The following is a 144,179-nucleotide window of genomic DNA, read 5'->3' as shown; positions in this document are numbered from 1 at the left end:
CATCTTAGAATGTTATCCCCACAAGAGAAGTAATCATCTAACTCCCTCATTGTACAAATATATCAAATCCCAGAGAAAATAAATTCCTAATTAATTTCACCTACTGATTTAGTGGATAAACTGGACCCAGAATCCATGCCTTCTGACACAAGTTCAATGAGTTTTTTATGACACCACACTAGGAGAAGAGCCCAATGCATGTCACAGAGGGATATGCTTAATGTATTCCAGCACTGTGTCATCAAAAAGTCCTTGCAGTGATGGTGGCACAGCATGCCACCTCTTTTTTCCTAGATATGTGCTATGTCCTCAGTGAAATGCAGAAACCTGATAGGTCTGGGAAGTGGGGAGTTTAAAAAGTGACATTAGAAATTCTATGTTAGCCCTGGTCGATGTGGCTCAGTTGATTGACCGTCATCCCATGCACTGAAAGGTTCGTGGTCGGTTCAATTCCCGGTCAGGGCACATACTCAGGTTTTGGGCTCCATCCTCCGTAGGGGGTGCACAGGAGGCAGCTGGCCGATGTTTCTCTCTCTCTCTCCCCTTCCTTTCTCTCTAAAATCAATAAAAACATTTTTTAAGCTACTATTAGTAATGGCATAAGGTGCTTTAAACAAATCATTGTGAAATAATGCTAATAAAAATGAGTCAGATAATTGTATGCAGCCTAAAAACTAACACTTCAGATTTTCACAACTATAACATGAGAGAGTGAGACTGAATGACCCAGGCAGTTGGCGTAGGTATTAAGAAATCTGTATTCCAACTCCGGAGACTTTGTCTGATTTCCTACATGTCAGAGACATCGCCACAGCCACTTATCTCATCATCTCCATCCACAAATAGAGATTAAAAATACTTTTCCCCTAGAGTGTGTTTGTTTTTAAAAGAAAAACTAAATAACCTAGATGCCACACAAATGTCTAACAAACACACTGACAGAGCTCATGATAATTGCATCACCCATGAAAAGTTTATTAAGCACTTCCCCTGTGTTAGGTACCTAGAAAACAAAGGTTAAAAGAATGTTTTCACTCAAAACCTTCACATGGGAGAATCAAGTGGGAGAATCCCAGGAAAATGGGCAATTGCAGTTCAGTGGGGTAATGTTATAACAGAAGTCTATGCTACTGGGGACACCCTGAGTAGAGCTAATTCTGCCCATGGAAGTCAGGACAGAGAAGGGAGCATTCGGACTGAATCCTGAGAATGAGTCAAGTTTGCCAGGAGGTATAGATGTGTCAGTGAGAAGGTTTGCTATGACGAAGCTATGTGCAGAGGCACTGAAAGACAGAGAGAATAGAGTATTCAGAGAACTAGTTGTAATTTTCTTTTTATTTTATGTATTGTGATAAGAACACTTCACATGTTACCCTCTTAACAAATTTTTAAGTATACACTACAATATTGTTGACTATAGGTACAATGTTGACAGATTTCTAGAGCTTATTCATCTTGCTTAACTAAAACTTTATGCCTATTAATTAGTAACTCCTCATTTCCCCCTCACCAAGCCCTGAGCAATCACCATTCCACTCTTTGGTTCTATGTATTTATTTCAATTACCTTATATAAATGGAATCATGCTGTATTTGTCTTTCTGTGACTGACTTATTTCACTTAATATATAATACCCTCAAAGTTAATTTATGTTGGCATATATTACAACTTTCTAAGGCTGAATAATATTCATATATATATATATATATATATATTACATTTTCCTCATCCATTCATCTGTTAATGGACATTTAGGTTGTTTCCATGTCTTGGCTATTGTGAATAATGCTGCAAGTAGCAGCTGTGATTTACAACCACATAAAGTACAAGGAGGAAGAAATGAGGCTGAATGCAATAGTTATGGGCCAGGTGATTATTTAAAATTATTATTCATTATTATTCAATTATAACTCTTGTTAGACCCTCACCAGTATCAGGCACTGAGCTTTGCATATATTATTTCATTTGACTCTCATGAAAACCTATGAGGTAGATTGTTTTTATTATCTCCATTTTTCAAATAAGTACATTGAGAGCCATACTACTAATTCTGGTGACCTGGGATTTTAATCCATATCTGTCTAGAGACCCACTCTTCAGCATGACACTGTACTGCTTTGTATGTTAGCCAAATGTTTAGAATTTATCCTGTAAGGCAAGGGCAACCTTAAGTTATATTTAGCCCAGCCAGTATGCCTCTGTGGTTCGTGGGCCCATGAACCAGGAGTCAGGGTTCGATTTCCAGTCATTGCACTTGCCCAGGTTGCAGGCTTGATCCCCAGTAGGGGGTGTGCAGGAGACAGCCAATCAATGATTCTCTCTCATTGCTGATGTTCCTCTTTCTCCCTCTCCATTCTTCTCTCAGAAATCAATAAACATATTTTTAAATTAAAAAATAAACAGGAAAGTGACAGAACTTTCCCACACACCCAACCCCCAACCTCCACTACTCTGGTGGCAATGGAAAGGCAAGGTTAGAGGTAGGTAATATTACATCCAGAGTAACCAGTAAGAAAACTACTGCAATAGTCCAGGGGTTTGAGGGATAAAGGAAGAGGGAACAAAAGAAGGAGATTAAAAATTTAGAGTTTATAGGATGTGGTCATTAATCACTAGGGGAGGTAAAGGAGACAAACAGAAACAACTTGGGAAGCTGAGTAAATCATGGTGAATACTACTTAGAAATAGAATATTGGAGAAGGAGGTTTGGGGAAAGATGAGTCTAATCTGGGTACATTCTGTTGGAGGGACTCATGAGATCTTCAGTGAAGCTGTCTTACTGTCTTAACCTCAGGAGAGAATGGGATGGGCCAGAGTTGTGGCTTTGGGAGTCATTGGCATGTATTTGTAGTAAAAGAATTCGGCTGCAATAGCTTGCTCAAGGCAAATGTGTAAAATGAGAACAGGAGAATGAGGATAAAGATGGAAACCTTTAAAAAAAAATAGGTTTAGAATACAGGCAAGAAAAAGAAAGCTGAGAAGTAATGGTCAGCAAGTAGAAGAACCAGAAGGGAAAAGGGTCATAGAACCCAAGGAGGAATCAAATGTCAAGAAAGAAAGCTTAAGTCATTAGTGTTAAAAATAGCATGTGGCTGATAAGATTTCCCTATCACATTAAAAAATTCTGAGCACCACCTGGTGGGAAGCAGAGAGTAATTATCAATGTCTATCTTCTTCCCTACAGAATCCTTACTTTGGGTATTTCGGATATCAGGGATTTGGGGGTCGTCCTCCCTATTATTCAGAAGAAATGTTTGAACAAGATTTTGAAAAACCCAAAGAAAAAGACCCTCCTAAAACGGAAAGTCCAGCCACCGAGCCCTCGTCAAATTCAACAGTTCCTGAGACTAATTCTACCCAACCAAATGCACCCAATCCTGGAGGGCGTCCCGGTGGAAATGACACCAGCCCAACAGGAAACAGTGGCCATGGGCCCAACACTGGGGGCAACCCTACAGCTCAAAATGGGGTCAATCCACACCCTGCAGTTAATGTTTCAGGCCAGGGGCCACCAAGAAGTCAAATCCCATGGGGCTCAGGTCAGCCAAATATTCGTGAAAATTACCCAAATCCTAACTTTCCAAGTTTTCCTGTGGGAAGACAATGGCGTCCCACTGGTACCACCATGGGACACAGACAGAATGGGCCTTTGTACCGAAATCCAGTCCAAAGGGGTCCTCGGTGGAACTCCTATGCTTGGGAAGGCAAGCAAGCTGTTCGTCCAGGAAATCCAATTTATCGCAGACCGTATGCTTCCACTGCAAGAGGCAGTTCTCCCAATCTTGCAGGAAATCCAGCAAATTTCAGAAGAAAACCTCAGGGGCCAAATAAACACCCTATGGGAACCAATGTTGCCCCTTTGGGTCCCAAACATGGTACTGTTGGTCGCAATGAAAAAATTCAAAATCCAAGAGAAAAGCCATTAGGTCAAAAAGAACGAGTAGTCATTCCTACAAGAGATCCAACTGGCCCCTGGAGAAACTCTCAAGATAATGGAGCTAATAAATCAAACTATAAACTGCCTCCTCCCGAGAGTAACAAGCAACTCCCAAATTTTAATTCTATTGATCAGCGTGAAAATTCTTATTACCCAAGAGGAGATTCCAGAAGAGCCCCGAATTCTGATGGACAAGCCCAGAGCCAGAATTTGCCCAAAGGGATTATTTTAGAGCCAAGAAGGATCCCATATGAATCAGAAACTAATCAACCAGAATTGAAGCACAGTACATATCAGCCTGCATACCCTGAGGACATCCCTTCCCCTGCAGGAGAACGTTTTCCTGCTGGAAGAAATACTTGGAACCACCAAGACATCTCTCCACCTTTTAAGGAAGATCCCAATAGGCAGGAAGAACACTTACCTCATCCTTCCCATGGCTCTAGGGCAGATGTGTACTACCCTGACTATAACCCCTATGATCCCAGGGAAAACTCACCATACATTAGAAGCAATACATGGGATGAAAGAGATGATTCTCCCAATAATATGGGACTACCGGAAGATCCGCTATACCCCATGAATACTCCAGACCCAAAAGAGACAGTACCTTATAATGAAGAGGACCCAATTGATCCAACTGGAGACGAACCTTTTCCAGGACAAAGTAGATGGGGTGTGGAGGAGTCTCGCTTTAAAGAAGGCGCCCCAGGTAGGCACTACAAAGATGAACAGTATACCTCAAATCGACCAAAGGAGTACCTTCCCTATTCCTTAGATAATCCGTCGAAACCCAGGGAGGATTTTCCTTATGGTGAATTTTACCCCTGGAACGCAGATGAGAATTTCCCATCATATAATACAATTCCCACTGTACCACCACCTGTGGAGAACAGGGGCTATTATGCCAACAGACCTGTTGGACAAGAAGAAAGCTCTCTGTTTCCTTCTTGGAACTCCTGGGACCATAGGATAGAAACCCAAGGGCAGAAAGAAAGAAGACCATACTTTAACAGAAATTTCTGGGATCGGCCAACCAATTTACACAAAGCCCCTGCTAGTCCACCACACCAGAAAGAGAACCCGCACTATTCCAGTAACTCCCCAGCTGGGCTTCAGAAAAATCCAATATGGCGTGAAGGTGAGAATTTGAATTATGGAATGCAGAATACTAGGTTAAATTCACCAGACAACGAACACTTGGCTTTCCAGGACTTAATTCCTCCAAGTTATTCAGCAGGTCAAAAAGAAGCACATTTATTTCACCAAAGCCAAAGAAGCCCTTGCTGTGCTGGTAGCTCTGTTGGACACAAGGACAATCCACTTGCTCTACAAGACTACACTCCATCCTTTGGTCTTGCACCAGGGGAGAACCAAGACACCAGTCCCCTGTATACAAAAGATAGCCACGCTAAGCATGCAAGACATACCATCTCCCCAACGAGCAGCCTACCTAGCCAAAGAAACAGCTCAGAGAAAAGACAGCCTGGAGAAAGTCAAAACCCAAGTCCTTTTAGAGATGATGTGTCCACTTTGAGGAGGAACACACCGTGTTCTATAAAGAATCAACTGGGCCAAAGGGGAATTATGCCCTTTTCTGAAGCCAGTTCCCTTCAATCAAAGAATACACCTTGTCTCAAAAATGACCTTGGAGGAGATGGAAACAATGCTTTGGAACCAATATTTGAAGGCAACCAGCTTAATGAAAGGACTGCTGACCTTACTCCCGAGCAGCTTGTTATCAGCACACCTGATGAAGGCCCCAAGCCAGAAGAAATCCAAAGTGAAGTGCAAGGAAATGAGGGTGAAAGGCAGCAACAAAGACCATCTAGCATTCTACAGTTACCATGCTTTGGCTCCAAATTAGCAAAGTATCACTCCTCCAGCCCTGGAACTCCATCTAGCATTGGAAGGCAAAGCCCATTCAATGGCGATTCAATAATGCCTACTGAAATTCCTGACTCATTGGCTGGGTTAGCTACTGGGACCCAGTTTCAGAGTATCATTGTAGACCCATATAATGTAGATGAACACATTCCATTTGATTCCCTTCAAATAGGGACCAATCCACAAGACTGCTTACTACTTCAGGCCTAGGAATTACTGTATATCAACTGAGCATTCTTTGAAGAAGAAAAATACCTGATATTTTACAGTGGTTCTCAAAGTTTTCCCCTGAAGACTTGATTAAATATCTGTCCCGCTTGGTGATCCTTGTTTTCCCCCATTCCAACAATAGGAGTAGTGACCCAGGTGGTGCTGATGAGGTTGGGTCTCTTGGAGTCACTACAACCAGTGCTACCACTATTAGTGCAGACCTTAAAAAACAAGCAAACAAAAAGGCAGGAAGACTATGACCACCACCACCTTGCAACTTGGAAGCCACTTGTCTGGGTTAGTTTCCCTTTGCTTGCTGATTCTTCTTTTTTCTTTCAAAGTCCCATACTTGCAAAGTGCTCTGGTTTTGCAAAACAGAAAAGCAGATGAACTTTCCATTTTGTGTATGGAGATCTGTGTCAGTATAATCCTGATGATTGTACATTTTTTTCTTGTGTTGGTCTTTGTCCATTTTTGTTTTTGTTTTTCCCTAGGTAATGGTCTCTTTTGGCACTTTTTTCTTCCACTACCTCTTTTTTTCTCTACCTTTATTATTTACTTTCTTATTTTCCTTCTTTTAATTCTATCTCAACTCTTCCATATTTGGCTTTCTATTTCGTTCCTTTCCATCTTTCTGTCACTTCTTACATAGTAAGCTATCTTTAACCATCACTAGTCTTTACATCTACCTTTTTCATTTTTGTCTTCCTCTCTTCCCCCTTTGTTCTGTCTCCTAATGTCACTTGTCAACAAATCCCTTTCTTCTCAGACTCTTTTCTTCCCTTTAATTTATCTTTCTCCCTACTGTGCCATTTTCCTATCTTAAGACTGCATATCTCTCTCCCTTTATTATATCTACTCTCTAAACTCTATCCTACTTCTTTTTCTTGGCCTAGCCTAAACATTTTTGTAGAATATATTTCAGAAATAGCAGACACTGGTACCTACTTTCATTTTTTATATTCTTAGGGTCTTACCAGGTAAACACAACTCAGTCAAAGGAACACATTCAAGGAGAAGTATGGGAGGAAACAGGCTTGTTACCCAGAACAAGCAGCAGGGGAATAAGGCTTAGGAAAGTAGATAAGGACAGACTGCCACTCTGTGACTGAGCATTTAGACAAAAAAAGACTAGGACTTGTTATATCCCATCACCAACTCATCATCTGGGAAACACTGTCCTAAATCAAATAAAGGAAACACTCAACAGTTGGTTTTCTTTAATAGTACAGTATAAGTGGTTCTAGCAATGTGTGCTACTAGAAACATAAAGACTTTTGTTGTTGTTGTTGTTAATCCTCACCTGAGGATATTTTTTCCAATGTTTTCAGAGAGTGGAAGGGAGGGGGGGAGAGAGGGGAGGGGAGAGGGAGAGGGAGAGAGGAGGGAGAGAGAGAGAGAGAGAGAGAGAGAGAGAGAGAGAGAGAAAGAGAGAGAAACAGAGAAGAAAGATCAATGTGAGAGAGGCCCTTGCTGTGCTGGTGGCTCTGTTGGACTATTGATGATTGACACATCAATTCGTTGCTTCTCTCATGCACCCTGACTAGGGCCAGGGATCAAATCTGCAACCCAAATATGTGCCCTTGATCAGGATTCGAACCCATAACCTTTCAGTGTGTGGGCTGATGCTCTAACTGCTGAGAAGCATGGGCCAGGGCAACATAAAGATTTTCATTCTTCATGTCCTACTAGAATGATTTGCAGACACACTTTCTCCATACCTTGATTAAATCGTGTAAATTATTTTGTAAAGTAGACATTTTTACATCGCCTTGCTTAGAATACATCTAGGTATTTTGTTTTTATTAATGGCATTTGGCACACTATCTATATATTCTTTCCTAGAGAAAAAGAATTCTCAGAATTACCTAGAAAGTTACCTTCTAACTCTAAGGAATTCTTAGGAGAAATTTCCTGGGACAGATTTCTTTGTATTTTTTTTTTTTTCTTCTTAGGTCATACTCCTTTTTCCTTTTCTTTTTTATTTTAATTTTTTATTATTGAAAGTATTACATATGTTTCCTTTTTCCTCCATTGACCTCTCCCAGCCTGCTCACCACCTCCAAGGTGACCCCCTCTTGGTTATGCTTATATGCATGCATACAAGTCTTTTGGTTGATCTCATACTGCCCCTCTCTCACTCTCCCTTGCCCTCCTTCTGAGGTTTGACCGTCAGGACAGATTTCATAAAACCTCTGAAATTTGAGAAAATAGAGTGTTGAAAACTTCCTGAGGAAACGAATCTTGTCCTTTGAGTCTTTTAATGTTCCTGGCTCTGTGTCTTTTGCACATAGTAGATATCTGATAAATATTTATTGGTTGACTGTTTTTTAAAACAGCTTTTAAAGCTCCCATGAAAATACCACAGTGTGCTTTTCCTGCTCGTTAAACCATTGGGGGTGCCGAATGAGCCACCACACTCTGTAGCTTAATGTACTCAGCAACATTTGCATTATAGAATCTCAGGGTAAGAAGGGATCTTAGAGGTAGACTGTCTAGGCCATTTATTAGTTCCTTAATAAATGCACCACCGGTTTTTTTTTTTTTTTTTTTTTTTTATTTTCCTCTTAAAGTATTACAAAGGGTATTACATAAGTATCCTTTTTCCCCCCCCCCGCCCTTGACAAACCACTACCCTCCCTTACCCCCCAGTGTCTTATGTCCATTAGTTATGCTTATATGCATGCATACAAGTCCTTCGGTTGATCTCTTACTCCCCTCCCTCCTGCCCCCCAACTCTCTCTGGCCTTCCCACTGCAGTTTGACAATCAGTTTGAGGCAGCTCTGCCTCTGTATCTATTATTGTTCAAAAGTTTGTAATGGTCTTTATTATCCATGAATGAGTGAGATCATGTGGTATTTTTCCTTCATTGACTGGCTTGTTTCACTTAGCATAATGCTCTCCAGTTCCATCCATGATGTTGCAAATGGTAGGAGTTCCTTCTTTTTAACAGCAATGCACCACCGGTTTTATATTTGAATCATTCATTGCGAAATCATTAACTTATTCTAAATAAACTGTCTCTTAAGAATTATCCTCATCAAAATAAAATTACATTTTATGTTTCACTACTTTTTTCAAATGACTTTTTAATCTAGATATGAATGCCTTTCATTGTAAAAATACTCTTTCACTTCACTATTTCATCAAAATGTATGGATCAAACACTTGTCTTGGCAGATATGCGACAATCTTCATCTATGAGTCACTGGAACTTAATTTATCATCTGAGACCTCTGTAATGTAAAATATAAACAATGGGGACAAAAACATCTATTAAATTTGAGACTAAAGTGAGAAAATAAAAAGAGAAAATGTCCCTGTAGAAAATGACTCTTCATTAGCACAGGTATCCTTCTGCAAACCTGGATACCAGCCTGAGTTCCTTGCAGTAAAGGAATTATTCTGTGTGCCCTTGTTAAGTTATTGATAAAGCTTTTAAAGTCAGCTCTAAAGTTAAGGTGCATGCAGTGGGATGGCAGGCCCCGAGGTGACCCCCTCTTGTCTCTAGCACTGCCAGCCCACTGCCATTTCTCCATTTCCATGGCAAGTTCCTACATCTTGTGGCTATCACTTGCTGATTTTTAAATGGCTGGATATATCCCAGCCATATATTTAGATGATAATGTAAATAAACAAGAAAGAAAATAACACCCGAGGATGGCAAATAGGAGATAATCCAGCAAGGCTAATACAACTGACTTATAAGTGTTTCTGTCTCACAGGCTGAAATAGACTTCTTTAAAGGGTAGTTGGCCATTGATCCAGCTGGCTGGGGAAAATCTTGAACTTTTCCACTTGAAGCAGAAAGTGAAGTAGGATAATGAATGTAGGGTCCAGCCACCTCTGAACACAGTCTAGCAGCCATCATCATGAAGATTCTTCCTCTGGCTTTTTGAATGCCCTGAACATATTTCACTTTAATCATTCACATCAGAGTCTTAACTTAATACACCTTCAAAGGAAATTCACAAGGTATGATCTTTGAGTTACTTTTATTGCTTGCTTTGACATATCCCAGGCTGCTTCAGTCATGACCCGAAGGACCCTAAAGAAGATTCATCTTGCCCTCAGGAAGCCAAACTTCATTTCTAAAAGCCAAAAAGGGAACTAGAAATGTTGGATTCAAATCAACAACTGTGACCCTCCTTCACAAAACCTCAGAGGTTTCACTGTGACTCAGACCAACTGCCCCATTAAAACTCAGAAAACTGCACTTTTGGGAAATAGATAATCACCATTTCACAACAGAATCAAAGCTTTTGGTTTGGTCCACCCATTCTTCCTTGCCTCTCACCCTTAGCCCTGTAACATCAGCCACTAGACCTTTATCTCTCACTTTGAAATCATGGCCAATAAGATTTAGAAACAGGATTTAGCGGGTAACAAACAAAATTCCATTTGGCTGAGCAGAATTCTTCAAATAAAGGAGAAAGCTGAGCTGTAATTGGGCACAGATATGATTGTGAAATAGATGAAGCGGCTCTCAAAGCCCATCACTTCCCCAATCACGGTCCTCTGCACTCAGTGTCCATTTCATCTGCCTAAGGTCCCAGCACCTTCTTTTCTGTGATTCATCAGAAAATGGACAGTCTTGGATTCAATTACCACTTCTCCATACACTATCTGTGAAACCTATGAATATTACTTCATCTCTTTGCCTCTCAGTTTCATCATTTGTAAAATGAAGATAGTACTTATTTCATAGGGCAGTTGAGGATTAAATGAAACATGTTAAAAATGAATATGCATTGTACTTCATGAATCAACCACCAGGAGGAGATGGAAGCTTATAATTCTAAAGCCGTGGTTCTCATAGGATTCCAAGCAGCTGCTGGAAATTTTTTGAAAAGTGTACTTGCTTCTGCTGTATCCCAGAACTACTTAGTCATCATGGGGGTTGGGAGGGAGGAATCTGTTTCAATGAGTCCTCGGGGTGAGTCTCATGCATGCTAAAAACTGAGAATCAGTGATCCTATACGATCACATTATTTTCTGATTTGTTGCCTGGATAGAGAGAAGAGCCAGAAGTCAATTAACACACAATGACAACTGCAATTTACAGAGGGTTACTGAATGCTATAATAGCTGTAATAAGTGGTGTACATAAATTATGGCATGTATCTTTATTTTTACAAGCTATGAGAGTTGTTTTTACTCCTATTTTTAATCAGATTGAATGAACTTGCCTCGGTGATGTCATTTAGTCACTAAGTATAGAATCTAGGCCATGAGTTTACCCACAGCCACCCAAAGCCATGACCTGGAAAGATCATTAAAGATCATTCCTATCCATAGTCTTAAAGTGAATACTTGACTTGTGTCTACTGGATTTCAAGGGCCTGGCATGAAGGAACATTACTCTTATTGTTAATTAATGTAATTTTCTCTGGCTGGTGCTGAGTGTGCTCACTTACTAGTAAGTAATAGCTAAGCACTATGCAGAAGAAAAACATTCTCACCACTAATACCCACTTATACCTGTCCTTTAAAAACAGCATCCATTTAATTCAAATTTTAAAAGGACAAAAAAGTTCAGAAATAATTGACTTATAACAGATCAATAAATTGGTCACAGTAACAGTAAAAAATGTTATAGTGGGCAAAATGATTATCAGAGGGCTTCTACTGATATTTGTTGAGGCTATGGCAGTGATTGAGTTTTCATTGCCATTTAAGAGACCAGGGAACCAGTCAGACTATTAATTATGCACTGAGTTCATTTTCTCAATAACAACATAAAGGTAAGCCCAAGAGTCATTCTGAGGATAAAATTAGATGACATAGGTGAATCACATGGATGTGAATAATGTTCAGTATCAACATCATCATCATTAAATCAGATACCTCATAATTGGCTACTATGTTCATTCAGGCCCCACAGAAGCAGAATCCAAGATGAAATTAAAGGTACAAGATATTTATTAGGAAAAACACCTGTGAACGAAAGTGGGGCAGGAGCCCAAGAAGGCTGGGAGAGACTCTGACTCAGGTCTGACCTGCGTGGAGGAAAGAAGGTGCTAAGGAAGATTGCATAGGTAATATATAATGGAGGTGTGGTGCTGAGAAATTTTCAGTGAAGCTGATGGGGAGTCCTCAAGTCAGTCAACCATCAGAGGAGTCCTGTCTCCCAAGCACTGGTCTGTATTAGAATCCTTACCCTCTCAGGCAGCCCATGTACCTTATACAAACACAGTGGTGGCTACCAGAGCCATTGGTCAAATACGCTCCCTGCAATCTGAGAGGCTCCTTTCAGAGCTGCCTCCTTTGTGTTGCTTCCTTGGTGTTTCCTTGCTAAATTGTTGACTAACACAAGCAAACATATGAGTAAAACTAACAGGAACGCTTTCATCTTTCTTCAGTAACTCTCATTTAAGAGCCACCAGCTACTTTGGATTTGTATTGAATGAGTTAATACTTAAACCACTGATTGATGCCTAGCTAATGGTGAGTACTAAACTGTTATTAATATGAGGATCTTCGAGTTTAACTGAACTTCTGAAAGAAGGAATGCCCCAGGACTATAAGTCTGAGGTGCTCTTCTAGCTGGCATTTAATGAGGCAATGTGGTCACAAAACCTTTTCCTATTAGGTAGGCAAAAAAACCAAGGCAAAGATGAGGAGACAGAGAGGAGCCTCTCCAGAAACTACCTCCCTGCAAAAATTCTTATCACAAGAAACAGAATTGCTTGTAATTGTATGAGGTGAGAGATGTTAACTAAATTTAGGAACACTATGTTTGTCGTGAGGGACCTTGCCTTTTTATTTAATTTTAGTTTTAAATCACAAAGCTATCTCAGATAAGTACATGTATGAATTCAGTGATCAATGCATAACCACATCATACTTATAAACTATTCATAAGTAATCAATTATATTTAACTTACATACAACAAAGTTAACACAAACTTTTTTCCAATAAATTATTTCACACAGGTATATGCTTAAAAATCTATTTAATTGTTCAAACTGTGCTAGAGAATACATATTGTGGAATACATATTTCATTAGATTCAGTTACAATAGTGATGATTTCCAATGGGGATTTCTTACATGACCCTGATTTATTTTTTTAATTCTATCCAAAAAAAATGTATCATTTGCTACCAAATCTGTGTTATGTCAAAACAAATTTTTTAATTCTGCATTTAATTATGTAACTTTCAGCTCACTGGTTTCATAAGTATTACAGATCCAATTTTAATTATTTTTAAATATTTCTAAAACATGTTTTCTAATCACTTTTTTAATGAAGATCTATAATTGACTTGTGTTTGCATATCACTTTTCTCTACACATTTTACTTTTTGTCAAAGAGAATAGCATGGAATGTGCAAAAGCTCTGGCTCTCCAAGGCAAAGCAAAAAAAAAAAAAAAGAAACTACTAAAAACACCCACAAAATTTAATGCTTTATCCTGATTTTTAAACTTAAGTTTTGTTTTCTCTCATTGTCCATTTTTTTAAATGTTAGAAATTATATTATTAACATCGACCCCTTCAGGCAAGGGCAATAAGAGATTCAACACTTTATATGTGAACATACAATACTTAAGAATTGAGAAGTAATTACCTAATAAAAATAACAATGTTACTATTTTAATTACTTGGAGGATGGAGTTTTACATTATCAAAATATTGTGGCTTCAAATTCATTGGTAATAAATATATTAACTTTCTGGATCAAAATGGAGAGCCTTTCAAGATAAGCTGTGCAGTCAACAATGACTTAATTAGTCAGGATAGCAGGACTCCGGGGTTAAGGCAGTTTCCACCATTACGGTCTTACCACCATATGAAAATGGAACCTTATTTGTATAGCACTTATTTCTGTCATAGGTGTAGCAGGTTTCATTGTCTTCGTCACAGATATTGCTCTGGGTGGCAGTAACCACTTGGTTTTCCAGTTCCACTTGTGTAGTATCACATTTTTTACACCTGAAAAACAAATCTATGCATTAGACAATCCCCATCAAATGTTGTATCCAAAATAAATTCATTCTTTGCAGTGCTCTACAATGTAGAATGGTTTATGGGATGTTTTTCAACCTTTAATATAAAAATTAATTGAAAGAAAGTAAGTAATATAAGTAGAAGTTGCTATATGGTGTAGGCAAAACAATATTGTTAGATTAATTGCCAATTGTGTATTGGAATTAAGTAAATTATATATAGTGACAAAGAAGAAAGAATATTTTTAAAGAAATTGTTTGATACTGAATTCTGTAGTTTCCAAAAAAAAACACCTACATGTTAATATGCCTGAAATCCAATTACTGAGCTATTAAGACAAATCAGCCCTTCCTGTACTAATGGCAAGTATTTCTTTGTTAGAATAAACTTATAGCTAACTTCTATCTGTGATTACATTTTATGATTTTATGGTACCTAATAATTAACATGAGAATTAATGTATTCAAAAGTTAGAATTATATTGATAAATGTTTAGACCCCAACATATTTTCCAAAACATTCTAACAAGTTAATTTTTTAAAGTTATTAACTTGTATATATATATATATATATATATATATATATATATATATATATTAGTAGTAGTAGTTGAAAGAAAATCTCTTACATTTCAGACAAATGGTACACAAATTTGGTTCTCAATGGCGAGGTGGGATCAGAGATATTCTCCCTGTTGTTAACAGGAACACTAAAAAAGAGAAAAACAAGTAAAAATGATGAAATTAACAGATATTGCTATTTTTTGGTAATAGGTATATTGCTAGGGCAGTACTTTTTCATGAGGGCATTTAGTGAATTTAGCATTCTACTAGTAAAAGAATCTATGGTGATGCTCATACTCATATTTCACAGTAATTTGCTATAATTTACGCATTTCCCATTCAAAATAAACCTCACAATAGCTCCTCTGTCAGTGATGTTTGCTTACTTGGCAAATCCATTTTTCCCTTTAGCAATCAGCTCAAGTTTTACCCTCTCTATGGTCTCTATGATAACTTAGATCCCATCTCCACCCCTCTATAAACTCCTTCCTCTGTAGTCTTATTAAGCTCATCTATCTTTATTATAACAAACACCATATCATAGTTGCTTGAGGCATAACTTCCCTAGACTACATAGTTCCTTGAGGCAAAAACAGTTATGTATTCCCAGTGTCTCACTACTTGTGTAGTATGTGGAATATGTTCAATATTTGTGGAATGAATGGACAGTTATTAGTACCCACAATTTTGAAATGCATAAATTATAAATCAGAGAGGTTAGCAACCTATCCAAGATCACACAACTACTAAGTAGTAAAGCTTTAGCTGGAATCCAAATCTCTTGATTTGGTGATTTCCATGAAAAATTAGAAAAATTAGATAGTTCAGGTGATCTTACTAACTCGTACATTTTTTCATCTATGTCATTTTTCTCCTCATATGCACTCATCCCTACCAAAAGATACAAAGAACAACCTGTGTTTCCTAAATCAGTGGTTAGCAATAATATTCATATAAATATCCAAGCAAAAACCTGGATACCATCCCTGGGTCCTCCCTTTCTATCATGGCCTATATTTAATCCCATGTCACAGTTCAATTGATTCTAACTCTTTGCATCTGTGAAATCCATCCACTTGGTTCAGGACACTGCCTCTTCTCTCCTAGCAATGCCTTCCTTCAGTCTTGAACCCTACAATGCATTGGCTACATTATTGCCAAAATGGCCTTTCTAAAATACGAACCTAATTTCCTTCTCTGCTTAAAACCTACAGTGTCTCTCCAGAAATACCAGGGTATCTTTAATGACATGCCTGTCACTCTTCAGCCTCATCTCTCACCATGCCACTCTCTTTGCACTACATGCCAGCTCTAAACAACAGCTGACAATTCCACAAACTTACCAGGCTTTTCTCATCTCCAAGTTTTAATAAAAAAACAGTTCTAACATTTACTAAGCGCTTACAGTGTACCTGGTACTATGCTAAATATATTACATGATGATCTCATATAATCCTTATAGCAACCCTTATTCCTTTTCCTTTAGAATGATCTTCCTCACTTATCAACCCTGTCGTTCCCCACACATTTACCCAATTAATTCCCATTCGGCCAGCTAACAGCCATCACTGACTTCCACTACTTTCTCCAAACATTCTTCCTGCCTCCACTGCCACTCGGCACCAGCCCACAAGGATTGGCCTGGGTGCCCTCTAATATCCTATGCCTATTCCTGTCATCATAGCATCTACAATACTGTATTGTAATTGGCTTTTTAACTGTTTACAGTTCCCTACTCAACTGTAAATTCTCCAACAGTCCCCAACTCCAACCCTCAGTGGCATTCAGTAGCACTTAATAAATGTTTGTTGAGTGAATAAATGGACCTATTCTTTATTAGCTTGAAAGGCTCTAGTAATATCAGAAAAGGCTTTAAATATTGATAGAGATAAGGGAATAAACATGTATGAATGTCTACTTTGGGTCAAACAGTGTTCTAAACACTTTTACACATTATCACATGTAATTCTCACAACCCTATAAAGTATATGTGTATGTCTACATATATTGTATCCCTTTTTTATAGTTTAGGAAACAGGCTCAAATTAGTCAAGTAATTTACCCAAAGTCACATCACTAGGAAGTGATGGAGTTGGGAATAATGCCATAATGACATGGCAATAATAATAGAACTTTTAGAAATGAAATCAGAGAACCATTAATACACATCAGGCAAAGTGGATGAAGTAACTGAATTATCTGAATTCAGAAAAAAATATATCATAAAAAGAAGGTCATAGAAAAAAAGATGAATTAGAGAATTATAGAGTGCCATTTAAAAATCTGAAGATTTAAACATAAGATGTTTAATGTCATGAATGCCATCCATCCCTTCCAGTCGCATACTTCTCCAACTGTTCTCTCTCTAACAGGGAGCTCAGTGGTATAGAGTCTGAATGGTCTGAGAAAACCTGCCAGAGGAAGTGATGTCTAACCTAAGACACGCAGGTTGAGAAGAAGTTAACCAGGCTAAGAGGAGTGGGAGAAAGGGTTCTTCAAGCAGAGGAACAACATGCAAAAATAGAAGAGGAAGAAAGCACTGTGAGTGGGGAAAAATAAGGGCACTACAATATTTCTGGATTTTCAAACATGAGGTGAAAAAAAAGTGTCAATGGAAGAGCTTGAGGATTATGCTCAGTGTTGTAGGTTAGGCCGAGGCGTTTATAATTCATCGCAGTAACAATGTTGGGTAAACCAAGGTATTTTAAGAAGTATAGTAACAATCGGGGGAAAAGGAGACATATGTAAAATTTTATACAAAAAATAAATAAATAAAAAAGTATAGTAACATAAAGATAATTGGCATGTAGGTTAGGTGGATGAATAACAGCATATACTTTTTTTTAGTATTCTCTAAAAAGAATAGATCTCGCCGAAACCGGTTTGGCTCAGTGGATAGAGCGTCGGCCTGCGGACTGAAGGGTCCCAGGTTCGATTCTGGTCAGGGGCATGTACGTTGGTTGCGGGCACACCCCCAGTAGAGGATGTGCAGGAGGCAGCTGGTCGATGTTTCTCTCTCATCGATGTTTTTAACTCTCTATCCCTCTCTCTTCCTCTCTGTAAAAAATCAATAAAATATATTAAAAAAAAAAAAAGAATAGATCTCAATTTATCTTTATAGTAGCCCCATGAGATATATACTATTTCCCCTATTTAAAGATGAGCAAGTTGCCCTGACCAGTTAGACTCAATGGATAGAGCATTGGCCTGCAGGGTCCCAGGTTCAGTTCATGGTCAGGGCACATGCCTGGGTTGTGGGCTCGATCCCCAGTTGGGGGTGTGCAGGAGGAAGCCGATTGATGACTCTCTCATCATTGATGTTTCTATCTCTCTCCCTCTCCCTTCCTATCTGAAATCAATAAAAATATATATTTTTTAAAAAGATAAGCAAGTTGAAGTTTATAGTTAAGTAACTTGCATACAAGAGCACAACTAGTGACCCAACCAGAACTTGAAACAAAATTTTAAAAACATTATACTTCTTCCATTGATTAGATGGAATTGAATGCTATGTTGTTTCAGAAAAAGGTACCCAATTGTTAGGAAACTATTCAAGGCAGAAGTGTTCACAAGGAAGGCTTTACTGATTGGATCCAATAGGAATCTCATTTCTTAAATATTATTAGCATTTTGGCAATTAAACATCAAGACTCATAATTTATAACTCGGACTACATGTGAAATGAAATGAATATCTGGAGTCCAATGGACAAGTGAAAACTAAACCAAATTAGTCAATTAGATTAGTCTGCCTTAGCTCTTATGCTGCCACTTGAGTACTATGTAAAATACTCTGTAGTTCAGATGTGGTACAAAATAAAGCTTTTAGTGTTATCTAAAGTTTCATTTTGAACTGATCAAGAGCAACTAAAAGTTCAGCTTCAAATGGAAATAACTCCATATAAACAGGGCATGTTGATGACTAGATCTGAACCTTCAGTTATCATCTGACCTAGCTGACTGGTTTTAGACTGTGTGGAAACCTTGTTCCTGCTCCCAGCTTGTGCATAATTGACTCAGGTCCATTAACTAGATTCAATCTCCTGTCAGGTGCTACAAATCACAAAGAGGAGCAAGACATAGGTATTACCTTCAAACAACGACTGATATGACAGAGTATCTCTGCTTACAACATGAAGAAATGAAATATAAAATACCACGTACATAATCCTGATGTTCCTCTCCACAATTTCTTGAGTAGGATCATCGGGAGAAGGGATGACCCTAGAAGTAACCCGGGCACACTTGCATTTGTTGTCCGAAAGAACAGTCCTTTCATCTTCGTCTTGGGCTGGAAAAATATAATGTATTAAGAAGAAATGAACTTCGGGTGGGGTGGGGGGGTGGTAAGAGCTGGGAGGAGGAAGATAGAAGGGGGAAAATGGGAGATGTCTGTAATACTATCAACAATAAAATATATATTTTTTTAAAAGAAGAAGAAACAGGGATGAAAATCTACTTATCAACTTTGTATTGAGTTAATCTTATTTCCTGCAGAAAAAATCAGTTTTATGGTTGATCAATTTCAGCTTTCTCCATTTGTTCTCCTTCCTAATCTAAAATAGCTGAGTAGAATCTCACAGCGTAGTGAAGGACATCCAAATGTACTCCAAAAGGAATTTTCTTCTTCCCTTGGACCAGTCTAGGGGCACCTGAGCTGAAAGAATTCTGGTTTTAAGCCAATGCTTTTAATGGAGCACAGGTCTCTGAATGATGTAGCCTTGTAAACGTGAGTACCAGATGCCAAAATGGGAGAGAAAATAAAAATCTAGACTGGATTTCTCTCAGACCAAAGCATTCCATTCAAAAGTGAACAAAAACTAACATTAGCCTTTGTAAACCCAGTGTGAAATGCCACATCCTTCACTGGACTCCCCTTTATATACATAGTTTGTTACATTGCATTAGAGCTGAGCACAGATACACTTCCCCCCAAAATAACCTTCCTTCCTACGATTTTTAAATATTCTCCACTACAGTCTTCCTAAACTTAATTTATTCTTCTTTTTTGTAGTAACAATCAGGTTATTATGATATAATGATCCAATCAAAATAACAGGTGCTATATTAATATTCCTCATAAGAATTATTTTTAAAGTTTCAGTATATATAGATATAAAATGTTACAAATTTGCAAAAACAATTCAGAAAATACTGAGTAAATATATATTTAATTTAATATGCCCAAATGCAGAAAAAATTAATAAATGAATAAATTCACAGATGACCATTAAAGCCTTAATCTGAATATTAGACAAAGAGGTCTGGTAGCTGTTGCAAAGAATATATAAAGAAAATGTGTTAATATATGGACTTAGATCAGTTAACAGATGTTTGAAGAGTAAATAGCTTTATTTAATAGTGCAAATTAAGTAAAAATAATGTTAAATATATTTTGTTCCTATAATTTTAGCTAAGTCACCTTTAAAATTCCCTCACATCAAGCCTCAACTGAAAAAAAGCAACAACACAAAAATTTAGCACAGAAAGTTATAAAGGTTAATGACTGGGATAGATATCACTGTTACTGAAAGCCTAATTGTTCCAGAAATGGTCTCAGAGCTGAGAGGACCTAATTGCATATTTCAGTCTTGGTGATAATTATTACAAAAACATTTTAAGATCATTGTTATTGTAGTTATAATTGTTTGAATTATTTTATAATGTTATTATTCATAACTTCTTAATAAACCTTCAGGTAAAAGTCTGTATGGCACTGGCGAAGAAACAGTATGAAGTCAATTCAAGATCATCATATAACTTTCTTAACATTTTGAAGAGTAAGAGGAATTAAATGGTGTCCTTTCCCTGCTGCTCTATTCATGACTCTTAAATGCTTTCTCAATAAAGTACAAATGATCCAGAAATACCTGACCAAAATAAAAATTGAATCAAATATGTGAGTTGACAATTAAGTATTAAATAGAAAATGTCTATATTTTATTTATGGCATATAGTTTATTTTCTTACCTGAAACCTAGGAAAAAACTAACATTACTGTTGTTATATAAAAATATTAGGCAGCCTACATACCTGCTAGAAAATGTACAAATACTTTCAATTCACCAAGACTTATAAGATTCAACATTCTCTCTCACTGACAGGAAGCATTTTCCCTAACAAATCTATTATTAAGGATTGTGCCTTACTTTATTCAAAGAGCAATTGAGATATAGTAGGTGCTCAATAAAGTTTGTTAAATTTAATTTAATTCAGTTCAAACAAATAATAAAATAGACTTAACAACATAGTCTACATATGAGCATAATTAATTTACTAAAAGGCGATTCTCTTTTACAGGAAAAATAGGATAGTAGGAATATGGGTCAGAGGGTCAGAAGGCCTGGGTTCTGTCTACTACATGCTTGCTGTGTGAGCTTAGTTAAGATATTTGGCCTCTCTAAATCTCAATGGGCTCAACTATATGTAGAAATTATAATAGCACCTATCCTCAAATGGTTGTGTGAGAATTAAATAGAATAGTATAACCCTGACCGGTTTGGCTCAGTGGATAGAGCATCAGCCTGTGGACTGAAGGGTCCCAGGTTCAATTCTGGTCAAGGGCATGTACCTTGGTTGCAGGCACATCCCCAGTGGGGGTGTGCAGGAGGCAGCTGATCAATGTTTCTCTCTCATCGATGTTTCTAACTCTCTATCCCTCTCCCTTCCTCTCTGTAAAAAAATCAATAAAATATATTTTAAAAAAATAAATAAATAGAATAGTATATGTAAAGTAGTTAGCATAATGCCTAGAACCTAATATGTGCTCAATAAATGACAGCTCATATGTGTATATGTATGTGTGTATTTATACATATGTATAGATACATGTACTGTACATGTTTTACTGCTATCTTTATATTATAAATATAATTAGAAATTATTTTTAATGCTAAATTAGTATGAAATATATTTCAAAGGATTATTCTTAATTATATCATAGTCAGTCTTGAAATAAGAATAAACTCAGTTTTAGAAACAATCCAGCCAAGTTATATCACACTAATCATGTGCCCTTCTAGATGAAAATTATTAAAAACTGTACTTCTATATTTAGAATGTACTCCATTTTCTATAGTACTTTGAAGGGTTAATAAATAAAATAGCCAAAGTTCGGTCATCAAGTTATAGGCCCTGTAGAACATTGAACATTATTAATAAATCTGTAGGCCCAGATCCAGAAAAGTTCTTAGAACTAATACTAGTCTGTTTCGGAAAATAAAATTCCAATGGAGTCTATGTTGTATTTAAAGTAATTATTAATTTCCCTGAATACTAATTTAAGACACTCAAGAAGAGGACTACTGATTTTTAAGAATCAATATGGATATTCATATAAGTACAGCTATCAATACTTATTCAGAAACATATATTTTCTTATTCTCTAGTTTATAGTACTCAAACAAATAAGAGAAAAAGAATTATAATGAGTCTTGTCTGCATAAAGATCACTGCCCATATAAAGATTAAGGCATATTAGAGAAAAGTAGCACAAACATTAATGTTTAGATCTGAAGAACAGATTTGTGCTATATTTTTTCTTTTATCTGGGTTTATTTTCAAAATATCACATACCTGTCACAAGAACAGCCTTAACAAAAATGGCCAGGACTCCCCAGAAAAGCAAATGCTTCTTCATCTTGCCTTCACTTCTTTTGAAAACTGGAGCTAAAACCGTCAGGGTTAAGGTGTGTATGCTACAAGGAGTGTGCAAATGATGTTGCTTCTGCTTTCTTAAAATAACGCTCCAGGCAGCTAACAAACTAAAACCAATCACAACTGTGGCTAAAGTCTGAAATTTTAATGCTGCACTGCGAAGAAATGTATGGCTTAGATTTACCTGTTTTCTTCCAAAGCACCCCCCAAAAGCCACCTTGATGCAATCACTTTTTATTTTACATTTACTCTATCTAATTAATGCAGAAGATTAATAATAATTTCAAAGCAAGAGTCCATTAAGAATGTTAAGTAGGGATGTTTAATGTTATTCCCTAAACAATAAAGTTTTCAAATATAGATATTTGTTGGGCTTGGAACAATAAATAAAGGAGGATAAATGAGCATGTTGGTTACATTTACATGCAACATCAAATCTATGTTACTTTGGATTCTGAGTTCTCTCATTTTTTAAGAGTCTCCTAGAATTTTGAGAGGCACTAAAAAATACTTCAGGATCATAAGTAGGCAAGCAGATTTCATAGCTGGCAGTAGAAAACAGCAGAATGAAAGCTATAAAGTCTAGCACATAATTGTTCTCCTTCAGTCAATATGTATTGAAAGTCTAGCAAGAACAAAGTGTCATGCTCTAGAGCACACGATATTGCTATACTGTCAAACTTTACTTTCATTACAATTTCCACTATCATAGCATTTAGAAACTATTTGGGGTTAAGAAAATATACTGGATTCACATGAACAATTATATCTAGTAGAAAAAGAAACATCTGAAAGCACATTTTAGCAATGTGGTCAGGGTGTCAAAACAAATATTAACCACTTAAGAGCTCCTTGTCTCTAACTGTAGTTTCTAAATAACTAATTTATTCCATCACTCTGAAAAAGAGTAATTAGAAGTTAGCTTGATATTTTTTACAAATTATTATTTCCTTGAAAATAAACTCAAGACTAGACTAGCTCCCCAAAACAATTGGATAAATTTGTGGGGATAAATTAAAGCTTCACAAAAGCTTTTTTTTTTTAAGCAAAGATTACTTGATTCATAAATATACTATATTTGGTGTTTATATTCTTTCAGTTTTATAGTTTTACTAGTGGCCCGGTGCAGGAAATTCGTGCACGGGGGGAGGAGGGTTCCCTCAGCCCAGCCTGCACCCTCTCCAATCAGGGACCCCTTGGGGGATGTCCGACATCCCTCTTACAATCTGGGACCACTGGCTCCTAACCACTCACCTCTCTGCCTGCCTGATCACCCCTAACTGCCTCTGCCTGCCTGCCTGATTGCCCCTAATCCCTCTGCCTGCCTGTCTGATTGCCCCTGCCTCTGCCTGCCTACCTGATTGCCCCTAACTGCCCTCCCCTGCCACCCTGATTGCCCCTAACTGCCTCTGCCTGACTGATCACTCCTAACTGCCCTGCCCTGCCGGCCTGATCTTGCCCCCAACTGCCCTCCCCTGCAGGGCTGATCTCACCCCCAACTGCCCTTCCCTGCCAGCCTGATTTCCCCTAATCCCCTGCCGGCCTGATCTCGCCCCCAACTGCCCTTCCCTGCTGGCCTGATTACCCCTAACTGCCTCTGCCTCAGCCCCTACCACCATGGCTTTGTCCGGAAGGAAGTCAGACATCCAGAAGATGGCTGGTTGACCCAGTCTAATTAGCATATTACCCTTTTATTAGTGTAGATAGATTATATAGGATAGGATTGTTTAAATGGGGGGGGGGGGGGCTTTTTCAGCAGGAGGAGATGCTCTTGGCAGATAAAAATACATAATCCCTACATCTGGACTGATATACAGCCATATGTACTATACTTCCAAACCGGTTATTAAAAAATTGAACCTCTTTCTTACACCTTACACAAACAGTTGTTGCCTTTAAAACCCCTCCTCAGCCCCCACCTTAGGTTCTGCCTTTGCAGTTCACCCAGATTAGTTCTGATTGGTCAGTTTCTATGCCAGTCAACATCAAAAGCTCTGCCTCCAAGGCAGCCATTGGCTCCTCGCAGTTCACCCAGAATTGGTTCTGATTGGTCGGTTTCTATCTTTGTGAGGGTGTGAGGGTCAATTTGCATATTACCTCTTTATTACATAGGATCTTTCTATTATGTAAACTATGCATCTAAAAAGTTATTTTAATAAAAATAAGGTGTGAGATCTAAATGGCAAAAGTGCCACCAGAAGAGTTACCTAGACTTGCAATATAGTATCAGGACCAGTGTTTTGCCAAATGTGTTCCAGAGATCATTGTCTCTAGAATCACTTGTACTACTGGTCAAAATATGGATTTCCTAGCTACACCCAATCAGAATTTCTGGAAATGTAACTTTGAAATATGTATCATTAGAAAGCCTTCCAGTTGATTCTTACTTTATGTACACTAATATTTGAAAATTGGTAGACTAAAAGCCTGGGAAGGGGAGAATAACTGGCATCATTAGCTATAGAAGAGCAAGAAGCTAATAAAGGCAATTTGTTAAACAAATTTATTTTTACAATTCTGTAATATAGGCAAATTGTTTCATCTTTTTAGCACTTACCAAATATACCTATATAATGGCAATTATATAGTTACTAGAGGCCCAGTCCCTCAGCCCAGCCTCTGCCCTCTCAGTCCAGGAGCCCTCAGGGGATGTCCTACTGATGGCTTAGGCCCGCTCCCCTGGGGAGCGGGCCTAAGCCAAAGTCTGGCCTCCCTCTGTGGGAGGCGACCAGGTGGACCGATCATGAGATGGCACCGCCCCCATCACCCTGCTGCTGCTGCCACTGGCCTCACTCTGTGGGAGGCGACCAGGCTGATCAGGGGAAGGCACTGCCCCCATCACCCTGCCTCTACCTCCGCTGCCAGCCTCCCTCTGCAGGAGGTAACCAGGCATCCCATCAGGGGATGGTGACGGCTGGCTGGCATGGCCCCGCCCTCCCATCACACTGCTGCTGGTTGCTGCCACCTCCCCCCATCGCCATCCCCTCCCTCTGCCCGCTGACACATGCCTTGGCTGGCCTGGTGCCACCTGCTCCCCAGTCCACCCCCCCACCCCCGCCAACTAGTCATTCTGCCGTTTGGTCAATTTGCATATTGCAGTTTTATTATACAGGATATATATATATTATAACCAAATATATCTATATATTGGCTATATATGTATTGGAGACTGGTAGACCCCAGTCTAATTTTTAAACAATTTCATCTCCAGATTTTGTTCTTCCCATAAAAATGTAAAATCTGAATAGTAGAACCCTTTCTAAGCAAGGGAGCTAAGTAATTGGAAGCTTGGCTACATGTTCTAAATGTTTCACCAAAATGGTTTATTTTTCTTTTTTCTTAAATATTTTTATTGATTTCAGAGAGGAAGGGAGAGGGAGAGAGAGATAGAAACATCAATGATGAGAGAGAATCATTGATCGGCTGTCTCCTGCACACCCCACACTGGAGATTGAGTCCACAACCCAGGCATGTGCCCTGACCGGGATTTGAACCGTGACCTCTGATCCATGCCGCTGGGCATGGTTTATTTTTACATTCACACAAAAGATTCTTACAGTAAGAGGTTCAGTGATAGACTTATCTGGAACAGATCTTAAGGTAATTTAGTCTCGCCTTCTTTACTTCCACTCAAGTTTTATTTCAATTTTCTATGCAGCAGACAGTCTGAGTTCAGCACTTGTTTAAGAACCGCCTGAAATAGGTCAATGCTTCACTTCCTTTGACACAGCTTATTATATTTGGGATACTGAAATCATGACAGAGACTTTATTCCCTTGGGAAATAGAGAATATACTGTCCTTGTTTTCCTCCTCTCGTTGGTGACTCCTCAGCTCTTGCTGAATTTTCCTCCATCCTCAGCCTTCTCTTTTCTCTCAGCCTCTCCCTAATTAATTTTAGCTGACCCCATGGCTATGAACATAGGACATGCTGTGACTTTCAAATGGATAACTCTAGACTTTACCTTGCCCTTTGAGCTCCAAACTCCTATATCCAACTTTCTGTTTCATATCTCCACTTGGCTGCCTAATATGTAACCAGGCAAAACAGTACTCTTGATGACCAAGTCTCCCTCACACAACCTACCATTCCAATCTCTTTTTGTTTTCAATCTTCCTCAGTCAGTGGCACCTATATCCATCTGGTTGCTCACGCCAAAGCCTTCTTCTTTGATTCCCTTTTTTCCTCTTCCCCACATTCAATATGCCATCATGTCCTGTTGATTTTATTTCCAAAATCTATCCCAAACATATCTGATTCTCTCCATTTTTACTGCCACCCTAGTCCATGTCCCATCCTCTTTTTCAAACTACTACAATAGCCTCAGCAATAAAAAGTGATCTCTCCTTTGTCCCAGCATTGGCAACTAGGACTCACAGCTGACTAACAATAAGGGCTAAATACCCCAAATTCTAGCTCAGTTTCCTCCAAGGCTTAACAAAAGGCAACAGAACTCAACTTAGTGCAATCGACCACCAAACCTCCTCTCCCTTCTCCAGTCTTTAGAGCAGGAGTGGGGAACCTTTTTTCTACTAAGGGCCATTTGGATATTTATCACATCATTCATGGGCCATACAAAATTAACTTAAAAATTAGCTTGCTATATTTGGTCAAACATTTCATTAACTCACCCCTAATGCCTGGGCAGGGCCAGACCAAATGATTTCATGGGCCTTATATGGCTCTCAGACCAGATGTTCCCCACCCCTGGTTTAGACGATTTAGGAGAAAAAAGGAGAATGCCATCATAGGAGCCATTGAATTTTTGGGAATTGTAGTGCTTGTGGTAAGAGAAGTCTGCCTCTTTACTCTTGGGAGAGGGGAGGACAGGGTGCCCTTCTCTCCTCAAAGTCAAGTGAGGCAGAGATTCAAGAAAATAACTCAAAGAGATCAGGGACCCTGCAAAAATGGGAAATTGAAAAGCAATCCTATATAATAAAAGTCTAATATGCTGTGTCTGGTGGTCCATTCAACCAATCAAAGCGTAATATGCTAGTGATATGCTAAGGCCGCTCAACCACTTGCTATGATGTGCACTGACCACCCGGGAGCAGACAGTCGACCGGTCAACCAGTTGCTATGATGTGCACTGACCACCAGGGGGCAGATACTCCGACTGGTAGGTTAGCTTGCTGTTGGAGTCTGTCTGATCGGGATTGAGCAAAACAGGCCAGACACTTCCTGGAGCCTTCCCCCAGTCCCTCCCCAGCTGGCCAACCTCCTGCATCCCAATCACCATAACAACAAAATGGAAATTATGTAAGGTGAAGGATATGGTAATTAACCTTATTGTAGTAACCATTTCACAATATAAGTATATGTGTATCAAATTATCACATTGCACAACTTAAATAATATTATATGTCAATTAATTTTCAATAAAGCTGGGGAAAAGCAAAGAAAAAGAAGATATCCAGAGTTTTTCTGACTTGGAGGGGAATCAGAGGACATTCATAAGAAGTGTTAGCTTTACTTGTAACTAGAGGCCCAGTGCATGAAATGTGTGTACTGGGTAGTGGGGGGGGGGGGGGGGGGGCGGGCCTTCAGCCAAGCCTGCACCCTCTCACAGTCTGGGACCCCTTGGCAGACATCCCTCTCACAATCTGAGACCCCTCACTCCTTACTGCCTGCCTGCTTGCTGCTCCTTACCGCTCGGCTCACTGCTCCTTAGCGCTGCTGCAGAGGTGGGAGAAGCTCCCGTCACCACCACTGTGCTCACTAGTCATGAGCCCAGATTCTGGCTGAGTAGCGCTCCCCCTGCAGCTACTGCATTGAGCCTCTGCCCCCTGGTGGTCAGTGCACATCATAGTGACCGGTTGTTCTGGTTGTTTGGCCATAACGGTCACTTAGGCTTTTATTATATAGACTAGAGGCCCGGTGCACAAAAATTTGTGCACTCGGGGGAAGGGGGGGTCCCTCAGCCCAGCGTGTGCCCTCTCGCAGTCTGGGACCCCTCAGGGGATGATCACCTGCTGGCTTAGGCCCGCTCCCCAGGGGATTGGGCCTAAGATGGCAATCAGACATCCCTCTGGCAGCCCGGCAGCCCTCGGGGGATGTCCACTTGCCAGCGGGGAGCAGGCCTAAACTGCAGTCGGACATCCTTAGCGCTGCTGAGGAGGCAGGAGAGGCTCCCACCACCACTGCTGTACTGGCAGCCATCAGCCTGGCTTGTGGCTGAGCAGAGCTCCCCACTGTGAGAGCGCACTGACCACCAGAGGGCAGCTCCTGCATTGAGCATTTGCCCCCTGGTGGTCAGTGTGTGTCATAGTGACCAGTCATTCTGCTGTTAGGGTCAGTTTGCATATTACCCTTTTACTATATAGGATAGAGGCCTGGTGCATGGGTGGGGGCCGGCTGGTTTGCCCTGAAGGGTGTCCGGGATCAGGGTGGGGGTCCCGCTTGGGTGCCTGGCCAGCCTGGATGAGGGGGTGATGGCTGTTTGCAGCTGGTCACACCCCCTTCAGGGTGGGGATCCCCACTGGGGTGTCTGGCCAGTCTGGGTAAGGACCTAAGGGCCGTTTTCAGGCTGGCGGGCGACTGAAGCTCCCAACCTCTCCTTTTTTTCTTTTTCTTTTTTTATTCTGAGATTTATTTACCTTCTATGGCTGTCACTGGAGCTGAGAGCCGGCTTTAGCTCGGAGGCTGGCTCCAGCTCTGAGACCTCGGCTGCTGAAAGCAGGTATCTGGTTTGTTTGGATTCTATAATTGAAACACTGTTGCAACTCCAGCTCTGAGGCCCAGCTGGCTGAAAGCAGGTTTCTGGGGTTTGTTCAGCTTCTATAATTGCAACATAGTTTCTTAGAGTGCAGCTCAGAGACCGGCAGCGGCAGGCAGGGAACCTTGACTTCCTCCATCACTAGAGCAAGCAAGCCTCCTGTTTGCTTCAGCTGCCTGGCTGCCGGCCGCCATCTTGGTTGGCAGTTAATTTGCATCACCCTGATTAGCCAATGGGAAGCATGTCAGAGGTACGGTTAATTACCATGTTTGTCTATTATTAGATAGGATAGCCTAAAACTGGAAGCAACCTAATGTCCAAAAATAAATTGGAAAAACATATTGTGGTATATCCATTACTCAGCAATAAAAGTAAATGAACATGGATGAATCTCAAAATAATTATTCTGAGTAAAGGGAGCCAGACAAAATATTAAAAAGAGAATATATACTATTTGATTCCATATATTATATATAACTAGAGGCCCAGTGCACGAAATCCATGGACAGGTAGGATCTCTAGGCCTGGCCGGTGATCAGGGCCGATCAGGGCCTTCCAGCTGCTGGCCGGGGTCTCCCTTCCTTGGCTGCCAGTTGTCGGCCAGGGTCTTCCTTTGTTCCACGCTGCTGATGGTGGTCAGTGCACGTCATAGTGAGCAATCAAACTCCCGGTCTTCCAGTCAAACTACCAAGGGAACACTTTGCATTTTAGCCTTTTATATATAGACTAGAGGCCCGGTGCACAAAAATTTGTGCACTCGGGGCGGGGGAGGGGGGCTCTCAGCCCAGCCTGTGCCCTCTCGCAGTCTGGGACCACTCGGGAGATAATGATCTGCTGGCTTAGGCCTGCTCCCGGGTGGCAGAGGGCAGGCCCAATCCCTAGGTGCAGCCCCTGGTTGGGCTCAGAGCAGGGCCGATTGGGGAGTTGGGGTGCCGCCCCCTGTCATGCACGGAGCAGGGTGGATTGGGAGGTTGCAATGCCACCCCTAGTCACACTCAGCGTAGGGCCGATTGGGGGGTTGGGGCACCGCCCCCTGTCACACTCAAGGCAGGGCCAATCAGGGAGTTGGGGAGCTTCCCCCTGTCACGCACAGAGCAGGGCCGATCAGGGGGTTGAGGAGCTCCCCCTGTCACTCACAGAGCAGGGCCGATAGGGGAATTGGGGCACTGCCCCCTGTCACACACAGAGCAGGGCGGATCAGGGGGTTGAGGAGCTCCCCCCTGTCATGAACAGAGCAGGGCGGATAGGGAGGTTGTGGCCCCGCCCCCTGTCACACACAGAGCCGCAGGGCGATCAGGGGGTTTGGTTGCTGCCCCCTGTCACGCTGATCCCGGTGCTGGGAGGCATATTACCCTTTTACTATATAGGATAGAAGCCTGGTGCACGGGTGGGGGCTGGCTGGTTTGCCCTGAAGGGTGTCCTGGATCAGGGTGGAGGTCCCGCTTGGGTGCCTGGCCAGCCTGGGTTAGGGGGGTGATGGCTGTTTGCATCTGGTCACACCCCCTTCAGGGTGGGGGTCCCCACTGGGGTGCCTGGCCAGCCTGGGTGAGGGGCTGAGGCCCGTTTTCAGGCTGGCGGGTGACTGAAGCTCCCAACCTGTCCTTTTTTCCTTTTTTTTTTTATTCTGGGCCAGCTTTAGCTCTGAGGCTTGGCTCCAGCTATGAGACCTCCGCTGCTGAAAGCAGGTTTCTGGCCTTTGTTTACCTTCTGTATTTGAAACAATGTTGCGGTCCTGCTGGCTGAAGCCCGGGGTATTGTTTAGCTTCTATATTTGTTACAATGTTGCTTAGAGTGCAGCTGAGAGGCCGGCAAGGCAGGCGGGGAACCTGGCTTCCTCCGTCGCTGGAGCAAGCAAGCCTCCCTGTTCGCGTCAGCTGCCTGGCTGCTGGCCGCCATCTTGGCTGGCAGTTAATTTGCATGTCTCACTGATTAGCCAACGGGAAGGGTAACAGCTGTACGGCTAATTACCATGTTTCTCTTTTATTAGATAGGACTAGTGGCCTAGTGCATGAAATCTGTGCATGGGGGGGAGGGGGGGAGTGTGTCCCTCAGCCCGGCCTGCACCCACTCCAATCTGGGACTGCTGGCTCCTAACTGCTCATCTGCCTGCCTGCCCGATCGCCCCTAACCACTCTGCCTGCCAGCCTGCTCGCCCCAACTGCCCCCCCCGCCTGCCTTCTCGCCAACTTCCCCCCCTCCACTAGCCTGCTCGCCCTCAACTCCCCACCCCCACTGACCTGATCGCCCCCAACTGCCCTCCCCTGCTGGCCTCTTGGCCCCCAACTGCCTTCCCTGGCTGGCCTCACGGCCCCCAACTGTCCTCCCCTGCCAGCTTCTATAGTGACAGAAATAGATCAGTCATGGCTTGAAAGGTAGGGAGAGGGAGAGGAGGAGGGGAGGGAATGATTACAAGGGTATATGAGGAAATTTTGGGTGAGAATGGATATGTTTATTACCTGAATGGTGCTTATAAATTCACAATTGAGCATATAAGTCAAAATTTATCATATTGTTTGGCTCAAATTATCTAGTTTATTGTATATCAGTTACATATCAATTAAGCTATTAAAAATTTCACATATTTAGACTTTAGTAGTTGAGAATTATGTTGGCTTTTCCTTTAATGTCCTTTATCAACTTGAGGGACTTCTGTTCCTACTTTGCTGAGAGTATTTTTTAATCAAAAATGGATATTGCGCCCTGACCGGTTTGGCTGAGTGGATAGAGCGTCGGCCTGCGGACTGAGGAGTCCTAGGTTCGATTCCAGTCAAGGGCATGTACCTTGGTTGCAGGCACATCCCCCGTGGGGGGTGTGCAGGAGGCAGCTGATCAGTGTTTCTCTCTCATCGATGTTTCTAGCTCTCTATCCCTCTCCCTTCTTCTCTGTAAAAAATCAATAAAATATATATTTTTTTAATCGATATTGCATTTTTTTCAATTGCTTTTTCTCTATTAAATGACCATATGATCTTACATATAATAATATTACATTCAATGAACATTAATATTTTAAGAATAAAAGGATTTTAAGTATAATAATATTACCAAAACTGTACTAACATAGTATGATCACAAAAGTTGTAGGAAATGCTGGCTTGGTAGTGATTTAGTTGGCTGTATGGTGAATTACATTAATTTTAAATGTTAAACTAACCTTGCATTCCTGGAATAAACCCCACTTAGTCATGATGTAATGTCCTTTTTATAAATTGATGGATTCAATTTACTAAAATTTTTACTTAGAATATCTCCTTTTCGGTTCATAAAGGATACTGGTCTGCAATGTTCTTTCCTTGTAATATTTTTTTTTTTTTTCTTTTTTTTTTTTCTTTTTAATATTTTTTTTTAATTAAATCTTTATTGTTCAGATTATTACATTTGTTCCTCTTTTTTCCCCCCATAACTCCCCTCCTTCCAGCTCCCACCCCACCCTCCACCCTCACTCCCCACCCACTGTGTTCATCCATAGGTGCATGATTTTTGTCCAGTCACTTCCCGCATCTCCCACACCCCTTTTTCCCCCAAGAATAGTCAGTCTATTCCCTTTCTATGTCCCTGATTCTATTATAATCACCAGTTCATTCTGTACATCAGGTTATTTATTCACTTGATTCTTAGATTCATTTGTTGATAGATGCATGTTTGTTGTTCATAATTTGTATCTTTACCTTTTTCTTCTTCTTCCTCTTCTTAAAGGATACCTTTCAGCATTTCATATAATACTGGTTTGGCGGTGATGAACTCCTTTAGCTTTTCCTTATCTGTGAAGCTCTTTATCTGACCTTCAATTCTGAATGATAGCTTTGCTGGATAAAGTAATCTTGGTTGTAGGTTCTTGGTATTCATTACTTTGAATATTTCTTGCCATTCCCTTCTGGCCTGCAAAGTTTCTGTTGAGAAATCAGCTGACAGTCGTATGGGTATTCCCTTGTAGGTAATTGAGCCTCTTTCTCTTGCTGCTTTTAAGATTTTCTCTTTGTCTTTTGCTCTTGGCATTTTAATGATGATGTGTCTTGGTGTGGTCCTCTTTGGATTCCTTTTGTTTGGGGTTCTCTGCGCTTCTTGGACCTGTAAGTCCATTTCTTTCACCAGGTGGGGGAAGTTTTCTGCCATTATTTCTTGAAATAGGTTTTCAATATCTTGCTGTCTCTCATCTTCTGGCACTCCAATGACTCTGATATTAGACCGCTTAAAGCTGTCCCAGAGGCTCCTTACACTATCTTCACACTTTCGGATTCTTTTTTCATTTTGCTTTTCCAATTGGGTGTTTTTTGTTGAATCTTTGGTTTGATTCTTGTGCTCCTCTGGTCTGCTATTGGGTATAATATTCTTTATTTCAGTCCGTGTATGCTTACTTTCTAATTTCTTTATCGTAGCATCGAGGGTCTCATTAGTTTTCGTGAGGCTCTGCACAAATTTATGGCAAGCCCTCAAAATTGCGATTCTTAGCTCCATATCCTCCATTTCTGTCATGTTTTTTTGTCTCCGCATCTTTTATGCTTTCTTGGTGCACCCCCTTGTGGTCTCTGTGCGCAGTCTTGTTCTAGCCAAGCCTTAATTGTTGTAGTTAACACTAGAGGGATTTGACCCCCAGGCCGACTGGCTATAGGAATCAGCTGTATGGAAAACGTCTGCCTTCTGGGGAGGCGCTAATCCAGCCTTTGCCTGAGGCGATCGGCAAATGGCTGTGCGAAGGCTTTGGGCGGGGCGGGCTCAACAGGGCGGGCGGAGGGAGCAGTTATGGCCACGCTCAGTCCCGTTCCCAGAGGCTCTGCTTCTCAGAACCCCGGCAGCCGCTGCAAACCTCGGAGAGAAAGCTGCCCTCAGGTTCCAACTGATGCCGGATAATCCCGCTTCTCCCGTTTGAGTCTGGGTCCCTAGAGACTCGCCCGGATCTGGAGCCCAGAGTCTGAGACTCACTCCCGACAGAAAACGACAACCACGCCCTCAGCCACCAGCCCGCTTTCGCGCGCACCTCGGTACCTTTGTATTTTCCACACTGCACCGCCTCTGAGCCTCGATTTGCTGTTCTCTTTCCTTCTAGTTGTAGAGTCTCTCTTCAGCCAGCCTTCCTGTGGTTCTGGGTGATGTCCGTTCAGTCTTTTAGTTGTATTTTTGAAATGGTTGTTTGCGGCAGCGGTCTCCGGTGTTTACCTACGCCGCCATCTTGGTCGACTCCCTCCTTGTAATATTTTTGCCTGGTTTTGTTATCAGGATAATGCTGGGCCAATAGAATGAGTTTAAAAGTATTTCCTCTGCTCCAATTTTCTGGAGGAGTTTGTGTAGAATTAGTATTTTTCTGTAAATGTTTGGCACATTTCACCAGTGAAGTCATACTAGTAGCCTGGAAACTCTCTCAAGGCAGCAAGCTGGGGCAATTGTAGTGGTCTTCTCGTTTGTTTTCTGTCTCTCAGAGATCACTAGCCTTCACTGCCTAATGTCCAATGTCTTAGAAATCTTTGTTTTATACATTTTGACATTTTTCTTTTTAGATGTTTCAAGGAGAGGGGTAAATGTTGTCTGTTAATCCATCTAATTTTAATTTCAATTCACCGCTGCAAACTCTTCCTTACATTCAGTCTTACCTCCATAAGCCACTGTCCACTCAACAGAGAGCAATCTTTTTAAACAGAAAGTCAGACCATATTTGACTTAAAATCTGGCTTCTCATTGCACTTGGAATAAAATCAAATTCATTATCTTGCCTGACTTCCCACAACTCTCTCTTTCACTCTCCAGCTACCTCTGCTCCAGGCCTCTGTACTTTCTCGTCTCTCTGCATGAACACTTCCCATATCCCTGCATGGCTAGCCCCTCACCATCATTCAAGTCTCAAGTCAAATGTCACTGCCTCAGAGAGAATCATTCTCCCCAGCTGCTAATCATTCTAAGCAAACGCCAGTCACTGCAATATTGCCCTATTTTATTTTCTTCATAGTATTTATCATTGTTGGAAATTCTTATTTACTATTTGTCTCTTTGAGAATGGCATTGTCTTGTTGCTCACTTCTTTTTCCAAGAACCAAGCACAGAAATGCCTAAAATATATTGGTTGAATAAAAGATGGAGGACATTTTCACAAGGAGTTGAAAACTTCTCTAATTTTAAGTCCTCTAACAATATTAGTTTCTTTTTTTGGACAGGCTTCATATTGTCTATGTCATTGTTTTAAAATATATTATCCAGATGTATATAATAATCCAAGTGTTATTTGACCAAGTACAAAACACAGCAGAACTATAACATTTTTCAATAAATGCGGCTTAAAATGATAATATCTCTTTTGGGCTATATTACACTATTGGCTTTTATTAAGTCAACTAAAATCCCCTTTTGGAAAAATGTGTTTCTATAATGTAATAACTTCTCCGCATTTATTATTTAAATAGTTGAGATTTAGATTTGAGATTTAGCATTGTTCTCTAAGTTTTATCTTGCTAAACTCAAATCAACATTACAACCAATTAGATTCTTTTTAACTCCCGACTCTGAAACCTGGCAATTAGTTATTTCTCCCAATTTCACAGCATCTGCAAACTTGATATCATGCCATTAGAATCCTCATTTAAGTCATTAAGAAAAATGTTTAATGTGGAAGTGCTGAAGGGAGACTTCTCAGGCATACATCTAAAGCCCCACCTCTAAGCTAACACCAATCCATTCACAAGCACATTTTGGGTATAGCAGTTCATTTCAGGTTAATTCATATAATATCATACTATCACACAGACTGTAATTCTCCATTTTGTCCATAAAGATAGCATGAATAATTATAAGGAATCAATCTCTCCTTAGCCTCTATCTTTACCATCATATGATTTCCTCCATTAAAACTCTTACATAATATAAAAGGGTCCTTGATATCCTGGAATCTTGCCACTAAACACTTAAAAGAGATGATGATATTTTTAAAGAATTTCTTAGCTTTAAATCAAGCTGAACTCTTGATTTTTCTTTTAATTGATTAAATTTTGCATTTAGTGTAACAATTCACTGTTCCCACTTGTCCTTAAACTTTATATGAAAAACAGGATCATCAGGAACACAGCCTTTACATCTTCTCCATATACAACATATCTCTATCTTCTGTACCCTTGAGGCACTAAACAACTGAAAAATAACTTTTGAATTGAACCTTAAAAATAAACTGAGAGGAGGTACTATTAGCACTGGAGGAAAGATCTCTGCCAAGAAAAGCTAACAGCAAAAATGATCTCCAAGAGAAGTGAAGCAAGACTAAGCATTCAAAAGTGGAAAATACTTTATGTGTATATATACACAATGTAATGAATATGTAATTTTATCAGTTTAATTTTAAACATTCTAAAAGTCCCAAAACATCCTGTAGTCACTCAAAGTTCCACAAATTCATTGTACATAAAGTTACTCACAAAGATTAAAGAAGGGGTTTTCTGTGACAAAAGTGAGCTAAAGGTTGATCTGACTGGCAGTTTATTCCTCCTCACAGAGATCCTGGCTATGTTGCTCTGTACTTCCTCAGACTCTGAAAGAGCACTCTCTCTCCTACTCCAGAAAAGCATAACTTATCAAGAATCATTACCAACAAAAATGTAATAATGTTAAGAAGGATACAAATGCTTATAACTGTATTTGCCATGTTTTCTTTCTTAAGCCAAGGTGTAGTATATGGGTGTTTGTTATATTATCCTTTACAACTTGTATATTCATAATAAATTTTTTAAAATTGAGTTATTATCCCAAAAAGACCAATTATCACTCCAAACAATGAATGCCGATCTCTTCCCTTTCAGAATCTTAACTCTGGATCTATTTGTTTGTTAAGAATTAAATAATGACCCACATTTTGAATATTATTATAGATTAAATGCTTAGTAGTAAATGTAGAATTAAGAATACTAAACTTTAGCCCTAACCGGTTTGGCTCAGTGGATAGAGCGTCAGCCTGCAGACTCAAGAGTCCCAGGTTCGATTCCAGTCAAGTGCATGTACCTTGGTAGTGGGCACATTCCCAGTGGGGAGTATACAGGAGGCAGCTGATCGATGTTTCTCTCTCATCGATGTTTCTAACTCTATCCCTCTCCCTTTCTCTCTGTAAAAAAAATCAATAAAATATATTAAAAATATATCTTAAAAAAAAGAATACTAAGTTTTATTTCCAAAATTAACTTCTAATCTTTAAAAGCATATGTAAATACATTTTACATAATAGTACTTTTTCTGCAAACTATTTTGTGTTCCTTTCTGTCATATACATTTTACACACCAATTTCCAAAAACTGATATAGAAGCCCTGTTAACCTTTGAAGTAGTTACATAATATTCCATTACATTGATACACTATAGTCACCATAAAGTCTCTATTACTCCATTTGGGGTTACCCCATTTACTATTAAATCAAAAACTATCTTTCAACAAACGTATGTTGTACTACTATGCATCTGATATGCTGAACTCTTGGTGCTAAGATATAAATGACCATGACTAACCAGGCTCTGCTCTCCCAGAGATTATACTCTGGTAGGAAAGACAGATAAGAAAACAAATAAAATAATGAGTTTGTGATAAGTATAATGAAGGAAACAGACAAAGTACTGTGAGAGAGCATCAGGGTTAGAGTTAACATAGTCTACTTTAGAAGACATACTCAGGAAAGGCCTTTCAGAAAAGGTAATATCTAGGCAGAAACAGGAGCAAATGAAAAGGAGCCTGTACTAGCATAGGGAATATAGTCAATAGTATTAGAATAACTATGTGTGGTGCCAGGTGGGCATTGGAAATACCAGGGGAACACTTTATAAAGTATACTAGAGGCCTGGTGCACGAATTTGTGCACAGGTGGGGTCCCTCAGGGTGGCCTGCGGAGATCGGGCTCCAGCTTGCACCCCCAGACTCCCAGCCCCGCAGTCCCACCTGGCACCCCGTCATGGCCTGGTGCCACCCCCTCACCTGCTCCACCATCCCACCTGCGGGGCTATCGATCAGGGCCAGGCCCCCTGCCCGGCTCCCTCAGTGCCTCCACCCACCGCCTCCACCGCCGGTCGCCATCTGCGGGGTGATTGGGCCCCTGCTTCCACCCACGTTGGCCTGGCACCACCCGCTCACCCGCTCCACAATCCTGTCACGGTCCCACTTTCATTGGGGCCCATTGGGGCCAGCAGCGCCTGCACTGCCGCCTGCTGCCAGCACCGCAATGCCAATGCCCACCATGTTCCGCACCACCCCCTGGTGGTCAGCGCACATCATAGCAAGCAGTTGAGCTACCACCCGAGGGGACAATTTGCACATTAGGCTTTTATTATATAGGATGATTATCTAACCACTATGCTGTACACCTGAAACTAATACAAAATAATATTGAATGTAATATATATATATTACATTATATATATATATATAGAGAGAGAGAGAGAGAGAGAGAGAGAAAGAGAGAGAGAGAGAGAGATTAAATAGAGGTAAAAGGAAAGGAGCCTGCATTAGTTATTATGCTCCCCTAAGAAATTACAGACTGAGTGACTTAAAACAACACAAATGTATTATTGCACAATTCTGTAAGTCAGAAGCCTGGGTAGGCTAAGCTAATTCCTCTTCTCCAACCACAATGTAGAAACCAAGGTGCCAACCAGCTTCGCTCTTATCCTGAGGCTCTGGGAGACAATCTACTTCCAAGCTCATTCAGGTTGTTGGCAGAATTCAGTCCGTTGTGATTTTAGGGCCAAGATCCCCATTCCCTTGCCCACTACCAGATGGAAGTCATCCTGGGCTTCTAGATGCTGACAGCATTCCCTGACTCATAGCCCCCTTGATCTTCAACGCTAGAGGAGTAGACTAAGTCCTTCTCATGCTTCATACCTCTCTGACCTCTGCTTTTGCCTCATCTCTCCTGCTTCCAGCTAGAGAAAGTTCTCTGTGTGTAGGGGTTCATGTGACTACATTGGGCCCCTTCAGATAACCAAGGATAATCTTCCCATTTTAAGGCCCATACCCTTGATCACAACTCCAAAGTCTCTTTTGCTATGTAACAGGTAACATATTGACAAGTTCCAGGAATTAGGGCATGCACATATTTTGGAGGGATATTATTCTGCCTACTACAGAGTCAAACTTGTTTTCCAAGAAGAAAGGAAGCAGCAAGTAAAAGGCCCAAGACAGGAGAGAGCTTGGTCTGCACAGAACAGGTAGCAGCGAGGAAGGCCCTGAGCTGCCGCAGAGTGAAGCGGAGAGCTGTAGTATATGATGCCATGCACTTCTTTATAAAGTGTGAATTATACAAGATTAGAGTCTATTTTGAACTTTGGAATCAGTCTTAGTCATTCAAGCTAAAGGTGGAGCACAGGCCTCCTAACTTCCAGTCCATTTCACCTCCCACAAAATCAAAAGCCCATTATTATGTCTTTCACTTCTATATGGAGACATTTCTTCTCATTGGCATTTTTAACCCTAAACATTTTGGTTCCTGAATGCAGAATTTCTTCAAATATGTGTCTGTATCCAATCGGTGTATGTAAAATTTATATTAAGACATCAGGAGGCAACAGCTAAATTCACAAAAAAAACTTAAAACATGAGGAAGACACTGCATCCCCAGTTCTTTGAAAAATTAAAAAATTAAGACAAAAAACTGAATTCTCTTTTTTTCCAACGGCTTTCCACATAGACTTTTAAGGTAGTGTTTTGTGGTTAATTGTTTATCAGGAGAACGGCACCTGTGTTGTGGTCTGTTTTTAAATAAACTTGCACCTGCAGGGACTTTTCATAGAACAGCTGTTTGGGATATTACATGTCAGCCATTTGAGCATTTTGCAGAGCCCTTTCCACTTACCACACTACCTTCTTGGCAGGTCTTAATTTACAGATGGGCTATTTCCAAACATTCATTTGAAAAACAACAGTTTAGATTTCATGATAATTTCTCTAGAGACACAATAGTAAACAAGGTTCCCAGGAAACCTCTCAAACAGTATCTCTTCTGATTCATTAACCCCAGTGGTATGGTCCCTCACTGCTCTAAGGAAATTCTCGTCTATTTTCAGGGGAGGCCGCTACTCTAGTCAAATATATCGGCTTTCCTTTTCCTGTATGTGATTAGCTAATTCCTGTTTCAGAATCTTTTTTTACTTGTCATTATCCTCACCACAAATATTTTTTCCTTCCTGCCAATCCTTGTCAAAATCGTTAAAACTAATTCTATTAAGGTTTTCCTGCTTACTATCCAACTCTGTTTACCACATTACTCTCTGTTTCATCATTGCTAATAAATTAATCATATACGTTTTTATATAATTTTATACCAGTTGGCATATTACTTTATGTTTTTATTCCTTTTCCTCATATGTGAATAAAATTATCTCTTATTCTAATGTTTCCTAGAGGCAAAGAGGGGTTCATAAAAAGCATTAGCAACTGGCACCAAAAAATAAAGGACATGGGGAAACACCAAAAGAGAACTATAAAGACTCAGGAAAATGGGAGATAAAATATAATTTTTCTTATTCTAACTCTTCTATTCCGATTTTTACATCATGTGAAGTGTCATACTATCTGTTTTCCCTAATAACAAGGAAAAAGCATAAATCCATAGTGGGGAATACCCAGTCAAATATTTTCTAAATGTTTGATGCCTTCTTTCAAGAGAATCATAATAAGTATTTCGCATCTTCCTCAAATTCCAAATAACTTGCTTTAGCCCAAAATATGTGCAATTATGTCCCAACTAATTTTGCAACATTATAAACATATTGTATATTCTAATAATTAACAATACCTAAAACATAGTACTTTACATATAAACACTGTAAAGATATGTCTTAAGAGATGCATCTACTCCATCTACCATCCTGAACAAAGGGCAAAAGCCCTGAAATCGGACTATTTGGGTTCAAATAGAACATTAGTAAGCTGTTTAACCTCCCTTTCCCTAAATTTCAACTATAAAATGAGCATAGAACACACTTCATAGGATTGATGAGAATAAATGTAAAGCACCTAAAACATAGCTATAACATATAATAAAAGGCTAATATGATGCAAATCGACTGAATGGCGGAACAACTGGTCGCTATGACGGACACTGACCACCAGGGGGCATATGCTCAACGCAGGAGCTGCCCCCATGTGGTAAGTGCACTCCCACAGGGGGAGTGAGGCTCAGCCAGAAGCCTGGCTCATGGCTGGCAAGCGCAGTGGCAGTGGCGGGAGCCTTTCCCACCTCCGCAGCAGCACTAATGCTGTCTAACAGTCAGACATCCCCCAAGGGCTCCTGGGCTGCGAGAGGGCACAGGCCGGGCTGAGGGACCCCCCAAGTGCACCAATTTCGTGCACCAGGTCTCTGGTAACATATAAACACCCAATTATTTTATCATCTATTATTATTATTATTTTGTGTTGAGAAAAGATGGCACCTTCTTTCAGACTAATGTAAATGCTAAGCTATTATGGTAGGCAGGAAAGTGGCCCATCAAAAATGTCCTTGTCTAATTCTCAGAACGGGTGAATACGTTACTTTACATGGCAAGAAGAATGTAGATGGAATTAGATTGCTAATAAGCTGACCTTCAAATAAAGAGATTATCCTGAATTATCCAAGTGGGTTCAATGTAATCCTAAGGGTCCTTATAAGAGAAAGAGGGAAGCAGAAGAGTCAGTGCAAGAGTGAGAGAGAGCTTTGAAGATTCTGCACTCTGGCTTTGAAGTTGAAGGAAAAAGCCATAGCCATGGAATGCAAGCAGCATCAAGAAGCTTGAAAAGTCAAGGAAACAGAATCTCCCCACAGCCTCCAGAAAGAAAACAGCCATGCTGACACTTTGATGTTAGCCCATGTCAGACTTCTTACCTACAGAACTGTAAGAATAATACCTTTGTTTTGTTATAAGCCACTACTAAGTTGGTGGTAATTTATTATAGCACCAATAGGAAATTAATGTAGCTATCTTTTGGCTCATAATTTCCTTGTATATAAGTGGGGCAAGGAAATATTTTTATTTAAAAGAATTTGGGGGGGAGGGGACTTGTGGGTGGACAGGGTGCCAGAGGAATGGGGCCTGGAACTCCAGGAGGATATGGCAGAGGGACAGAAGTGTATAAAGGACCAAACAAAAAACCCTGATTTTAGATATCTTGGCTTTCATTCCAGTTTGTTTTAATCTTTTCTTGTTTAGATATCAATCTTTTAAATTCTTGCATTTTAGTAAGAAAGCTACATTTTTATGGATGTCAGCAGTTTATTGACCTAATATTTGTAAATGGTCTGTTTGGGCAGGTAAAATTATGTAATGTACTGTTTTGAAATGGGAATATTTTTCCTTTTTAGTTACCTTTTTAAAAAACTGTATCATGTCCCTCAAGTTATGGCAGTGTACCTTGTGCCAGTGAATTTCCAAAGTGTACCATTATTTTTACTGTGAGCCATATAAATAGATAAAATAGTTATTTTTTAAAAAGGAATTTTTCTTTAAGACACTGAAATAAAGTTTCCATTACAGGAAATATGGTTTTGTGGCCTGTAAGGCTACTGGGCCCTTAATTCAAATGATCATTCATTCATTTATTCTTTCTTTCAACAATTATCTATTGGCATCTACTCTATGTGACAGGTATACAAGTGAATGAATAGGTATGACCTTTGATCAGATGGGTTTAAAGTCTATTGGGAAATGCTAACATACATTTACATGAAGATAAATGTGCCATAGGAGCACAGTCGTTTCGGGGTAGGGGTATAGGCAGGGTCAAAGAAACTTCCCAGAGGAACTAATGTCTATGATAAGCCTGAAAGATGAGTAGAAGTCAGGCAAAAAAAGTGACAAATATGGTGTAGAAGAGAATATAAAATTGACAACTTAGAATTGAGAGGAAACATGACTCTTCAAGGAAATGAATGTTCAATATCACAATATGAGTCCAGAGACCATATATTTTATATGTTTTAACATATCTACTCTTAATTAAGCACCTACTATGGTCCTGTGTACTGTGCAAAATTAAAATATTTTACATGAATGTAAATTTGCCATTATTATATGATATGGTTGTAGAGTAGTGATTTTATATGGACAACTATAATTTTATACTTATTTATCATATATTTCAGTAAAAATTCTATATTTTACTTCCAAATCACTTCTAGGATTTTTGTGTCTTTAAATAAATACAGACCTTAGTTGCAAAAATAATCTACAACTTACTGGTTTCAGAGTAAGTGGTTTCTAACAGAAATGTGAGCAGATGGCAACAATGCTTCATCTCTTCCATTTTCTTTCTTACACCTAAAAATAATCCTTCTTTCTTTTTTTGCACCCAAAAATAGTTCAAGGAATTTCTGTGATTACATTAAATTATCTAATAAGTTAATAAATATTACCACCAAGAATACATTTTCCAATGATTACTACTTCTCTGAGCTTAAAAAAAAAAAAAGCTAGTGCTTCAATAACTTCAGTCATCAAAACATAGTGTGTGACACTGGGATAAAAAGTAAATACATGAGTAACTATTAGCTTAAGTTCACAAAAGTCATATTAAATATTTCATCTTTTAAATTTAAAAAAAACTGTGCTGATTACTAGAGAAACACAAAAGGCACTGCAATTCATTGTTAAAAGCTACTATTTTGATATGCCGACACTGACCTAGATTCTAGGATTTTTAAAAATGACTCCTTGGGTCCAGACTAATGGGGCTCATACACTTAGTGGAAGGAAAGCAGTACGTATAAATAAAGATAAGTATGAAACATGGAATTGCAAAAGAGGAAGTTCTTCACCATGAGGAGATCAGGAAAGGCTCTTAAGGTGACATTTAAAATTAGTCTTAACGGATGAATAAGAATTCTCTAAAAAGTATAAAGGAAACATGTGCAAAGGTAAGGAGGCAAGAAAGAGCACAGTGTGCATAAGATTCATGAGGAATCTTACAGATATAATTATTTATATATTAACTATTGATTCAATGATAATTATAGCTTTGATAGTGAAGGTCTTCTGAAACACAGCTCACATAAAACTTTTTTCTTTAGTCAGCCCTCATTCTCTAGAATAAAGGCTTTAGCTCTTAGCCTAATGTATTATATATACAGAGTGGGGCAAAAATAGGTTTACAGTTGTTCCTATGGAAAATAATAAAAATAACTAATAATGATTCAAGAATAAACTCTGGGCTTCATGCACTCACACCTATAAACCTACTTTTGCCCCACCTTGTAAATATAACATATATGCATATGAAAAAATATATGCAATGCTATGGCCCACATGGTGGCAGTGAGAATGCAGCAAGATGTAACATTAATGATGTATGCAGGAGTCAGGTCATAAGGAATGTGAACTTGATCCTATAGATGTTGGGAAGCTTTTAAAGAACTTTAAGTTAGGGAGCTATATGGTCATTTTTTGTGTGCTTATTTGTTTTAGTTGAACAGTTATTCTCAGTTCCTGATACTTTCTCATTATTGGCCCATAGAAAGTTTGTTTCCTATTCCTTCTAACCTCCAAGCCTCATTCCAGTCTTTGCCCCTCCATAAGCAACTGTCCTTTCTTATTTAAATATTTTTTATTTATTTTAGAGAGAGAGGAAGGGAGCGGAGAAACAGAAACATCAATTGGCTACCTCCTGTACTCCCCCTACTGGGGATTGAACCCACAACCTGGGCATGCGCCCTGACCTAGAGACCTCTTGGTACATGGGACTACTCTCAACCAACTGAGTAACACGGGCCAGGGATGTCTTTTCATATTTAATGTACATTATTTTTTGTATGTATGTATGTGTGTGTATATATATATAGATACACACACTAGAGGCCCGGTGCACAAAAATTTGTGCACTCGGGGGGGGGGGAGGGGGGGTCCCTCAGCCAGGCCTGTGCCCTCTCGTAGTCTGGGACCCCTCGGGAGATAACAACCTGCTGGCTTAGGCCCACTCCCAGGTGGCAGAGGGCAGGCCCAATCCCTAGGTGCAGCCCCTGGTCGGGCTCAGAGCAGGGCTGATTGGGGAGTTGGGGCGCCGCCCCCTGTCATGCACAGTGCAGGGCGGATCAGGAGGTTGCGATGCCACCCTCAGTCACGCTCAGGGCACAGCCAATTGGGGGGTTGGGGCACCACCCCCTGTCACACTCAAGGCAGGGTCAATGGGGAGGTTGCGGCGCCACCCCCTGCCACGCACAGAGCAGGGCCCATCAGGGGGGTTGGGGCTCCGTACCCTGTCACACACAGAGCAGTGCCCATCAGGGGTTTTGGGAGCTCCCCCCTGTCATGCACAGAGCAGGGTCAATCAGGGGTTTGGGGAGCTCCCCCCTGTCACGCACAGAGCAGGGCCGATCAGGGGGTTGAGGAGCTCCCCCCGTCACACACAGAGCAGGGCCCGTGAGGGGGGGGGGGGAGAGTTGGGGCACCGCACCCTGTCACACACAGAACAGGGCCGATCAGGGGGTTGGGGCGCCGCCACTGTCACACTCAGGGCAGGGCCGATGGGGAGGTTATGGCTCTACCCCGTCTCACATAGAGCAGGGCCCGTAGGGGGGATTGGGGCGCCGCCTTCTATAACCCACAGAGCAGGGCCGATCAGGGGGTTGGGGCGCTGCCCCCTGTCACACACAGAGCCGCAGGGTGATCAGGGGGTTTGGGCGCTGCCCCCTGTCACGCTGATCCCGGTGCCGGGAGGCCTCGCGGCTCCGCTGATCCCGCCTGGCAGGGTCACAGATCCCGGTCCCAGACCGCAGACAGCCTTGCCTGCTGCCGCCTGCCTTCAGTATGCAAATTAGCCGCCATCTTGTTGCTTCAGGGTGGGGGTCCCCACTGGGGTGCCTGGCCAGTCTGGGTGAGGGGCTGAGGGCCGTTTTCAGGCTGGCGGGCGACTGAAGCTCCAAACCTCTCCTTTTTTTCTTTTTTTTTTATTCTGGCATTTATTTACCTTCTATGGCTGTCACTGGAGCTGAGAGCCGGCTTTCTCTCTGAGGCTCGACTGAAAGCAGGTTTCTGGCCTTTGTTTTCTGTATTCGAAACAATGTTGCGACTCCAGCTCTGAGATCCCGGCTGACTGACAGGAGGTTTCTGGGGTTTTGTTTATCTTCTATAAATGTTACAATGTTTCCAACTGAAGCTCAGAGGCCAGCAAGGCAGGCGGGGAACGTTGGAGTCCTCTGTCACTGAAGGAAGCAAGCCTCCCTGTTCGCATCAGCTGCCTGGCTGCCAGCCGCCATCTTGGCTGACAGTTAATTTGCATATCTCCCTGATTAGCCAATGGGAAGGGTAGCGGTCGTATGCTAATTACCATGTTTCTCTTTTATTAGTGTAGATATATATAATCTTAAAAAATTGTTTAGTGTTGTACTGTGCAAGCATTTCTAATGTATGTGAATGGTATTGTATTACAATCCAGTATCTAATTTTTTACTCTTTTCCTTAAGCACATTGTTTTTAAGAACGATTCATGTTGCTATATGGATATGTAATCTACTATTTCCAATTATTGTGTACTTAAAATGGCCATATAATTTACCATCAAAATCATTCGAGTAAAGGGAGGTGCTATTAATAATTACACTGGAATAACAGGTTAAACAGGGCTGTACTAGGCAAACCAAGATATATAGTTATTCTATGCTCCTAAATTCCATGCTATTCATCCATGACATTTTATTGATCTGCTCTTCCAAGGATGGGCATCCACGTTATCTCCAACTCCCTGCTACTAATAAGAGCTTTTCAAATAGCCTCATACGAGTTCCATATGGACCCGTGTGAGAATTTGTTTCTTAGCCAAAAATATGTCTGTAATATTTATAAACTTCTGATAAGTAATATGGAGAAGATGAGCACAGAGACAGAAAAGGAAATTGCAAAGTAATGTTTGAGGAATAAAAAGTGGTAGGCACTTCAGTTAGGATAAAGGGTATAGTTGGGGAGTAATAAAAGACATGGCTGGCTTCCCTCATTTCTGGAGTTGGGGCTGAGACCCTGCCACATCTCTTATGCTCTGCATCCATGGCTCTTTTGGACATTAAAGGTTGATTGATGCAAAAAAAAAAAAAAAAAAAGATATGGCTGGCTTGAAAGTTTGCTTTGAGGCAAAACTGTGGGAGGGCCATACATGTTGTGAACTTTATCTTGATAGTAACTGAGAGTCATTGAAAGATTTTGAACAAGGGTGTGGGAAGATGGAAATGGTATTCCAGAAAGATATATCTGATGATACTGAATCAAATGTAAAACAGAGACTAGAAATGAGAAGACATTGAGTAAGTATTTGAAAATCACTATAATACAATAGTTAGCTAAGTACATTATGGATTCTGAAGCCAGCTATCTGGATTCAAATTGAATTTTACCAATTCCTAGACTTATGACCTCATTTAAGTTCCATATTCAGTTTCCTAGGTTAGAGATCATTATAGTACCTTCTCATAAAGTTGAATATGAAGAGCTTATAACAGTACTTAGCACATAATAACTGCTCTCATTATTAGCAATTATTATTATTGCTGCATTATTCCAGAAAGAAAATGAGATTTAGCTAATCTGGTGGTAGAATACCTTCAACAACCAAAACTCATGGGTGGAAGAAAGTATGCTAATATCACCTAGTGTGTCATTCACAAGCCCCTACCTTCCCCTAAAGGGCTTAGAAAAGGCAAAAGCATTTTCACTAAGAAACTGTTGAACTCTCATTATGTATAGCTTGCTAACTCCTGAGCCAGACATCATAATATAATAAAGATTTAGGTTGATGATAAATTATAGTTGCCACAAATATTAACGTCAAATGTTACTTAATAACTGCTCTTTTTCTTAGGGGGCCCAGTGGTTTTCTTTTTAATTGGTATATGATAAAATAAAGCTATTAATGTCTTTTCAGCAATAAAAATTTTTAAGAAAAAAAATTCCTCAACAAAGTGGAATCTATATATATAAAAGCCTAAGCGACTGTTCGACAGCTTGACTGCTCAACTGGTTGACCAGTAGCTATGATGCACACTGACCACCAGGGGACAGACGCTCAACACAGGAGCACTCCTCCCCACTCCCAGCGGTCAGTGCGCTCCCACAGCGGGAGCACCACTCAGCTGACCAACGGGGCCAGACACCAGGTTCATGGCTGGCGAGCGCAGCTGTTGTGGCCTGAGCCTCTCCCACGGACACTCCCCCTGTTCGCCCCTCCCCCATCTGGACCAGGACCAGATGGGGACTGACTGGGCACAAGCCCCACGGCTGCTTCTCAATCATGGGCACGCTGGTATCGCCCTAGGATGGGTGCACGCAGAGACCACAGCAGTGCGGCAGCGAGCCTACTGAGCAGTGGTGGCAGCAGGCGCAGCCAGCCGGGATAAGTGGGAGTGGCCCGGCGCCCAGCCTTGGCTCCAGCTACTCCTCAGCCACCTGCCACTTCTCACACTACTACATCCCTCGGGAGATATAGGACTGCTGGTTTTGGCTGGTTTCGGCTGATCCCCACAGGCCAGGCCAAGGGACCCCACCAGTGCACAAATCTGTGCACCAGGCCTCTAGTATAATTATAAGGTTAAGCTATGAAAGACCACTGTATGGGAGCCACTGGAATTAAAGAATTGACTTTAACTGTTCTTTATAAAAAAGATTTGAGAATGCCAAAACCAGTTTGGCTCAGTGGATAGAGCGTCAGCCTGTGGACTGAAGGGTCCTGGGTTCGATTCCGGTCAAGGGCATGTACCTGGGTTGTGGGCATATCCCCCATGGGAAATGTGCAGGAGGCAGCTGGTGGATGTTTCTCTCCCATCGATGTTTCTAACTATCTATCTCTCTCCCTTCCTCTCTGTAAAAAATCAATAAAATATATTAAAAAAAAAAAAAAAGATTTGAGAATGTTATACAAAACACTCTCGGAATATGCATTGGTTTTTGCAACTGTATTCTACAAAGGAAGTGGAATATGTAGTATAAACTAAATAATATTAGGGCAATGTGATCATTCCCATTAAAAATATCCAAAATAGCCCCGGCCTGATGGGTCAATTGGTTGGAGTGGTATCCTGTGCACCAAAAGGTTGTGGATTTGATTCCTGGTCAGGGCACATACGCAGGATTTGGGGCACATCTGGGAGGCAACCAAACAATGTTTTTCACATCAATGTTTCTCTCTCTCCCACTTCCTCTCTCCCTCAAATCAATTTTTAAAAAATATTAGATATAGATATAAATATAGATATACCCAAAATATTTTTCTAACTTCTTTATAATAATATATGCACATTGGTCCAGACGTATGACTATAAATTTTCAAATAATCTGCAAAAAAATAAACAGAAAAATTGGGATTTGTTTTATCTGCCTAAATAAAACTTAATGTTTAGGTATAATGAATATTCAGTACTGCATTTAAACCAAGGACATAATTACAGTTCCAGTTTAGATGAAACATTTTGTAAGGAATATTTCTAGAATGACAATCCAAAAGCTATCTCTCACAGCACAGTGTTTACAACATACACTGCCTTGCATTTTAGTAATCTGAATGCATGTCTTCTTTTCTACCCGATTATAAGCTACTTGAGGGAGGAGACTGTAACTAATTCAGCTTTGAATCTAGAGCATGTAGCATTCTGCTAGTTAGTAAACAGTTAATATCTGTTGAATGACAAAAATCTATTCTGCTCTTGCCATCAAAACATAAGATTTTTAATTCACATCTTTTTTTCATAAAATTGTATTTTCTAAAATCTTGTAAAGGTTTTCAAATGCATAAGTTACTTCGAAATATCACTTTCCTAAAAATGTGTATTACTTTTAACCTAATATACTTTCTGCAAAAAAACTGTGTCACTATTAATTTTAGCAACATATCAAAAATTCAGCTTCCAACGATTTCCTTTGAAAGTATCAAAATACTCACTCTGAACCTAGCATATGTAATGTCTGAAAACTTAAAACCTGAATTATTCTAAGATTATCGGGTTGCCCTTTCAGACTTCTAGCCCTAGTAATACTTCTAAAGACAAGGTTGACTAATTCTTCCCTTATTACCACCCTTTTCCTCAAATACTTTAATCTGTGCTCTTAGTTTTTTTCATCCACCCAGCAAAATATACCCGCTGGGGGAGGTCTGAAACTCATGCACATTGAAGAGGCAAAGGACTGGTAACAGCTGAGTGTGGAAGCCTGGTGGGGAGCCCTGTCCCTGGTTTCTGTGCCAGATTTGCTAATGTAATCTCCCTAAGTCTCTGTGCCACGTGTATAAAATAAAAGTACACAGTTGGAATTAATGATTCCTAAAATCCATTCCAGCTCAGGTTATCTCCCATAGGGATGTTTGCAGCCTTATGCTTTATTCATTCACTCCATTTTATGTAGCACCTGAGACAGACAGCTAATCTAATACTGTAATTTTGCACTAGTTGATTTGGCTCAGTGGATAGAGCATCGGTGGGCAGACGGAGGGTCCTGGGTTTGATTCCCGATTGCAGGCTGGATCCCTATCCCGGTTGGGGTGCACGCGGGAGGCAACCAATCGATGTGACATTCATGTTTCTGTGTGTCCCTCCCTCTCCCTTCCATTCTCTCTAAAAAATCAATGAGAAAATATCCTCGGGTGAGGGTTAATAACAACAAAACACTGTAATTTCGATATTTATTCATTAAACAAACCTTGATTGGACACTACTCTGTGCCAGACACTGCACGGGGCGCTTGCAATACAGGGTTTGTAGAGATCTACTGGGTGATGTAGCAGAACCGAGGAAAATAAAACTGAGGGAGCTGAGCTCAAAGAGGTGCTGCTTAAGCGGTCTCCTCAATACAGCAGACATTTCCCAAGGTTGAGGGGTACTGAACCCTGTTTAAGGAGGGAGGGTGGCATCTATAAAAAGGGCGACAAAAAAGGCACGGTGAGTGCTCCCAGCAGCCGAAGGCGGGGGGACAGGACGAGTGCTCGCGGCACTCACTCCAGCTGTGATTTGGCATCTCTCGCATGATTGACAAACGCCTGTCCCCCACGAGACCACAGGTTCCACCAGTGTGGGGTCAGCGTGACTTTGCCCACCGTTGTCCTCCCAGGGCCTAAGTGCTGAAGAAATAATAAAGGGGAAGCCACTGAGTCAAAATATCTCGTTTCCAAAGTACTGTATCCTGAAGAGGGGAAATCTCAGTGCCTTCTGCGGCCAACTCGAATTTCCCGGAGTCAAACCCGAGGGTGGAGTCCTGCCGTCCCGTCGTCGCCCTTCGGGGCACAAATCCCCGCGGAGTCACGGAGCGGGGGAGGCGGCTAATGTGCGCCGGAAGCCCGGCCTGCGCCCTCGCCGGGAACCCACGCCACGACTATCCAGTCCAGCGGCGCCGGCGGGCCTCGGGCTACGGTGCCCGGAAATGTACTTGCACATTTCAGAGAGAAAAACAAACTGATTAACTTCCAGACTAACACGCGAAGAAGATAAACAATTTCGGTAAGCCAGGGAACCCTGTACACCCGCACTCGGCTCCCCGCGGGAGACACCGGTACTTACGAGGCAGTACAACTCACTATTCTAGGCGTAGAGGCCGAGCGCCCTCTACTGGTCCGAGCGGCCTCGCCTCGCGGTCCCGTCACTAAACCCGCCCCTCCACCCCGCCCGGCCCCGCCCAAGCTCGCGAGAGTAAGAACAGAAGTCTCCTTAAGGAGCTTTACGGAACTAAAGTTCCTACACCTATTGTTCCTACACGGAAAGATTTTAACACTCCTGTGGCATGAAAGAGCAGAGCGGAAAGGGAGGTGCTCTTAACGTGACGGGACCGAGCGGAAGTCCTGGTTCACACGCCACCGGAGAGCATCCTGGGAGCCGGAAGTAGGGAGGAGCTCCTACAGTCGACCTGGGCGCCGGCAAACTCGCGTGGTAGGAGAGCGCGTGGCAGTTTCCAGAGGAGTGTTGCCGGAGCGCCTGACTCGTGCGCGGAGGTCAGAGGTGGCGGTAGTTCGACCTCGGTGCACAACCTGAGACCGCGAGCTATGGTGGGGAGATCCCGGCGGCGCGGAGCGGCCAAGTGGGCAGCGGTGAGAGCCATGGCAGGTCGCGGCGCGGAGGACGAAAAGGAAGACGATTTAGAATTGCCACCCTCGCCAGGGGACTCCAGCTACTACCAAGATAAGGTAGATGATTTTCATGAGGCCCGGTCTCGAGCCGCCTTGGCTAAGGGTTGGAGCGAAGTAGAGAGCGGGGACGAGGAGGAGGATGGCGATGAGGAGGAGGAGGTACTAGCCCTCGATATTGCCGATGAGGACGATGAAGATGGAGACAGCGCGGAGGATGAGGAGGATGACGATGATGATGGTGGGAGCTCAGTGCAGAGTGAAGCTGAGGCCTCTGCGGATCCCAGTTTGTCGTGGGGTCAGAGGAAAAAACTTTACTACGATACGGACTATGGTTCCAAGTCCCGAGGCCGGCGGAGTCAGCAAGAAGTAGAGGAGGAGGAAAGAGAGGAGGAGGAGGAGGCACAGCTCATCCAGAGGCGCCTAGCCCAAGCCTTGCAAGAGGATGATTTTGGGGTTACCTGGGTGGAGGCCTTTGCAAAACCTCAGGTCCCTCAGGTAGATGAGTCTGAGACACGGGTCGTGAAGGATTTGGCCAAAGTTTCAGTGAAAGAGAAGCTGAAGATGCTGAAGAAGGAATCACCAGAGCTCTTGGAGCTGATAGAAGACCTGAAAGTTAAGTTGACGGAGGTGAAAGATGAGCTGGAGCCATTGTTGCAGTTGGTGGAGCAAGGGATCATTCCACGTGGAAAAGGAAGCCAATACCTGAGGACCAAGTACAACCTCTATTTGAACTACTGCTCCAACATCAGTTTTTATTTGATCCTGAAAGCTAGGCGAGTCCCTGCACACGGGCATCCTGTTATAGAAAGGCTTGTGACCTACCGAACTTTAATCAACAAGCTGTCAGTTGTGGATCAGAAGCTGTCCTCAGAGATTCGTCATCTACTCACACTTAAGGATGGTGCTGGAAAGAAAAAACTAACTCCAAAAGCAAAGCCCACCAAGGCCAAACCAAAATCTGTTTCAGAGACTGCTGCTGCTGCCGCTGCTGCTGTTACAGATCTTTCTGATGATTCCAATTTTGATGAAGCTGCCCTGAAATACTATAAAGAAATGGAAGACAGGCAGAAGTTGAAGAGAAAGAAAGAAGAAAATAGTACCGAAGAACAGGATCTTGAAGATAAAAATGCAAAGAGAGCCATTACCTATCAGATTGCTAAAAACAGGGGACTTACACCAAGGAGAAAGAAGATTGATCGCAATCCCAGAGTGAAACACAGAGAGAAGTTCAGGAGAGCCAAAATTCGCAGAAGAGGCCAGGTTCGTGAAGTTCGCAGGGAAGAGCAACGTTATAGTGGTGAACTATCTGGAATTCGTGCAGGAGTTAAAAAGAGCATTAAGCTTAAGTAAAGTTTCGTTTTGTTTTTGCAAGTTTTACATCAATAAATTTAATTTTAACTAGTGAAGTGATTGTTTTAATATATAATTCCTAACCTTAACTTTTAAAATTCTTGTCAACAGGGAAATTCATTTGGGTTATTGCTCAATTTATTTGTCCTTTAATTTATGTTAAGGTCATACAAGAACTGTGGGAGCTATATGCAGATGCTTGGGAAAAGAGATGGTTTTGGAAAAAAGTTCTTCAGTATCCTGTCAAGAATTATCTGGGAGAAAATTTCACAGCTAGTTATGGAGCAACAGTCAAACTATAATTTTTCACAATAAATTGAAGAGAATGCACCTTGGCAATCATTTGTAAAATAACCTATGAAATAGTTCTGACATTGTTTCATTTACCTAAATATAATTCTTGAGCAGGATACTTGTTAATAGGTTTATAATGTGAAGGGTTTTGTACATTTTGTGTGGTAAAAACAGGAGTGAAGAGGAACTTTGGTTAAAAGTAGAAAGAGATATTCCTTAATTACATTAATTGTGATATTTTCTAATAGTCCTTAATGTGGTAAATAAGGTAAAAATTCCATTTCCCCTTCTGTGCTGCTGACTTGCAGTGGTTGCTGTTTGTATATCCATTTGCTGAAAATTTGGTCTGATTACCACTAGGTAAGTGCCAACTTCAATTGGTAACAAAGTTACAGTTTTCTTTAGTTACTCTGGTGTTTACAGTAAGAGAGAGATTGAGATTGTGAACTTTTAGGATGATGCCAGGGAAGAAAAGGAGAGACTAGTAAAGAAAAGCACAAAAGATGCCTTAACTGTCGCTCTTTTCATTAAACATTGGGCTAGCTGCTAAAGATGCATAGTAGTTAATATTTACTAAATACTTGCCATGTACCAGATGTGTATTACCTCATTTAATCTTTGCAATAACTTTGTGAGGTAATACTGTTATATCAGAGATGAGGATCCTGAAATTCGTAAAGGTTAAGCTTCTAAAGGGCACATGCTTGGGATTTGGGCCCAAGCCAGCTTATTTTGAGCCTTCATTCTCTTAACCTCTGGCTTACATCTGCTTCCTTAGAGTAGCACAGTTGTCAAATTAGTTTATCTTTTGTTTTATAAATAAAAGAGGTAGGCCAGGACCGGTTTGGCTCAGTGGATAGAGCGTCGGCCTGCGGACTGAAAGGTCCCGGGTTCGATTCCGGTCAAGGGCATGTACCTGGGTTGCGGGCACATCCCCCGTGGGAGATGTGCAGGAGGCAGCTGGTCGATGTTTCTCTCCCATCGATGTTTCTAACTATCTATCTCTCTCCCTTCCTCTCTGTAAAAAATCAATAAAATATATTTTTTAAAAAAAATAAAAATAAAAAAATAAAAGAGGTAGGTTGAAAGTAAAATTAACACTGGGTGCTAAGGTGCACTTTGTATTTATTTCCCTTTTCCTCACAACTACTCTTGTGTGGCAAATTCTATTATCCATATTATAAAAGTGAGGAAACTGACGAAGTAACTTTATCAAGGTCATATAGCTATTAAGTGGCAGAGCCCTATCCTGTTCTGATACCATATAAAAACTGCAGGGCCCTGGCCAGGCTGGTTTGGCTTAGTGGATGGAGCATTGGCCTTGGACTGAAGGGTTCTCGGTTCAATTCCTGTCAGGGGTGCATGCCTGGGTTGCGGGCTCAATCCCCAGTGTGGGGTGTGCAGGAAGCAGCCAATCGATGGTTCTCTCTCACCATTGATGTTTCTATCTCTCCCTCTCCCTTCTCTGAAAACAAACAAAAAACCTGCAGGTTTTGGAGTTAACTTACCAGGGTGGTTTTGAGTTAATTACTTGATCTCTTATTTTCTTTATCTGTATAGTACAATTATTATATCTAACTTGATAAAGAGGTATAATAGTATTTAAGAGCTGTAAGATCATAGAAAATATATATTGGTTTCTGCCCCTGGATTTACCCTTGTAAATTCCTAAGTGATAAGAACATTCAAAAGCATCTTTTATTCTAATGAGGTGACTCTGGAGGGCTCCTGGGTGGTGGGGGACTGGTCACCAGAAACACCAAGCCATGATTAGAAGCTTGGAATTTTGAGCCCCACTCTCCATTCTCCATAAAGGGGAGAGGAGCTGGAAATGGAGTTAATTTTTTATTATACCTATGTGAGAAAGTCTTAAAAGCCCTTACTGGGAGGGTGATGCACCCCAGTTCCACCCTGGACAGAAGCTCCTGTGCTCAGGACCCTCCAGACCTCATCCTGTCTATCTCTTTATCTCACTGTTCATCTGTATCTCATATCCTTTTAATAAGTTGGTAGATGTAAATAAGTGATTCCATAAGTTCTGTGAGCAAACTAATTGAACCCTAGGAGGGAGTCCTGGGGACCTCTGATTTATAGCTGACTTGCCAGAAGCACAGGTGACAACCTGGCTGTCTTCAGGTAGATAGATAGCTTCAGTATTAAGTTGTAAGACACCCAGCTATTGTCGCAGAGAATTGTTTAGTGGGGGGAAACCTCAATACACCTGGTGTCAGAAAGTGTGAGTCTAGCAGAAGTGTGAGAGTAAAGGAGACACAGGTGAAAAACAGTTTCCCAATTTTAGGGCAGACTGTAGACTACCCAGGTTCCTAATCCAGCTCCATCACTTATTTCTTATAACTTGCTCAAGTTTCTTGCTCTCTCTGTTCTTCAGTTGTTTTTTTCATCAAATTAGGGATGTTAGTAGTAGTACCTATTTTGTAAAGCTATTATGAGGATTAAGTCAATCTATGTAAAGCACTTAGAACAATGTCTGTTATATGGTAATCACCGACTAAGCATTGGCTCTTCCTACAGGGTTGTGAGAATTCTAGCACAGGTGCTCAATGAATTGTAACTAATAGTATAATGGTTCCTATTCATTACAGGAATGTAGAGAATAAAATGTAGTCATATATAAAAATGCTTGAGAAATTGATATAAGTTTGGAAGAAAAGGGGAGTTTTGGGTGAGCACATGAAGGGATATAGAAAACTCTTGAACAGGGCAAAAAAAACAAGGAAATGAAGTTAAAGGTTGAAAGTATTTGATGTTCTATGTCAAATTCCTGACATGTATAAGTTGCAGTGAGGGAAAAAAAAGTTTTAAAAGAAGAAAAACCTCCCATTTAGGAAAGTGGAAAAATTAAGCTTTGTTATATATTGCTCTGAATATATCAAGTATTCCTTTAGAGACCTCTCAACACTAATTTACTAATTAACATTAATAAATATTAACACATTCTGGAATAGCTAGGATGTTGATGGTGCTATCCTATTTTATAAACATAAAAAGTGGCCTTGTCTGATGTGAATTAATAGCAAAAGATGTAACAAATTGCTGGATTTAATATTTACATCATCCAAATTTTGAATTTACTTAGACATTTAAAGAGCACTGAGAGGGGTGGGTGGAGGTGGAAGAGGGCATAGAGGGGATAAATGGTGATGAAAAATAAAATGAATTTAAAAAATAATAAAGAGCACTGATGGGTACTGTCCTAACACATGAAAAATAAATTATTAACTACTCAGTGTTACAATTTTTCATAGACAGTTCTGGAGAGTCTCATGGATAAGAGTTCCAATAAAGTAGATTACTAGTATCAGGCATCAATACAAAGTAACAACCTATTTTATGTCAGCATATTAGGCTATGGATAGCTATTGAAAATATAAAATATTCAAAATTAAGTAGAAGAAAATTCCAAATTTCTTCTGACTAGCTTTAGGCTAGTCAGTTTCTCTAGGCCACAGTTTCTTGCCTCTCTTCTTAACTGTAAGGAGTTAAGTGAGCATCTCTTTAATTTTTGTGTAGAAATAAATTTAATTGCTTATCAGACCCACATAACTTCCTTAATGGTCAAAGCTTTTGGTAAACTAGAATTTTTTGTGTGTGATCTTAAAGATAAAAGCTAGCTTAGATAACTTGTTTAACTGTGTTCACTTATCTGACAAAATACTTACTATCTCTGAGGAATGGCTTGAGTTGCTTATTTTTTCTTGCTGTTGTATGAAGTAAAAGAATTTTAAGTTAAAATATTAAAGTAATTACTTTAAAGTTAACATTATCAAATTAATTCATGAAAGGAAATTCAATATAATTTACATTTCAGGGATCACAGTGATGAACATGTACCACTGTCGAAATAGATGATCCAAAAAAAATCATGTAGGATTCAACTGCAGTTCCAAATCATTCAAACTGAATATTGCTTCAGGTAATAAATCAGAGTTTTTAAATGCTTTTAGTTATTCTTTTATAAAATTTGTATTTTGAGATAGAAAAAATTTAAACACAGAAACAGTATAGAAAATTTAACATCACATGTGCTTTAAATTTCACCTGGTGCAGTGGTCGGCAAACTGCGGCTCGCGAGCCACATGCGGCTCTTTGGCCCCTTGAGTGTGGCTCTTCCACAAAATACCACGTGTGGGCACGCACAGACAGTGCAATTGAAACTTCGTGGCCCATGCGCATGAGTCGGTATTTTGTGGACGAGCCACACTCAAGGGGCTAAAGAACCGCATGTGGCTCACGAGCCACAGTTTGCTGGCCACTGACCTAGTGTATTTTATCATTTGAAACTTTTTTTTTAATCTATTGATTTGAGAGAGAGATAGACATTAATTTGTTGTTTCACTTATATATACATTCATTGGTTGATTCTTGTATGTGCCCTGGCTGGGGATCAAACCCGAAACCTTGGTGTATCCAGACAACGCTATAACCCAACTGAGGTACCCAGCCAGGGCTTGGACATATATTTGTAATATCACATCACGCTTGAACATAGAAAAAAAAGAAGTATGCCCTGGCTGGTGTGCCTAAGCGGTCAGAGTGTCCCTTCATACACCAAAGGGTTGGTTTGATTCCCAGTCAAAGGCTCATACCTGGGTTGCAGGTTGAATCCCTGGCCTGGACTCTCTCACATTGATGTTTCTCTCCCCCTCCCGCTCCCCTTCCCTCTCCTTTCCTCTTGGAACTCTCCTGCATACCAGCTAGGAAAAAACACAGGCAAGAAAAGATGAAGATTTCAATTAGAGCAAAGAGAACAAATTGAGAGGCAGATTTGAGAGAAATGTAGAAAATTTGAAAAAGAGCACATGAAAATTGGAACAAACTGTAGATAAACTTATAGAAAGTCAGCAAAAGCAACCAACCAGTTTCAGCAACACCATTAAGATATTAAAACTAGCTCGGCCAGTGTGGCTCAGGAGGTCACCGTTCAATTCCTGGTCAGGGCTTGATCCCCAGTGTGGAGAGTGCAGGAGGCAGCCGATCAATGATTCTCATCATTGATGTTTCTATCTCTCCCTCTCCCTTCCTCTTGGAACTCAACAAAAAAATACATATTTAAAAAATGAAAAGGTATTAAAACTCTAAATAGACACAAAGTATGATAAGTTCCTATAGGGTAGGAATTCTACTCCACAGTATACACAAGGAACACAAACTCTGCTATTAGCAGATCATAAAAAAGATAATTATCAAACTGTTAATCAAAATAGTCTCTCCAGATGTTTTATTATTTTCTACTATAAAGTTAACACTTTCATTATAGACTTGCAAATAGAGTAGAAAAATGGAAAAACACATCCATATTTCTACCACCCAGAGAAAACTGCCAGTGTTTGACCTAGACTAAACACATTGCTTAGGATAAAGGTATTTATTGAGAGTGCATTGTTGTATTAAGAATAGTGTATTTCTTAAGAGTATTATAGATACAATAAACATGGAAAGAAGGTATATATTGACTAAGTATTTTTGAAATTAATACTGGAAATAACCAAATAGTAATCAAAATAGCAATAATGGTAATCAAAACCTAGTAATTCAAAAGCAAAGAGGGATGGACTCTTAAGAGAGTTTTTCACAGAGGCTTTATATTAACTAACTAGAAGCCCAATGCACAAGAAATTCATGCAAGAGTAGGCCTTCCTTCGGCTGCCTGCAGGCACTCGGACCTGGGTTTCCCTCACAGGCCCGGCTTTGTCCAGAAGGACATCCAGTCTAATTAGCATATTGTGCGTTTATTATTATAGATTAGTACAAATAAATTCCTGCATTTATTAAAATGAGAAGTTTAATATCGTCTTAAATTGCCTTGTTTTCAAATAAGACTTTTCCTAAGTACCACACAATGAAAAATAAATGGCTCAAGAAAACCATTATTTTAGAATCATAATACATCTATGTACTAAACTGAAGAATATCAACCCTTCTCAAGTGTTATACTTTCTCTGATCACAGCTCTAAGAAGCTTATGCTAAATGTACATCCATGACATTGATCTCTAAAATGTTTTGTAATATATTCTAAGTGTCCATCCTTAAGATCACCACAGGGTTTCAAAAAACCAAATGTGGACAAATAAAAATAAAATGCAGATAAGTTGAAAAACATCCCTTGCTTTATATGACAAGAAAATAGAGCTTGATTTTTGCCATGGCTTGGGTTTTGTCACTTTAAAACTATAGGAAGATGCTCTGTGCATTTTCAAGAGGGAGCAACATGTTCAGGCTTATTTTTATAATCTTGGCTTCTCTAAATGTGTGTAGCAGCTGAATCATCCCTTTATGTCACCAGAGGTTATGCAGGGCTGTGATTACATCATTGATCCAAAAGCTAAAAGCATAAGAAACTAGGAACTTGGAGTATCATCCGCCTTTAAAGAAAGTGCTCATAAATAGCGTTCCCTATAAAATTTAGAGGACTCATATTTCAGCATTTTTCTATATTCATTACACTGCCAATTAATGACATAAGGTGTAAGTAGAATGCCATTTAAAAAAATAACTGCAAGATTCCACAGCATGTCAAATTTTCTAATACCTATAGGTATCTTAGCTAACTAGAAAGGAGAAAGAGCAATTTAGACTAGATAGCATTTCGTTCTTTAAATTGATGACTCCCTTGGCTGCTTATTGGCCTTTCTCAAGAGTGGTCTGTGAGGGCTCTGTTCTCTTTCCTTCCACCTACAATGGCATAAGTGTATATTCTTGTCAGATTCTTTACTGAAACAATGCAGAACATCTCCGAAGGAACCTGACAAGAATATGATGATACTTCAAAATTTCTGCATGAAAAAAAAACAACAAGGTAAAATATCCACTTAAAGATGGGTGTTAAAACCATATAATACAGGGTTGGGGGGCTGGGTGACAAAAGTGAAGGAATTAAGTACAAATTAGTAGTTACAAAATAGGGAATGTAAAGTACAGCATAGAGAATATAGTTGGCACTATTATAATAACTGTGTGGTGTTCGGTGGGCTCTAGATTTATGGGGAATCACCTTGCGAGTTATATAAACATCTAATCACTATGCTGTATGCCTGAAACTAATACATTGAATATCAACTATAATTGGGAAAAAAAATTTTAAGTTTTTTTAAAGAGAAAATTGGTGCAGACAACACTTTTAGAACAAATTGTGGATTTTGTGTCAGGTTGTAATAACTGAAACCTGCCTTTACCTGGGATCTTTTCATTTTTCTCTTCAGGGTATTATACAATTTGCATTTCTTAAAAGGCAAATGTGTGTTTTTTGTCTTGTTTTGTTTTTTATCAATACTCTCATCATCACCACAACTAAAATGAAAAGGTCCAACAAACTTCCAAAATTTTAAAGATATAATGAAAAGGCTTTTCTCAATCGAGTTTTTCTTATTTCTATGTTGTTTTGCCAAAATAAAACGTAGCTAATCTTTATTATTTTACCCTATGCCAGACCCTATCTAAAAGCTTATATTTCTTTTTTTTTTTTTTTTTCGCTTAAAGTATTACAAAGGGTATTACATAAGTGTCCTTTTTTCCCCCCCACCCTTGACAAACCCCTACCCTCCCTTACCCCCCAGTGTCTTATGTCCATTAGTTATGCTTATATGCATGCATACAAGTCCTTCGGTTGATCTCTTACCCCCCTCCCTCCTGCCCCCCAACTCTCTCTGGCCTTCCCACTGCAGTTTGACAATCAGTTTGAGGCAGCTCTGCCTCTGTATCTATTGTTCAAAAGTTTGTAATGGTCTTTATTATCCATGAATGAGTGAGATCATGTGGTATTTTTCCTTCATTGACTGGCTTGTTTCACTTAGCATAATGCTCTCCAGTTCCATCCATGATGTTGCAAATGGTAGGAGTTCCTTCTTTTTAACAGCAGCATAGTATTCCATCGTGTAGATGTACCACAGTTTTCTAATCCATTCATCTACTGATGGGCACTTAGGCTGTTTCCAGATCTTAGCTATGGTGAATTGTGCTGCTATGAACATCTGGGTGCATATATCCTTTCTGATTGGTGTTTCTGGTTTCTTGGGATATATTCCTAGAAGTGGGATCACAGGGTCAAATGGGAGTTCCATTTCCAATTTTTTGAGGAACCTCCATACTGCCTTCCATAGTGGCTGCACCAGTCTGCATTCCCACCAGCAGTGCACAAGTGTTCCTTTTTCTCCACATCCTCTCCAGCACTTGTCGTTTGTTGATTTGTTGATGATGGCCATTCTGACAGGTGTGAGATGGTACCTCATTGTTGTTTTGATTTGCATCTCTCGGATGATTAGTGACTTTGAGCATGTTTTCATATGTCTCTTGGCTTTCTGAATGTCCTCTTTTGAAAGGTGTCTATTTAGATCCTTTGCCCATTTTTTGATTGGATTGTTTATCTTCTTTTTGTTAAGTTGTATGAGTTCCCTATAAATTTTGGAGATTAAGCCCTTATCAGATATGACGTTGGCAAATATGTTTTCCCACGAGGTGGGTTTTCTTGTTGTTTTGTTGATGGTTTCTTTTGCTGTGCAGAAGCTTTTTATTTTGATGTAGTCCCATTTGTTCATTTTCTCTTTAGTTTCAACTGCCCTAGGAGCTGTATCAGTGAAGAAATTGTTTTGGCATATGTCTGAGATTTTGTTGCCTTTGTATTCTTCTAGAATTTTTATGGTTTCCTGTCGTACATTTAAGTCCTTTATCCATTTTGAGTTTATTCTTGTGTATGGTGTAAGTTGGTGCTCTAGTTTCATTTTCTTGCATATGTCTGTCCAATTTTCCCAACACCATTTATTGAAGAGACTATCTTGGCTCCATTGTATGTTCATGCCTCCTTTGTCAAAAATTAATTGAGCATATTGGTTCGGGCTAATTTCTGGACTCTCTATTCTATTCCACTGATCTATATGTCTGTTCTTGTGCCAGTACCAGGCAGTTTTGAGAACAGTGGCTAAAAGCTTATATTTCTTATTTAGCCCCCACAATATACCTATAAGTAATCTGATCATTTTTACAGAAGAGGAATGTAGGCTCAGATGGCAGCTTACTCAAGAAAGCGGTAGCGCTGGGACCTTCAGGTCAGGGACATGCCAGAAAGTGAAAAGTTAGTTAGAAACTTTCTGACTGCTTGAAGTTTTAGCGTCTTGTAAACATTTCCTTTTAAATAGTTCTTGCTTAAAAGATTTGGTGAAAGCCACATGGCAATCTCTTGTGGTGATTTCCAGAGTGGTTTTCAGAGAATAACAATAAAAAGATGTGCTTTTCCTTTTAGAGAAGTAACTTCCTCTTCGGAGGTAAAAACAGACCCGAGTAAAGAGCAGGTGGGCACATGTTACACAACAGCGACTTTAATTAAGAGTCAACATGGGTTCCACGGCAGCGTTTTACAACCGGAACACAAAGCCCGCCCGCTAGGAACCCCCGGGGGGCGCCCGCGGAATCCAGCGTGAGAACCGGATCGGCGCCGGGAACTGTCTCCATCCGAGGAGGTTCGCTCGCGGGGATGACCGGGTCGGTAACCACCGGTTCAGATGCTCAAAGGAAACGGCAGGGGAGTGGCAACTGCCGACCTGGGACGGGCGCCTGTCCGACAAATGCTCAGCGGTTCGGCCTGAAATGCACTCGCGCCCGGGAAAGCCGGGGACCAGGGAGTTAACGCCACACCCAACCCAGGTCTCCACGCCGCGCACCTGCCAGGGAACAAAAGAGCTGGAGAGAGGCGGCCACCCCCTCCGCTCTCACCCGAAAAGCTCCCGATTCAACCCCGCGAACCTCCGTTTAAAGTTCTAGTCTGTGAAAGGCGATGACACAGTCTAATACCTGGGGGGGGGGGGGGGGGGGGGGGGGGACACGGGTCCTTTAAAATTCGCTTAAATTAGCTTTGGCTTCTGCAGCCCACACCTAGGTCCCTCCGCGCCCGGCGGACGCGGGGGCGGTGACACCCAGCGCCTCTCGGTGCCTCGCCCCCTCCCGGCCAGGGGCCGCGCAGGCGGGAGGCGGCGGACACCGCCCCCTGGGGGAGCCGGGAGGAGGCGGCCGGGACGCAGGCCGCGCCGTCGGGCGGGGCCGTCCCCCAGCTGGCTCGGGCCGGCGGGGCGGGCTTAGACCGAGCGGCGGAGCCCAGACGCCGGCCCGCGGCCCAGGAGGAAGGCGGCGGCGCGACGGGACGCGACGGGACGCGACGGGACGGAGCAGCGGCTCCCCCCCCGTGACCCCGCCCCCTGCCCAACTGGGGCGCGATCGGAGGCGGCGGCGCGGGAGAGCAGGCATGGCCGAGCCCTCATCGCCGCCCGCCGCCGGCGCGGAAAGTTCCAGCGCGGAGCCGGCCAGGGGCGAGGAGCCGGCGAGGGGCGGGGAGCGGCCGGGCCGCGCTCCCACCGCGGGCGCGGACCCGGAGGGCGAGGCGGGGCCGCCTCCGGCCTCCCCCGGGGGGCAGTCGGAGCCCGGCTCGCCGGTGGCCGCCCCCTTCTTCCTGCTCTACCCGGGCGATGGGGGCACCGGCTTCGCAGCGCGCCCGCCGCCTCAGCAGCCGCGCGCCTGGAGGACCCCGCCGTCGCCGGGCTCCCCGCTGCCCTTCCTGCTGCTGAGCTACCCGAGCGGCGGCGGCGGCGGCAAGCACCGTGAGTGGCGGCGGGGGGGCCAGGGGGCCGGGGGGAGGAGGAAGGGGGCGGGGGGCGGGGTCTCGGGGGAAGCACCTGTCCCCCGGCGAGAGGCCGCCGTGGTCCGGGCGCCGACTGTTTACCTCCAAGTCCCCGGCCGCGGGCCCGGCCCGGCGCGGCCTCCCTCCTCTCCTGAGCCGGGCGCTCCTCCTCGCAGACGCTCACGTGCTCGCCGGTCCCAGACCCCGTCCCGGGCCGGAGCCCTCCCGGAGGAGGGGAGGAGGGGCGGCGCCGGGGCGCCTCCTGCGGGCTCCCCGCGCTCCCCGCGCCGCCGCAGCCGAGTAGGTGTGGCTGCCGCGCCGCCGCCGCCGGGGGCCTCCGCGGGGCCCGTACCTGTTTCACGAGCTTTCGCTCCGCACCGGTGAACCCGCAGACCCGGCCCCCGGGTGGGAGTGGGAAAAGCAGCCCGGGACGGGGCGCGAGGCGACGGGGGGGGCTGGCGGCTTCGGGGGGCACCTCCCGGGTCTGTCTTTCGGCTGCAAGAGGCCTCCGCCGGGAGAGCCGGGTCGCGGGAGCCCCTGGACCAGCTGACCCCACGCTGTGCTCTTTCAGCCAACACACGTTTACTGCTGCTTGGGATGCGCGGGCCTGGGGTGGGATATTGTGTGTGCAAGACTCTTGGAGGAGGGTTCAATCTAATTTAAGAGACGAGATCTTACACGTGGAAATGTAGATACTGAAGACACAAGGCATGACATGTATATAAATGCGAAGTACTTTGCTGTATGAGCTCTGAAAAGGGAAAGAAACTTGCCTAGGGTAATAAGGGTCTCTCTCTCAGCTAGAAATTTTACTTTATTTTATTTTATTTTATTTTATTTTAGCACCAAGGCAAACCTTTTAATTGCTCTGCACTGCCAACAAATCCTGACTGCCTTTTCTGCCTCCTGAGCCATCAGCTGGGGAAAGATCAACATTAATTCGCTATTTCCTGTGTACATGCATTGATTATCGTAGTTAATTCTCACTTCTCTGTGAGCCAAATACCATGCCACTTTTTCAGAAGTGGAAGCTGAGGATCAGTATGAAGTGATTTGTCCTAAGAAACAGCAAGAGAAGGAATGAAGTTGACCCAGATTCCTTGCCTACTAGTCTCATGCTCTTTAAGCCACTACCACACGTCCAAAACTGTGGTGGGAGATCCCTCCTAGGTCATGGCCCATTAAAAGTAGTCCAGTGTCACCTTTATTATTTTCTTTATTACTTACTCCTTATTTCTTTATTTCTTACCTACAAAATCTTCAGATGGGAATATCAGATCAAGGAAGAAATGAGCCCTCTTATAAGCAGAGTTCGATAAGAGTATTCTCAACACTGCTTTTCAGTTTCTAAGGACTCTGCTTTCTACTTTGTTCTTTCAGCACAGCCTCAATTTTTCTCCTTAAAATTTTTTTATTTCTTGCCCTAACCAGTTTGGCTCAGTGGATAGAGCGTCGGCCTGCAGATTGAAGGGTCCCAGGTTTGATTCCGGTCAAGGGCATGTACCTTGGTTGGGCACATCCCCAGTAGGGGGTGTGCAGGAGGCAGCTGATAGATGTTTCTCTCTCATCGATGTTTCTAACTCTCTATCCCTCTCCCTTCCTCTCTGTAAAAAATCAATAAAAATAGATTTTAAAATAAATAAATAAAAAATTTTTAAAAATTTATTTCTGTACTAGAGGCCCGGTGCACGAATTTGTGCACATTGAAAGGAAATTAATTAGAAGGTGGCTGGCGGGGCCAACACGCCCTGGAGCCAACCTCCTGTGGCCCCTCCCTGGCCAGGTGTGGCTCAGCACCAGGGCTCCAAGGGCCTTTGTGCAATGAGCGGGGGTCCCTCCAGCAGGTGGGGTCCCTCTGCCTGGCCTGCAGGGATCGGGCAGAAACCGGCAGTCTGACATCCCCCGATGGGTCTCAGAGTGTGAGAGGGCACTCTGCAAAGTTGCTGTGTCTTGGCAACTCCTGCATTGAGCGTCTGCCCCCTGGTGGTCGTTGCGCATCATAGCTACTGGTCAGCTGGTCGGTTAGGCTTTTATATATTTACTAGGGGCCCGGTGCACAAAAATTTGTGCACTCAGGGAGGGGGGCAGGGGGGTCCCTCAGCCCTACATGTGCCCTCTCGCAGTCTGGGACCCCACGGGAGATAACGACCTGCTGGCTTAGGCCTGCTCCCAGGTGGCAGAGGGCACGCCCAATCCCTAGGTGCAGCCCCTGGTCAGGCTCAGAGCAGGGCCGATTGGGAAGTTGGGGCGCCGCCCCCTGTCATGCAAAGAGCAGGGTGGATAGGGAGGTTGCAATGCCACCCTCAGTCACGCTCAGGGTAGGGCTGATTGGGGGGTTGGGGCACCGCCCCCTGTCAAACTCAAGGCAGGGTCGATGGGGAGGTTGCAGCACCACCCCCTGTCACACACAGAGCCGGGCCGATCAGGGGGTTGGGAGCTGCACCTTGTCACACTCAGGACAGGCCAATGGGGAGGTTATGGCTCTACCCCGTTACACACAGAGCAAGGCCCGTGGAGGGGGGTTGGGGCGCCACCATCTATCACCCACAGAGCAGGGCCGATCAGGGGGTTGGGCGCCGCCACTGTCACACTCAGGGCAGGGCCGATGGAGAGGTTATGGCTCTACCCTGTCACACACAGAGCAGGGCAGATCAGGGGGTTGGGGCACCGCACTGTCACACTCAGGGCAGGGCCGATGGAGAGGTTATGGCTCTACCCTGTCACACACAGAGCAGGGCCCGTGGGGCGGGGGGGGGGGGGGGGGGGGGGGGGGGGGGCACCGCACCCTGTCACACACAGAGCTTCAGGGCGATCAGGGGATTGGGGAGCTCCCCCCTATCAGGCACAGAGCAGGGCTGATCAGGGGGTTGGGGCGCCTTCCCCTGTCACGAACAGAGCAGGGCAGATAGGGAGGTTGTGGCCCCGCCCCCTGTCACACACAGAGCCGCAGGGTGATCAGGGGGTTTGGGCGCTGCCCCCTGTCATGCTGATCCCAGTGCCAGGAGGCCTCGCTGCTCCGCTGATTCCGGTGCTGGGAGACACATTATTACCCTTTTACTATATAGAATAGAGGCCTGGTGCACGAGTGGGGGCCGGCTGGTTTGCCCTGAAGGGTGTCCTGGATCAGGGTAGGGGTCCCCACTGGGGTGCCTGGCCAGTCTGGCTGAGGGGCTGAGGGCTGTTTTCAGGCTGGTGGGTTGACTGAAGCTCCCAACCACTCCTTTTTTTCTTTTTTCTTTTATTCTGGGCCAGCTTTAGCTCTGAGGCCTCGGCTGCTGAAAGCCGGTTTCTGGCCTTTGTTTTTCCTTCTGTATTTGATACAATGTTGCAGTCTGGCTGGCTGAAGCCTGGCTGACTAATGCAGGTTTCTGGAATTTTGTTTAGCTTCTATATTTGCAACATAGTTGCTTAGAGTTGCAGCTGAGAGGCCGGCAGCGGCAGGCGGGGAACGTTGGAGTTTGCCAGTCACTTGAGCAAGCAAGCTTCCCTGTTCACTTCAGTGCATGGATGCCAGCCGCCATCTTGGTTGACAGTTAATTTGCATAAGGATATGCTGATTAGCCAATGGGAAGGGTAGAGGTCGTACGCTAATTACCATGTTTCTCTTTTATTAGTGTAGATAGAATATATTTATAGATAGATAGATAGATAATTGTTTATTTTTTAAATATGTTTTTATTGATTTCAGAGAGGAAGGGAGAGAGATGTAGAAACATCAGTGATGAGAGAGAATCATTGGTCAGCTGCCTCGTATATGCCCCCCCTACAAGGAATCAAGCTCACAACCCTGGGCATGTACCTGACCAGGAATCAAACCCTGATCTCCTGGTTCATGGGTCGAGGCTCAACCACTGAGCCACACCAGCTGGGCCTATCAGTTCTTTATAACTCTGTATAACGGTTGTGGTACAGCGTTTGAAGTGGAAGAATTTTTCAACTGTTGGCCAGTATAGCTAATGGATATTAATTTCAACTTCAGTTGATTTTACTTGATTCCTCCCTACAATAACAGTAAGTGTATGGCACAGTTTGTTAGCATTAAAATTCTAATAGCTGTTCATGAGCATTACTTCTGAAATAATTTATTGGTGTGTGTGTAAGTGCTCAGAAAAATTACTGGGAAAATGCCAGAGTCCTACTTCCACTGTGTTTATTTATTTATTCTTTTTAATCCTCACCCGAAGATATGCTTTTTCATTGATTTTAGAGAGAGGAAGGGAGAGAGAAAGAAACATGAATTGGTTGCCTCCCTCGTGCACCCTGACCTCGGGATCAAACCTGCATCCTGGGTATGTGACCTGATCAGAATCGAACCCACCACCTTTCAGTGTACGGGACAACACTTCAACCAACTGAGCCACACCAGCCAGGGCCCACTTCCACTGTGTTTAAAGACCAGTCACTCACTAAGGACATTTCAAATTAGTAAAAGATAACTGTTGTATATTTTATTCAAATATAAAATTGACTTAAAGTAGTTCTTGTTTTACACTGAGTATTTATTTTTACTTTTTATTTTTATGTGTACTTTAGAACTCATGCATACTTGGAAAAAGGGATACTCTGTTTATTAATAAAAACACTTTCGTGTCACTGCCCTGCAGAGTCAGTGCAATATTGCTTTCTGTGATGTACCTGTATACCAGAACCCTAGCTCTCCTGACTGTCCATTTGAGCAACTAAGACCAAACAGTTTTTAAAAGACTTCTCATTTCCATTACCAGGACAATACTTGCACTCAACCTAAACATCCAATGAATATTTGCCTACTCAACACTCAGTTTTTAACTCTGGCTAATGTATTTGTCAAAGGTGTATAATATATAATAACTTTGAGAGACTATACAGGGTGGAGCAAAAGTAGGTTTACAGTTGTTCATATGGAAAACAATACAGTAATTAATAAATAATAATACAAGAATAAACTGTTTTGCATACTCACAACTATAAACCTACTTTGCCCCACCCTATATTAAGGCATTCTCTTTTTATTTTAGGAATCCTGACTATACTCAGATATTTTAAAGTTAACCTTTACTTTTGAGTTCAAAAGCTTTGTGTTTTGCTTGTTTGTTTTTTAAGATTTTTCATTGATTTTTAGAGAAGAAGGAAGAGGGAGAGAAAGAAACATCGATATAAGAGTGCAGCATGTGAGAGAATCCAACATGTATGGGATGCCTCCTGCACACCCCTTACTGGGAATTGAGCTGCAACCCAGGCATGTGCCCTGACCGGGAATGGAATCCGAAAACTTTTGGTGCGCGTGACAACACCTAACCAACTGAGTCACACCCAACTTTGTCTAAAAGACACTAATGAAGATAGCAAAAGTGCGTGCAAAAGAGTAGCCTAAAGTTTTCAGGGTTTGGGATATGTACTGTGTCTATAAAATCTTACAGTATATCCTATATAATAAAAGCCTAATATGCTAAGTGTCCAATCATCTGGTAGGCCGTTCACCAATCAAAGTGTACTATGCTAATGATATGCTAAGGCCACTCAACTGCTTGCTATGACATGCACTGACCACCAGGGGGCAGACGCTCAACACAGGAGCTGCCCCCTGGTGGTCAGTGCGTTCCCACATGAGGAGCGCCACTCAGCCAGAAGCCCGGCTCATGGCTGGTGAGCAGAGTGGTAGTGGCAGGAGCCTCCCCCGCCTCCGCAGCAGCACTAGGGATGTGCGACTGACTGCTTAGGCCCAGACTGTGAGAGGGTACAGGCCATGCTGAGGGACCACCCCCCCTGAGTGCACGAATTTTGTTCCCCGGGCCTCTAGTAATGTTCATAAAGTATTCAGCATGCTTATAAGCAGTATGAAAGAAGGCTTCTGATGTGCCTTGTTGGGTTATGTCCCTTTCTGAGTTTTTGAGGGCTGGTAATCTCAATTTTTGAACTTATAGTTTTAAAGTCTCATCAAAGTTTCCACCATACCATTTTTTTGTTGATTTATAAAAATTGCAAGTAACAAACACATGGATCTATTCTCATTTTTAGATGTTTTATAATATACTAGAGGCCCAGCGTGCGATTGAAATCGCGCGAAGGAGGCACCCCGCTGGGGGGCCAGGACCCGTGGGTGGGGGCGTGCTCCAAGCCTCGCAGCGGCTGCTCGGAGCACTCCCCGGCCGCCGCGTTGTGTCCACTGGGGTGGGGGCAGGTGCTCCTGTGTTGTGTCTCCTCTCTGGCCCGCCCCCAGCCCCAGCCTCCCCGCAGCCGCAGGGGTGGAGGCGGCATACAGTCCCCTCCCACCCATCTGTGTCCGGAGCTCCTCCTGAGTGGTCGTGATGCTCAGATACTTAGCATATTCCCTGTTTATATAGATAGATGAGTACATTGAGTGCAAAGTGAACTTCTTTTCTGTGGGTCCCCAGTCCCCCTTCTCCACCACCTTTAAGTTTGGTGTTTTTCAGAACTTCTGCATACATTCACAAACATGTAGATGTTCATATTTAATCGGTGTTTTTCTCCTTATATATGACCTCCCACACTAATTTCTCATCAACTATATAAGAAGGAGCTATTTGCATGCCATGGTCCAATATTTTTAGTGCCTTTCTTTTTCATTCTAACTTTAGAAGTCATCTTGGGGATGGATGGGATGGGCAAGATTTAGCTTCTCCTTGATGTTGGAGGGAAGAGGCACTCCTACCATCTGCACCATTACCAGCCTGTATTGACAGTTACTCTTCTTCCAACTCTGAGAGCTGCAGCAAACATTTATGTTTAAATGTGGGCAGTGCCATGCAAATTGCCCACGTCTCTGCCCTTGTGTTTTATCTCCCAATTACAGCAGTTTACAAAAAAATTGTCCCACTCAGAAAACAGCCTTCTTTGTATTTATGCTGTTTTGAGACGGGAGGAGGGCTTAGAGAAGAATAGAAAGAAGGGAAGAAAACCTTGGAAAGGACCGGCATTGTTACTGTAACTACCCACTTCAACATCAGTATACCTAATAGTGAGTGTCTTGCTTGAGCCCTGGAAAGTGCAGAGAGTGAGGCTCCTAGGAGCATTGGACTGTTTTTCACAGATGCGCTTTAAGAAGCTCTGATTTGGGGAAGGACCTTTCTTATATATAAACCCAGGATGAATATTTAAGGTGAGAAAATTACTTTTATGTTCACAGTTTCATACACAGACACATAAAATATAAAGATATGTACCTATTATGTATGTATGCATATATATTATATTATATTATATATATATATATATATATATATATATATATATATATATTCATTCATTGATTTGGGGTTATCCTCCATAGACATTTCTATTAGTGTGTGTGTATCTGTCTGTCTTTTTTTGTTTAGTAGTATTCTAGAAAACATTACACCTGGGTCAAGAGTTGAATACACATTAATCAGTTCATCTGTTATGCTTTTTAAATTTTGATAAGACAGGCATAATTTATTCTGTTTTGTAAATATCGAGGCAGCTTCCCAAAACTGGGAGATATGGGGGGGAAGGTTTGAAACATCAGAACACAAAAGTTTTGAACATTCACCTTCATGATAGTAGCTTTTATAACAGCTTCATTTGTGACTTTTTTTAAGACAACATTTTGATATAATTAATGTAGAGAAGTGCTGCATTTACAATACTGTGTTTCACAAATCTGTTAGCCTTAATCTCTTTTCCAACTATGTTAAGAATGCAAAGTGTCACTTTGTGATCCATTAACTGCTGTTTTGTCAAATGGCAGATATTATCAAGCACCCATAAAAAAAAAGGCCCTGGCCAGTGTGGGTCAGTTGGTTGGACATCGTCCTGTGAACCAAAGGGTGACAAGCTTGATTCGAAGTCAAGGCACATACCCAGGTTGCAGGTTCAATCCCCAGTCAGGGCAAGTTCAGGAGGTGGCTGGTTGATCTCTCTCTCTCTGTCTCTCTCTCTCTCATACCAATAAAAACATATCCTCCGGTGAGGATTAAAAATAAAAACATCCCTCAGAAATGTAACGTCTTCAGATAGTGTGTAATTGTAAATTAGTGACTATCAGAGAACGAAGTGAGCTTTTCAGAATATTGACATGCAGATGGGTCACTTTCTACACACAGCTGAAATAACCAGTGTCATCCTGAGCTTCTGAGGTACAGGGAGGGGGTTATGCCCACATTTCCTGCCTCATGACTAAACAGCCTGTCTGCTGCTAGCCTTCCTGACTTGGCTTTTATCACCACTGGTGCCTAAACTCTCAAAATTTGTCTTCCAGCCAATTTCTCCCTCCTCTTCTGCCTCCTTTCTTTTGTTTTATCTACCCTTCAAGCTTGGCGTTATCAAAAAGTCCTATCACACTCCTGATTGACAAAGCAACAGTTTCAAAATGTCAGGTGTAATCTCTGAGTCTTTGACTTTGTTTTGGCTGCTACCCTCTTATTAACTATGCATTCATTTTTTTAAAAATATATTTTTACTGATTTCAGAGAGGAAGGGAGAGGATTGGAGAGAGAAACATCAATGATGAGAGAGAACCATCAATCTGCCACCCATATGTTCATTCTTTATAGACAAGAGTTTTCTTATTTCTGATCTTGACTTCTTTCTGGATACTAAAGGATCCTAAAAGGCTCTTCATTAGATAACAAAAGTGTTACTGTAGTTAGGCAACCCGAACAATTACGAATAAAGGATGTGACAAGTAAGATAATAGTACTTAATGGCTACCATTTATAGAATATTTTTATGCGCTGGGCAGGGAGTTAAAACCTTTACATGTAACAATTTTTTTTGTTATATTTATAAGAGGTAGTTCTTTAAATTCCCAATAGATAAAAGAGCCAGTACATAAAAATACTTAGTTAACAATGAAAGCTGAAAAGAAAAAATTGGGAGGAGTCCATATAGACTTCATATAAGTAGATGGATGTAACATGTTTTTCATAAGAATATTTGATTCAGTGTCTCTAGAGGGACTTATCTAAATTATTACAGAAATTCTGACAGAGTAACCTTGAATTTAAAAGATTATGTTCTGGAGATTCAGATTCTGTGGTTTTAGGGAAGGTCTTATCTCAAATTTTAGTGTACATCAGAGTCACCTGGAGGTCTTATTAACACAGATTTCTGGCCCTATCCACAGAGGTGTGGATTTTTGTTTTGTATGGCAAATTTCTGACTCCAAAACTCATATTCTTAGTCACTGTGTGCTCCCTCACCAAGGCCTTAAAGAAATGAGTGCGGGTAGAGGGCAGTCAGCGTTGCTGGATAGGAGAGAGAGCAGAGGAAAGATGGCAAAAAAGGCAACTTTTTAGACTAAAAAACTAGTATTGGCCTCAAAACATACTCACCCGACTGTATTCTTTCCATCTTGCATCTTTTCCCTTTTTGTTTGACTTTTAACAGAAAACTGTGTTAAAGAGGTCCAGTTTTATCTAGAAGCTAAGAGAACATATTTTTCTAGTGTAGGTCATAGGTAGTAAAGAGTCTAGGTCAGTGATGGCGAACCTATGACACGTGTGTCAGAGGTGACACGCGAACTCATTTTTTTGGTTGATTTTTCTTTGTTAAATGGCATTTAAATATATAAAATAAATATCAAAAATATAAGTCTTTGTTTTACTATGGTTGCAAATGTCAAAAAATTTCTATATGTGGCACGGCACCAAAGTTAGGGTTTTTCAAAATGCTGACACGCCGAGCTCAAAGGGTTCGCCATCACTGGTCTAGGTAGATGATGATGAGAATATGGCAGAATGAACTGGATAATTTTGCAGGACATCTTAACTGTTATATTTCTACCCAAACCTTATTAACATAGAAACTTCTTTCTGTAGTGCAAAGTGGCTCACGTGTGAACTTTAAAATCCACTTTGGGAAGTCAGTTGTGCACCATAAGCATTAAAGAATCAGCTTAAAATTATGTGAAAAGAAATGCTTTTAGAGTTGCAAAGCAGTAGGTATTTGAGAGGGTCAGTATCAATATGGCTAGGCCCTGTACTGTAACCTTGTTTGAATAATTATGAAAAGTCCATAGTCTTCCCAAAATGTATCAAGAGTTGAGGATTGCTGGGCAATGAGGTGTTCTTCTTCACAGAACCCATCTTAGTGATTATCTGGTTCTATATTTGTTTCATATCAATGAACATGACACTCAGCATGTGTCAGAGAGAGTGGCGTGAAGGGTGGATCAGAGGCGGAAAAGTTTGAAACCTTATAATCATAGGAAAGGAGAGATTGGCAGGCTGTGACAGCAAGAGGCATGCAGAAAGCAAGAGAAATTATTTCAGCATGCTGGCCTTTAGATATGGTTCTTCCTCTAGAATCTGTTTAGGGACTTCCCACAGACTTTCATCTCCTTCCCTTGCCTTTTTATGAACTTAAGAAATCTGGTCACCTGATGTGAATGCTGGTAAAATTCTGACCCATCTCCTCTTCCTTCCTCAAAGCCCCAAAGAGGCCCCAGTGTACCCTTTGCTCAGATCTCCTTTTTCTTTCTCTGTCACAGTCCCATGAACATTCATCCTTACTGATTTTTATTTCATGTGATATTAGGGTTTTTGCCGCCCCCCCCCGCCCCCCGCAACTCTTGAAAATAAAAGCATTAATAATGATGATAATGCTGACATTTACCGACTACTTACTTACTTTGTGCCAAGCACCAGGCTAAGTATTTTACTTACATAGCTTCAGTTAACTCTGAAGTTGTTAAGTTATTATCCCTATTTCATCAGTGAAGAAACAGGCCCAGAAACAAGTAAGTTGCCAAGGTTACTCAACTTCTCAGTGGTGGGTCTAGGACTCACTGTGGGCATTCTGACTCCAGAATCCACATGCTCTCTCAGCCTGCGTCCCCATAACTGGAATCGTGTCCTAAATTAGAGGCTCCTTTTCAGGCAGCAGCAACCCTCCAGTTCAGTGGTTCTCAACCTTGGCTGCACATTAGAATCACCTGGGAATCTTTTTAAAATCCTGATTTCTGGGCCTCATCCTCTGGAAATTCTGTTTCTTTGTTACTAATGTTGTGGCCTCACCCCATAACAAAGAAACAGAATTTCCGGAGGATGAGGCCCAGAAATCAGGATTTAAAAAAGATTTCCAGGTGATTCTAATGTGCAGCCAAGGTTGAGAACCACTGCTCTAGTTCCTTGTTCTGTTTAGTAAAGCCCTGTTTGCTAAAAATGAATGAATGAATGAATGAATGAATGTGAAATTCACAAGTCACCAGTTTGATAGAGAAAATAGTTACATATGTAAACAACACTGAATAGCCATCTGTGTGATAAGGACTTAGGAATTCCTAAAACACCTGTAATTGCCTTTTTCTACCCAAAAAGTCGCCTTGTTCTTTTTTCATATTCTTAGTGGCTAGTATATAGTAGGTGCCCTATTCATGTTACATGAATGATTCTGTCAGGTACAAACGAATAAAGCCTGTGTTAGAATGACCTGGCATAAATATAGCTTACTTTTATAAAACTTGGTTTTCATGGTTGAAGTGAAACAGTAGGGTGGAAATACACCACTGCAAGAATATGGAGTACTTTAGAGTTACATACCAGTATCTATACCAACCAGTATCTATTGAGACTCTGGTATTTGGTAGGTCTATTTTAAGCTGATGTGTAATGGTGTGCAAAGCGGACAAAGTTCTTGTGGAGCCTGGGGTCTTTGTGCAGTTAGTTTTTTAGTTTCATTTTATAGCTGAGTAAATTGAGACAAGAGGATAACTTTTCCAAGATTATCTACTAAGTTGTTGGTAGCTCAACATCTCTAAATCATTGCCTGCTGCCATTTAGCCATGAAATCAGGTTTAGTTATTAAGGTAGGAGTTATTTCTGGTGTTATTCTGGTTAAATGTTTTAAATTAAAGGTTTTTTAATGATTTTTTAGAGAGATAGGGAGAGAGAGAGAAACATTGATGTGAGAAAAACACATTGATCAGCTGCCTCCTACACACCCCCCACTGGGGATTGAGTCTGTAACCCAGGCATGTGTCCTGACTGGGAATTGAATCAGTAACCTTTTGGTGCACAGGATGAAGCCCAACCACTGAGACACACCAGCCAGGGCTTATTCTGGTTAATTTTAACTAGTAACAAAATTATGCATTATAACACTTCTGGTGGTGTTTGTTTCTAACAAAATAGTTACTCAGCTTCTCATTTGTAATTATTTTAAAGTACTTATTACCATCCTTGGTTAATATCCACTAAGTAGTACTGAGCCCTCAAAATGTATAAACCTAAAATTGTAGAAATATTAGCAGCATCAGAGGTAAGCATAATAGATTTTTGTCTGAAAGAGGGAGGGAGGATTAGAGCATGTGAATAAATCATGATCATTCCATTGAATAATCTTATAATTTAGCAAAACATCTGGGCTTTCCATCAATGTCGTTATCACAATAATTTATCAAAGAAACCCTTTTGTGCTAATAGCAACTAGTAAAGGCAGGGGGAGATAGGGAAGATGAGGTTTTTCTTCTTAAGTTTTAAAATCGTGATCCAAGAAGCCTTGGGCAGCATAACTTGTGATATTTACAGACTGATTTAGTTCCAAAGGGCAACAAATTTTAAGAAGCACCATTATGTACAGAATAGGAACTAGGTAATAGGAGATAACTAACCATAAAAGAAATCCTCAAACCTGTTTGGAAGAATTGGCATACCTGCAAGAAATCTATTTCTGAAAAGTATCTACATAATATTTAAAATGAAAAAAATCATAAATAACCCAAATGCTCACTAGCATGGAAATGAATCAGAAAATTGTTTATACATACAATGGAATATTACCTTATAATACAGTAGCCAAAAGTATAAACTACAGCCACCACACTACAGCATGGATAAATTTTAGAAAACACAATGTTGAGTGAAAGGCTTAGAAGGTTGTAAAGAACATGAAACCCTTTCTTAAAGTTAAAAAAAGACAACTGAAGCTAAATTTATTGTTGAGGCATCTATCTACACTAATAAAAGACAAAGATGCTAATTGACCATACCTTCACTACACCCATCAGCCAATCAGAAGAGTATGCAAATTAACCCAACAAAGATGTCCATTAAATTTGCATACTGCAGGCGGGGCGGGACAGCGCAATCCGCCGCCCGCCCCGCCGCCATCCGGGCCTGCCATCTGCGACCCGGGGAGGCAGGGCAGGCACCACAGGATCGGGCCTGCCATCTGCCACCCGGGAGCGGGCCTAAGCCAGCAGGTGGTTATCTCCCGAGGGGTCTCAGATTGTGAGAGGGCACAGGTCGGGCTGAGGGACACCCTTCCCACCCCCGCCAGTGCACAAATTTTTGTGCACCGGGCCTCTAGTAAATTATATTTGTAGTAATATTTTAAAAATAAGATGATCTACACCATATTTAGAAATGATTGTACACAGTAGGAAAGGCCTATGCTGAGTTCTCAGTTTTTCAGAAAATGCCACTTATTAAAAACCTGAGCTAAATGTATAAGGGTGACTAAATGGAATATATGGTTTGTGAAGCATTAAGGTGTAAAGTGTGAAAGCTGATAGAAATGTCCTCTTTTTCAAATCTTAAATTTGTTGAAATTCATGTCTAGGAAATTTCATGAGGACCTTGCGTATGGTTTGTTTTTTGTTTGGTTTTGTTTTTTGTTTGTTTGGTTGGTTGGTTTTTGCTTTGTTTCTTCTTATTTTCCCTACGTGAAAATGTAATCTTTGGGATGGAGTGCTGAAGTTGCAAAGCATAGGAGGTCACATGGACTTTGAGGCATCAACACAGAAGCAGTTTGAAATCCCAGATCTGCCCCTCACTAATTGTGTGATCTTGGGCCAGTCACTGGCTTACCTTGGGTTTCCTTGTATGTAAAAAGGTCTTATCAATATCTATTTTGCAGGATTCTTGTGAGGATTTTTTTTTTAAATACATTTTATTGTTTTTTTTACAGAGAGGAAGGGAGAGAGATAGAGAGTTAGAAACATCGATGAGAGAGAAACATCGATCAGCCGCCTCCTGCACATCTCCCACTGGGGATGTGCCCGCAACCCAGGTACATGCCCTTGACCGGAATTGAACCCAGGACCTTTCAGTCTGCAGTCCGACGCTCTATCCACTGAGCCAAACCGGTTTCGGCGTGTGAGGATTTTTTTACAGTGTCTATAAAACCTCTTTCAGAAAGTGAAAATTCAATAAATGATGGTTACCTTAAGCAATAATTTTTCCACATTGTATAACAGGGACATAGGGCATAACAAATCAGTCTTTATAACAGTAACTGAGTAAATATACTTTAAAAGGAATGTAACTTCGAGGTTTGAAATGTGAATCTTGTTTGCTTTGAATCAGTCATAATGTGGAAAAGATGAGCTATGTGAACAGCTAGAACATAGTATTAGTCAGATCATCATCTTGGGTTTGAACTTCACATAGGCCTATTAATTCTGTTTAGGGCCACAGGCTACCCCAGCCCTCCTCACAACTAGTTTACAAATATGTGCCTTTATTCACAAGTGGGATTAAATGAGAAAATAGTTCACTACATCTTGTAATTAATATGTTTATGAGGAAAAATTAGAATATGAGAAAAAAATCAAGGTTTATATGTCTTACTGATGACTTAATATTACCTTTATATTCAAGGCTAATATGTGTACTTGTAAAGACTCACATGTAAAAACTGACCAATATTTAGAATTATTTTATTAGTCTTCTACAAATAGTGCTTGTTTTGTAGTAAATTCATTGCTTACGGACAATGAGTATCTGTTCATGCTGAAGACTCAAAGGTGTTTACCTGCAAACAGGTATAGCTAGATAGTGGAAGTATAGGTTTTCCTGCCCATCCACAGTTCTGAAATGGCTGCTAATACCTCCTCAGACTCATCGGTCTGGGAAACTCAAGGAAAACCAGTGTGGGCAGGTTTTTGTCTCCTTGGCAAAATTTTAGTTGCTTTGGACTTCCCTCCGTGTGTCCTCTAGCTGACTCTCAAGAAGGACCTTTGGAAGGAAAGTTAACCAAGTTTCTCTGATTATTAACCTGGATGTTCTATTCCTGGTATGCTGTAATCAACCTGAATCTCCTATTCAGGGGTTAGTAGATTGGTTGGTTGGTAAAAGGATTGTTTGTCGTGGTTTGTGATAGGCTAAATTGGGGTATGGGTGGACCACAGGGAACCCCAAAGCATTCAGATTTACTTATGTATTCACTGTTCTATATTTTAAGACTGTATCAGTGACCTAGAATCTTGATGTCATGTATACAAATAGCCAGGCTTGTTTGGCATTGTGGTTCCAGGAACTGTTCAGTATAAGACTTTATATGAGTGCTTACTATGTTTTGAAGTACAGTGGGGCCTTGACTTACGAGTGTCCCGACTAACGAGTTTTTTGAGATACCAGCTGTCTCTCCGCCGATTTTTGCATTGAGTTGACAGAGTAATTTGAGTTAACGAGCTCGGTCTCAGAACGAATTAAACTGGTAAGTCAAGGCCCCACTGTATTGCATGGCTTAAAGTGAAACTATATCCCCTTTCAGCTTTAATATGTAAATGTATATAGCTAGAAAGAAATCAAACTGTAATTAAATGTGAATGTGTTAAATGAAGGTTTGTGTTCAGTATTTGGATATGCAAATTCTGTCTCCTCAAAAAGTGGTCTTGTCTTATTACTGCATGCCCAGTGTCTGGATTGCTGCCTGGCAACCTAGAGTACTCTCAATGAATATTGAATGAATGAATGAGTGAATGAATGAATGGATGCATAGCCCTGGGTCCAGATGTAGGATAATGTTGAAAGAGATTTAAATAGAAATGAATAAACCTGGAATATTTTATTTTCCTTAATAACTTAAGGATTTTCTTCCTAATTTTAAATATGTATATACTTATATACATTTTTTACATTATACCAGTTTGCCTTCCTCTAACAATATAATGTTTGTTTACCTACAGAATCTGGTTCTTAGCATTTTTTCATTGAGCTTAATTTTATTCATAAAGCATTTATGAAATTTTGATAATGTTCTAGGAGAATTTTTTTCTTTTAGTTTTCAAAAATTATTAAATCAAGATATCCCTCTGATAAATCTCTAAAATGGAATAAATCATCTTGGGATATATTTCTTGAAGTTATATGTTCCTCTTTACAACCAGATCCTTAAATAGAAAGAAGAAAAAAAAAAACTTGTTTTCAATCATCCAGAACACTGTCAAAGAAAATCTTTATCATTCCTTATCTCCTTGTTATTTAAGTAGCCCAGAAAGCAACGTATAAACGTCTCCTTGGTTAATACAGATATGTATGTGGGTCGGTGGGTGAGTTGGTCAGCTGGCTTAAGAGAATATAAAAATGTGTCCTTAGGGTGTTTCCAGGATGGGAGAATTTTAAAAATATAACATAGTTTTATCTTCTGATTAGAAACACAGTACATGCTTAGTACAGAAACTTGGTAAATACAGCAGTATTAATAGGAGGTGAAATTGGCATTAATCAGGAAGGATTTTACTTTTTAAATTCAAGGGTTTTTTTCTTGCATTTCTGTCAAATCTAAAATGTCAGGTTTTTGTGCTTTGGAGGAGGGAATTACAAATGCCTGAGAGTATAATATTTAAATTGAAAATCTGCTTTAGCTTTTCTTAAAACAGCACCTTTAGCAGAGTAAAGAATTTTAATATCTAGCCCTAGCTGGTTTGACTCAGTGGATAGAGCATCAGCCTGCAGACTCAAGGATCCCGGGTTTGATTCTGGTCAAGGGCACGTGCCCGGGTTGCGGGCTCCATCTCCAGTGGGGAGCATGCAGGAGGCAGCCAATCAATGATTCTCTCTCATCATTGATGTTTCTATCTCTCCCTCTTCTTTCCTCCCTGAAATTAATAAAAATATATTAAAAATAAAATAAAAACAGATTATAAAAAAAGGATTTTAATATCTAGGTATATAAGGATAAAAGAGACGTGGACTATGTGCTTGTTAAATTAATCTAACTGCCTCTTATGTTAATTGTCCTCCTGTTAGGCAGCCTTTATCCCAAAGTAAGGTGAATTGATGAGGATCTGTGCATTGTGTTATGTCTGATCACAGTTTGACTAGCACAGTCTGGAAGTGGGTTGTGCAGGATGAGAGCAAGCAGCCTAATTGCTCTCTCCGCATCAGCAGCATCTATAAAGCATCCTGGGAATTGCTCGCCCTGCGTTCAGAGCAGCTGGTCACATGAGCCTGGATTTTCAGTTCAGTTCATTAGTCAGCCATTTTGGTCAACACCCTGCTTACTGCGCACAACCAATCCTGTCAGAACTCAGCATCCCGGCTCATCTAAGCAGATCCTGGAAGTGATTCTGCAGTTCAGGATTTTGTTAAAGCTAAATTGAAAATTTTGTTCATTTTTTTTCCTTTTGTATTTTTTTTTTTTTCTGCACAAAGGAGGAGGATTTTTCACTTACACATGCAGAGGCCAGTTTTTTAAAACCAGCTAAGGCGGCATCAGCTGTGCAGGATTTAAAGCCTATAGCTCAGCTGAAGAAGAAGGGGTAGGAGAGGGAAGATAAAAGGAGTAAAGCTGAGAAGACAGCATCATTTTATTTTGTTATGTGGTAGAAACTGTCTATGGGAAAAGATAGTGTAGAATTGTTTATCTTGAACAGTTGGTTCTTAAACCATAAGATATTTTTCCTTGTATGTGTTATTTTTTAACCTCCTGCACCCCTTGAGAGCTTTGTTCCAGAGCTTTGGATTTGGGGGGTTTGGGCGAGGAGGTTTTATTTTTGTCGGGTGTGTGTGTGTGTGTGTGTGTGTGTTTGTGTGTGTGTTGTGGTCCCAGCTGAGTCATCATGTCTGCTTTGACGCCTCCAACTGATATGCCAACCCCCACCACTGACAAGATCACACAGGCTGCCATGGAGACCATCTACCTTTGCAAATTCCGAGTGTCTATGGATGGAGAATGGCTCTGCCTGCGAGAGCTGGATGACATCTCACTTACGCCTGACCCAGAGCCTACCCATGAAGGTATGGTCAGACCCTGTCCATAGTATCTCACCAGCACCCTCATTGTTACAGCAGGCTGGGCGGGCCAGGGGCAGGTAGGAAGAAACCTTACTCTAACTGTTAACCACCTTCTCTACTTTACTGGGAAATAAATATTTTCCCTGCCCCCTCAGGTATCCTTTCAAAAGATGCTGGTGCTTGTTTAGAGTTCTTTGTCTTTAAGCCTCTAAAGAGAACATTTGAGGTCATTTATCACATCTGACCCTAATCGATAATGAAAAATCTATTAACTTTGATTATATACTGAACTATTACAGAAATCGCAGTGACTCTTAATAGAATAAGTTAGGACAGCCTGATTATAATTGTACATGATACAGTTGAAACACTCAAAGAATATCGTATCATCAGGTATAATGTTAAACAGGCTATGATATCTAGAAAAATATTTGGTCAAACATTATCGTTTTTTAAATAATATGGATTATTAGGTTAGGTGAGAAAGCAGTTTTACATTCAGTGCTTATTTAATGAATATGGACTCTTAAAAAAGCATAATGCCTGAAAAGGTTAACATGATTGATAAGGTAATCCCTACCTATGGAGTCTTTTGGCCATTGCTTTTTGCAGGTTATTTGTGGTCACTATGATGACCCATTTGAAATTTCCATTGTCACTGCCTTTGAGACTTTTGTGTAGTCTTGACTTGTCACTTTCTAAATTGTGAGAGATTTTTAGCTTCTACCCCTTAATTCTCTTAATACAATAAGGAAGAGAATTAATTTGAGTCATAGCTCCAAGTTATTTTGTTTGTTTTTAAGCAGTAATGGCCTCCTAGCTAGTGTTTATTCTGTGCCCTTAAAATAATAAAGAGAAACATGCTCACAAATGAGAGAAATTCTTCATAAACCTTTTCCTGATGTTTAGGCATATCATCTGCAAGACAGAGGGTAGAGGGGAAGTGCACATAGCAGATTGCATTAGGGAAAAGTGATTCCCTGCCCTTGACCTGGCCTTGCAATCTTTCCATGACTCAGATTTCACCCATTGTGTCTGCTAAGAATTTTATTTTCTCGGTTAGACTTAGCCTTGAGCAAGTATTAGAGAGGGTTAACCTCACAGAACACAAAGCAGTCATTTGGGGTGTGTCTTTAAGGTCAGTATTTAAGTCGTTTTTAAGACCCTCTGCATCTTGGAACAATTGGTTTGTCAGTTGGCTGCTTCCTTTAGCTCTAAGTTACAGAATGCACAAGGTAGAAGACATCAGCTGGAATTCCACACAATGACAGTACTATTTAAAACAGCCTTTGGGGATGAAAAATACATTTTTAGCAGGCTACCAAGAAATCTTTTACCAAATGTCTCAATTGGCATATTTTGTTTTAAAAAATATTCCCATGCATTTTGAAGTTGTGCAATGTGAAATATTCCCCTAATTGTAAAATCCAGTGTATCACTGTCTCAAAAATAGTTCTGAACAATTTTAGTACTTTAACTATGTATTTGTTTTGTGAGCGAGATTCCTATGACTGAGCAAAAGTGAGCTATTTGGTTTATGTTAGCATTTGTAAAGAAGAAATCTGTTACAGAAGAGAGCTGTAACCTAAACTATAAGTGGCACATCCTTTGATTAAGGAAACAGACAAATGAGAAGTTCCCAACCCCTTAGAATCAACAATAGAGGATGTGAAGGAAATAGAAAATGCTGACAATGAACTTTGGAATTTTGTCTTAAATTTGGCAAGAAAAGCAAGAATTTCAAATGGTTGAAAATAGAAATAGTAAAAGAAAGCCCAGGTACAGGAAAGCATCTGTAGGCGTGGTGATCTAGGCTAGGGAACCAGGTGGTACTTTTATTTCCTTGCTCCACTGGCTAATTCTGGATGTATAAACATTCATTTAGTCCCAAGAAATGTCTGCTTTAACATTAATACCAGTGACAATTGTTAGGTTTAATTCAGCTATCAGCATTTAAGTGGTGGTCACCAGGCCAGTGATAATGTCAATCTCACCTTGTTGACAAAATGGAGCACCTGGCGCCTGGACACACAGGAGTATTCATAGAATGCTTCAGTGACCCACAGAGGGAAAGACATCTGACCACCCAGGTCCTACAGTGGGGCCCCCTGACTCCCACAAGAGAAAGTGGGCAAAAGCATAATGTACCCTCTTAAAATGATAATATAGGCGGTGTAGCCTCAGCAATAGAAGCTTTGTGGTTTCCAACTTCTGTTCTCTGAAAACAGTTCCTGCTCTTCACTGCAGCCCACAGTGTAGGCCGGAACCTAGTTTCTGCCTAGCTTAACCCTTAAAAACACGGAATAAAAATATTCACTCCATTATTTTCATGCTAATAGTGGTCAAGGAGGATATCTCTGTCTATTTTTAAATACACTTTTTTAAAAACCAGGAGCAAGTCTACAAATCTTTATTATGAGAACATTTCCCCTAAAGACAAAAGCCTAGGATTGTTTCACAGGGGAGGAGAGGGTTCAGGAAAGGCTTCATCCAGGAAATGAGACTTGGGCTGGACCTTGAGTGATAACTAGGTGATCACCAACCAGTGCATTTCAAATAGTGCCCAGTGAGCTAGCTCAGCTAGGGAATAGCAAATAGTTGGGAGTGGTTCCTCCCTGATAATAAATTAAGAGGATTAAATGAGAGAGTTAATGTTTTTACAATGTTAATCCTATATACATTAGTTTTTTGTGTAATAGTTATTCATTGACCAGAGGTTTGAATTGCAGCATTTGAAGCCAGATTGCTAAATATATTGCCATTTTAATATTTTTGTTTTTATATCTAACATTCTGGAACAGTATTAAGGTGAACATTAGTAGTTTAAATTCATGTTTTAGCATTGTTCTTTCTCAGAGCTCTATAAACAAGAAAATAATTGGTTAAAAATAAAACACAGTAAGAAATACTTGTTTTCCTATTAACCTTCTTTTAAAGATGGGAAATCCAATATTGATGTGATGCAGGATGATCAGTTTAATGAAGTAAAGCATACCATTTGGTTACAAAGACAACTATAAGCTTTGAAATTACTTTTTTGACTTAGAAAAGTTCCTTCTCAAATACAGATAATGAGAGAAGGACTATGAAGAAGTGATCTATTGGACAGACACGTTGAGAACCTTAGCTCATGACTTTGGCTTTAGGTTTACTGTAGATGGCAGACTTCATATATGTTGTTATTTCATAACTCTGCAGTTTCTCCCTGGTAGTTGTATTTTGTTTTAATGTTCATTTAAGATAGCTGGCATTTATACTGTAATGTATAAAGAGAGAACTTATATGAAACATCTGTGAGTATAGTAATGAGACTGCACTACACACAAGGAATGTGTTTTGGTCTGTGAGTTGGTCAGAAATATGTGTTGGGCAACCCTTGATGAGTCCAGGTCTAGGGACTAAGAAAGACAGCCCTTGCCCTCTGAGTTCACCCTCAAGGTAAAGAGATGAAACAAAGATGTCAGAAGCTGCTATAAAAGAAGTATGAACTACTTAGTTGCCAAAGGACAACCCTGTTTCTTAGGAACCAGGATGTGGAATTCAAAGCTATACAGCACTTAGTGATCACATTTCCCAAAGGAGTATGTGTGCACGTTTGGCATCAGGCTTTTTCCATTCAATAGGGAATACTCTGCCAATAGGACATACTAGTAAGCAAGGAGAAATACCCTGAAGGTGAAATGGAAAGTGTTTGTTAATCAACCACTGGCAAGTGTCTGGTGCTGAGGTAACTCCAATGACATTTACTAAGGTACTTTCACTCCTTGATGTCACTGCATGCTAGTATAACCCCTTCCTGCCTGGGAACTGCATGTGTTTCAATGAAAAAAAAGTGTACATCCCAATAGGCATTTTGGTAGGTGAAGCCAGATGGCTGTTTACCAAAAAACTTCATAGTGTAACATGGGGTTCCACGAGCAGACTCTCCTTGTGGGTTCTTGTCTCACGAAGTTTGAAGAATAAAATTCAAGGACTAAAAGGACTTGTTAGTAAAAGTGTGGGAATCAATTGGAAGCAAATACAAACTCCCACATAGGGAGGGGTTCCCCAGGGGGTAACCAACCAAGCCTCTTTGTCTAAGACAGTGGTTCTCAACCTTCCTAATACCGCGACCCTTTAATACAGTTCCTCATGTTGTGGTGACCCCCAATTTCATTGTTACAAATTGAACATAATTAAAGCATAGTGATTAATCACAAAAACAATATGTAATTATATATGTGTTTTCCAATGGTCTTAGGCGACCCCTGTGAAAGGGTCGTTCGACCCCAAAGGGGTCACGACCCACAGGTTGAGAACCGCTGGTCTAAGGTTTTTAAAGGCTGGGAGTTCTTTGTCAATGTAGCTTCCTTCTAATTGTTTTGGTCTGTGAGTTGGTCAGATTCCGTGCTTTCCTAATTGGTGACTCTTTTGCAGGGTATCAGTTCCAAAGTCAAAGCCCATCCGGTGTTCCCCTTTTCCTCTTTCCCTTGTAACATTTCTCTATCCCCTGTGAAAGTATGTTTCCCTCTTCCCTTGTGACATTTCCCTATCCCCTGTGAATGTATGCCTTCCCCTTCCCCTTATCTTGTCACATTTCTCTATCCTCTGTATAAGTAAGATAAGCATTTTGTCAGCACCAAGCCCTCACCTATGCATTCCTCTCCCATGGACCCCTCTTATTCCCTAACTGCCTGTCCTGTCTTTAAAATTCCTTTCAATAGCATGAATTCACTACAGTCTGGTGCAGGGTTTTTAATCCTGGGATCCATGATCCTAAAATTATATGTAAAATCTTACATTTGTGCATTTTTTTTCTGGGAGAAAAATCCTTAGTGTTTATTAGAACCCCCAAAGAAAAAAGTAATGCTTGAAAAACATGCAATTTTTATCATAAGATCAGCCCTTCATTCCACATATTCATAATTTGTGCCCCACACTGTGCTAGGTCCTAAGGTACAGCATGGTGAGCAAGCTAGGTCCTCTGTGTGTGCCACTTATCGTTTATGTTGCAGCCCTCATATATTTTCTGTCCCCTATTTCTCCAGGAACTCAAACAGCACCATTACAGATGCTTACATGAACCAAACACCTCACTCTTGCTCCAAAAACAAATATATACTCAAAGTACTAAAATTGTTCAGAATTATTTTTGAGACAGTGATACACTGGATTTTATAATTAAGGGAATATTGCATGACTTTAGGATGTGAATACTTTTTAAAGTAAAATATGCAAATTGAGATATTCGCTAAGAGACTTCTTGGTAGGCTTCTAAAAATGTATTTTTTATCCCTTAAGGCTGTTTTAAACAGTACTGTCATTGTATGGAATTCATGTCTTCCAGCTAATGTCTTCCAACACCTGTACACATTCTGAAACTTAGAGCCAAAGGAAGAGTCCAACTGACAAATAAATTGTTCAAAGATGCAGAGGGTCTTAACTGATGAGTGAGGGGTGGGGTACTTCAAACAAGTACAGTTGTGATCCTTGCAGGGCAGTGCTATCAAACCAAAAATCTTAGGGAGTTCCCAGGGAGATTTCCAGTTGAAGTAATATTTGAGCTCTGACCTAAAAGATATGCAGGAGTTATCTGGGCACTAACTGGAGGAAGTGGAGTGGGGAGGTGGGGAGACAGCACTTGCAGAGACACCCCAATGTTACAACTGACAGATTTTCAGTATATATGTTCTGCCTCTTTCCAAATTCCCTTTCCATTAAATTTTCACCTTTTTATCAGAAATATTAATAAAGCCACATTCTCTACTAGGCTCAAAATGTTAGGGGTAGTAGATTTTTTTTTTCTTCTGGGTATACACAATGTTAATTTTTTAACATTAAAATCTGAAGTGTTTTAACAATGAAGTAGAAAAATAAAACAACTAATACCCTTAATGAATATCAGTAACATACAATTTTGTGATTTGACTTCCTATTTTCACTTCAAAGAAAACAATAAGCATGTAATGGTCAAATTGACATTCGAGGATATATAGTAAGTGGTAGAGCCAGGATTCAAACACAGGTAGCTTTGGATCAACCTGTGAGACAGCACTCCTGTGCCAGAATCCACTGACCATAAGTCCCCAGTAGACGTGATGTACTGTATCTTGTTTAGAAAATAGCAGTTTAGTATAATATAATTTGTTGTTTACAATATGGGGGCTCTGCTAGTAGAGTGTATGTGTGTATATATATATATATATATATATATATATATATATATATATACACACACACACACATACATACAGTGGTAAAGCCTTTTTGGAAATAACTTCATCAATGTGAATCAAGAACCTTAAAAAATTAATTCCCAGTGATTATACCAGACATTGATCCTAAGGAAGTAATCAGAGAGAGAGGGGGAAAGTTTGTGTATGTATATTTATCATAGCATTATGATGTATTGTAGCAAAATCTTAAAAGCAACTTAAATAGCCTAACAGGGAAATTGTTTAATAAGTTGTAGAACATCTATACAGTAATCACTAAATATGGTATTGAGGAAGAATATTTAATGACACAGGATGTTGGTTAGAATATAATAAGTTTTAAAAGCTGTCTCCCAAGCCACATGTACACTGGGATCATAATTTGTCGTAAATGTAGTACATACACACAAGTGAAGGGAAATGTACCAAAAATGTAAAAAGTGATTATTTCTGGACAGGAACTACAGGTGATTTTTATTATGTGTGTATACTTTTTTATGTCTTACAAATACTCTACAAGAGCATATATTAATACAATCAGGAAAATGCAATTTTTAAAAGAAAAAAGCTTATGGAAACTAGGTGTGCAATCATCCCTCCATCTGACTCACTAAGCACCTTCTGTGACAGAGTTTCACGCACCCGTGAACAGGAGCAGTCGCTTAAAAGTGGAGCTACTGCTTTGGATTTGATTTCCAACATAATTTTTATATACTCTTATAGGACAGTGGGTTTTTCTAGGTCCCGGGCCCGTGTTTACTTACTGCCGTGTTTACTTACTGCCGTGCTTTGTTTTTGAAACTGTCCGAACGCTACATGCAGTGTCTACACTTAGATGCAGCTGGCGCAGCCTTTTATTTATTCCTTTCCTGAGAGTTCAGAGTCATTAGGAATTTTTTATTTTATTCTTTGCTTTAAATAATGACACATCTTTTGTCCTCTGCCCTTGGGGAAATAACTGGAACATTTGTTGCCACCGGCCCAGTTAGCCTCAGATTTACATTGTCGGGTTCTCCGAGTTAAGATTACCAGTACACAAGGCAGTCTTTGTGAATTTCCCAAAGCAAGAAGATTGTAGCTTTTAATCCCATCTCAGATGCCTACGGGGCAAAGTTCTTTGGACAAGGTTCATCCCTTCTTTTCACTGTGCTCTGGGAATAGCCTAGCGAGACACCCTTTCAAGGTAAGTTTTTACCCACCTGCCTCCAAGATTTTATAAAATCCTAAAATTGGGGGTGGCATTTGATCTGTAGTTAATCTTTAAACCACAGTAGAGCTGCATGATGCCTCTGAACTGACCTCTGATAATGTGCAGTCCCTAATAGCAACTTTCTCCTTCCCATTTCAGGTCTGCTTTCTGTTTCTCTCCAACTCTGTATACTTCTGCATTGGCGTCGCTTCAGTGCACTGTCATTCATCACAGTGACTTACTGTCTATTGGCGAGCCTTTTCTGGGCCTTCTTAGAATGGAGCTTTTACTTTAATCTTTAATTTGTGGCTTTTTTCATGGAGTTCACTTTAACTCTTCTTGGGTTATCAGCTTGCAACACTAGAAGGTCATTTGTCCTAAGCTAACTACGGACATATTTATCATTTTCCAGAGGTAAATGCTACACCAGTTTAGATAACTTCTACTCAGTGATGGAGCTCAGATTGGGATGGAAGTTGTCGGATTCCCAGGCGCGGGTGCCTGAGAGACCTAGCAGGAGAGAGCAAATGCTGTCATTCGAGAGCACCCACAGTATTCTCTGCTCTTCAGTTGTGGTTCTGAATAGTTCTGGGTTTTTTGGTAGTGGCTCTTGTTTTAGGGGGAGTTGGAGAGTGTAATGGGCACAGTTTTCCGTTGTGGTTCCTCCAACTCCTACCTATCCACTGTGACCGCTAGGAAGTTGCATTTGAGTGCAGGGGAGTAAATACTAAAATCTGTCCTCTTGGAATTTTTGGTGTTTGAACTTTTCCAGGGAACACATAGAGGATTTGATGAGCTAGAAGCAACAGTAAGGAGAAACAGTGAAGCAAACTTATTACCAAATGGCCCCTAGTAATCATTTCTTTTTCATCATAATTAAATATTCCCAAAATAAAATGTATATGTCAGTGTGTTGACAATAATTGGGTTCCTTTAGAAAATATGTTTAGTATTGTTATGTGTGTATTTTAATTGAAAACAACTTTATTTTTCTAGCTATAGGAAAAATTGTGTTACAGAATACAGAAAATACAAAATAGTATAACTTATCTAAATTCTATCACCTATCTATAACCACAGTAAGATTTAATAACCAGATTCTGACTTTTTAATATATACACACGGAGTTCCCTCACAAGCTCATATAATTTTATGCATGTTAAGTCATACCATACCTGTATTGTGTGACCCGCCTTTTTTCCTCTGCAGTAACTTTCCACATCAGTAAAAGGAAATCTGTGTCACCTTGCTTAATTTCAGTTATTTGGATGTGACATGATGTCTTTGGCTCCTTATTACAGACATTTGGGTACCATCGGTAGTTTGGGTTCATCCTTATGTTTATAGTTTGAACACTTTACCAGTTTTCATTTTCAGAAGTAGAATTTCTGGGTCAAATAATAATGTATTTTAATTTTTTAAACAATTTCCAAGCTGCCATAAACATTTTTTAAAAATTTAATAGCATGGTTTGAACTTTCACATAGGTGGCTACTTTGCAACTCATTTTTGTCTTTTGCTGCTATAGTTGGTTGTGGTTTCTCACACTGTCTGAAAATCCGAACTTTCCAAAGGAAACAGTTGTGGTTTCTAGGACAGTTGATTCAGCAACTGTAAACTGCATGATACTGTTACATCTGGGGTGTGTGGTTTTTTTCCTTTAAGCTAGTGACAATGTCAAAAGCAGAAGAGAATGAATTTTACTGTTAATATACAATGAGAAATTTCACACTTTTCTAAGATTGCTATAATTTGCTTCCTGGGATGAAAAGACTGCTGAGATTTCGTTTTCCTTTCTCCTAGAGCAGTGGTCGGCAAACTGCGGCTCGCGAGCCATATGCGGCTCTTTGGCCCCTTGAGTGTGGCCACGAAGTTTCAATCGCACTGTACGTGCCCCCGCACGTGGTATTTTGTGGAAGAGCCACACTCAAGGGGCCGCAGTTTGCCGACCACTGTCCTAGAGCACTAAAACCTAGGGTGTGTATTTGAAACACTGCATTTCATCTGAGAATCCTGTGGTCTAGTCCTCTGGGCAGCAGCTTCCCCGTCGAGGTGTATCGGAGATGTTACCTCTGCCGCTGCAGCCATGCAGGCAAAAGGGCGGAGGCCCTCTCCTTTCCCCTTACTCCCCATCAGGCCCTATCCTCCCGGGCCTCCCAGTGTCACCGCCTTGCTCGCCTGACTTAGGAATCTATTTTATCTTCTCTCCTCTCTGTAATATTACTCCTGTCTGACCTTGTGTAATAGTTACTTAGTTCTCCTAAGAACAGTGTCTATGGACATTTCATCTTGGTAACTTCGGTACAAACTAACTACTAACTGCCCTACTAAAGTCCTTTGCTCACCATACGTACTCAGTAAATATGAAATGGCTCAAGTGTTGATAACTGCATTGAAAAGATCTACAGTTCTCTTGTGTCTTTCTCCTTTACTTTCACACAGAACACTTCATTTCTGACACTCTAGTCACCAAATGTGTGTGTGAGGCAGGGGAAGCAATTCTGCAGCACCAACTAGGTGTCCTACAATTTAACTCAATTCTGACTCTACCCAGAGATAGCATCAGATCCCTCTGATTAAGGGTACAGTCCCATGAAACTGCTGCCCCACTTCAAAGGCCAATCAAAAGTAGTAGTTCCCCAGGGTACTCACAACTTTTGTCCTACTTGGTTACAAGTCAGAGCTTCCCATGACATCTTCCCCCTTGAATTTGATTGTTTGCTAGAACAGCTCACAGGACTTAGGGAAACGTTAACATTTGCCAGTTTATTAAAGGATAGGCTAAAGAATGCAGATGAACAGCCGGGTGACGAGACACACAGGATGAGGTCTGGGAGGGTCTCAAGTGCCTGCTTCTGCTCCTGTGGAATTGGGATAGGTTTGGAACTCTGCACTGTTGAGATTTTATGGGGGCTTCCTCATGCAGGCATGATCAATTATACATTCATCTCCAGCTTCCCTTTCTAGCGAAGTGGGGAGAGCGGTGGGCAGGGATGAAAATTCTAACCTTCTAAATACAGCCCCATCCCAGGAAACATTTAGGAGCTCACCCAGATTTGAGTCATTCTAGCAAAAGGTGCTCCTTGTGCTCTTATCACATAGGAATTTACAAGAGTTTCAGGAGCCCTTTTGTCAGGGACTGGGGACGAAAACCAAATACATATTTCTTACAATAAATCGTAAGTTCAGAATAACTTGCTGTTACTTTTTCCAGAACCATTTGTATTTCCTTGCTGATATTTTTGTTTTTACTGTGCTAGGGGAGAAGATAGACCTTGGACTATGTTACTGATTTATTAGAACAGGACCTCTAGGCATTTTTAAAAATTAGCTTGACCGTTCCTTTGTTAATCTTTATCATGTTACCAAGAGAATTACATTATTGTTAGTTTAACAGCACCTCAGCTGTTACATTTGTCATTTGGTCTACTTACATTGATTTATTTTTTCCCTGTGTTCAATACTTAGTTTAGTGTGTGTGTTTTTAATCCTATTCCCTCTGTTTTTTAAAAGTTATGGCAAATAAAGGAATCCAGTTTGTGGCCAAATCCGAATATCGGGCACACGTTGGTGTCTTGTAAACGGTAAACTTGACATTGAGTATCTATGGTGTGCTAAGTACTTTAAATTTGTTAGCTTTTATTTTCCCAAAGTCCTTGAAAGAGTTTTGTCATCAGTAGTTGGGACTTCCGGAAGACTCCCTCAAGAAACTGTAATAAACTTTTAAAAAGTAGCACTCTAAATAAAAGACACCTAGCTTCAAAGCAAGAATGTAACTTGGTTATATTTGTCTCTAAACTTAACTGTAACTGTCTTCTTTAATAATATTACTGTGGAAAGAATTTATCAAGAAAGAGCAGTCTCACAATCATGTGTACATGAACAATGGAGAGGCGCCTGGAGCCCATTCAAGTGCTACCTCTCAGGAGGGAAGGTGCTTCAGCCAGTTCCCTCATCCATAGGAAAGAAGTGACGAGGCAGGGCCGGAGGCCTTTTTAGAGCAGTGGCCCCACCAACCAAGGTCTGTCTCGGTGTAAAAGCCAGGGCCCCTTCTACCAGAACACACTGCCGTCATTGCGTCACCATGTACTTACTGTAAGAACAATATTTGGCAATACAACCCAATTAAATATTTCCAGAGCTACATGAATTAGTCTGCTGATTTATTCACTCTTAGATCTGAAACAATGATAGTCAAGAAAATAGTAGAGTGAACCTCAAATAAGCTGTGCTTCCTAATTCAGAGTCCTTATACAGATCCAGTATTGTCTCATATCTTTTTTTTTTAATTTATCTTTATTGATGTAGGTATTACAGATGTCCCCTTTTTTCCCTTTATGACCCCCTCCACCCCATTTCTACCCCACCCCACTTCTCCCCCACCCCCCAGAACTTCACTGCAATAAAAAATGTCTTTGTCCTTATGCATCTTAAAAATAAGATTATAGTCTGTTAGGTACAGCGTTTTTGACCATTTAATCCAAGTGTGTGGAGAGGAGTGGCTAATGTTTCATTACCAGTCTCATGGCACACACACACAGTGACTCCTTTTCTTGTGAGTAGGTGTGTTCAGTGAGCACTGAGACACATTGGGCACAATTCTGATCAGTACAATTCTGAATTATACATTATCTATAGCAAAATTTTAATCCAGTCCTTCCTTCTGTATCAGCTAGCAAACCTTTAGATTACTCCTCTCTGCAATTTGTGAATATGTATTATAATGATACCAATTAAAGTTAATATAGTTTTTTTAGACTAGGCAGAACATGTTCAAGGCAATAAAGTATCATCCCTAGAAAAATGAAATGTTCTGGGAAAGAGACGAATTGTTGATGCTACCCACCCACCTTTTTGATTCATGATACTGTTGTCGTTATTGTTTTAATAATTTGAAGATACTCCAGAGGACAATTTTTTTTTTTTATAAATCCTTCAGCATGGTGTCCATTCTTTATTACAATAAAATCCTAAGCATGACAAGGTAAAGTGGAGAACAACGTCAAAAGGAGAAAACACACCTTTTACTAGTACCTTTTAGGGGAGGAGGGCTCTTTTAAATTGATTCCATTGCTCTGACACTTAGAACTTTACATTTTGTTTTCAAAACGAAAACATCCAGTTGAGCAGAAAAGTACTGTAGATGGGACATGCCAAGGGGAAAGTGGGGGAGACCCCTTGTACATACCACCCAGTCCAGCGCACAAATTCACTTTCCTGATCTCTGCACAGATCTTGGAGGATTTTTGTATTTTGCTTTAATAATGTAGATTTTTATTTTCTTTACTAGTGGCCTGGTGCACGGATTCGTGCACATTGAAAGGAAATCAGGAGTTCGTGCCCGCGTGCCCAGGGAGTTTCCACATCCCCGTGAGCCACCAGGAATTCACATGGGGAATCTGTCCTCCTCCCCACAGCTTCCTGAAAAAATATTTCCAAATATCCCTTCTGCGGCCAGGGTCCCGCCTTGCCAAGCTGGAGGTCCCTAGTGGACGCCTTGGGCCGTGCTGGACACTTTCCACTGCTCAGAGCCAGATAAGAGACACTCCAAGGTGAACAATACAAAATTGGGGATCTTGGGGGACGGGGGTGCTCTGTTGCCCACGCTCCCACCCTTCAGATCCATCTTTCTTTGACTTTTACCCCAGTTGTCAGTCGCCACCTTTGTGGACACTGTTATATTGCTACCTTCCTCTGTAGCTCCGGGGCAATCATTAAAGGATGAGATTTGGTCTCAATGCCTAAGGCAGAGTTCCAGGAGCTGGTGGTGATATCAGGCTCGTCCTGGTTACTCTGAGTGTCCACGCTTCAACCGTTCTCTGGAGATTGTAACTGCAGGCTTATGGGTTACAAGGGATGTAACAGTGCGCTAAGTGGCAGGCGGCTGAGGAGGAGCCCGGCCAGGGCCAGGTGCCACACTGCTCCCACTCATCCCGGTCCCGCTATGCCTGCCACTGCTTCCACTGCTTGGTAGCCTGCTGCGGAGGCGAGAGGCTCACGAAGCCACAGCTGCACTCGCCAGCCTGCGCTCACTCGCCAGGCGTGAGCCTGGCTTCTGGCTGAGTGGCACTTCTGTGGGAGTGCACTAACCACCAGTGGGTAGCTCCTGCCTTGAGCATCTGTCCCCTGGTGGTCATGTGTGCATCATAGCAACTGGTCAACCAGTCATTCCAGTCATTCCAGTTGTTCGGTTGTAAGAGTCGCTTAGGCTTTTATGTAGATAGATGTGACAAATATAGTTTCTAGTTCAAGAAAATAAAGAATAAGATAGGAATATTTACCTTACTGACTTTCACAAGGTCACCTAACAAGTCTGTAAAGTAAACTGATGTGATAGTTGATAGAGTACATTCTTGTGAATTTATAACCCTACATATAAACTTAAATCTGTAGCATATTGTCCAAGGAATATACCTGAAAATTACAAATACAAATATATCTATATATAATGTATTTTAACACTAACTTACTATAAATAATAGTAGCTAACATATTGTGCTTTCTCGGTATGAGACACTTTCTAAGTGCTTTACACATACAGATCCACATTGCAGAATCCAAAAAAGTTCTGAAAACCAAAAGTGGTTTTCATAAATTTGCCATAACTCATTTAGTACTAAAACATGACCTGAATTTACTTGAAGCTATTTAGAATTTTTTATTTATTTATTAGTCCCACCCAAGGATATGTTTCTATTGATTATTGATTTTTAGAGAAAGAGGAAGGCGGGGAGAGGGGGAGAGAGAGAGAGAGAGGAAGAGAGAGAGAGAGAGAGAGAGAGAGAGATAGAGAGAAACAGAAACAGCAATGTGAGAAACTGATCAGTTGCTTCTGGTATGTGCCCGACCGGGGATCGAACTTGCAACCTGGGTATGTGCCATGACCCAGAATCAAGCTCACACTTTTTTGGTATATGGGGCAATGCTCCAACCAACTGAGCCACCCAGCCAGGGTGAGGCTATTTATAGTTTTTATTGACTCTATTTAATTTGAATATTCATTTATTACCTGCAGAAATATTAATGTGCTTGATTGTGAAGTGCTGCCCCAGACCTACTAGTTCTACATGTTTGTGGGTCTCAGGTATATCATTTTACCTTTTTAAATAGATTTCAAAATAGATTTAGGCAGAAAATATTCAGATAAAGGATTTGGACCCTATGTTTACTCTTTTACTCCTCACACCAGTGCTGTAAGATAGGTATGTTGTTTTCTCTGTTATATAAGTGAGGAAACTGGCTGAGAAAAAAGAGATGGGCCACGGTCATACAACCAGTAAGGGGTGGAGCTGGGATGTGAGCCCAGGCGGCTGGCTCTTCTGTCTGTTTTCTGAACCATCATGCTCTCCTACCTCTGTTTATAAAATGACTTAACTTGGGATGTTGATGAAAGTTTGGGAATCTAACCCTGGTCCTCTGTGCTGTACTCCTATGCTTGGTTTTCTAAGGCATTAATTTCTAGACTTTTGAATTGGAAGGCTTATGGGGTACAAGGGATGTAACAGTGCGCTAAGTGGCAGGCGGCTGGGGAGGAGCCCGGCCAGGAGCCTCGTGTCTAGTAGGGTATAGACACTTGCATTCCTTTTATACTATTGCCCTCAGTGTCTGACCTAACCAGTAGTCTATATGTATCCAGTTTCCGAAAAGTTCTACTCTAATCATATCTCACATCACTTGATCCTCATCTGTTTCCCTGTTTTCTGAATTTAAATTTAAACTTTAACTTTTTATATATTGGGATCTTTTTTTGTACATCTTTGCAGAGTAATTGATTATATATTTGACACTGTACCCTTACAGCCCCCTTATTTAATAAACTAGTGAGAGAGTAGGACAAATGATATTCTTTTCCTAGGTGATGATTCCAAATTACTGCTTCAAACCGTATGCTGGCTTCTTACATTTTCAAGAAGGAAGGCTTATCATAGACACTGTAGTCTTTGCCCATTTTCTCATTTTTATTATGCTTCATCCTCTAAGAATTTCTCTTTACTTTCTGTATATTTACACATGAAATTCACATGATTTAGTGAGTTTAAATATGAATATTGCAGTTGTGTGTAATAATAGTTCCAGAGTTATTGAAGGATGAAGCTAAATCTATTTTTAAATTTTTCTATAGGTTCTCTAGTGATCTTATATTATATTTGTAATCTTTATATTCTTTCCTGTCCTTTTGCCTCACATGGAATATTCCATGTACAAGAACATTGAATTTATATAAGGGTAGAGGGTACTATACTTTTAAGCAAATAAACATCTGCCTTTATTGAATTATAAGTGAGTTATTTAGTGTCAGTCTTAAAGCAGTATCCTTTTGTTTTGAGAAACGAGAACTGTGGGGGTGAAGGGCGTTGGGGAAGGCATTTAGATTTTTGTTGTTTTTTTTTAAGAAGAGTCACTAGTTTGCATCATCATATTTGTCCTGCATGTAAAAAAATATTCCATATGTGTTTCAGCTTCATTGAAGTGATCAAAATAAATGTTGAATGAGGTCAACATTGTATATAATTAGAATGCAAAAAGCTTCATCTTGATTTTCTGTGGGCAAAGAAAAATCTGCATTACTTTTTTATGGGATATGAATCTGTTTCCTTTTATTAGGAATTTTGAAATTATTAATCTTAGCTTTGAAACATATTTAATAGAATTGATACCTGTGCTTAGTCCTCCAGGGGTGTATTCCCAGCCCTTTTCACTGTTAATCGCTGGTTTAAGTGGAAAGAGTTCTAGAAATCTGCCTTTCAGTTATCCTTTTTGAAACCTTGTTTTTGATATACTTTTCTTTCTTGGCTTGCATGACACTTTATCTTTCTTTTCCTTTCTTTTTGCCGTTTGCAAAGACTCTTGGGAGGATTTGACAGATTTGGTGGAGCAAATGCGTGATGATACAGAAGGTGCGTGCCACACCAACATCTTTCAGCTTTTTTTTCTTTCTTTTTAAAAAAATTTCTAACTACGGTTTGATTGTTTTTCATAAGAGGGGATATCATTAGGTTTTATTTCCCATGGCAGTAACTGGAGCAGTAAGCATGTTTGCCAGATTTTTCATATCGATACTTCATACGGGATTAGAGTTTTCAGAGTCTTGCATTTAAAATCTTTTTCCTTGTGGTTTCAACTAAAGTGGCATTAATCTATGTTTATACTGTTCCCTTTGAATATTTGTTGAATGACATGTTCAAAAGGGACTTTATTTCAAGATTACATCAAGTTTTTCTATGGCTTTTTTTTTCATTTATGTGTTGGGAAAATGTGAAACATTTTATCAGTCATGAAAATACATATATACATATTCATATGATGTATATATTTCTGTGAATCCCATAGTAGTCAAAACAAACATATCGCAGTAATCTCAAGTATTTGGCCTGGACGGTTGCTTTGATTTGTAGATTTCCGTGACATTGAGTACTTTCAGCTTGGTCATCATTCCTTGCTGGTGGAATTACATTGAAAAGTTGCACATATGTTGCAATGCATGAAGGTTCCCCAAACCAATCAATCTTCTGTAATTGTCACCTAATTTTAGGAAGCTCAGGGTGATTTACACATTTTACAATAGAAATGGAAAAATTGAAGTTTGGCTCCACTTCACTACATCATTTTACATTCTCCCTTTGCCTGGGCATTAAAGGTCGCCAGCTTCAGTGCACGCGCCCTCTGATCTGCCCAGACTGGCCTTTTCACTGACTGTGTGAGCTGCCCTCAGCCTCCTCTCCTGACTTGCTCCTGTGAAGTCCCGCCCAGAGCATTCACTCCCTTTCTCCCTTCCCCCAGCCACCTGCACCGCCCTTCAGTCCAGGTGAGAGCTCTAGGAGGGTCCCTGGCTGCTTTGGCCCACATTCATTTCTCCATTCACTCAGGTCCTGCAGAACTTGGAGTTTAAGGCTCTTTCCTTATATTCTTGTATTATCCTAAAGGATAAAATCCCTGAGAGCAGAGATTGTCTTAAACTTCTTGGTGTTCAAATCAGACCTGGGGTGGTACACCAGACAAAACTAAGACAGTTTTCATTCTCCAGTGCTGCCCAGTAGTTTCTTCAGCACTTTACTTTGAATGAGTAAATTATCCTGAGTTTTATCTCATTTCCTATAGTGAAACTTACCTTTTTATTATATTCTTGATTCTGCTTTTAGTATAATTAGTTATATATAGTTCAGTGAAAAAAAACAAATCAGTATTACTTGTTGACAATTCACAGACAAGAACAAAAAGACGAGAGTATAGATTGATTCAGTGAGTAATTTTTACTATTATGTTAGCTGCTATTATTATTTTCCAGGCACCACATGGGTTTAAGGTTTTGATTTCTTTAGTAGACTAGGTACTAAAGAAAAATGCTACATAAAAGCCAACAAGTCTATGCCTTCTTAAGGAATCCTTCCCCGTGACTCAACCCTGGTAAAATTCTATTTTTCTTAATACAAAGTACTACACTACTGCAAATATCAAGCCTACTGTGAGAGTCAGCCTCCTTTTCCATTTTGTGTTTGCTGGAATTTTTGTAAATGATTATCATAGGTAAAATTTAGAAGGGAATTAAGATTAACTGTAACATTAGAGCCCATAAAAAATCCAGATGTGAATTGTGTCAGTACTCTGATTATCTTAGTAGATTATCTGTCAAGTGGAATATGGTAATGTTGGCCAAGAACTGTTTATAGAAAAACTTTTCTGGAATGTAGTTTTTAAAAAAATGTTTTTTCAGAATGGGTGGAGGGAAATGGCTTTACTTGTTAACTTTTGAGTCATGTCATCCTTGTCTTCTTTTATATCATTTTACATTTTGTCTCATGTCAGTTATGTGAAATACCAGAAATTTTACTGTCTTATATAACTTTGAGCTTTTTAAATGAGTACTTATAGCAAAAATAAGTATGTTATAACACGCATAGCAGCTCAGGGTCTGGGGAGGATCCTGGTTTCAAACCCTGGGAAAGTATGTGGACTCAGATCTTTTCCAGAGACCTTCACTGCTGAGCTGTTTCACTTCTATTTCTTACCTGTTCTATGGATGTGCCATAACAGTTGACTTTTTAATAGATAAAATGTTAACACTGATTTCCAGACTCCTGAAAAAATGCTTTTAAAAATAACAAACTCTAGGAAGTTGCAGATTTGAACTTTGTTTTTCAATTTTGACAAGATCAAAGGTTTTTCTGGGGAACTGATTTCTCACAGTGATGGTTGGTTTTACATTCAGTGTGTCTGTAGCTCATGTCTAGTAGAACATGAAGTGTCTTCTCAAGGTGATCAGTTATCTCGCATCTCATCTCATTATTTGTAAATTCGTGTCTACAAGTTTTGAAACTCACTAGAAAATTATGATTGAATGAAAAATCGCATAATTTACATTTTTAGTTTTGCTATAAATATTGAATTCCTTTTTATACTTATTACAAGCCTTGTAAACAGATTCTGTGAATTTTCAGTTTCCCAGATTACTCTCCATCTCTCTGAGCATTGAAATGTTTGGGACATTACTTGAATTAGGGAAATAATACAGCCATGTGAAATGTCATCTGGTCAAGATTATATTCTGGTTCCTTGGACTACTTCCTTTTGGGTTAAGATTTGATGTCCATCGTCTTGAAAAATGGAAGGAGCATATCTAAGAGATTTTCTCAGCATCTAGCACTGTGTCATATAGTCATTCAATAAAGGCTTATTTTAAATTAACTAAAATTGTCATATTTATGGAGGACCATAATACTTTTAATAGCTAACAATTTTTGTGCTTAGTATGTCCCAAGCATTTCTAAATAGTTAACATATGTGAACTTGTTTAATCTTCAAAAGCCTATTATCCTTTTATAAAGATGAGAAAAGTGAGGCCTACAGAATAAGAAACTTTCCCTGTGGGATACTACTCAGTTATAAAAAAGAATGCTATTGGCATGCAACAACCTGAATGAATCTCTAAAGAACTATGCTGAGTGAAAAAAAAAAAAAAAGCCAACTTAAAAAATCTACATACTATATGATTCCATTTGTATATTATTCTTGAAATGATAAAACTTTAGAAATGGAGACTAGTGGTTGCCAAGGGTTAGGAGAAGGTGGGGGCTGGAGGGAACTGGGTTTAGCTATAAAAGGGTGATATGAGAGATCCTTATATTGATGGAACATTCTGTATCTTGACTGAAATTTAATGTCAGAATCCTAGTTATGATAATGTACTCTAGTTTTGCAAAGCGTTGCCTTTGGGGGAACTAGACTAAGGGTTTGTGGTATCTATGTATTACTTCTTTTTTTAAAAATATGTTTTTATTTATTTTTTAAATATATTTTTATTGATTTCAGAGAGGAAGGAAGAGGGAGAGAGAAATCAAAACATCAGTGATGAGAGGGAATCATTGATCGGCTGCCTCCTGCACGCCCCCTACTGGGGATTGAGCCAGCAACCCAGGCATGTGCCCTTAGCCAAAATCGAACCCGGGACCCTTCAGTCCACAGGCCAATGCTCTATCCACTGAGCAAAACTGGCTAGAGCTATGTATTATTTCTTATAACTGCGTGTGAGTTTTCAATTATCTCAAAATAAGAAGTGTTAAAAAAAAAAGAAGAGGAGAAAAGAAACGTTCACAGAATCACACATCTTGGGAGGAGTTCAAGTTGTGTTCAGAGCTCAATGCTTTTAACCACTGCACCAAAGTCTTTAAAATTTTTTTTTATTAAAGATCCACTATAAAAGTATATTTTCATCAAAACTCAGTACACACATAATTTATTTGTATATATCTAAAGCAAAAGGCCCATGAAACGGTATGTAACCTTACTATGTGGAACATGCTAAATCGATTTTATACTGCACTGAGGGGTGTGACCTTTAGTTCAAGACATTCCAGAATCCTTTCTGCCTCTCTGGTATGTATCCATTTCATCCCTAGCTACTAAGTTATATGTCATTCCTGAAATGACTGGGTTCTGTTCCCAGCCTATACTTGCTGGCATCTTTTAAAGGCTGGGCCACTAACCTGTGTCCACCTATTTCCCTTTAAACCATCTCCTGGTGAGAGCATCTTTTCTAATAATTAATGCTATTCTTATGCTAGTGATTATCCAACCCTGAATTTTAATTTGTATTTATAATGATCTGGTGAAAATTATGCTGAGAATGCTTTCACATAAATATCCTTTCCTGTATCCAAAACCATGCTGATTTTACCCCTTATCTCCAAAACAGTTACTCAGTCTTTTCATTTCTATTTCCAGCCTCACAGGGCAAAAACCTTGGGTTATTAGGAGAGGCAGAAGTTTCTCTTGAGCCTGCAGCTAAAATTGGCTTTAGCTCAAAACAATCAGCATAGCACAGAGGCACATCTTGGGCAACTCATTGTGGACCCTCACATATCAATACTATATTCTTTGTTATTGCTAAATAATATTCCATTGTACGTATCATTTTATGTATCCAATTGTTACCAGGAAGACGATGAGACCTCGGTTCTTATCTTCTTGAAGGAAAAAATTCAGTATAGAGACAAAGTGCAGCAAAGCAAGCAAGAATTTATTGGCAGTAGCAGAAGCACATTGAGGACAGTAAAACAAGGAAGAGCATAGCATAAGAGAAGCAACTTAAGAGCATAGATGGGGCTCTTTAGCTTACTGGGAAGCAGAGAAAAGGGGGCCTTGGAGACATGTTCAGGGGGTTAGCACCAGACGAGCTGCCGCTGCCCATTGCTCCTCTGGTTGCAAGTCTCAGGGAGTCCATTAGAGTTTATATGATGGTGCCTGTCGGGGAAACCATGGGGAAAGGCATGGCATGCTCCCCAGAGGGAGAGCCTGTGCTGGGACCTCCGTTCTAAGAACTTTTAAGGGTGGAGATTTCAGGGGTAGTCCCTGGGGAAGATCTTAATAGAATATTCATCAGCTTTCCAGGTAGGTCTTTTCAGGGTCATGGTCTCCACTGATTGGTCGGAGCCAGGGCAGGGGGTCATTAGTCACTGCAGTTGGTCCTCGAATCACCTGCCTGGTTTTGCTGCTTTTCTGGGCCTGGAGCTGAAATGCAACTGAGGCCTAGATTCGTTTAGGGAGGAAAGGTTGAGGGGTCCAAACTCTATGACTAGCGATATGCGAGGGGAAGAAAGGTTATCCTTTGGGCGAAGTCCTTGTTTTCTCAGTGTTGTCCATTGGTGGGCACCTGGGGCTTTCCGCCCTGGTGACCTTCTGTACCTGGCCTATCGTCCTTGCTCTGCTCATGTGTAACTGCTACCACACATTCATCAGTTGAGGGGCATTTGGGTTGTTTTCACTTTTTGGCTATTACGAATAGAGTTGCTATGAACATTCATGTATGAGTTTTTTATAAATGTACGTTTTCATTTCTCTTAGGTATATACCCAAAAGTGAAACTGTTAGAATCATATGATACCTATGGTTTAACCTTTTAAAACAGTCTGGCAGTTTTCCAAAACAGTTGCATCATTTTATATTCCTACCAACAGGGTTCTAATTTCTCCACATTCTCATCAACACTTGTTATTTTGTTTTGATTTTTTTTTATATCCATTGTGAAGTTGTATCTCATTGTGGTTTTGATTTACTTTTCCCTAATGAGCATCTTCACATGTACTTATTAGCTGTTTGTATATCTTCTCTGGAGAAATGTCTGTTCAAATCCTTTGCCATTCTCTTCTGGTTTGCAGAACAGTGTGACTCGCTGTCACTCTTAGCTATGACTTTGGGTTCACTTCTGTAATCACTATTAACTAAATGAGCCACATGACTATAAGAGTAATGACAATTTTTTCATGTGGAAATTAGCAGTTTTGAAGAGATATAATGAAGACCCACACATTCTTGAACTTGGATTTGAAAACCAAGTAATATAGTTCATTTTGTAGCTACAGTCATTTCTACAAGTTTTTTTTAGGTCCACTGCCCTGCTGTGTTCCTCATCCAAGTAATTCCCACCACTGTTCATCTAATCACCAGATCTAGAAATGTGAAAGTTACTCTCCATTCTTTCTCCTTCCCTCATATCCAAGGGGTCATCCTGTTGTAAAATCCTGACATTCTACCCCTGGGTCTTCACTCTTCTCCACACAGCACCTACTGCTCTGCCTGCTTCCATTTCTCATTGCTTCTCCCCAACTATTGCAGTAGACCCTCACTTGCTCCTCAGCTTTCAGTTCTTGTACCCTTCTAATTCATCTCCCCCTGGACTACTAGAATGGCTTCTCTAAACTTCAAATCTATGGCATCACACCTCACATTAAAATCTTACTGACTTTAAGGTAAAATCAACATTCCTTCGACTAGGTTCTTAGCAGTCTCTCCCTTACCTTTTTCCCTTATCTCATCGCTCAACACTTAGATGCATCATAAACCTTTGACATTTTTTGTTCATTTTTCTTAGTATGCCATGTTCTTTCATACTTCTATGCCTTTACCCAAGCTGTTCCTTCCATCCTACTCCCTTCACAACTCTACTCCTTTCCTTGCCTTGCCTGATTAATTTCTTTCTGTCCTTTAAGATTGAACTCAAAAGTCTCATCTTCTGTTAGCAAAATATATGACATTAGTGATTTCTATATATTAATTTTGTACTCTGCTACCACTGTGAATTATTATATTTTTGTAGAGATTTTAGTTTATTTTTGTCTGATTTTGTGGGTGTAAAATCAGATTGTGCAAGAAGAATAATATTTGATCCATTCATAAAGTTTATATGTCTCCAATTTCTTTATCTTTTTTTTTTTAATATATTTTATTGATTTTTTACAGAGAGGAAGGGAGAGAGATAGAGAGTTAGAAACATCGATGAGAGAGACATCAATCAGCTGCCTCCTGCACATCTCCCACCGGGGATGTGCCCGCAACCCAGGTACATGCCCTTGACCAGAATCGAACCTGGGACCTTTCAGTCCGCAGGCCGACGCTCTATCCACTGAGCCAATCCAGTTTCGGCTAATTTCTTTATCTTTAATTTCATTGATCTTCCACCCTCAGTACAATGTTAATAGCCATGTTAATGGATATTTCTTAATTTCCTTAAAATTCTATAGAGTGAATAAACATAAGTTTAAAAAAAATCCTCATCCTCTGAGGATTTATATATATATACCTCTCACTTAAATTTGAATGAAAAAATAGGGGACCAGGTCAGGTAGCTTTTTTCTATGCATATTCCTGTAATGTCCTATTTATATTTTTGTTAGTGTTCTTATTGCTGTGTTTGCAGTGCTTCTCAAACTTTTCCACAGAAGTACATCAATGATAGAGGAAATTGAATTGGACCTACAGCCTGCCTGAAATGCTACCTTAATATCATGTCTACTGTCTTAGCCTTAAAAATATGTATAAAATTTACATTTGATTCCATACAGTGAGTATTATATTTGGTTTAATATAAAAACATTTTAATTTACTTGTCCTGAAATAAAATTGATCTTGTCCAAGGTGATAATGTTTATCCCAAAATTTCAAGTATTTTCTATAAGCTTTCCTGTTTTGTTCTCCAGTTTCTGTATTATCCAACATTAAATATAATAAATAATACCCAGTTTATATTCACTATTAATTGAAGAAAATGAATGAATGAATAAAAGTTCAGTTTTGAGATTAATAGTCTTAAATGATAATATTGTGAAAAATTAAAATTTTAATGACTTTTTCATAGAAAAAGTATGACTAATGACATTGTGAAAGTCATACATTTTTAAAAAATCATTTTCTGGCCTATGGGATATAATGAAACTTTATTTAACTTTCTGTAGTTCTAAGCATAAAATATACATAAAAGATCACATAAGTATTCAGTTCATTGAATTTTTACACACTCAACAATTTCACATAGTTAACATCCATATCAAAAAACAACTTTACCAGCTTCTCAGAAGCCCCTTCATGCTCTCATCTTTTTAACAGCATATATTAGTTCCACAAAATCATTTTATACTTCGGTCAAGACAACAAATTAATTGAATCAAGAATTTCTTATTCTGTGACAAATCAAATTAATGATTTAGTATTCATAATTAGTAGCCAATATAATAAAATAAAAAATAATTAATTTTTAAGTACTAATTCTTTTCAGTAGTTTAATTTAGTACTAACCAGAAAACATAATTAAAATTATTTGTAATGACCATTACTCTTATGTACTACGCAGCACAAAAATGTAGATAATACACATTAAATAATAATCAGTTTTATTTATGCTTTAAGCAATAATGAGCAATGCATTCGAGTTCTTATGTATAATTGTCAAATTACCCTGATTTTTGTTTGACTTTTAAAATTTTGTTTAGAGCAGTAGTTCTCAATCGGGAGGGAACCTGACTTTGTCTCCCAGGAGACATTCTGCAATATCTGGGGATCTAAAGACACTCTTGGTTGTCATTATTGGAAGGTGCTACTGACATCCAGTGGGTACAGGCCGGGTTGCTGCTAAACTTGATTCACACAACTACATTCCCACCCCCACCCTCACCCCCACAAAAAAAAAAAAAAAATTGTGGCCCAAAATTATTGCTGAGGTTAAGAGTAATATTTTCTAAAGAATGAGATTGTTTGTGTTTGATTCAGTTTAATTCAGGTAGGGTCTAGCACCATACTAATGGAGTCCAAGGTATTAGGAATTTTATTTCTCTAGGCACTAGTTCCATCTTTCTGCAGTTTATGCACCCCAGACCTCAACCAGATGTCTTGAACATTTCTGCTATGATTACAAGAAGAATGAGATGAGGCAATGTAAAGGAGCTGATAGAAATCTATCACTCTTTCTGGGAAAAAAAGTCTTAAAGCATAGTGTTTTGTACATACTCCCAATCCAGCTCTCCCCATGTTGACTGGTTCTCACTAGGTTGGAATCAGAGTAGTATATGCTTTGACTAGCAGCATTGTTTAATTTTGTTATTAGCTCCCTGACTGAATGGCCTACAGCTTGAGGCAGAGGAAATGGTTCCCTATGGCCAACTTCAACCCCATTTTCTTGCTGTCTGTTGGGAGGTATTAAATGGAGAATCCGGTAGCTGTCCACAACCATTCATGCATACCCACTCACCCCTGCTCTGTTTCTTTCACCACTAATTATGGGTCAGAAATGCTACCATAAGTGCTGTAACAATGTTGGAAATTAATATCTAATGCATTTGTTCTTCACAGCTGTTTTTCAGGGGATAGTGTTTTTTTAATACTTTTGTGTCCCCTGTGAGCTTATTCTATTCTTGACAATTTGACCTACCCTAACAAAGAGAGTCACATTTAAGGCATGGCAATATATACCAATTCTGACTTTCATAATAAAGTATTCTCTAAAAGTATTACTGCCCAGCCAGCGAGACTCAGTGGTCAAGTGTCAACCTGTGAACCAGGAGGTTACGGTTAGATTCTGGTGAGGGCATATGCCTGGGTTGCAGGCTTGATCCTCAATAAGAGACATGCAGGAGGCAGCCAATCAATGATTGTCTCTCATCATTGATGTTTCTATCTCTTTCTCCCTCCCCCTGCCTCTCTGAAATCAATTTAAAAATGAAAGTATTACCATAGAAAACACTACAGTAAACCACAATTTGTATAGTTGGAATTATAAACCTACAGTAAGTCCTTAAACTTAATGGAGATTAGCTTAGAATTTGACTATTTGATTCTGCTCATTTAACTGTGAAAGCAGATATAATTGAAAACATTGTGTGAAGAAAAAAAAACATTGTGTAAAAAAAATTGCTTGGGACAATTTAAATAAAGTAATGTCTGTTTTGTGTTGTGCCTTGTTTGTATAGATTTATCAGGATTTATCAGTACTTTTTGTCTTCCTAAGAAGAGTTAAAATATTTCATAGGTCTTTAAGCCTTTTATAGAAATTTGGTATAATTGCTATTTGGGGATATGTATAGTGGAAAGAGTATTAACTTTCTTATCAGATCCAGGTCCAAATTCTGCCACCTATGAACTTTGGCCTTGGACCACTTAACTGTTAAGGGCCTGCTTTACCACCTGAAAAGAAGGGATACTACTTAAATGATAGTCGTAAGAATTAAATAAGATAATCATGTAAAAGAATGGTCAGCAGGAGAGAAGGATAAGTATTGTTTGCAGTCATTGATTCATGGGTAAGTGGATAATAGTGGTCATGAGCACAGGGTTGGAGTTGGGGAAACGGGATCTGCACTCTGGTTCTGTCATCTATTACCAGCTGTCCACAGGGCCAGCCCCTGTACTCCCGAGGCCTCATTCTCCTTCTTGAAAATTGGTGCTGTTGGTAACTGCTCTCGCCCTGTCCCCCTTATTCTGCACACAATTTGTGAAGTGCTTTAAAAAATAAAACCAATGAGAAAGAAGTAAAGTACTTAAAGTTTGTTCCAAATATACTATTTGCATTATTGTAAGCATGTTGTAAGGAAGAACTGAGACCAAAATTGTAAGAAGCAGCCCACAGTACCTGACACAGAATACACACCAGTGAATAAAGTCTGGATTGTTCTGGATTCTGTTGATAAAATATGGTAGTTAGTCCCTTTCCTCACATAGTTTATCTGTCTGGTTGATGAGAGCCACACACTCTATTCTGAGTCTTTAAAAATTTGCAGATTGATTAAGTTCTAATACTGCATTGCACTAATAATGTTAATTATTTTTAGTTTATTTAATAATGCTTAGTTTAAATAATGATAATTAGTATTAATACTAATAATGCAAATAGTATATTTGGAACAAACTTTAAGTACTTTACTTTTTTCTCATTGTTTTTTTTTTTTTTTAAAGCACTTCACAAATTGTGTAGAAAATAAGGGGGACAGGGCAAGAGCGGAAGCAGACCAGTGAAAGTTGTGGAATAGCGTGCTGCGATGGGCGCCCAGGTTAGGGTGGTGGCAGAGTCAGTAGGGAAAATATGAAAAGACTGTATTCAAAGTTCAAAATTTGATAAAATAATTTTTACTGTTTCATCAAGGATATTCCTAAGGGAAACTGACTATTTTTTTTTTAACAACAAGTATATGACAGAGAAGACTACAATAACTAATAGTATAATTTGTTGCTACTGCCTTGATTCTTGCCAAGACAATAACAGTTTTATCCACCATTTCTTTTGCACCATCAATGCAAAAATCAACACCGTGGAATTATAGTGAATTTTAAAATGCACTATTTCCAGTAACCAGACATCATTTTCATCTCCTTTGGCTGCAGATCCGAATTATCTCATGGCTAATGAACGCATGAACCTGATGAACATGGCCAAGCTGAGTATTAAGGGTTTGATTGAATCAGCTCTGAACCTGGGGAGAACACTGGACTCTGACTACGCACCTCTCCAGCAGTTCTTCGTGGTGATGGAGCACTGCCTGAAACACGGCTTAAAAGGTAGGCATGGCCTCAGTGTGCCAATGTGCAGTCAGCTGCTTCCTAACAATACACATTCAAGAAGAAAAGCATTCTTTGTGGAGTCAAAGAATAAGAGGCTTGAATTAATATTAATCCACTGGAATGCATTTTATATGGATGCAGGCATATGGTTGACTTCAAGGACTTACAGGGCTTAGAAAACACAGATCATTAAATGCTAGAGCTGGAAGGGCCCTTACAAGTATCAAGTCCAGCCTGGCAGTTGTGTTTGACAGGTTGCAGAAGGGACTGGAATGGGATGTGACCTTCCCGTAGTCCCACAGTGAGTGGGGCGGAGCATGTGCTAGAACTAGGTCTTCTGACTCTGCTTCCATGCTTCTCCCACTTAACCACAAGCTTTTTAACACAGGACCTGGTCCTGTTCACCTTGGCTTCTCATACCTCCCCAATATTTGATACCTGTTTCTAGAGTATATATTCTTCCCTATTGTACCGGTTTCTTCATTATATCGCACAGCTTTAAGTACTATTAAAGTATCAAATATAGTAATAATACTTTAAGTATTAAAATGTCTTGTTATATTATAGAGCTAGTCCACAAATTCTTCCTGAAAGAGGAAGGACTAAGTCTTGGAAAGTAGGAGATTTTGATTTTCATAAAATGTTACAGATTCTGAAAGCATGAATAATTTCAGAAATATCTGGCGATTTAGGATTTGTTCCCAAAAAAGAGCATTGAATAGATGGGAAGTGTATGTTTGTGTGTTGAGGGCATGTTTATGTTGTAAAGAATATTAAAATACTGCTATGATTTTATATCCTTATAGCTAAGAAAACTTTTCTTGGACAAAATAAATCCTTCTGGGGGCCTCTAGAACTGGTAGAAAAGCTTGTTCCGGAAGCTGCAGAGATAACAGCAAGTGTTAAAGATCTTCCTGGACTTAAGTAAGTGTAAGGTTGGATTCTGTTTGTCAGGGGAAACATTCTTACTAACTATCCCCTTGAAGAGTGGGACTAAGATAATGATGATCATGATAATTTATTTCATAACTATCTAAAATGCATACTGTTGCTACAAATAGGCACTGTTTTGAGAGAACTGGAAATGTAAAATATTAAGAGAAGTATGTCTGAGGGGTAATTGTTATTATTAATCTGAGAGAGATTGTCTTCATGTTCAAATACCAAACATGTTCTTATTTACTTTTAATGCACTTGTTGAAATTAGTGAATTTCAAGAAATTAGATCAAGGGAGGTGGCATACTGGACTTGACTTAAGAAAAAGAATGTGTTTGATGGAGTTTGAAAACCAAGATTAAAACAGTTGTCAAGTGAACCTCAGGAACTGACACCCGGAACCTACCTTAGAACTTGAAAAAGAGTATTAGATTGGTTTAATTATAATCAGATGGAAGTCTAAGTGGCCTGTGTCCACATTATTATTATTTGGGTACCGATATGATCCATACTAAATTTATGAAGCTCTACTAGTACTAATCTGATGGAACATTTTCAATTGAGCCTCCCAGAGGTCTTGCCTTCAGATGGTGGTCTCATTCAGTAATTAATTCTTCACCAGAGCATTTGTCCCAAACATACCCTCTGGGTCCCTCTAACCCTCACAAAGGATCTCATAGGAGAAGTTGTGAGAAGCACCTCATTGTGCATGTTCTGCTGGGGGACCACTAGCAAGAGTAAGTGAATCTGTCCCACTGTGATCCCTATTTCTGCTACTTTCAGTTGTCTGGTTTCTGTATTATAGGACACCAGTAGGCAGAGGAAGAGCCTGGCTTCGATTGGCATTAATGCAAAAGAAACTTTCAGAATATATGAAAGCTTTGATCAATAAAAAGGAACTTCTCAGGTATGAACATCTTGTTGGATTTTGCTACATTCTTCATCATATAAGGTCAAATTATATAAAATTTATCATTTTTGTACATAAGAAACAAATGGTTCATAACAATTCCACATAGTTCAACTGATACCTTCTCCCACACCTCACACACACATACTCAGGAATAAGTGTTTTTACATACATGTATTGTCTGTCACTGTGGCATATATATGGCTTTGCAGGGCAGTCCAAAACTTAACACCTCCAGAAAACAGGAAGCGGTTTTTTTTTTTAAATATAATTTTATTGATTTCAGAGAGGAAGCGAGGGAGAGAGAGATAGAAACATCAATGATGAGATAGAATTATTGATCAGCTGCCTCCTACACATCCCCCACTGGGGATCGAGCCCACAACCCAGGCATGTGCCCTTGACTGGAATCGAACCCGGGACCCTTCAGTCCGCAGGCCAACGCTCTATCCACTGAGCCAAACCAGCTAGGGCCAGGAAGGGCTTTTGACACCTTGGCATGCACCTAGGTTCAATAAGACAGGAAATTGACATGTAATATTAAATCCCAATACAACACACATAAAAACGTTTCTCTAGATGGATCATAGATAAAATGAGAAAGAGAACAATAAAATTTTTGGAAGAAGACATAAGAAGACAAAAATTTCTACATATAGAGGGGAAAAAAATGGGTAAACCGATCTACATTAAAATGAATTTCTGTTCACAAGTACAAATACGTGAGAAAAGCATGAATACTCATTTCAATGAAAATACCATTCTGATCACTTTTCTTTCAGCTGGACTATTTATTATCTAGAGTCTCCTCATGCATCTATCTTCTAAATAAAGTATCCAATCCATTTTTTCACTCTTTTGCTATTATCATAAATGACTACATTCAACCATGAGGCAAGTGTTTCCCTCCTTGTCTCATGATTACATCATTGGTTCTTGAGGTTTTATTACAATAGAACATTCCATGAATCTCTCTTACAGCGAATTCTATGAACCAAATGCGCTCATGATGGAAGAAGAAGGAGCCATAATTGCTGGTCTTTTGGTGGGTCTGAATGTCATTGATGCCAATTTCTGTATGAAAGGAGAAGATTTGGACTCTCAGGTATGAAAAAGTACTCAGTTACCAAGTGTGTCACTCTGAGTTCTCTTATCTCAGAATTTGGACTGATCAGATTATACCAACCAAATTAAGGGAAATTCTTTAAGTCATACATATATGATTTCCTTTCATTTTGATGTGCATATAAAAAATTAGTTTTTTAGGTGTGTGTATGAGAGAGAGAGAGAGAGAGAAATTAGTTTTTTACCTTCCAACTTGGCTCATTTATGCATTCTAAATGTTTTTCAAATTCTTATTTTGACTGTGATCCCTGTTAAAAATATTTTGCGCAGGCTAAAATATACATATACAGGCTAAAATATACATATACAGGCTAAAGTATATACACAGGCTAAATACTAAAAGTAAGTTTAACATGGTAGTTAAGAGTGAAGGCTCTGAACCCAAACTGTTTATGTTGAGATTCCAGCTTCATTTTCTAGCTGAATATATTTTGTAGTTACAAAGTTTCTTGGTGCTTCAGATTCCTTATCTGTAATATGGGGATAAGAAATGCAGTCTCTGTTTCATAGTGATATTGTGAGGAATAAAGGAGTGAGTACATATAATGTACTTACAGGGCCTGGCACAAATTCATTGCCCAATAAGTAAACCTGCTGCTTTCACTATGACTCTCTCTCTCACCCCTTCTGTATGAAATACTACAGTGAATTTCTGTTACATTTTACACTGAGAAAATAGAGAACAGGAAGTATGATATTTTGATGTGGATTTTAAAAAAGAAATAAGCTGAATGATAAAATAGCAATCTTGAAAAATGTAGACATACACCAATGAAAATGTGGAAGAATAGATACCAGAATGTCACAGTGATCATCTTCAGTTGGTTGGGACTGTGGGTGTCTTGTATTATTCCTTTTGCTTATCTGTATTTTCTAAAACTTCTAAAGGGGATACACATTATTATTGTAACTATAATTTTAAAAGTTATTTCTAAAAGTGAACATAGTGGTTCTGTAGCAGAATACTTGAAATAAACAAAAGAGAAATTTTAAACCTCAAATTCATATTAAGTATTCTGTTAACTTTCTTAGTCTTATCTGGGCTTCTAGTCCTATTGACTTAACCTGAGTCTTTACTTAGAGCCCTTATCAATTCTTGATTATAATAAAAGTAAACATTAAAATGTCATTTAAAATTTTTAGTAATTGTCATGACTATATAACTGTTTTGAGTATCTAGAATGAGATGTGTTATGCCTTGGAGAAAAAAAATCTAATTTTATATTAAATTCTGAAAATTCTCTCTGTAGGTTGGAGTTATAGACTTTTCAATGTACCTCAAGGATGGGAACAGCAGTAAAGGTAGTGAAGGGTATGTACAAAGAAAATTAGGTTTCTTTCTTATTTAATGTTCTTTGATAATATTTAAAGTTTACAACAATACTACTTTTTATCAGACTTGCCGAAGAATTTCTAGTGGTTAGCTTTAATAGCATCTTGCCAAAACTGTCTGTTGTGTCTGCTAAACCCTAAAAGGGGTTGTAATCAAAGTGATTTTCCTGCTGTGTGGTTCAGGGGAAAACAGAATGAAAAATTTTATAAGATGAGCCCAATGCTCCATCTCTTCAGATAGTGTTTGAAAATATGGTCTTTCTTGATGAGAAGGATTACATTCTCGGTTTGCTTAAAATTTACAATATTAAATATGCATCGTGGGGTTGTGTAAAATGTTAATATTAAAGGGGAGTATATGGGAACTGTGCTACTTTTACAACTTTTGTAAATCTATAATTATTTCACAATAAAAAGTTTTTTTAAAAGATTCATATACTACTAAGAAATTGGAGATCAAAAGCACACCTTATGCCTTTTATAAATTTAGCAGTTGAAAGCATAATTATTTTGAAGTTTTCAACCTTGGACATTGAGCTAAGATTATATGGCTTGTTAAGTAGTTGTAGAGGTCTGTGACCTTGATTTTACCTTCAGTTGAAAAGTCTAGCTGTTTAATTTTGCCTGTTATAGATGAGTTGGTTTGAAAAGTAAACCTCCCTTTTCACACTTTATTTTTTCATGTGATAATAAACCCTTGATCTTTATGAAAACCTTTTTATACCATTCATTTTGAAATTCAAATGACATTTAAAGGCAAATATATATCCTTTGAGAACAACTATTACACCAGAGGAAGCTTAATTCAATTCCTACAACAAATGGAAAATTGTTATAAAACTAGTGAAGCTAAAAAAATCTGTCAGCTGAGAGAAGAAAATGTTTATTCTTTAAATACCTCTGACAGATTGTAATGTTATATCTATTACCTAAGTTATGATGTGTGTAAGCTATAACAAGGGCTTTATTAATATGGAGTTTTGCGTGTCTTTTAATTTTTTTAACCTTCAAGTCTTTCTTGTTGATGTCGAGGGGATTATACATCAGGTCTGTCTTCTGATTGAGTATCTATGCCACAATTTCCTTTCTATGTTTTATGAAAAGACTGGGGGAATGGGGATCTTGATATTTCTAACATTATTTATTTTATTTCTATTTTCTCTCTCCCCCTTTTCCTCCAGAGATGGCCAGATTACTGCAATTCTGGATCAGAAAAACTATGTAGAAGAACTCAACAGACATCTGAAGTAAAGAATGAATAAATATTATTACTTTACTGGGGTGTTTGTTACAAGGGAAGGGAAGGGTAAACTGGTGAGCAGTGAGGATAAATTGAGATAATACTGAACAAATGTATGTAGAATTCCTGCTTGCCAGCCACTTAGCTAGACACTGGAGAAATGGCATTTAATTGTTTTGGTGACCTTTAGTGAAAGGCAGTAATAAGATTAGTATGTAATTATACTTCTAGTGATTAAATACATACATTGTTAAGATTCTTAAATATGTGATATATGGTAAGTCCTCATTTAACATCATTGATAGATAGGTTCTGTGACTTTAAGCAAAACAATGTATAACAAAACCAGTTTTACCATATGCTAATTGACATAAATAGGAGTTAAGTTCCTACAGCATCAAAACAACAATGAATGAAATTATGACTTGAGTACCTACTGTTTACAGTTGAAATTGGCCCTTTTGATCCAACCACATATTTCAGGACTAATCTTGAGTAAACTACTCATTGCTTTAGTATCTTTAGATTAATCATATCTCATTGGTCCCTTGTATTTCTCACTTATATATTAAATTGATAGTATTAATTTACCCTGTCTTCACCATCATTACCATTAATTTACCAAGTACTCACTAAGTATTTTTCAGAACTCTCCAGAACTTGAAACAGTCTTCTCTCCACTGAGGAGATAAGACAAAAATTTCTTTGTTTTCTCAAGTAGTACATTTATGTTCTAAAGCAGGGATGGGGAACATCTGGCTTGAGGGCTATATAAGGCCTGCGAGCCATATAAGGCCCGTGAAATCATTTGGTCTGGCCATGCCAAGGCATTAGAGGTGTGTTAATTAAATGTTTGACCAAATATAGCAGACTAATTTTTAAGTTGGTAATTTTGAATGGCCCGTGAATGATGTTATAAATATCCAAATGGCTCTTGGCAGAAAAAAGGTTTCCCATCCCTATTCTAAAAACTGTCAAATAATTAAGGAGAATTAACATATCTATTATTATCTTATTTATAGTTTTCCTTATGAAATAATCATTTTAATTTAAATAAAGACCATAATGTGATTATATCAATATCAATTTATATTGTCTTGGTTCCAGCTAGAAAACTCAATTTAAGTGCAAACTCAATGTAAGAGCTAATAATGATTACAGTGAACTATGGAGATGTTAGTTAAGCAAAGGTATGGTTATAATTGACAATGAAATATAAGTGTGACACTATTAATTTCCTCTTTCCATGCCTTAGTTTCTCTCTGTAATTGGGGATACCTAATGCATAGAGTAGTGGAAAGGAGTAAATGAAATGATGCAAGTAAAATCATTTGAAGAGTGTTTGGTGTGTGGTAAGCATTTAATTCATGCAGCCTATTATTATACATGGTTTCCAAAAAATGTATACGCACTTTGAATAATTATTAATTCCTGTGGGTTAAATCTAAAAAGAAAGAAACATTGAGCTATCAGCTATAAGCGTGTATACATTTTTTGGGGTACCCTATACAGAAGTAAAACTTAAAGTCTACTGTATAGTGCATTTATTCTTTTATTTCATTCAACCAGTCCTTATTAAAAACAAACTTCAGTGCCAGTGATGAAGCTGCTAAGACATAGCTTCCCATGTAAGTTATCTTGGAGCTTGCAAGTCTATAAAAAATCATGGGCATTACAATGAAAAGTGTGATGGGTGTTTAAAAGGATGTACAGGATATTGTTGTATTTCTCAAAAGAAACCATTATGTTTTTTCTTCTCTTGATAGTGCTACTGTAAACAACCTTCAGGCAAAAGTGGATGCACTTGAAAAATCGAACACTAAACTGACAGAGGAAGTAAGTGTTTTGGAAATTCTTTGATTGAGTTATAGAATTTAGTAATGTGCATTAGTGGCAAGTAATTTCCCTGGAGCCAAGGAAATAAAGGACTTGACTTTTCAGATAATGTCTAATATAGAACATAACTCTTTGTTGTGGTTAAGAATGGCCAGCTGGCTTATGTCAGGGGTCTCAGTTGTACAGTTGGACTACTGGCCTAGAACCTAGGCTGATCAAATATCTTGCTTTCTTTTGTTTTGTCTGAACTAGCCTAGAGTTCATGTTTAGCATATAGCCTGATATTCACCATTTATTCATTCAGCAAACATTTTCGGTGCTAGAGATAGACAAAGATTCGTATGTGCCAGGCATTGATTTATGTGTGCCAGATTGGCAGCTCCCCACCTTCACGGGCCTGATCTTCTCCATGGGTGGTGAGTAGATAACACAAAGAGCACTGGTCAGAAGACCAGTGACCCCTGCTTACATGACATGCCGCATGTCATGTGCTGCTGCACAAGTCAGTCACTTGACTTCCAAAGGCGCAGTTCCCTCGCTAGCAGATGAGAGTATTTACACTTCCTCTTTCAGCCTCACAATTTCTCTAGAGATCAGATAAGAATACATATATGAAAACTTTTAGTAAAGTCCCTAAATAAAAAGAGAAAAATAAGTTCATGTTTCACTTCTGATTAATATATTTTTCCCTAACCTACCAAAGTCTAAGCTACATTTCCCACCACCCCTTCCACCCCCCAGTGGCAATAGATGTTTCTTTTTAAAACCTTAAATAAAATTTTCCAGGTGGCAAAGACTTTTTTACCTTCTCTGTTTCTAACTATTCTGCAGTGGGGTAAATATAATTTCAATAAAACCAAGTTAAAATAGTAACTAAGAAATGCTGTTTAATCTTTTTTTTCCAGGACAAACATTTTCATTGTTACAACTTTAAAACACCTTTCTTATTCACGATGCAGTGTGCACATGATGTTTTGTTGAGTTGTACACATGAAACCTGTATGGTTTCATGAACCAGTGTTATCCGAATAAATTTAATTTTTTAAAAAATAACACCTCCTTATTACTCAGCTCTGTGGGCTTCATTTTTTAGTACAGATTCTTAAATTATATTAAAACTCTAATTTATGGATATGGCCTTTAGAATTTGATCCCACCAGGCTTTCAAAATATTCTGCACAGAAATTCGGTACTGTGATTCTACTGCTATTATATTGAGGCACTGTAGCATAACAACTAAGCATGCGCTCTAGAGCTAGACTACTTGAGTTCATGTCCCAACTCTGGCTTTCTAATCCTGGGCAAATTACTTAAGCCTCTATTCTATTCCTTGGTTAGCTTATCTGTAAAATGGGGATGATAAGAACAATAAGATTTTTGTGCAGATTAAATGATTTAATACATAAGGGCCTAGACCAATGCCTGACACATCACAGGCACTTAGTATAAACATACTTGTTAATTTTATTCCCTCAGTCACAAGATTGTCCTCCTGATCTAGATTTATTTTACTAAATATAGTAATTTATTTATTCATTGACTTAATTGTTTTACCAATAAGATTTCTTTTCTTGAAACTTTGAACGTTTAACATAGAGAGAGGTAAGCATTGTGTATACGCTTAATAAAGAGCAGAGAAAGCTAATGAGGCCTGCCTTTTCTCATGTCCATCTATTTTGGATTTAAGAGGACAAGTGTTAAAAGTAAAAAAACAGACTTTTTGCCTCCTGAGTTCTGAGCCAACATAACAAAATGAGAAGAATTAAGCAGGTAACGGTATATAAACATGCACTCTGTTGTGCAGCGGATTTAGAAAGCACATTTGGATCTGCAGTCATCATCTCCTAACATTTTCTCTGATGCTGAGACCTTGGCAGAAGCTGTCTGAGGGTGCACTTGGCTCTAGACCAGAGTTACTTCTTCATGCTCCATCAGGTCATGAAGCAGACGGAGAAATGGGCTTCCAGACTTGCCTCTAGAAAGCATGCCTGAGCCTAGCTCCCCTGTCCTCACGTGTTAGAACAGGAACCAAACAGAACCTGCCCCACTGCCAGTGCAGAGATAGTAAAAAGCGGTCCAGGCCTGGCCAAGAGGAGTCTGCCCATTTCCGTTCCCAGCCTCATTTAGACCCCTTCACTTTCTCTGTGGAGAATACAGGTCAGTAGGTACCGAAAAGGATAAAGTGTTCCCACTGGGCTTTTCCCGCCTGCAAAATGAGGATAACAGTGTTTCCCCTTAGCTGCATTCTGCTAATTACATCACCTTATCTTTTTAGGTGCTGAAATGAAAACTCTCTTAAGTGCTTAATGGCATCTTCAAGAACTTAGGAGCTCATTTCTTTACTCTTGTAAAAAGTCTAATGGTGGATTCATAAGATGGATCCCAAGGCATGAGGTGACCTCTTAAATGCTTTAGAAATGGGTGTTGTAATTAATATAAATTATCCATGAGGACACCCTTATGGTAAATGATATTAACATTTTGGTACTGAAATAAAGTTTACACAAAGAGCAGCAAAAGGAAATATTTTAAATTTGAATCTAAGCTACTTTCAAAATATTTCTTCTAAGTTCCTTGTAAGGACATTTTAATGGGGTTATAAATAGCTTTCTTTTCTTCTAAGAATAGCTAATCCTGAAAAATCATGGCCTAGCAGATCATGAATTCTCCTATCCTGGTTAATAAAAGAAAGATAAAAGATTATTTTTTTCTAATTTTATCAACAGCTTGCAGTTGCAAACAATAGGATTATTACCTTGCAAGAAGAAATGGAGCGAGTTAAAGAGGAAAGCTCCTACATACTGGAATCCAATCGGAAGGTAATCTTACTAGATTTATAAAATATTCCTGAAGAGAGTGTCAGTGTTGGTGGGGGAGCCTCTAGAGGAGTGTGTGTAAGCAACAAGCATTCACATAATATCAAACTGTTTTTACTGCGGCTTCACGCAAAACTGGGGAACAGTGAAGGTTAGGGGAGGGTGGTGCTCCTTTTACAGATGCTCCTTCGCTTCACCTCCATCTACATCTGAAACAGTCTAATTCAGTTTCTTGTTTTTATGTACTAAAGATTTGTGCTGTGTTTAAGTGTTAGATTTGCTATATTAAATGTACCATTGTTTTAGACCATTTTACTGGTTTGTAAGAAGTGTTTATATGATACCACTGGGAAAGAGTTTCTTTGTTAATGAACCTTCTAAATAACTTAATTTCATAAAGTATCAAAGTTTTTATATATGTCTAAACAGATATGTTGCAAGCCTTTTATATATTGTACAATTATAAGCCTTCTTAAGTAGAGGATGTAATGTAACAGGTTTAGCTCATTGATAACTGAAGATCAGAACTATCCACATTGGCAATTCTGCACTAAATTATAGTGGTGCTACTGTAGGGAGCTGTCGAGGTTGATAGAGCTTCTAGCACCTGTACCTAAATATTCCCAGATGGCTGTGGGTGTAATTTTCTGTCTGTCATGATTTTGTTGGCATTTCTTCATACTGCTGGTAGTATTGCTATCTCTAGAAAGGTCTTCCTGTTCCCTTGTATCCTCATGCTTCTAACCTGTGACCTAGGAACCCAAACATCCAGTTATTAAAATGGTTCCTAAAAAGTAACTAGGCTGAATGAGGAACAAACTCATTTTCTAAGAGTAACTTTTGACTTTAATGCGTGAACTTTGTGAAAAAAACTGTGACCGATCAGAAGAATTTTTTGATGACTTCCTTACTTTTAGCTGTGATATCTCTGGATGGTTAGAGATACCAGATGTAAGATCTCTGGAGAAGGAATATATTCCCAATTGAACATTTGGCCCAATTCATAGTTGACAGTGAATACTGTTTTGTTTTTAGAGGCTGATTTTTAAAACTTCTACTACTTGGTTTGGTAAACTATCTAAAGACTTTAAACAAAATAGAAAGAAATCCTCAATTCAGCTTAAGAATTTGTAAGTTACTAACCCTCTTCAATTTCTTTGTTGTCTTTATTCATTGTTGTATCTGCTTAGGTTTGATCATTTTCTCTTAATAAATAGGAGTGCTGGTGTTAGCTAACTATATAAATTCTTTATCCTTAAAAATGTACTGTTTTATCATTTCAAGGCTCCTAAGCAAGACAGAACTTCAGAAGGGCAAGCACTAAGTGAAGCAAGAAAGCATTTAAAGGAGGAGACACAATTACGACTGGTAAACTTCATTTACATTCTGATAATTCAGAAGACTGGCAGAATGTAACAGCTTGCTTAGGGTTTGTCTTAGACCAAGACCAGGAATAGCAGCAGTGTACTGACACATTTTTATGCATCCTATAAACTGTTTCTCACTCTTGTTAATCCATATTCTCTATAATGCTTTCTCAGTCCATTTTCTGAGTATTCTCAACTGCAAATAAGATTTTGCAATCTTTATTTACTTGCTTTTATAGTTTGTATTGCAAAAACATTAGGTATATAGTAACTACTTTATAAACTCAGCACTCCCTTCTCCCCACCTCAGTCATCACTCCTGTGAAGATTCTGATATGTCTCCTTGGAGGGGGCAGCTTCTCGCCTCATCACTAAGAGCCATTAATGTAGAATTGTATTCTTTTATTTTTAGCTGTTACTTCTAATTTATTCTTGTTCTTATACATAAATAGAAAGATGCGTCATCAGTGTTAGTCTTAAAATATTTTGAGACTCATATGTATTATGAAAAAAATACATATGAGAATGTATAATAAGGAGTAATATTCTTGAACTGCATTTTATCCAAGTATTAGTGTACTAATACACCCCTGGTATTAATATATTAATTCTTCCTGCAATTTAGATAGTATGACAAACAAAAGAATCTACCACCACCACCCCAGTAGTGTCTCTAACAATAAGGAAAAGGCTGAAAATAAGGAGTGAGCCTTATACACTAATAGTGTATAAAACAGAATTTCAGATTTTCTGAGAAAATAATACTGTTTTGACATCCTTGAAATAATTATCATTTTCCTTCTATGTGTTTGTGAATTGGATCTCAAAATACTTTCTACAGAGAAGCTCCTACAAATAATATATGGCAACTTTATAAAAAGCAGTCTAATCCAATTTCTGTCGTGCTAACCATGTTAGAGGAGTGCCTCAGTTAAGCAGCATGTGATAAAAATTGTACACAAAATTTTCCACATCCTTATGTCACAATAAGATAAATGTTAAAAAAGGAAAGAAGCCGTAACCGGTTTGGCTCAGTGAATAGAGCATCAGCCTGTGGACTGAAGGGTCCCAGGTTTGATTCCGGTCAAGGGCATGTACCTTGGTTGTGGGCACATCCCCAGTAGGAGATGTGCAGGAGACAGCTGATTGATGTTTCTCTCTCATTGATATTTCTAACTCTCTATCCCTCTCCCTTCCTCTCTGCAAAAAATCAATAAAATATATTTAAGTGAGTAAATAAATAAATAAGGAAAGAAACAAAGCAAGTAGGCAAGGTCCTAGCTGTGCCTTGGGATAGCCTGAATGCAGAAGAACCTCAGGAGTTTATAGCTTTGATCATCCGAATAATGTTACAGTAATAATGGTTGGAACAAAAAGAGGCTCATGTTAAGTGAATCTAAAAATTAAGTTAGCCATATTGACTATTCACAGTAATTGAATGTTACCCTGGGAACCCACAGTATCTTTTTTATTTCTTGGGCTCTTGAATATGTCAACAATATCCAAATTGAAGAGAATTACAACTGCTTTATTTTGTACTGGCTACTATAACGGTATATAAATATATATGTTCACTAGTATATATATATATTTATATAATAAGACATGACATCAGTTGTCTATCTTAATATCTGATGAAGTACCTCAGGTATGTGTGTATTTTATTTATTTATTTATTTATTTATTTATGTGTGTGTGTATTTTAGACATATTAAATAGCACTACCTTTGGCCTATTAAGCCCTTCAGATTTGTAAATTACCGAGTAAATGTTATTGTAATTATCCTAATTATTCTTGTCATTAACGTCTCTGCATTGAATGAGAGCTTATAGCTATTTTGTCAGAATATTCAGACCTAAGAGTTTGGTGTACCTTTTCCTGTGGAATTTTTTGGTTTGTGCATAGATGAGAGAGAGTAAGCACTTCCTTTACCTTTGGGGCAGGATGTTGAGAAAGAACTGGAGATCCAGATCAGCATGAGGCAGGAGATGGAGCTGGCCATGAAGATGCTGGAGAAGGACGTCTGCGAGAAGCAGGATGCCCTGGTGTGTCTGCGGCAGCAGCTGGATGACCTCAGGGCTCTCAAACACGAACTTGCCTTTAAGCTGCAGGTGAAGGAAACAGGAACCGACTCACTGTTCTCTAAAATCCCAGGGCTTTCCTTTGCCCCTCTTGTTTAGAATCACACTTTAAATACCAGAAGAAAGAGCTGCATCTCATTTTGAGGCTAGCTGCTCGTAAACCACTTTAGGAATCTGACCATTGCCATGGCCACTTTCCAGATTGTGAGATAATTTCTATTCTGCAGTCTAACCTACCAACTGAGTTATATATTCTATTAGCTTTTATACTGGAATATGCTAAATTGATGAACCTTCTGGTGTTGATTTTTGTGAAAAAGATGCATATAACACTACTAATTTTAAACATTGCTTTTTGTTTCTTCTACACTTGGGAATTAAATAGTTCCCAAATATATGAGCATTTCTATTTCTCTATTTCCCACATACCATTAGGTTCAAAAGGCATGTGAGATTTTTTTCAGGATTTTATGTTGTGTATACATCACTCATAATTCTTTTCCATAACAGAGTTCAGACTTAGGAGTAAAACAGAAAAGTGAACTAAACAGTCGCTTGGAAGAGAAGACCAATCAGATGGCTGCTACCATTAAACAACTTGAACAAAGGTAAAGTTTCTTTAGAAACACTTTGGGCCTACAGTGCTGGAAGTGCAGAGAATGTACTATGCATTTGGCAAACAGAAAGTATGTTCAGTTCTCCCAGCTTAACATCAGCATGCTCGCAGAGAGAAAGCTGATAAAAGTTTGTTTTGTCTAAGATGTTGCTGAAAACGTTTATAAAAAACATTAGTCTTTTGTGACTGTTTTGAACAGCAGAACTCTAACCCTCTCATTTAATCCCATTTCAATGCCATGTGTTAGGGGAGGGATACTTAACAAGGATGAAAGGGCTTTCAAATATGTTTGTGATTCTACTGTTTTATTGTTCATCACTAAAGTCATTAAATACTTTGGTGCCAGGTGATACAGGGGTACTGAGGGCCCTGCTAAAAAATTTAACCCCTTTCTCTCCTTTCTCCTGAACAGTCCTATAGCTTCCACTGTCACCTCATGCCCATGACTCTTAAATCTGTCTCCAGCTCTGTCCTTCAGTCTTGTATTCTCATTCTCTGACCAGCTATTTCCCTCTAGTACCCACCATTCATTAAGTACATCCTCTCCCTATGCTACTCTTTTGTTTCACTTTTGGTTTGAAAACACCATTTTCTTCCTAGTGCCAAGAGAAATGGCTGAGACTTCAAGCTCAAATGAGCGACAACAGCCACGGTCATTCATTGTTGCCAGCCTGTGTTGCCACCTTTACCCCCACTGATCACCCTTGCACTTGAGCAAAACTAAACTACCAACTGGTCCCTGGATATGCTTCCTATTTTTCTCATCCATATCTTTTCTAATAGTTCCACCAATTAGAAATGCCTTCCTCTCCCCACTTCCTTGTTCTTCAGATACATTTTTTTTACATTCAGGTTCAAAGGTGACTTTTTTAAAGCTTCCTCTAATACTTCTTCCCAGATAAAATAACCTGCCAAGTCTGCCCTTGGAACTCCCATGGCCTTATATCCATACCTCCCCAGACTGCTTGTAACACTTCTCATTTCTGCCTTACCTCATACCCTTGATATATGTATTGTATCTTCTAGTGAGAGTGTGAACTCCTTAAGGTTAGTTAACTAGTTGTTTAAGTTCCCTCATTGGATCTGTCACAGTGCCTTGCATTTACAAGGCATTCATTTAGTAGATGCATGAATGAATGGATGAATGCATGATGTCTTTTATTCAGATGATTCTTGACCAGTAGGGTCCTGAATGGCACTGAATATTAATGTTAACTCAAAAGTTATTTGCAAATTAATAAAAAAGCTTGAAACCTCTGGTTTGGCTGATTTTAAATAAAAAGATATCCGTCTATCCAGGAAATTATCTAAGTTCTTGCTCATAAGCAAGTATGTGTTTATGATTCAACAAATCAATTTTAGTGTTCATAGATTATGTGTTTGAAGTGTATAAAATTCATTTTCAATGGTTTTTTGACTTGGTGTTTAAAGCAGACAATTAAAATAATGACATCTCTTCAAATATGCTGACTTATTATCTTGCTATTTTTCTCTTTCCTGTTTATTCATTTTCTCATTCCCCTTTCACTCCATTTTTATTTTTATTTTCTTAATTTAGTGAAAAGGATTTGGTGAAACAGGCAAAGGCCTTAAATAATGCAGCAAATAAATTGATCCCCAAACATCATTAGGCATTTTGCAGCTTGTCACCTCGCAAGTCTGATGTCACAACAGAATTGTAAAAGGAAGAAATCTGAAAGCTATTACATTTGGGCTCTGATTCATATAAAACATCACCAAAAATTGACTTTGAATTTATTGGACTTTTAAAAAAAAACAACAATTTGATATATAGGCTGTGTTTTTTCTTCTTACTTTCTCCCCAGAGTTAGAAAATTTAGTGTAAGTTCTCAATTAAATGCCAAATAAACTTCAAGAAATTACTTCTGAGTTGACCAATAAATAAAAAATTCCATTTAAAAAAGAAGCCTAGGGAATTGAAGCTTTGTACACATATTATTGATGCTTTGCAACCCAGTACCTGACAATATCAGATTCTAGATGCATTGTCTATATCAACAAGCCTGTTCTACCACTGCGATGTAATGAACTAGAGGTGACTATGGGCCTGGACTCTTCTAAAGTAGTTCTGTGTCTCTTAGGCCATGACCCCTTTTCACTTTTGTTATGTAGATTTAATCCCCAAGACAGGATAAGTCTTAGTATTTTACTGCAGTTCTATTCTCTATAACCAATATTGCTTGCAACTTTTTTGCCTTAGTGACTTCCTGGAGTGGGGAAAACAGCATCCTTACATTTCTATAAAGTACATAGAGATAAAATTAGTGATTAGGTAATTTATAATAGCATAATAATGTGGAAGCTTGGAAAAACCCTCCTAATATTTGTCATCTTCTACCTCTGCCATTTTCTTGCAATTCCACTCCCTCTTTAGGTAGTTCAGAGAGAACAATTTTAATAAAAATACTCCCCTCCTATGAAAAAATACACTACACATATTTTAAATCCTGCTTTTCCCTTTGGAGTAAAGACAACCAGGTATTGACACGAGTGGTGGTTTCCTGCCTGTTATTCCATGCTAGAAACATTTTCCTAAGAGTTTCTGTTATTTTTTGTTTAGATGGGGATTTGCCAAAGTTTCTAGGAAACTAACAATCTAATTATTAGGAAATCATTCCAGAGTGGGAAATAGATAAATGATAAAAACAATCTTTATTATTTAGTCTAAAAATAAAGATTCCCAGTAGGTGTCCACAAACAATAATAAGCAGGGCTTATTTCTCTAAGTGACCACAGATTTAACCCTTTCTGGATTCCACATTGTAAATAATCCAATAAATAATGTAATTTTTTTAAAAATGGCTTTTGAATTTGGGGGGACAGACTAAACAAGCCTTTATCCCTTCAAAAAGTCATGGCAAATGGTTTTTTTTCTCTTTTTTCATTCTGTTATTGCAGCATTTCAGCTGCTTAGGTTGGGACAAAAATAATCCCTTTGCTTCCTGCCCTGAAATTCATACCTTCCTGGAAAAAAAACAGAATTAAGAGAGTAAGCTAGATTTCATTTATGCTTTTACAGGTCCTTGTAGACTTGAACCAAAGTCAAATCAAAGAGCGCAGGAGCAACCCTCATGGAAGATCCTGTGCTCTTCAACTCATTTTATTTCTTATAATTTTGCACCTATTTTTATCTTCATCAAACTTTTGTGGTAAATTGCCTTTTCTATGAGCATTCAGGAGTGTCCAAACTCCAAAATAAAACATTTTTAGAGACTACACATAGTATGCTTCCAAATTCTATTTTATAGGGCCCTGGATATTTCACCTCTTAGAACATGCTTCTTTATAGGTGCAAAGTTATAGAATATATGGAAGAAAACATTCATCAGAATCTCCCAGAGAATCTGGTCAGGAATTCTGTGCAGGCCCAGGGCTGAATTGCTTATCCAATTATACACCACTTGGCAGGAATAGAAAAGGAAAGAGATGGCCAAATTCTAACAAAGGCTTCTCCTTATATAATAACCCAAAGTCTCGGGAAGGGTTGACATATAATGTCCAATGGTTTAATACAATTTGTGGGTTAGGGGAAGGACCAGGAAAATGTTCCAGTTCCATATATAAGAAGGTAGTTGCCCATTTGCAAGTTCCAGTTGTGTGTATAAAATAAATATAAAGTACCAAACCAATTAGGAAATAAAAACAACCAAAAAAAAAGTGGATTTAACTTTAATTACTGTGTGCTTAAGGTTGGCTTTGGATATGGATTTTCTAAACAGTGGTGTTTTGTTGTTCATCATCTAATGGCTGTAAACTGTAGTACTAGAATAAAAAAAATGGAAAATCACTTTTCTTCTGCCTGGTTCACCTTCATCTTGCTTTTCTTGAGAATTTGTTTCTTCTCCATCTTTTTCCCCCATATTTTCTTCCCCTGTGTCCTGCAGAATTTTTGTCTTCTCTCTGTCTCTCCATGCCTTCTTCCTTGGGTTGTTTTATGTTGTGCTGTGAACTTGGTCTTCCTCCCCACCGTGGCTTTTGTTTTTTATCACAAGTTCATGTGGCTCACATCCAGATTGCGCCAGGCCGAGCGAGGCCGCCAGTCTGCTGAACTGGACAACCGGCTCTTCAAGCAGGACTTCGGAGACAAGATCAACAGCCTGCAGCTGGAAGTGGAGGAGCTCACGAGGCAGCGGTGAAGAGAGGGCGCTGCAATCGACAGGGTGGTTGTGGTAATTCTAAGGCTGGACAGTGCGAGAAGCGGGTCTCGTGACCCAGCTATCTCCGTTCTGTCTCTACAGTGCCTTTCTCTGACATTAGAACTCAGAAAGCTTCACATACCTCAGCATCCCCAAAATCTTGTCGACATCCTTTGTGTTCAGAGAATTAGGGAGTTACAACCCAAGGTCCAAGATACACAAAAAAGAGTAAGAGAATTAATAGCCAACATAACACTAATAATAGCATTTTTTGAATTCTCACTGTGTGCCAAATACTTCACTGAGCACTTCACATGCATTCTCTCTTAACATCTCCCCATCAAACCTATTAATAGGTGATCGTATTACCTCCACTTTCAGATGAAATTAAAGCTTAGAGGGGTTAAATTTGTCCAGATTCACACAATTAAGCTAATAAGTGCGACATTCTAATTTAAAAAGCCTGTCTCTCACTGACTCCAAGCCCTCAACTCACTTTTCCATATTATCTCTCAGAGGCTCGTTTCTGTGCTAAAATCACTGACTTCAAACAAATAGAACGTGGGTGTTGGGTAGAAATGCACATAGCTGCTAAGGACACGTGGTTGAAGGTATAGCTGGGATTCACTCCTATACCTGTAGGAAGAGACAGTTCGTTCATATGAAATGGGACTTCAGTGTCAGTGCTTTCATACTGAATCTGCTGAAAATTTATAAATACTGTCTTTCAATTACAGTAAATCCTACTAATTGCCATTCAGTTGACCACAACTCTTCATTAAGAGTTCATATTAAATATTGACATTCAGAGTGGTGAACCTCAGGCACTGGGAGATCCTAAACCTAGTTGTTCATATATAGGGTAACTTTTTATTAATCAAGTATTAAAATTTATTATTAAGCTTTAAGAAAAGGGTTTGGGATTCTTAGTCTAAGAAAGACTAAACATGTTGTATGTATTTTAGTGTTACTGGCTTTATTTTATTGTATTTTAGTACTTTAAAAACTAGTTTTCCATATATAGGGCAACTTTTTATTATTCAAGTATTAAAATTTTATTATTAAGCTTTAAGAAAAGGGTTTGGGATCCTTTTTAGAATGATTTCAGAACTCTAAATGTTCATCCTTTTCCTCTCCAACCTATCCCAGGAACCAGCTTGAGTTAGAACTAAAACAGGAAAGAGAAAGAAGGTTAAAGAACAGCAGGAGCATCCCAGGAAAGAGTTCCCAGAAGCCAGAACCCAAAATGGTAATAATTGTTTCTCCCTTGTTTGTTTGTTTAATACTTAGAGACTACCTTGATGGGCTGGACAGTTTCCTCTCATGGAACACGTGCTAATTGCTGTGGCCTTGAGCATGTAGCTAGCAGGCTAGAGCTGAGTGGACACATGAGTGCTTGATTCTGGATCTATCTATGAGGTGCTCTCACTTGATTTCATTTGGTAAAGGGAATGAGTAACCATACTTTCCTGTGGCCCTGTCAACCTGTCAACCTTTTTAATCTGTCAAGTAAGATTATTTTGGTATCTTAACAAAAATAAGTGTTTCTTGGACTTCTGCTAGCTAATCCTATATAATAAAAGGCAAATATGCAAATTGTCCCCAAGAGCGGGAGTTCGACTGACAGGGAGTTAGACATGTGCTGACCACCAGGGGGCGGTGTGAAACATGGCAGGCATTGGCAATGCAGTGCTGGCAGCGGGTGGCAGTGGACGCACTACCAGCCCCAATGGGCCCTGACAAGAGTGAGACCGTGGCAGGATGGTGAAGCAGGGGAGTGGGCGGCGTCAGACCAAGGCAGGTGCAAAGGGAGGCCTCAGCCAGTAGCAGCTAGGGACCCTACCTGTGCACAAATTTTGTGCACTGGGCCTCTAGTCTAATCTAATAAGAGAAATATGCAAATTGACCGTAACTTCACTACGCCCCCAAGCCACGCCCACCAGCCAGTCAGAGCGACAATATGCAAATTAACCCAACCAAGAAGGCGGCCGGCAGCCACAGAGCTGGAGCAAGCAGGAGGCTTGGTTGCCCTGGCAATGGAGGAAGCCAAGCTTCCCACCTGCCCTGGCCCGGCTGTGGCCTCCGCTAAAGGCAACAAAGTTTCAATTATAGAAGATAAATAAATCCCAGATACCTGCTTCCAGCCAGCCTCCACTGGGAGCTTGGGTGGCTAAGGGCCATGGCCAGCCTGCAAACAGCCATCAGCCACTCACCCAGGCTGGCCAGGCACCCCAGCAGGACCCCTACCCTGATCTGGGACACCCTTCAGGGCAAACCAGCCAGCCCCCACCCATGCACCAGGCATATAATAAAAGGGTAATATGCAAATTGACCCTAACAGCAGAATGACTGGGAATGACTGGTCACTATGACACACACTGACCACCAGGGGGAAGATGCTCAATGCAGGAGCTGCCCCCTGGTGGTCAGTGCACTCCCACAGGGGGAGCTCTGCTCAGCCACAAGCCAGGCTGATGGCTGCCAGTACAGCGGTGGTGGTGGGAGCCTCTCCTGCCTCCTCAGCAGTGCTAAGGATGTCCGACTGCAGCTTAGGCCTGGTCCCGCTGGCAAGTGGACATCCCTCGAGGGCTCTTGGGCTGCCAGAGGGATGTCTGACTGCCAATTAGGCCCGATCCCCCAGGGAGCAGGCCTAAGCCAGCAGGTAGACATCCCCCAAGGGGTCCCAGACTGTGAGAGGGCACAGGTTGGGCTGAGGGACCCCCCCGAGTGTACAAGGCCTCTAGTATTTTTAATAATATGGCATAGTAATCCCTCCCCACCCTGAGTTCTCCTTTAACAGAATTGTCTTAAATGTGGATTTGCTTCTATAGACATTTTCAAAATCATGAGGATTTCAGTTTTAGCATGCTCAAGGTACTCACTTCTTTAGGGAAAATTTAAAAAAGGTGGAACTAGGCTTGGGGAAGGGACAATAATGTAAAGTGCTTTAAAGACCAGAAGTGTAAGTTTCTACAGAACAGTCTCAGGACAGAGACCTCCAGCTCCTGTGGTGGGGAGGGAGCTACAGTGGGGTAAGATCGTCTCTGGGACCTGGAAAACAAGATCCAGCCTCTTCAAAAAATAAAATTAGAAAATCATGAAAACCTTTTCTGTTAAAGACAAAGGGAACAAATTACCTTCTTTGTACATATATATATATAACAAAGCAGGACAAATTTATAAGCTTATTTAAAATTTCTAGAGAGTGTGCTGCTAATTTGCTGGAGAGTAGAAAAGAATAAGTAGAAATTTATTACACAGTACTCGTTAAAACTAATTTACAGTGTGCAAAGTACCACTGTGTAACCTGCTGTCTTTATTATTTTAGTTTAGCAAACATCAAATATACTTATAAGGGCTTACAGAGATTTACCAAAATCTTGGACTATCTTATCTGGTTTTGGGTTCCTCGATCATGAATTGCCCTGCAGTAGGGCGTCCCACAGGGTAAACTGCATTGGCCTCCCTTCCTTGACACTTGAGTGGTCTCAGAACATGCATTGTACTTTTGGAGACTGATGGACCTCAGCTCAAGGCAGGCAGCATAGAGTGTGTGCCACAGGAAGAATTTGTCTCTAAAACTGTAGGTAGTAAGTGGTCCTTCAAAAAAGAAAACTCCTTGACCTGTGCAGGCTGTAGAAATCATCATGGCATTGGGCCAGAGGGCCACACAGTCTGCTGGGTACAGCCATGCATGGTGTGACCATTTTTCCAGAGCTCAGCCACCAGGGGGAATATGTATGTGTGTATCTAGTTCTCTCCTTTTTCTTCTAGTAGCTGATACCTTGAGCCCACTATGCAAGTAAATAGTATACATTCAGAATTTTCATTTGAATATCAAGAATTAAAGAAAATATCGACTCTGAAAATCATTTGTTGCAAATTCTATCAGAATAATCAGTTAAGAAACTACTTGGAGCAAAGAATGAGGAAAAACATCTTGAAAGTTTAATTCCTTCCCTTTAAAAAGCTGCTTAGCTTTATACCCAAGCTAAGAAAAAATGATTGCAATATCATCATTGTTTAGCATTCTGAATCCTTAATAAATTAGACTGTTTTCTTTTGGCAGGATGGGAAGCACAAAATTCAAGAGGAAAATGTTAAACTAAAACAACCCCTGGAAGAAAGCCACAGGTGTTTGTTAATAAAGTATTAACTAAGATATAAAGTGATTTTGGGGTGGTGGGAAAGAGGGAGCTTTGGGTATACATTGGCAATGACAAGGCCGGACACTGACTTCTGATATGAATATTCTAGAAAGACATTTTGAAGGGGTTGTGAGTAAATAACAAACCAAATAAGTATTGTAACACAGTAAACCAAACCCATTTAGTCCGTTTCAGAAACAAGAAGGGTGATCAAGCTGTCCTCTGACTTCCCTAAAGTTAATTCCCAAATTCAAATTATCACTTAGAAGATTATCTCTAATCTCTGCTGGATTGGTATCCCAAGAAAATGAAGCATATGTCATAGCATTTCTTAGGTTCTTACATGTACTTGAGTATGACTCACTTCTACCTGTGTGCTAAGAGAAAGGCAGCTATGTTTCAAAGAAATCCTCTAATTGCCCTTACTTCTGTTCTCTTAAGGGTCTCAAACAGTTTAATTTTATTCCTTTTTCTTAATTCTTCATCTGATTTGTTCACTACAATGAAGAGCATAATGTCGTTTAAAGGAAATTGACTTTTAACAATAATTCTAGAGGGTAGAAATATAACAAAATATTACATAATCCCACTGCATTAAAAAATGAAGGAGGTCCAACTATTTGACATCCTGGGAAAGGCAAAACCATGGAGACAGTTGCCAGGGTCTAGGGCAGCCGTGGGCAAACTACGGCCCGCGGGCCAGATCCGGCCCGTTTGAAATGAATAAAACTAAAAAAAAAAAAGACCGTACCCTTTTATGTAATGATGTTTACTTTGAATTTATATTAGTTCACACAAACACTCCATCCATGCTTTTGTTCCGGCCCTCCGGTCCAGTTTAAGAACCCATTGTGGCCCTTGAGTCAAAAAGTTTGCCCACCCCTGGTCTAGGGGGTGTAGATGGATGGATGAATAGGCGGAGCACAGAGGACTTTTTAGGACTGAAAATACTCAGTATGATACTATGGTGATTATACCTGTCATTATACATTTGTCCAGATCCATAGAATGTAGAAAACTAAGAGTGAAGCCAAAGGTCAACTAAGGACTTTGAGTAATTATGATGTGTCAGTGTAGGTTAATTGATTATAACACCATGTACTACTCTGGTACAGTGTGTTGATATTGGGGAGAATGGGTGGAATATATGAGAAATCTCTGGACTTGCTGCTCAGTTAGTTCTGCATTGAACCTAAAGCTGCTCTAAAAGTTAAGGTCTGTTGTAACAACAACAAGAGGTTAGTAACAAGGAAATATACCTGAGAAGGGTTCTGAGAGAACTATACAGTGTGTATTTTTGGTATCTGCCCGTCCAGGCTTTGATGCCTTAAGAATGAGGTTGTGTGTCATCAGGAGCAAAAGCAGCTGCTGGAGACGATAAATCGCCCAGTGCAACAGCAGGCTGATTATGCAGGTACTCAGCCTAAGTAGCCCTTCCTCACTACCAAGGCCAGAGTGATTCCAAAGCCTTTAACTTTAATCCCAAAGACCCTGGTCTGACCAGGACCTACCTTCGACAGCAGCCCGATAACAACACATCAGCTCGCCCTGAGCCATGGAAGGGAATAGGCCATGAACTTAACCAGGACTAAAAAATTCCTTTCATGGTCAGCTCCTTCCAGACTAAAGTCAGTTTGTTACAGTCAGGAGTGTCTTACACACCAGGTTCTGATTTAGGCCCTGGGAATGTAAGACAATACTCCCTTATATCCGTAATGTATTTCACACTCACTATCTCCTTACAAATGTAATTCTCGTTGCAAAAGTTTAATCTATTCCTACCTTACAGATGAGAAAGTTTAAGGAGTACAAACAGGCTGGGTGGCACACCCAAGTTGCCTCTATTTGCCTTGTCTTCTCTTTTTAAGTACCTTGTCTCTGCACTACATAATAGCTGCTTCCAGGGCTGTCCTAAAACATACCCAGGCTTCCTAGGGTTGTGGTCCAAGGAACAGCTGAAAACCGGGTCACACTGGGGCTCACACTGCCACTCAGCCGAATGGAAGTGGAACCACTGTGGATCTTGGGACGTTTTCTCTAGAGCCAAAGTGGACCTGGCTTTCCTTTTAAGTTCTATTTGAAGTTGGGAAAATCAGCATTAGCTCAGCTTGGTCTCATGTGACAATCTCCTTCATAGCCCTGTCCCTGATTAGTAAAGTTCACATGTTAACATTATTAGGGAGAGGGGACTAATATATAACATAGTGAATAGATTTCTGTAATATTAGATAGAAAAAAGCTATTAAAACATGGTGTTGGCCATTTGGAGTTTTACATATTTGGAAAAATAAACGTTTACTGGGTAGTAAAAAGGAAACATAAACTATAACTCCAAATCTATTTTTAAACAGGAACCACAATGTAGACCAAGGATCAGATTCTAGTAATAAATGTAACAACCAAAATTTCTTCTCCTTGAAGGTCAAGATTAGTGATTATATTGGTTCCAACAACATAAAAGAACCATGTTATTGCTTTTTGTGTGCGTTTGAAATGATACAAGGGAAAATATAATAAGTTGCTATATTTACTGTTTCTAATTTTCCATTCTAGGCTGCAATCTCCCCCAGTGGATGAACAGGTAACTGAGTCTCCTGTCCTGAGAAACATCTTGTAGAAACTGTGTGGTTGGCTGTGCCATGCCGGGCTGTACACAAAGCAGCATGGAGGTAGATGAATGCGTACAGGCCTCTGTGTCCTCGCCTTTTAACAGTGTCCCAAACAGACATGCATTTGCCTGAAACTACAGGGAGCAGCGCAGCTTTGAGCAATCTCCTAAGTAAACACTAGTCCTCACTTGTTTGAAATCCTGTCACCTAAGAAATTGGTCCTAAGAGAGCTCACAGTTACCTCCCTTTCCCTTAGATTTCCCTATATAAAATGGAGAGAAAAAATATTTCTCAATCACTTAGAAATAAGTAATGTAATTGTAAAATACTTTGCAAATAAGTAGTATATGCCAACCCAAAGAGAAAGATGATAAATGCTTCTGTGTCCAAGTCACTCTGTTATTTATTAGGATATAAAGCGAAGCGTACTGTTTTGCATTCTCTCATAGAGTAACTCAAGAAGGATGGGGCTTTTTCCCCCCCACTTTTTACATTATACTTATATACTTTTTATAAATAAAATCATGTTAATTTATTATAAAAATTAAAGGAGCTCCAAGGCTAAAGATAGTAGTATCAGAGTTGTGTTAAGGTGGTGGGACTTTATGTAATTTTCTAGTTTCCAGATAGTCTGTACTGTGCTTATATTAATTTTGTAACTAACAATGCATATTCTGAAAGTGTTACTATTTCTAGGGTTAAGGGAAACTAACTGGCTTACTGTGTGGTTTAGGATCAGCCGCTGCTCTCTGAAGAGCCACAGGTGTGTCAGCTATGCCAGGAAGGAGGCAGCCTAACAAAGGTAACAGTGGTGAGAAATGAGCAGGTTCTCACAGGGATGTCCTTACATTACTAGCCCCTCCCAATAGCAGGGCCTTTGCTGTGGAGAGTGCAGAGTGGGAGGAAAGCAAAAGAATCATGCATTTATTTATTTTTTAAATATATTTAATTGATTTTAGAGAGGAAGGGAGAAGGAGAGAAAGAGAGAGAGAGAAACATCAGTAATGAGAAAGAATCATTGATTGGCTGCCTCCTGCATGCCCCCTAATGGGGATCGAGCCCAGAGCCCAGGCATGTGCCCTTAGCCGGAATCGAACCTAGGACCCTTCAGTCCACAGGCCGATGCTCTATCCATTGAGCAAAACCAGCTAGGGCGGAACATGCATCTATTGTGTACCCTTTTTTTTTTTCAGTCATGTTGGTAAATCCCCATTAAAACAAATATAAGCAACTAAAATAATTTAACACAAATAAACATAAACTTATAAATATTCCTTGAGTGCCTGCTGTGTGGAATATGATGTTCCATGTGCTGGAGAAAACGATGAGCAAAGGGTAGACCAAGTCCCTGTTCTTGTGAAGTTAATGTCCTTTATGCCATCATTTTAATAAATGAAGAACCTCAGGCTCAGAGATGATAAATACATTTCCCAAAGTTACTCAGCTCATAAGTGCAGAGCCCAGAGGCAACGTGACTTTGATTCCAAAGTCTGCATTCCTCCCAGTAGTCCATCCTGCTTAGAACAGATAAGAAAGGTTTTGGGTAGGGGGGTTCTTTGAATTATTTGGGGAAATAGCCTCTGAGAGGGAAACGAGCTCTCTCCAATACCACTTGCTTTCCCCTGAGATCTTCAAGGGTCTCTACCTGAGCACCTTCGCGTTTGTTATGCTACTAGAGTAGGCAGAGGGAGAGAAATTCAGAAAAGAGTGTTTGACTGCCATAGCTGTGCCTTGCTCACAGTAGGACCCTCAGCATCTAATACCATGCCCTGTTCATAGTAGAGTCTCAAGAAATGTCATGAACAAGGAGTGTGAGAAACAAGTGCTTGGAAGAGATAAGAAAACATGCCCAACTTCTGGAGTACAACCTGCCTGCCACCATTTGTGATTATGCTGAATTTTAACAAATTACAGAAATATAGAAGAAACTGCTCTTCTAATTCTGGCTTCTCTCTTCTAAGCTATGCAAAAATAACTCCGTGTGTCAGGAAAATTCCTCCCAGGCTTTCAAATAGAAGTGACCCCCTACCTCCACTGCACCCTCTGAGAGATGAGTTGTTAGAGAGAAAGTAGCATTATTTGTAGGGGAAATTATTCATCATAGCCTCTGTATGGGAACTCTTGGAGCTGTGTGCACCCCCTTACCACAGCCTGACCAGTGGCACTGCCGTGGTGACCCACCTGCTGCTCTGCCGCTTGGCCTCTGAAGATGCAAAATGCTTAATAAAGAGACTAATGTCCCTATAAACAGGATGAGGAAGTTGTACTGATATCCCAAAGGATTTGCTTGTAGAGCATCACAGGAAAGCATTGAGCACATCTGTGTATTAGGAATTATACTTTCAGTTCATGCCCAGCACATGCTTTAATCTTAGGCTGCTACCCAATCCATAGCAAAGATGGCCTTACTTGGAGAATGCATAGGTATTTGCAAACTAATTTTAGAATTAGCCTACCTAACAGTGACTATAGCTAATGAAAGTATGTATCCTAAAGATAAAGAATGTGTGTATTCTGTCCTTTTTAATTCTCTTCATTTAAAATCTAAGAACTAGACCAGTGATGGCAAACCTATGACACGCGTGTCAGAGGTGACACGCGAACTCATTTTTTGGTTGATTTTACTTTGTTAAATGGCATCTACACTAATAAAAGAGAAACATGCAAATTGTGTCACTCCGCTACCCTTCCCATTGGCTAATCAGCATATCCTTATGCAAATTAACTGTCAGCCAAGATGGCAGCTGGCAGCCATTCACTGAAGTGAACAGGGAGGCTTGCTTGCTCCAGTGACTGCGGACTCCAACGTTCCCCGCCTGAGTTGCCGGCCTCTCAGCTGCAACTCTAAGCAACTATGTTGCAAATATAGAAGCTAAACAAAACCCCTGAAACCAGCTTTCAGTCAGCCGGGCTTCAGCCAGCTGGACCGCAAAATTGTATCAATGTTTTCAGCAGCGAGGCCTCAGAGCTAAAGCTGGCCCAGAATAGAAAAAAAGGAGCTGTTGAGAGCTTCAGTCACCCGCCAGCCGGAAAACGGCCCTCAGCCAGGCTGGCCAGGCACCCCAGTGGGGACCCCCACCCTGATCCAGGACACCCTTCAGGGCAAACCAGCCAGCCCCCACCCGTGCACCAGGCCTCTATCCTATATAGTAAAAGGGTAATATGCCTCCTGGCACCGGGATCAGCAGAGCCGCGAGGCCTCCCGGCACCAGGATCAGTGTGACAGGGGGCAGCGCCCCAACCCCCTGATCAGCCCTGCTCTGTGCCTGATAGGGGGGAGCTTCGCAACCCCCTGATCGCCCTGCGGCTCTGTGTGTGACAGGGTGCAGTGCCCCAACCCCCTGATAGGCCCTGCTCTGTGGGTGATAGAGGGCAATGCCCCAACCCCCCGCCCCCCATGGGCCCTGCTCTGTGTGTGATAGGGTAGAGCCATCACCTCCCCATCGGTCCTGCCCTGAGTGTGACAGCGGCGGCGCCCCAACCACCTGATCGGCCCTGCTCTGTGTGCGACAGGGTGCGGCGCCCCAACCCCCCTCCATGGGCCTTGCTCTGTGTGTGACAGGGTAGATCCATAACCTCCCCATTGGCCTTGCCCTGAGTGTGACAGGGTGCAGCGCCCCAACCCCCTGATCCTCCCTGCTCTGTGTGTGACGGGGTGGTGCCCCAACTCCCCTATTGGCCCTACTCTGTGAGTGACAGGGGGGAGCTCCTCAACCCCCTGATCGGCCCTGCTCTGTGAGTGACAGGGGGCAGCGCCCCAACCCCCTGATTGGCCCTACTCTGTGAGTGACAGGGGGCAGCGCCCCAACCCCCTGATCGGCCCTGCTCTGCATGTCGGGGTGGTGCCGCAACCTCCCCATCGACCCTGCCTTGAGTGTGACGGGGCGGTGCCCCAACCCCCCAATCGGCCCTACCCTGAGCATGACTGAGGGTGGCATCGCAACCTCCCAATCCGCCCTGCTCTGTGCATGACAGAGGGCGGCGCCCCAACTCCCCAATCGGCCCTGCTCTGAGCCTGACCAGGGGCTGCACCTAAGGATTGGGCATGCCCTCTGCCACCCGGGAACAGGCCTAAGCCAGCAGGTCGTTATCTCCTGAGGGATCCCAGACTGCGAGAGGGCACAGGCCTGGCTCGGGGACCCCCCTTCCCCCCTCCGCCCCCCCCCCCCCAGTGCACAAATTTTTGTGCACCGGGCCTCTAGTTTAAATATATAAAATAAATATCAAAAATATAAATCTTTGTTTTACTATGGTTGCAAATATCAAAAAATTTCTATATGTGACACGGCACCAGAGTTAAGTTAGGGTTTTTCAAAATGCTGACACGCCGAGCTCAAAAGGTTCGCCATCACTAAACTAGACTGTAAGCTTCTCTGTGGGCAGAGATCGTGCATAGCAAACATTCAGGCAACGCTTGATTAGATGCTAGTGTTGATGGTATTTGGCCTTTTATATCCCATGCATCCTTGTCCCTTCTCTTCCCCACCTAACCTGCTCTTCTCCTTATAGAATGTATGTGAGAACTGCAGAGGAACCTTCTGTGATGCCTGTTCAACAAATGAACTGCCTCTTCCTTCAAGTATTAAGCCTGAGCGAGTGTGCAATCCCTGTCACGAGCAGCTGATGAAACAGTACTCCACCAGCCCAGCATAAGGCTGGAGGCCAAGACCTGGACCCACATGCCTCTACTTGTGTTAGACATCAGGATTCCCTAGAGGCCAGGCCTGAGAATCATCTTGAGTTGATAGCAATGGTTTAAATAAACCAGATCCAGGAAGAAAAGACAGTGGTTGGGGCGCTGGAACTTTTGCTCGTTTTCCCTAATGACTGTATAAATAAAAGTTACTCAGTTGAACCTCTCTTCTAAACAACCCCACTTTGAAGGGTTTATTTTACGGCATGTCTTTGAAAGAGCTATTCATTTTAGTAAATAGTGATAACACTGGTAGATATAGTAGGAGAGGGTCCTTAGTGGATAAGAATATAAAGAAAAATGATCATCTTCCTCTATTACATTTGCAGGTTTGAGGAGGAAAGGTAAATGTTATGTAGGATCAAAATGACAGATGTTACATATTTTCCCAGGTGCTGCTAAACATGAACATTATTTCCTCTTCAACCCCACTACCTACCTCTTTAAAGTATCTCTGTCAAACTGTGAACACAAGCTCAGGGAAAAGAAATTAAAGAGTAATATAAATTCTGAATGTACTTAAAGCAATATTATATTATAGTTTCAGGACCAGAATTTTCTGGTCCTGGCCTGTAGGTATGTTCATTATCAGAACAAGGTGGAGGAACAGTTGCGGTTTTTCCACGTAATGACTTCAGAAGTAAATTCCTGCCCTGTTCAGTCTCCAACTACAAACAAGCCAGCTGCCTTCCCCAGTCTCCCCTCTCCAAGTCATAAAGGAAATTGTTAGTTTTTAAGATGGGGTTTAACTTTTGCAAATAGGAAATATTGAAAGCAAAATTAAGTCAGGTGTTAAGTAAAACAATTACATCCATGGCAGAGAATAATGAGCTCAGAATATTCTTTCTTGACTAAGGGATCCTTTATTCTGAGCCAAGAATGAGAACTGGTAGACAGGTTTCTTGGAAAGTATGATACTCAAACATCTTTCAGTAACAAGCTTTGAGGGGGGAGGGGAGTGCGTTTAGCAAGGGAAGGAAAGAAATGGTATATGCTATATTCATTATGTTACATGTGCCTAGATTGTAACTGGGTTAGAATTCTCAGTGGAAACATCCTGGAACCGTTGTATTTGATAAATTCTGTCTCCTAAAAAGGGTTACAGCTTAGGAAAGAGTTGTTATTTCAGAAGACTGGTGTGTTATTTGAAGCTGAATTTTAAGAGTACTAAGGAAAAATAAAATCTAATAAATCTAGCCTAGCTTGTTGTCTTTTTTCCCCTTTAAATAATATTTGTTTTTTGTGATTCTTCATTCTCCTTATTTTTGGCTATCTACATATGCCAGCATTGTTCTAGGTGCCACGGATAATTTAGAGAATTATCCTATATTAGCAAGTTATTTTATCATTAGTTTCAATTAAATTGGAAACAGGCAGCTCTGTACATAGACTGTAAGATGTAATAAGTAATTAGACATGAGATTTTTTTTTTGGAAGCTCCAAAGATCTATTAGTGCAGCAGCCCACAAGAGCAAGGAGACCAAGTCATGAAAACCTTGACTTAATGTTAAGCCTATTGTCCTTAAAATTTGCTTTCCACCATTTCCAACAGCATCAACAAGAATTAACCAAAGAGGCAAACAACTTTTACACTGAAAACTATAAAACATTGCCAAAAGAAATTAATGATACCAATAAATGGAAAGACACCCCCCCACCCATGTTCATGAATCGGAAGACTTAATATCCTTTAAGATAACAATACTACCCAAAGCCATATAGAGGCTGTAATGTAATCTCTACCAAAAATCCCAATATAGCAGCGATGGTAGAAATAGAAGCATCCATGCTAAAATTCAGAATCTTAAGGGGTACCCAAATAGCCAAAATGATCTTGAAAAAGAACAAAGTTGGAAGTCTCACATTTCCTGATTTGAAAACTTACTACAAAGATATAGTGGTACTGTGATAAAGACAGAGACCAAAGGAATAGAATGGAGAGCCTAGAAATAAATTCACTTTATGAAAGGACTCCAGGTATGGCCTAGTGATTTCCGAGTAGTTCTAAGGGCCACTATCACAGCCTCATTTCAGCTCTGCTCAACAGAAAATGCCACTTTTTAAAAAACTATACTTCAAAAATAAGTGGCCATGCTTTTCTAGTAAAACATCTTTCAAATAATATATTCTCCCCCACCCCCAAATGTCATCCCAGGTCCCATCTTAACGGTTCTTAGGCATTTGTTTGCTTGGGGATTGTCAATTATTGAAGTCTTCCATTTTATTCTCAAAATTCCTCAGGACAGTTGATTTTGTAAGCATGTCAGTCAATCTACCAAGTCAGAAGTCAAGTATCTGCCAAGCAAAACTGCTATGCCTAGAATGACAAACTTTAGGTTGCCCTGGCTGCTATGGCTCAGTTGGTTGGACGTCTCGCCATGCACCAAAAGATTACTGGTTCAATTCCAGTCAGGCACACATGGGTTGGGGCACGTGCCCAGGTTTCAAGCTCGATCCCCAAGCTTGATCTGTTTTCTGCTGTCACATCCATGTTTTCCTTTCTCCTCCTCCCTAAAAATCAATAGAAATATATATTCTTTAAAGACAACCTATTATCTTGAAATATAAAACTAGTTAAAAGAACCATTGACCAGTTGTAAGCATGGCTGAGGATGTCACATTCCTAAGAGTTAATTAAGTTAGGTAAACAGATCACTCAGGCCTCCAGGAGGCAGGGAGATGGAAAATTATGAGTCTCCAGGCAGCAGTATTGCCTTGCCATTGCGGGGTGCTGCTTTCTGGCACTATAGTATCACTCATACTCATTTACCACAAATAATTTACTCATTAATTAGAGCAGGTTAAAAATCAGCATAATATTATCACCTGTATTTCATTTGCCTTCTTATGGGGGCAATAAATGGAATTTCAGCCAAACTATCAGAAATTATGAATAACTCGTTTCTCTTTTGCTTGTGGCCTTTATTCCCAAATGTCATTGCCAAATGGCAAAGAGAGGTGGTGAGCCTCGTATTTCAATTAGAACCAGGTGTGTTTTGGGACAAGTCTTTGAATATACTTGTGCAGTGTCACCTGTGGGATTCAAATTATTCTGGATCACTTGAAAAGCTTATCTTAAACGTACCTTGGTGATCCTTTTTCACTGAATCCTTCCATATTCTAGTCTACCTTGGCTACAGGCCTTCATGCCTCATCACCAGGTGCTTTCAAAATCCTCTCACTGGGATGTCCTAATTCTGACACAAAACCTTGAAGCCATAAAAGGGGAGATTTAAGCCCTAGCTGGTTTGGCTCAGTGGATAGAGCGTCGGCCTGTGGACTGAAGGGTCCCAGGTTCGATTCCGGTCAAGGGCACATGCCTGGGTTGCAGGCTCGATCCCCAGAAGGGGGCGTGCAAGAGTCAGCTAATCAATGATTCTCATCATTGATGTTTCTCTCTCTCTCTGAAACCAATAAATATATATATATATGTATGGGGAGATTTAAGAATTCCACCACATAAAAATATCCTGCCATAATAAAGTGACAAAGTGTGTGGGGGGTGGGGGGATGGGGGTTGTTAAAGTTAGTTCATAGCAAAAATAATGGGCTTCTGCTAACTAAGAAAAAGACCAAACAATAGAAAAGTGTCAATAATAACAGAAAAGCAATGAGCAAAACTCAGATTGTGGAAACGTTTACAGGTTAATCTTAACTCGTTCAAAAATAAAGGAAAAAGTAAATGGAAGAGTAAACATATAGATTAAAATAGGAAACAAGCACTTTACCTTCACTAAAGAAATTTGAATGGCCCAAAAGCTTATGAAAAAAAATGCTCGATTGTCAAGGAAGACAAATTGAAACCACAATGGGGTACCACTACACACAGAATTGTTGAAATTACAGGATGACACCATTAAATGTAGACCTAGTGGCTCTCATATTGTTTGTGAGTATGTACAATAGGATGACCACTTTGGAAAGAGGTATGTCAATTCCTAGTAAAACTTAAAATATACCAACATTACAACTCAGGATATTCTGCTGAGTACTCACTCAAAAGAAATTAAAACATAGGTCCACAAAAAGGCTTGCACAAGAGGTTCAGAGCAACTTTATTTATTATAGCCCAAATGGGAAACAGCCCATTGTCCACCAGTTGTTCATCTAACACATGAAAAGTTAAACTGTGGCATGTTCATACAATAGAATACTACTCGGCAATGAAAAGAAACCAAGCTGAAACATAGGGATGAATCTCAAAACACGCTGAAGAGGAATTTGCACACAAACACATACTATATGATTCCATTTATATGGAGCTCTAAAATGGCTAAAGTAATCCATGGTGAAAATCCTAACAGGGAGAAGAGATGGGAGAGGTGCAGAAACTGGGTGAAGAAACTTCCTGATGTGATGATGCTCCGTAGCTTGCTGGGAATTTGGGTTACAAGTTGTACATCAAAACTCATCTAACGGTACATTTAACATTTGTTCACTTCACTGTAAGTTTTACAAGTAAAAACTTAACAACATATATGCCCAAAAGCTTAAGAG

At 40.2% G+C, this 144,179-nt stretch overlaps 5 protein-coding genes and 1 long non-coding RNA gene across 17 annotated transcripts in view; 3 read left to right on the top strand and 3 right to left on the bottom strand.

Moving 5' to 3' along the window:
* Positions 1-6,034, top strand: part of ENAM (enamelin) — a 14,322-nt gene extending 8,288 nt beyond the window's left edge. Inside the window, exon 8 of the mRNA XM_070409946.1 lies at positions 3,185-6,034. Coding sequence (XP_070266047.1) covers positions 3,185-6,034 — 2,850 coding nt within the window. The remainder of the gene's footprint in view (positions 1-3,184) is intronic.
* Positions 6,035-12,974: 6,940 nt separating this feature from the next.
* JCHAIN (joining chain of multimeric IgA and IgM) lies at positions 12,975-22,267 on the bottom strand. Its single transcript, XM_070395424.1, has 4 exons — positions 22,124-22,267; positions 18,713-18,839; positions 14,615-14,695; positions 12,975-13,971 (listed from the first exon to the last, which is right to left on the bottom strand). Exons 1-4 carry the CDS (start codon positions 22,185-22,187, stop codon positions 13,767-13,769), a joined length of 477 nt encoding a protein of 158 aa, XP_070251525.1. The 5' UTR covers positions 22,188-22,267; the 3' UTR covers positions 12,975-13,766.
* Positions 22,268-51,602: 29,335 nt separating this feature from the next.
* On the top strand, positions 51,603-53,333 carry UTP3 (UTP3 small subunit processome component). The gene has a single exon (XM_070395358.1). It carries the CDS (start codon positions 51,844-51,846, stop codon positions 53,275-53,277), a length of 1,434 nt encoding a protein of 477 aa, XP_070251459.1. The 5' UTR covers positions 51,603-51,843; the 3' UTR covers positions 53,278-53,333.
* A 9,553-nt stretch (positions 53,334-62,886) lies between these two features.
* LOC138995069 (uncharacterized) lies at positions 62,887-64,499 on the bottom strand. The gene is made up of 2 exons (XR_011468505.1): positions 64,297-64,499; positions 62,887-63,244 (listed from the first exon to the last, which is right to left on the bottom strand). It is a non-coding gene; the product is annotated as an uncharacterized lncRNA (long non-coding RNA).
* Positions 63,679-140,878, top strand: RUFY3 (RUN and FYVE domain containing 3). 11 transcript variants are annotated; one of them, XM_070395375.1, is made up of 19 exons: positions 81,205-82,118; positions 98,342-98,395; positions 109,638-109,811; positions 110,621-110,738; positions 111,557-111,658; positions 112,643-112,766; positions 114,037-114,098; positions 115,300-115,365; positions 117,125-117,194; positions 119,921-120,013; positions 121,295-121,378; positions 123,322-123,489; positions 123,970-124,067; positions 128,089-128,265; positions 129,382-129,481; positions 132,302-132,366; positions 134,934-134,961; positions 135,723-135,791; positions 139,499-140,878. In XM_070395375.1, exons 1-19 carry the CDS (start codon positions 81,941-81,943, stop codon positions 139,640-139,642), a joined length of 1,974 nt encoding a protein of 657 aa, XP_070251476.1. In that variant the 5' UTR covers positions 81,205-81,940; the 3' UTR covers positions 139,643-140,878. The 11 variants fall into 11 exon arrangements, with proteins under 11 accessions (XP_070251462.1, XP_070251473.1, XP_070251489.1 ...); XM_070395361.1 differs by lacking the exons at positions 81,205-82,118; positions 98,342-98,395 and adding an exon at positions 63,679-64,174; XM_070395366.1 differs by lacking the exons at positions 81,205-82,118; positions 98,342-98,395 and adding an exon at positions 63,682-64,174 and having other exon boundaries at positions 128,109-128,228.
* Positions 140,879-143,718: 2,840 nt separating this feature from the next.
* The window catches only part of GRSF1 (G-rich RNA sequence binding factor 1), a 19,392-nt gene continuing 18,931 nt past the window's right edge, over positions 143,719-144,179 (bottom strand). For both annotated transcript variants that reach the window (XM_070395339.1, XM_070395348.1), the window contains exon 10: positions 143,719-144,179. This exon is cut by the window's right edge and continues 4,649 nt beyond it. The gene's annotated coding sequence lies outside the window, so the exon portion shown is untranslated.

Source organism: Myotis yumanensis, unplaced genomic scaffold, assembly GCF_028538775.1.
Source record: "Myotis yumanensis isolate MYYU_CA2020_CCGP unplaced genomic scaffold, mMyoYum1.0.hap1 SCAF_1, whole genome shotgun sequence".
Classification (NCBI taxonomy): domain Eukaryota; kingdom Metazoa; phylum Chordata; class Mammalia; order Chiroptera; family Vespertilionidae; genus Myotis; species Myotis yumanensis.
Note: the sequence above shows the minus strand (reverse complement) of the source record. Positions and strands in the feature narration are given on the sequence as shown.

Coding starts and splice junctions, on each gene's coding strand:
- RUFY3 (XM_070395361.1), top strand. CDS start 63,823: ATGGCCGAGCCCTCATCGCCGCCCGCCGCCGGCGCGGAAAGTTCCAGC. Junction 112,767..114,036: donor GAGAAGATTTGGACTCTCAG/GTATGAAAAAGT, acceptor TTCTCTCTGTAG/GTTGGAGTTATAGACTTTTC. Junction 123,490..123,969: donor AACTTGCCTTTAAGCTGCAG/GTGAAGGAAACA, acceptor TTTCCATAACAG/AGTTCAGACTTAGGAGTAAA.
- JCHAIN (XM_070395424.1), bottom strand. CDS start 22,187: ATGAAGAAGCATTTGCTTTTCTGGGGAGTCCTGGCCATTTTTGTTAAG. Junction 14,696..18,712: donor GAGAGGAACATCAGGATTAT/GTACGTGGTATT, acceptor TCTCTTTTTTAG/TGTTCCTGTTAACAACAGGG. Junction 13,972..14,614: donor GTGTACCATTTGTCTGAAAT/GTAAGAGATTTT, acceptor TTTGTTTTTCAG/GTGTAAAAAATGTGATACTA.
- UTP3 (XM_070395358.1), top strand. CDS start 51,844: ATGGTGGGGAGATCCCGGCGGCGCGGAGCGGCCAAGTGGGCAGCGGTG.